Source organism: Podarcis filfolensis, assembly GCF_964270895.1.
Source record: "Podarcis filfolensis genome assembly, chromosome: 2".
NCBI lineage: Eukaryota > Metazoa > Chordata > Lepidosauria > Squamata > Lacertidae > Podarcis > Podarcis filfolensis.
Window position 1 is genome coordinate 69,923,858 of NC_139605.1, and position 144,179 is coordinate 70,068,036.

Below are 144,179 nucleotides of genomic sequence, written 5' to 3' on the forward strand. Positions count from 1 at the left end.
GGCTTGGGATGCCCTTTCTTCCAGCAAGCAGCCTCCCTTCCATCTCTAAACAAGCTGAGCCTGGTGGAAAATGGAACCGAAGAAGTACTGATGAGCTTATTTGTTGTCCTTAGTTTACAGCTAAGAAGTCTTTTTTTTTCCTTTTCCCTTTTTTTTTTTTTTGGTAAGAGGATTTGAACTTAAATAAAAGTAAAAGTTCAGTAGCAGCCTCAGCTGTGCAAGGAAATGAAGCGTAGGAAGGGGGAGCGGAAAGGAATACACAGGTCATGCTTGCCTGGAGTAGCTTGCTGGACTCTGGCTTGTTGTTGCTGAGGGTGTGGCCTTTTAGGATCATTGACACATGGATTGGATGAAGATTCTGCCTTGCCTCAAACAGAGGCTTCAATTTAGGGCTGCAGCTTACTGATAGGGCATCTGCAGGGTATTCTGAAGGTCCTTGGTTCAGTTCCTGGCATCTCCAAGTAGGACTCAAGAGAGCGTTGAGAGCTGCTTCTAGTCAGTGTAGACAAAACTGAGATAGATGGATTAACGGCTTGACTAGCTTTCCTCTGTCATTACCTAATGAGCATATTATTAAAATGTATGGATAATTCTTATTTCAAAAATATGTTTTGTTTGTTTGTTTAATGACTGCAGCTCCAGTCAAAATATTCTAAAGATCGGACAATGCTCATGACCTGTATTCCAGAAAACCTGTTGTTTTTCATCATCATCATCAACCTTTTATTCGACCGTCAGTCAGAAAACTGTTGTTTTTCAAAACTAGCCCTGACAAAGTGCCAAAATGCAGATAAGAGGGCCAAGTACATGGAATTTGTTTTAAAAGGGGAAGGTTGAAGGCAGCTTTTTGTATTTTATACTTGTTTTTAGAACAGGAATGCAGTTCAGTTATTATGTCTGGTTCATCTACCAGGGTGCAAGTCTTTGGCTTTTTAGACATACCATGCTAGGCAGAAGGAACAGCTCACATGTTGTGACATTAGCCCCGTACTATTAGTGTTTGGCTTAAATGCTCTCTCAGCAGGCTTCTCTCAAACCATTCCATCTGGTTTTAGATAAAGAATCAACAAGAAGTCTTTTCCTGGAATGAGTCAGCTCTTCAGTTTGCATCTCCACACACCCTCCTCTCAAAGCCTAGTTAAGTCTTGAGAAACCACTCCTCTTATTGCAGCATAATGTTTGAATTTGTAGCATGCTTTACAAATATTTCAATGATCACTAACTGTGCTTTAGCTGACCTGATTGATTTTTCTGGGAGGGACTCCAAAATATTCTAAAAGGAAATTTAGAATTCAAAAGGAAATATTCTAATAAAAATAGCCCCTCCGCTTATATCCTCTTCCACTAAAGACTTGCAAGGTATTTTTATTCGTTAAATGTGTTTATATCCCACCCTTCCTGCAAAGCAGACAGTGGTGGCCAACACATCGATACTAAAACAATACAGTTGAAACTTCTAAAAAGAGTTAAACTCATAATAGCAATCGCCTACTGTCATTAACTCATCATTTCAGGGTGACCAGGGTCTTTCAGCCATCAAACCCCAAGGCCAGGCATAGGCAAACTCGGCCCTCCAGATGTTTTGGGACTACAACTCCCATCATCCCTGACCACTGGTCCCGTTAGCTAGGGATGATGGGAGTTGTAGTCCCAAAACATCTGGAGGGCCAAGTTTGCCTATGCCTGGCCTAGGTTAACCAGAATGTTTTGAATTTATGGAAATAGCAAAAATTATGGAGGTGCCTCTAGGAAAGAAAGCAGCAAGATTTCAGGAGGCTGGATGTAGTGGTTAGGAAGTAACGGTGAATGGGACTAAAGGTCACACAAGCGACTCATAATGCTGATTTGAGAGGAACAAATGTGGCACAAGGGCAAAAGGACTTGAATGTCCAGCATTTTAAAGACAAGCAGTACTTGCAAAGAACACAGAATAGACAAGAACAAGATGATATGTCACTTCAAGAACATTTCCACGAAGCATGGGGATTGCAGAGATTTTGATAAAGAGCTAGATGGTCACCTCTTCACACCACCATGATGTTTGCCTAATAGGGCGATTTTTACCAGCACACCTTTTGTATAGATTTTGAAACATCTGAATTGGCCTGAATCACTTTAGAGGTCCCCAACTTCAGTTCCGGTGCTTTGGAGAGATCCCCCTTCAGCTCAGACAAGCCTGAAATTTGTCCAAAGTGCCCCCACCTTTGGGGGGGATCTGTCTGAATCTGCTGCACATGCCTGTCCTTTACAGGTCATTGGGTCTGACTCCCAGGTAAATGAAAGCCACTGCAGAGATCTCTGTGGAGGCTAAAGCGAGACTTAGGCTGCAGTCCCCAAATCTCCCAAGTTAATAGAAGTTTTGTCATTCTTTTTATGCATTTCAGTGCAGGTGCTGCTCCAATTTAAATGCGGCATTAGCAAAGTTGAAGGCAACTATTTTATAGATTTCACCAAACTATTTCATTAGAAACGCAACTGCATTTGTCCACTTGTTTCTTTCTAAAACAAATTAAGTTGTTTTGCCAACTCACTTAGGTCATTAGCACGGTCTTTCAGCAGCTTTGGTTGCCTTGGTTCCAATCCATTAATTTAAAACTGTGGCTTCAGTGAGATTCTCATTTGTGACTTAATGCTTTTATTTTATCCAAGAAAGTCCTTTGTCTCATTCTGCAGTGAACCCTGCTGCTTTAACCCTGACCGGAGGTTTTGTTTCACTTAGCTGGCAACAGAGCTCAGGTTCTGTCATTCACACACACATTTCTTTTAAAACCCTGTTGCATGCCTTCCTCATTTAGTGAATTACTGTATTCTCAGGAGGCTATTTCAGGAGCAGAAAGTGCTCTATTTGTGTTCAATTTGGGGAATAAGCAGAATGGTTGCTCGTCTTTAATTCCTGGATTCTTCATCTGCCCCCACTGGGATAAGGAAGGGTGGGTCAGGTCACTGCCGTCATATTTAAAAGGTATTAACTGCTCTCAGGAGGTATAAAACTGTTCTGTTCGTGCTTGTTCCCTCAACCCTCTTGGAAATTCCAAGAATCTGTCACCACCCTGATAATTCGGAGCGGGGAGGTGGGGAGAAGATGGTGGAGGGGTTTCGTGTGCAAGATAAAAATAAATTTTCAGTCAAGTTTTTGGCATGCTTCTGCTTGTATTATTTTCACTGACAGTACTCTAACGCAACCACACACAGACTCCCAGGTAAATGTTTATAGGATTGCAGCCTTAATTTTTGTAGGTTAATAGAAGGCTGAACTCCATCTGCAACGCACTGTACAAGAAACAAAACAAAACAAAAAACCCTACTTCAAAGGGTATTTGAACATGTAATGAAAAAGCAGGTTTTTATTATGTCATTTTGTCCATTATTCAGCATTGCTGTAAATGGCTTACATTTACTGCAACTTCTGTACAGACGTGTGGCTTTGAATTTAATAGAACAGCAAAATTTAAAATGAAAAATAAATGCTCAACAGTTCCACACAAGATTTTACAATCCAACATTTCACTGTGTAGGTGAAAAGACATGGTTACTACAGAGTTATTCGGCATGAATAAAAAACTACAACTTTTTATTTTTAAACAGGAGTCACTTGTTTTAATTTTTTTTTACACTGTTTAAAATTACTGTGATAAAAATAACAAAAAAAGCTTTTTAATAATGCCATACACCAGCATAATATAGGATTTGTCCCCATTATATATCTTTTGTATAATATACAAAATAGAACGTTGACACACTATTGAATCCGTGCTATTAAGCCTGGGCTTGTATGGTTTTGGGGGGTTGGGGAGGAAGGAGGCTATTTTCACACACGCAGCCTTTTTACCAGCAAACAAAAGCCTCAAAAAGGGCCCTTCAGTGTTTTCCAATAATATGAGGCTCTATTTCTTGCTTGAAAGTACGGTTCCTACATTGACAGCAGTAGCATAAAAATGTGTGTACATTCAGGGCAATTGTGCCCAATTGGTTTTAATATTGACCAGGCAGTGGTGGATGAGGCTCAATTCTGAAAGAGGCTGGAGACTCTGGTCCCTTTCCACAAAGTACTTAAGCACATACTTTATCTTGCAGTGGGTTCAAAACCCCAGGGCCTTGCCACCCATTCCTCGGATGTCTCAACCCTCCTACACTTGAGGGGCCAGAACTGGCCCCATGGGCTAGTCAAAACATGCAAAAGTTTTCCCCTCCCCTGACATCGATTTCATTTGCCATGCATTTGCTGAAAATAGTGGGAGCCTGTTGTTCTGTGATGTCCAAATACCACCCCATGTTTCTATGGGCGTTCCAAAAGGATTCGCTGACATGTCATGCAGGGCATAAACAGCCCCATCATGATAAAAGCTTTGTGTAAACACCACAACAGCAACTTAGTGCTGATGCAACAGTAAAGCTAAGGAGGCATTAACTACCCAAGTTAATTTTAAAATTTTAACTCTTATGTCCAAAAGCTTACACAGCACCAGGGAAAGCATTTGTGTAACAGTATGCCAGGTAGGTTCTATAAAAGTTCTCGGGCTTCTGCTTGATGAAGCGGAAGAACGTCTTTGGATTTATTTTCACTTTACTTTGGCACTAAAGTATATAACACTACTTGTCAACAGAAGACACCTTCTGCAGACACAACTGTAGCTCTGGACCCAGCTTTTCTGTTGGAGCGGGGCGGGGGGGGGATGCATCTCTCAAAGGAGATGTTAAAAGCTGTAGAAATTACAGACCTCCCCACCCCACCAGCTACCACCCACCTGTACATTTAATATGGTTTTGTAAATAGTACTTAATTTTTTTAAAAAACTAAAACAGGTTCTGCCTGACAGCATTTGATTTAACTCATTCTTTGCAAGTGTAGAAGGGTTAAGTTCTTTGCATAATCAGCATCGGAATACACACCAGGTTGAAGAATTAAGGCCCCACTGAGTTTCTGCATGCTGAACAAAATGAAGATGTGCTATCCTATCTCGTGAGCCTGCATATTTGTAATCGCTCCACATGATGTGCGTATATGAATATGGTAAATGGGACTAGCCTCGGTTCTCAGTTCTCCACCGTCTGCTTTCTTCCCACCTCTGTTCCTAAGACGCTGTTATTTTGTCAAGTTAAGTGGCTGTGTATCTAAAGGTAGGCTGGCACTTGTTCCCCCAGTTGTGCGCACTTTCTCAGCCTCTGCTGTTTTCAAGGAAACTCAATGCTGTATTTTTGGTTTAATACGGTACGGCTGGCAAGATTGGCAAACCAATCCTAAGCACATTTGCCTGGAAGTCAGTCCCAAAGATTTTATAGGACTTACTTCGAAGTAAGTGTGCTCAGGCTTAAGGCTAAGGCTAAGTTATTTTAGTGGTGTATAAGTGATAAAATTTCCTCTCTCCGCTTGCATGCCCTAACATATCCTATGAAAGGCCATTCCTATTAGTTTCCAAGTGCAATTCTAACATACAGCATGCATATCTGGGGCTACCCATGTTATTTCTGTTAGCATGTTGTGGCAAGGCACTGAAGAGACAGAAGTCAGAATATTCCCTGCTTTATTTGAAGTGCTGATTTTCCCCAGCATGAAAAAGACTAGCCAGACAAGAAACAACATACCTTTTGCTGATGCTTATGTACTTTAAATGGCTTGTACTTATATTCTTAACAGCACATTTAAATTGAAAGTTCTTTTCCAGAATCAGCATTTTTAAAAAGTGAAATCAAAGTCCAAAAACTGAGCAAAAATACATGAAATCAAAAGAATTAGAGCCTCTTTTCCACCGCTGAAGTACTTGTTTGCACATAGTCATAATATTGATTTCTGTATACCTCACTTGTATAGGTAAACCACCACAAATACGTTGTCCATGGATGCAGTGCTAGCTTCCTTAAACTTGGACTAAAATGTTTACTACACATCAGTTCCCAAGTTCAACTTTCCAATTTTTCCTTTGAAATAAAGACAGGGTGTCATGATTTATCTTTTCAGGAACCTTTTTGAAACCAAATACTTGAGTCTCTTAGCATTAACTAAAATCAGGCAGAATACACGTTTTCATCCCAATGGTTTGCAAACTAATGTTAAAATACTCTCTGAAGCTTAGATTAACTGTTAAAACATACATACTTTAAAGAGCTTATTCAAGAAGAGAGACAGGTTTCTTACCTGTTTCTGGTATCCTTTGAGTGGTCATCTGTGCATAACACAACTGTATTCTATGCAGAACATGTTTAGAACCTTCTAGAGCCCTAGCCAGGGAGCTGGTGCTCCTGTGGAAAAGTTCACAGAGAGAAACGCAGGCAGCACATTCTCAAGGAGGTGGTGCTTGCCCTATCCCCCCCTCCCCTCCCCTCCCCACCCCAGATAATTGCAAAGAGGCTCACAGCACCAGAGGACGAGTTACTTGACAAAAGCTCTGTAAGGTTCTCAAGATGCTATGCATAGGTGCAGCACCCAATTGTGGGACTGCACAGAGATCAAAAAGAATGATTACTGTTATTAAAAGGTAGTATTTTACTTGAAAGTAGCTGGGGATTTCCATTTATAAGCTTAACGTTTGTTGTTGGTGTTTTGTTTTGTTTTTTAAAAAAAAGATTTAAAAACAGATAGTTCAGGTAAAACTCCTATTTTACCAGGAACATTTTTGTTGAATAATTAGAAATGTATTTAGTAGACGGCGAACAACCTATGCTCTATTATTTACATATTGCTGGTACCTGTATGCATTTTAACTGCCAAATTTGTCTCACTGTTTTGCGGTGCTCTGTGAGGCTATATGTGAAAGTAACCCCATACATAGAGAAGTGTGGACATACGAACACACTACTTTATTTTTTGGGGGGTGGGATAGGGGGAAGGGTCAAATAAACCTGCACATCTGCTGCAGGTTTAGTCCTGGAATGTGAGGGGACCAAGCGCACGGGCTGGGCAATTAAATTCAACCTCCAGCTCCCGTGTTTTTCTTACAGCGGACTAATGGATTTAGGTTTCAGCCCGAGGAACTCCCACCGAATATGGGTAAGTGCCTTTAAAACAAAAAGGAAAGCAAAAGGAAAAGGATAAAAACAAACAAACGATAGAAACACACCAAGTAAAACTAGAGTACCTCTTTAGATACTTCAGAACAATGCTGCCAGGATTAATACTTCCAGACAAACCACAATTTGTATGGGTTACCATTTAACACATTTGTGACCCCTAGAAAAAATATATCACATGTCATGATAAAGCAATCTGTCATCTAAAAACCATTCTTATGATACACTATACAAGCTATTTTACAATAATTTTATAAATTGCTTTTAAAGCTGTAGTAGCCCTTCCTTCCTTTTCAAACTCTACCAAATGATATCTATTTGAAAATATAACTAAAAAAATATTAGTAGCATATTATATTTTGATTGTTAACTCCTGTTAAGTAATTAAACCCCCATTAATTTCTTTTTACAGAAATATCCAGGCCACTTTGAACAAAAATATTTTTTCTTTCTTTCTTTCGAGTGGCGTAGCATTTACAATTTTCTGAGAATTCCTAAGGTGCTCAGAGGATAGGCTACTACAGCTTGCAAATTGTTTTAAAATATAAATCAATGATGACAAGGAAAAATTCACAAGACTTACATGGTTGTAAATTCACAAGACTTATATGGTGGTTGTTTTTATGGCACACTAGTAGTTTGATGCAGAAGGGTTGGGAGACGTACAGAGACAAAGCTCTAGTCTACACCACTAAATCAGTAGCGGAATTTTCGTGTTCTCCAGGAAACAAGATAGGATTGTTTGGGTGACGAATGAAGTGAAAATGGGTGTGTAACAACACAAGTTTAGGGTTTTTATTTTCCAGAAGAGATTTGTTTCTTTCTGTAGTTTGGTCTATTTTATTTTCTGCATAAAGGTAAAAATCTTACTTGAAGTAAAATCTTTTAAGAATCATTATAATACTAAACATAATATATACTGGGCATAATTACATTTATTTTTGTAATTCAATGATATTTATGTATATGTATTTATATAAAGTATGTATACGTGTACGTATATACACATATAGAGTTCCTGACTACTGAAGTCAACAGAAATTAACCATCAACTTAAAATAGAGTCAAGATTTTGCCCAATCCAGGGAGTGATCCACAAGCAGAAACTGGCTTCTTTCTACTCATTGTTCTGCTTTACTGGGGTTCAAAAAGCTGCTGCAAAGGTAGGCTCGGGTGTGTGTGTTCAGGACTCGGGGCACTACTGCACTGGTGAGGCATGAGCTGCAGTACTATCATCTCGTAAGGCAGCCTTGCCATCCTCCAACCCCTTCCCCATAGGTTATAAGAAGTGGCAGTGCCAATCACATCTTCGGTTGGAGGGAGCAGATTCTCTGGAATGGCAACACTGGCTGTAATCCAACAATTCTGAGAAACCCAAGGAGGCAATTGCACAGCTTTGCACTTGTGGGAAAAAAAGATGAACTGATCATCAATATTGTCCTCCAAATAATTTAAAAAAGCACAGGTTTTGCTACTTCTCAGTTATGTCCAAGGAGAACAGTAGACATGCCAATTTTGGTGCACATCAGTTTTGTTCTGCGTTATGACAGCTGCTCTGGATTGTGGCCACTGTATATATAATATACACTGATGCACACAGAAGTATACACTCATATGGCAATAGACTGAGTATGGAAAAAGTTTATTTTTCCATGTAGAAGTAAACTTTTAAAGAATTATGCATATTTTCCTGAAGGTTTCCTGATGGGCAGTCAAGACTGATGTTTTTACTGTCAATCCAGCCCAAGAATCTTACAATTATGGCTATCACATTAAATGTAAATATCTAGTATGCTTTGTTTTAAAAAAAAAGTTTCTGTTGACAAACCTGTTTAAGACAGAGCTAGTTTGCAAGTAGCTCACAGAATCTTTGACCAATATCAAAACTATGCATGTCCAGTGTTCAGGTTAGATTTGGATTACATTTCAATCCCGCCCACCCCACCCCCGCCACTGAAGAAAGCTGATTTTTATAGGCCAAATTTAAAAGGTGACATCTAAAAGGTGACTATGACAGTCTTGATCAGGTTAGAAAAGTCAACCTATATTCACATGAGTATACTTAAAAGATTAATATCTAGAGGTCATTAAGCTATGAGCTGCCCCACTTTAAAAAAACAGCTGTACAATAGGCATCTTGACGTTTTACAAAAATTATGTAAGAAAAAATGAGCAAGCTTAGTTCACTGTATATAAAGTTAAAGGAAATTGCTAAAACCAGACAGTAATAGCTATAAAAGGCACAACTTCCCTTTTCCGATATACAGTTGTAAACTTTCTTCATGTTACATGCATAAATCAAAATGCTACCTTAACTATACAAAAAATCTATACCAAAACAAAAACCTAGAAAATTTTATCCAGCCAACTGCAGAAATTCCTAGCAGAATGTTGACAATGTAGATTCTGAACTTGACACTGCTGTTTTGGTATATCCTATCCTGTGAATATGATGGTGTTTCTGGAGGGAAAATCCCAAATCATATTTCCTTCTTCCTGTAATCATTCAGTTTGAGGCATCTGCTTCTGAAACCTAGGTCTTGGCCCTCTGTAAACCACATGTAGTGCATAATTACAAAACAAAAACAAGAACACCCAATATAGTTGCAAGGACAAAATTAACAAGTCTTTTAGTTTGTAAAAAAGAAGCTATAATTGACTTTTTTTTCCTTAAGGCATTATTTCTGTATTAAGGCAGTCACTTCTGATGAAATAGGAGTTTCTTGATATTCCCATTTGAATATTTTGGTAACTGATTGCTGATGATTTCTGCCAACATTTCTGGAAATTCAATACTCATGGATTTATCCAAAAACGTTTGGAAGCAAAAGCTTAGAAGATTCTCAACCACCTGCAAATGATAAGAGAATAATTTCTTAAAGGAAGCCTGAATTATCAATACAGTGTAGCATATATAAAATGCTGCAAGACGTTAAATATATCACAGCACAAATTAAAACTGGCAAAAGAACGCTGGCTTAAATCAGATTTCAGAGCTGCTTATGAGTAAAACTCTTGTTATAAAAATCCACAATGAAATACTGACATATAAAATGCCGTCAGGATTCTTCCCACAGGGCAGTTGGTGGCAGAGTGGCCCTGTGAGGGACGCACTGATGTCTTCTTTGCCTGCATCCCTACTCACTGTAATACTTTACAATCAATGGCCTAGAAGGGGCAGTGGGAGTCCAGAAAGGTACCTTTCTGAAGAACCTTAGCTTTACAATCAGGAAAGCTGTGCCTAGATGGCTTTTTCATTGGCCAGGTTTCATCCACATTGGTACTATCCTCAAATTGCACAGAATCAATGTATGGAAGCAAAACTTACATCATGCATGGAGTCCAAAAGTTTTGTCAGTTGATAAAATCGCTGCCAGTTCTGGCTCGAGTTTCCCTCTCTCTTCACTATAGCTTTCCCCAGTTCTTTGATGTAGGTCATACGAATTTCATCAAACAGAGCCTGACTCCTCAAGCCCTCCTTAGGAACTGAAATATGGAGATTAGTTTTTAGATCACCTGAGTTTGTAAGCGTCCTACAACAGGATGTTTCTATTTACCGTAAACCAAGACAAGAGAAGTTAGAATCATGGTTTTAAATTGTGGATATTTATGCAGACAGTTGCAGAGAGTTCAGAGTTTCTGCATAAAATAAGTATTGTGAATAACACCATTAAAAGGCCGTTTTGGTTTTGCAGTCTAAGACAGTATGTAACACAAGGAAAATCAGTACCCACACTTGTGCACAAACCTCTCAAATTATAGGAAATTCTAAGTGACCTTGTCCATAGACATAGTATGGTTGTAAGATTTTGCACTATGGAGATTAATGTTTCCTGGATTCATCCATCAACCATGTCTCCAAATGGTTGTATTTCCAGGAAGAAATAAATGGCTATTGATTCTGTTTATTCTTCTAGTGTACCTAGAAAAATAAAACTCCCTTCTACTGAAAAAGCTTCTGCAAATTTCTCCTCCACAGGACACTACTGGGCTTTGATCATACCAGAGACTCATACCTATTATCAGAGTCGACTTAAGTCTGAACAGAGCTTCCTTGTCCAAGCATTTATGTGCAAACTGCCACTTTCATCAGCTCTCCAGCTACCACAAAGCTTGAACCCGTTTAAGAATTGAACATTTTAGTTATTTCTGGTGGCAAAATCGGTTTGGTCCAATAGATATTGTGACAAATTGTTAATTTCAAAATAATTTCAACATGCTTTTTTGGACTATCATTTATGAGGTACACAAATGCTGACCCAAGACTGACAAAATGTGGGGGCCACAGAACTCTCTAATAAACTGGATCTGAGAGTTCTAAATTCAGTTCCCAGATCAGTGTTGAAGGAGAACTCTTTAAAAAGTGGTTTTGTTTTTTAAAAAAGAGGAATCACCAATGTTCACGTACTTGTAGAGAGAAGCAGCAAGGTTTTCATGCAGAGATATTCCTCGTATGAAACTTGAAGACGTGCTAACTCATTAGTAACCATCAGCAAACGCTTGCATTGTTCATACATACAGGGTAAATTCATTCTCTGCCTGAGGAGTAAATAGAATATACACATCTGAATCAGTACAAAAGAAATTACTTTGTACCTTGTTTACCAGTAAGGAGATGCCTCTATTTACATGAATTCCAGAAATTATAGGCTGGTAAGATATGCATACTTTTCCAAATGAAGTCACAAAGCAATGCCTTTAAATAAACTGCAGTTTTAATACTATTGTGAAAGGTTTACTCATAATAGTAAAATGGTATTTTATCATGAAGGGTAAAATAGATATACAGCAGAAAGGTCAGAAGGAAAATTCTGTAAATAAGTATACAATTGTTTCCTTTTAAAACTTATTGCACTTATGGATTCTCCTATACAGTGAACGTGATCCGTGAGGGATGCATGTTCGCAACCTGCAGCGGCGCATCTGCTGGTTGTGATTTCGTGTGCATGCGCAAAGCGCGATTTAGTGCTTCTGTGCATGCGCGACCCCCAGAAGTACCCCTTTCAGTACTTCCGGGTTTCGGCAGGTCCGTAAACCAAAAAACAAAACAAACAAAAATCCGCAGCCTGAAGCGTGTGTAACCCGAGGTATGACTGTTTTCCATGCTTTACAAATCATCTAGACATAAGTTATTAACAAGGCAACACAATAAATAAAACAACTAGACTTGTAGCCATAGATGACCAGGAAGGAATTCCATACCGATGACAGAGTGGGTTGGCAGAGGAGGAACAAAACCCTCTACTCCTTCTCTGACAATCCATGGGATTGGGGATGGCTTTGAAGGAAGGAAGCCAGTTTATTAGCACTTTCCCTGATCTACTAGCCTGTTGAGAAGATATTTGAATTTCCAGTCTGGCCACAAAGGAAGGTGGGTTACTAATGTAAGCGTCTCCCCTTTTTCTTTAGAGAAAGTTTAAGCCAATTCTTAGGACTTTATTTCACCTTATTAAATGTTTGGGCGGGATATTTTATATACTGGTATTTACTGATAAAATACTGATATTTTTTAATGGCTAAGAAAACAGCAAGATCAGTTCAATTTTAGAACTGCGTTTGTTGAATTAATATTGCTTTTTTCTATTTTCAAATTTATATCCCTTTTGCACTTTGACAAAAGGGTGTAGCAGAAAGGCCCACACCCTGTGATATGTTTCTGCTTGAAGAGGATGTGGGGCGTAGCTTTGAGGCTCAAGATGCGCTAAGCTGTAGGTCATATTTTAGATGCTTTGAAAGCCTGCAATTTTAGAATCCTGTATCATTACCTGCCACAATTATCATGCAGTACACACTTTATGTGAGAGCTAGTATAACTCCTCCCCAATACAAATGAACAGGGAGAGGTACTAGCACTTCCAAAACATGGGGGTGATATCCATCCCTGTTAAACTGTTCTCACTATACCTTTCCTTGGTTCAATCCACCCAAAGCTGTTCAGACCATTGAAGATCCTATCAGCCACAATGGCTAAATAGAACCTCTTTGTTCAGAGACAGCACACCTATGAATACCAGGTGCCAGTGACATCAACTGCCATAATGCCTTGCTTGTAAGTTGCCCAGAGGCAATTTTCTGGTCACTATTGGAAATAGACTGCTGGAGTAGATGGAGACAAGTAACTTGCATTGAACTTATTTAGTAGTCTTGGGCAGTTACTTATTTCAGCATAGCTCAGCTGTTTGGAGCATGGTGCTGATAACAGCAATGTTGCTTATTCAACCTGTGTATGGGACAGCTTCATATATCTGCATTGCAGGGGGTTGGACTAGATCCCTTGCAACTCCAAAATTCTTTGACTCTGTGACCCCACATTTGCTGCTGCAACGTAGGAAGAAGAATGTGACAGGAGCTGCTATGACCTCCTGATCCTGGGCACATTTTCTGGCTCTGCTCTCAGGTTTGGTTTGAGGAGGACTTGCTATTTGTTCCAAGGCTGCCAGAACCTGAACAAACATCAGGTGCAGGGAGCTGGACCTTGCACAGTCCCTTGTAAATGGCATTATGTTTGCAAACCACCTTGAATGATATCCTGCCTTTCCACCTTTAGGCAATCTTTTAAAATCAAATCAGTCAACCAGCCAACTCAACACTAAAAGCAGAGGAAGAAGTAATTTGCTGAAGGTTCCATCTAAGCCCCAAACACAAAAGTTCCAACTACTGGCCCAACATACGTCGCACTGCTCTAGTGTTCTTTGTGCTGAACTGCATTTCTAAACTCAATTCAAAGTGTTCATTAATATATTTAAAGCCCCAAACAGCTTAGTTCAATATTATTCAAAGAACCGCCTGCACCCATGTAGTGGTGTCTATATCTTAAAATCTAGTTCAGAAGGCCTGCTTCAGCACCCACCAGATGGGTGAGGATATGGATTGATGGTAGTTAACTGGGGTAGGGCCAAATCATTTCTGTGTTGTGCTGGTTATTTTAATGTTACTGTTTATTCTAATTTTATGTATTATTGACTGCAAGAAGCTCCAGGTGGCATACATAACCACTGGAAGTCAGTTATACCCAAGTTCACTCAGTAAGCTTCATGGCTGATTACAGATTTGAAAACTGACATGCCGGGTCCTAATCCTGCACTTTATCCACTACAGCACACTTAACAGCTGCTTTTTAAAGAAAAACTTTTATGAAATATGCAAGCTGCTTTGTGAAGGATTTTCTCAAAAAGCAGAGCAAGCATATCTCCAATAAAATAAATTATCAGATGCTAGGGACAACCAACATGGAAAGCCTATTTCCTTCATGGCCATCTTATGAGTTTCCAGAGGGATCAGAATAGCTCAAGTCAGCCTTTCCAAATCTGATGGTCTCCAGATCTTTGGCTCTCCCAACTTTCATCAGCTTCAGCAAGCATGGCCAATAGTCATGGACGATGGGATCTGAAGTGCAAAATATGGGGAGGACATCAGCTTGGGGAAAGCTGGCAGCTAAATTTAATGGGTAGCTTTTGTTTTAATGAGTACTTTGAATTTGGGGAAGTGTTTGATTATTGTTAAGTTTCATCAACTAATGTTTCCTAACCAGTTGATATTGACCATTAAATTGTGCTAAATAGCTGCACTGTGCCCTTAAAGTGCACAAGTGAGAATAATTATATAAAATAAGCATGAACAGTGAGTAACATTCCTACAGCTAACCTTCTCTTCTAGGAAAATGAATAATTAGTAATGATATGGTGCTACAGCAAATCTGCAGTGTAATTACATTATAACTACCCTGCAATTACAATTCCCACTTCCTCCCTGTGGTATATGTTATGTGAATACGCTTGCTCCTATTCTGAGTATGTATATTTATTTTTGAATAGCTTAGACTATGGGTTCCTAAGCAGAGCTATCTATTCAGAACATAAATATAATCTTGGTGGTCCAATTTTTCATTCTACAATTGCCTTACATCTGCTTCAGCTAACTTTCAGCTAACTTTGCTATAGCCATAGGTTGGTAACCTACTACTCAGATTACTGCAATGCATTCTACACAGATCTACCCTCCAAAACAGTCTGGAAGCTTCAGTTTGTCCAAAATAGGTTGACTAAGTTATGGGTGGGGAGCTGTCCAGAGTTGTTGGGGCAACCCAGTCAGATGGGCGACATATAAATGAAGTAGTAGTAAAAAAATGAATGAGTGAATGAATGAATGGATGGGACTGGTAAATAGAATTATATCATACCAGTGCTTGATCATCTGTAGTACCTTGTAGTCAGTTTCCAGTTCCAATTCAAAGGGCTGGTTTTAACATTTAATAACCTAAATGAGCTGGGGCAAAGCTACTTCTGCAATGCCTCATCAGAGGTCATTCTCCAGGTTCCCCTACCAAAAGAACTGAGACGGAAGGCTACTATGCAGGCTCCTTGAGTAATTTTAGTTTATGAGGGCTACAGCTTTTTTGGTAGAAGAGGTTATATAAAGCCCTGTATATTCTTATTTTGCTAGATAAGTTACCTGAAATTATTTGCTTAATAGATGAGAGGTCATAGATTATTTGCATTAGTAAAATTATTGGTTAACCAACAGTTATCCATAGGTGTGAAATTAAATTAGCAAATGGGAGGTGGAAAAGATTTACACCATCACTAATGGGAAATTTATATTGTGCAATACAGAATTTATGCAAGTCAGGCTGTACTACATGCCACTTGCAAGTCTCATAAGATACAGTAGCCTACCAACTTGTATTTCCTGTTTCTCTCATACACAGACACATGCACAGAGCGAGCGCTTTGTTAAGGGATTTTAGCAAACAACACTTGGCTAGGAGATAAGCTCAGATATTGCATCCATGACTGGTTAAAGAAAGACCTATTATGGACTGATGCAGGAATTAGGAGTTCAGAAATAGCCACATTTTCATTGTGCAATTTATACCTTAAACTGGTAACACTGATGTTAAGAAAATTGAAATGCTCAAATATTCAGGGAAATGATCAGCATTCCAAGGAGTAAAAATTGCTGGGAAACCAGATTACTTCTTCCACAAAGGTCTGTCCCTCCTCCCAAGCTCAAATGGAAGTGCCAGCCAATATTCCTGAACTAGTGCCAATACATCTATTCTGCATTCTCTTTATAGTGAATCTGAAAAGACAGATACCCTCCCGTAATACACAAACTACTCTGAGAAGCACCTATATTTCTCACAACTTCACTTATCAGATGTTTCATTTAACCTCATTAAATGAGACTGAAAGTGGTGAACCTTTAGTTCATGTATCTCTCCTTTTCTCACTTATTCCCAGACCTTCACTTCAGAGAACTAGAAGTGCATAGATATCCATCAAGCTACATAACAAGGACTATGTATGTGGAGTCAGCAAAACAGCACAGGCCAATGGAGCTGGCTAAGACTACAGTCTCTCTGCATGCAGTTTCCTGTCAGCTGGGTAAGCAGCACCTCATAGTCTCTTGTAAATGTAGATGCTGACTAAAAGGCTGCAGCAGTATTTTCTTGGAAATAATGTTAATGAAAGGTGTGGGTATTTTTTGAAGCATTCATTTATAGATAAATAACAGGAAGTATCATAATATGGGAGGGCATTTATTTAACCTTTTATGTGTTTTTGTAGTATAATATATTCATTTTTATTTGAAGTTGCTACCCTTATCAATTTTATATTGGTGAAATCCTTGGTATTTGCAGATGATCATGTACTTTAAAACTATATCCCTGTAGCATTAATGGGTGGGCAGAAAAAGTGGATTGTGTTAGCTCTTATGGTGGCTAAGAGACTTCTACTTTGAGATTGCAAGGACAAAAATCCACTATCTATTACACTATGGTCTGAAGAGTTCATTTCATACAGGCATCAATCTTCTGTGATTACCTATTTGGAGGGTTTATATTAACTTATATGCTTTTTTTAAATGGCACCGAAGTTTATCCTGTAGTATAGGGCGGTATACAATTTTAATAATAATAGAAATAAATAAATAAAACCATTTTGATTGGTATAGGCCGTTTCCTATGTTCCTATATATGGAAGGGGACACCTGCCTAGCCAGCCAAATCAACCCTGGTGATCAATGGGGTGACAGATGTCACAGCCAGATCACCCTCACATATATGGTGGGTTAACCAGAAAACCTCAGCATCAATCTCCTTTCATGAAATGCAACTAGAATACAATAATCAGAATCGGGAAGAGCACAGTATATCTCAGTAAGCTACTTTTTCAGCTTCCTTCTCAATCCACATAACAGAATAAAAAACAATAAATTTAGCTATGATGTTTTATCACTCAGTATTTTTTTTTTTAATTCACTGTTTGCATTCAATACAGGGACTGATATAGAATTTCCACATACTGCATTTCATTGGGAAACTGTCATATTTCAAAGTATACAGGTGGTTATACTAAACCTCTATTTTTGACGCAAGCAGTATCAATCTGATGCATTGTTTCTTTCAGGTCAAGATTGGGTTAATGAAGGATAAAACAGCAAAAGAGAAGAAGCCTCACAGTAGAAGAAATTATTTGTCCACTAAAAGATTACAGTGCTGTAGGTCAACATGCAAGACAGGCTTCTTCAGGGAGGAACAAAGTCATTAAGGATGAGATCATAGTCCATCCTTATTGTAGTTGCTCAATAGAATTTGATACAAGTTTTCTATTTGGGTGACTAGAATAACACAACACTTGAGAAAGCTTTTTTAAAAAAAAAAAATAGCCAGGTCAAGTTCTGTTCATCAAGATCCTTGTAGGGCATCGAGGTTTGCCGTAAACTGAATCTACCTATGTTGTTACAGTATGTAATTTTTTCATGAAACTGCACCAAGTGTCTACAGAAAGTGGTGAGAACATCCCACAAGTGACTATTCTGGCCCTGCTGCAGAAAATATCTACCACAATCAGAAATGTTACAAAAATGTAAAAAGGCTTGCTTTTGAGGAGTAAATATACAGACTCTTTTGGAAGCAACTGTTCTCACACAATAGATGTGTTAAGATTTAGCGCTTGCTTACTTACTGTTTCAGAGCTTTTTTCAATTGTGCAATGTTACAGTGCCATGCAAATACCATTACTGTGTTACCAGGATTCTGTGCTACAGTATCACATGCATTAGAAGTGTCACCATTTATTATGTGAAACACTGTCTGCAAAGGGCATCTGAAGGGAAGAGTTTATTTGAGTGGAAGGAACATTTAATGCTCTTAACTTATTATGACAAAAGGATTCACATATGCAAAAACAAGGTCAATGTAGCCAGACAATATCAGTTTATAGTTGTCAACAAATGATGTTAGACAAATATAGAGGTATGATAATGGAACTATTATTATTGTGTCAGTAAGCTAGAGCATTTCAAAATTAGAATTAAACAAGACAAACATGCACTATGAAAGATGGCAGTTTTAGAATGTGAGAAGCGGAGTCTGTGGAAAAATCTCACAGGTCAAAGGGGAAGAGAGAAATTAGTCTCCAGAGGAGTGTATCCTCTGTGGCATTCAGCCTTTATCAATTTGTATAATTTCAGTAAAGGTCAATGTTATGCCATTTTAGCCTGCCTATATTATCCTTTGTTCTACTGTCTGCCTACCCACCCCCATTTTTGATTCTCAGCACAACTGTGCATAGCATCAGAAATAGCACCAGTTTCATCTAATAGTGAAATGCAGGGTACCCAAATAGCATACTGCTATAACAAGCAAAAAAAAAAAAAGCCTAAACAGAAACAAACAAATCTAAATATATTCTTTGCTTAGTTGAATATTTATTAATAGTAGACAGGCACTCTAATAGATATATTTGACCAATCAATTGAATTGTGACCTAACCCTAGTACTCACAAAAGTAACCTTGTTAATATATTCAAAGCATCATAAAGTGGAGATGGATCGTGCATATATTCTAACAACTATTTTACTGGGAGACATCGCTAACATATTTTGTGCCCCCCCCCCTCGACTACTACTATCCTGCTGTGGACATCATCACGATGCAAAACAAACCTAACCAACTCATCATTCCCCACCTCACCTTTGGCTTGCTTCTGGTAATTAAAATTTAGCCAAATTAGGTTGCCAACTAACATATGCATATTAGGTCCTCCTAATGAGCTTCATGCTGAATTGAACCTGGGTGCCCCTTGTCATAGTATGACACTTCCTAACTATTGCACCACAGTGGCTCTCATCCTGCCAACTTGTGTTGCACAGGAGGAACACCACTGTGGTGTTATCATTTTCAACAGACAGATGTAGTTATGCATTATTAAAGTAAAAGCCAAAAGAGATTTTTTAATACCTTCATTTCTACTGTTCTATAAGCAGTACAAGTTACTGAAATATTCAAATTCAAAAATGAATAAGGAATTGTTTTTTATAAGCTAAGTCTTTATACACAATTATAGTACTAATTGTGCACCTAAGTTATAAGAACACATTTCTAGAAGTGTAGCCAAGCTTTAGACACACAGAGAGAAGGACTCGAATACTACTTACTCATTGATGATCAAATCTGGTGCAAAACACAATAAACTCCCATTAGCCTGTTTATATGATCTCCATCCTAGGGCAAAAGCCATCAGAAACATCCACGAATACTGCAGAAGTGTCATTTGGTCATCCAGATGCAAGTTTCTGAAACCTGATTGGAAATAAAAGGTACAAGATCTAGCACATTTCCTGTTGTAATTAAAGTACTGCTTGTCCAAAGTGTTATTTTGAATCTTAAAGTTCAGAATGACTTCTTGAGAGGGTCCAGAGTCAAAATGCATCAAAAATTCAGTAAAGGGACATAAGATTCAAAATAGTTTTATGAAATAGTAATGCTAAATAGCAAAAAAATGTTAATAAGAGACATATTAATATCTAAAGGTAAAGGGACCCCTGACCATTAGGTCCAGTTGTGGCTGACTCTGGGGTTGTGGCGCTCATCTCGCTTTATTGGCAGAGAGCCAGCGTACAGCTTCTGGGTCAGGTGGCCAGCATGACTAAGCCGCTTCTGGTGAACCAGAGCAGTGTACGGAAACGCCGTTTACCTTCCCGCCAGAGCGGTACCTATTTATCTACTTGAACTTTGGCGTGCTTTTGAACTGCTAGGTTGGCAGGAGCAGGGACCGAGCAATGGGAGCTCACCCCATCGCGGGGATTTGAACCGCCGACCTTCTGACTGGCAAGTCCTAGGCTCTGTGGTTTAACCCACAGTGCCACCCGCGTCCCATATTAATATCTACAAATATGCAAATTACAGTTGATATATTGCTGTGAAATGTAACCAAGCTCTCTCCTTTGTATAATGCTCTTTGGAAGAGGCAATTTCCACTGGAAAAGGAACATTAAGGAAAAGAGTGTTTACTCTTTTCCCTGCCAGGGAAGAAGTTGATGAGACTTTCCAATCCTAGTATTAGTTCTTGTTTCATTTTTTTCCTTTCATGGCAAGCCACAACAATTAACAGTAAGGGAATAATTTATCTCTGTGTCATTTTGGAGGTAGAACTGCAACCTATACAGTGGTACCTCGGGTTACATACGCTTCAGGTTACAGACTCCGCTAACCCAGAAATAGTACCTCAGGTTAAGAACTTTGATTCAGGATGAGAACAGAAATCACGCGGCAGCAGTAGGAGGCCCCATTAGCTAAATTGGTGCTTCATGTTAAGAACAGTTTCAGCTTAAGAACGGACCTCCGGAACGAATTAAGTACTTAACCCAAGGTACCACTGTATGCTGTTACAAAATGGAAACCAGGAAACCAAACCTTTCTCTATGGTGTAAGATAAGAAGCCTATGATTTAGGGCTGGACAATGTTTGGTTTTCAACATCACAATCTGGCAATAAACCACGACTGTGAACTATGCTGCATTGGCCCCAGCCCGCAAGGCACAGGGTGAAACTGCTGCAGCTCTCGCCATGGGAGTGGAGGCACTTTCACCCCAGTGCCTCATGGGCAGGGGACAACTCAGCTGGTTTGTGCTGTTCAGCTGGGGCCCCCACCCATGCAGGCCAGAGGCTTCTTTCTCCTGCTTGCCCCAAGATGGAGGGAGCCTCCGTTCGCAGGGCTCCCTCAAGTGTAACGGAGCCCCAACCTTGCCACCAGCTTGTGCGAGCTGGAGGCTCCTTTAAAATTCTCCATTCAGGGGCAGGCAGCCACTAAGTAGAGAAGTTTAAAGGAGCTGCCTACCTGCATGGGCAGCTGAGGGAAGAACAAGTTGCATGACGGCCAGAGCACAATGGCTGATTCACCTGGCAGTATATTGCAGGTGAAATCACTGCTGCTGCAGAGACCCACTGTGGCTTGTTCCTCCCTCTCACACTGGGTGCTGACAGCAGAGGGACTCGGCAGCAGAAGCGGCTTCACCCACAATATACCACTGGGTATATTGGCCCTCCTACCGGTCCTGGGCAATGTATTGATTCATGGTTAGGAGCAGAATATGGCCTTGCAAAACACACTTACATTAAGGAAGTATAGTCTATATTCATGTAATACATATACAAACCTGGTATTGCCTTTGCCCATTTCACAGCAGCAACCACTTGCCTTCCTCCTAGCATATTGAGAGTTGACATAATACGCCAAGTTGTGTCCGGTACTGTGCTGTCATAGCCTGAAAACATCACTTCTGGTTCAATGACTTCCAATAGGGAAACCAGAGTAGGCGTTAGCTGTGGCAGGGAGGCAGGAACAACAGCCTTATTTGTGGGACTTTCTGCAGTCTCTCTTCCTGCAGCCACACTAGATTGCTGGATTCCTTTTATCTTTTTCTTTGTCTTTCGTGCTAGAAATTTTTAAGAAAATAAAGTCAGCAATGCTTTCTGGTTTTATTTTTTAATGTTAACACAATCAATGCAATCTTCTATGCTGCAGGCATACAACAGACTCCTAATGGCAGGGAATCCTGTGGCCTCCTAATCTTGTTGGACAGCAACTCTCATCATTCCCAAACGTTGGCCATGCTTGCTGGAACAGAGAGGAGTTGGGGGCCACAGAGGTTTCCTGCCCTTCCTTTATGGTTTATTTGTATGAACAGAAAACGAAACCTTGGATTAAATGTGAAAAGGAAGAAAAAGCAGTAGTGCACCTGGGGGAAATTACTAAAAAACTTATTCCATTTACAGCTTAAAATAATCGAAACACATAATATTTCAGGGGCCTCTAGAATTATATAGTCACAGCGTTATTATGAAATTGCTATAATAATTAGCAATGTTTACAAAGTTTGAATGTGGGGGGGGGGGAATGAAAAATGTCTTTGCTCCTAAATATAATGCCACATGGAGAAGCAGAGACAGATCACAATGCAGGCTTGCCTCCCTAACTACTGAGCTAGAAATCACAGAACTGCTGGGTTGGAAGGGAGCCCGGGGATCATCTAGTCCAACCCTAGCAATGCAGCACCTGCACTCTGTCTAATGGTAAGGCCAGGTCAGTTTTCCTATCACACAAGTGGAAGTCTTCATTCTGCCAAACACTACTAACATTGCTACTACAAGACTTCCTGGATTGCAATGACAAGCCTGCAACAGTTACCTCTCCTCAGCCAGAAAGGACCAAACATGTGAATTTGCTCATTATGAATTTGCCATACAGTATTACTGAATGTTATCACCTATCCATACTTTAAAAGTTTCATATTGTTGACAATTGATTGCACTCAACCAGGTGCTACTCAGAGTAGACCCACTGAAATTAGTGAACAGAAGTTAGTGGTGTTGATTAACTTCAATGAGTAACTCTAAGTAGAACTGGTATAGAATACCGCCCGATGAGTCAACATTTTTGTTTCTTCCTGATTTGCATTCAAGCTGTTGTACACTCAAAGTGTGGGGTTTTCCCAACCACAGTATTTACTGAAAAAAGGAGTGCACAAATACGTGAAATCGGAAAGTGAAAACAAAAAGAAGAGAAACGGAAAAAAGAGAATAGCGTGCATACAAATCACACTACAGGAACACTTCAGTGCAAAATACAGTTCTTATGAGAGTCTGGGAAAGATTGGAAATGCATGTTGAAAGAAATATCCAAGTTCTGCCAAGAAAGACGTGCATATATTAAACATATACAGTGATAAATAGTTATTCAGAAAACATTAAACAACTGCATATATTGCCACTAACCCACTTAAATAAGTTAAATAAGTTGGAATCCTTGTTATTAAATATACCAAGAAAAAAGCACAACAAGAACTCAGGCCAATGTAAGTTTCAATAGTGGGAGTGGTCCCTACTCACAATTCAATAGTCAATAGGACAGGTACAGGGCCCTGTTTCGATGTATTCACCTTCATCAGCTAATTTTTAAGTTTGAAGTTTGTAAGTTTGAAGATTTTCGGATAAATATATCCTGTTATATATAGATATATAGAAAATAACAGGATATATTTATCTGAAAGTCTTCAAACTTACAAACTTAAAACTTAAAAATTAGCTGATGAAGGTGAATACATCGAAACAGGGCCCTGTCCTGGTTTCCAATCCATAATTGACTTCTGACTTCTGCTCTATGATTGAAACTGAGTCTCCATCTGCAAGCTGATAAATTATAAGGATCAACATTATTGTCGAGTGAAAAAGAGAAAATCTTTGTAACGAATTATTGTGTTATACATATCTCTTTGAGTTTGAGTTTGTAATCTCTGTTAGAGTTTATAATCTCTATTTGAGTTTGTAATCATTATTATAATACATACTTTTGAATGGATTAGTTTTTGTTACTATTGACTATTGAATTGTGAGAAGGGACCTCTCCCACTATTGAAACTTACACTAACCCACTTCATGCATTATTCCAGTGATGGGATCAATGTGTAGAATGAAGCAGAGGGACTAGGCCACCAGTCCTGCACTCAACATCATGCAGCTTCCCCCATCCCTGATGTTCACATATTAGGCATGGATTTCTGAGTCTATGGGTACAGGCTGCCATCACAGCTGCACATCATAGGAAAGGCCAGGAAAAAGATGTGCGGCATTGGATGCAACATGTCCCCACTGTCCTTTTCTATATTTGGGACATCTTCATATGAGTAATGTGCAAAGAGGCTTTCCATCTTTTATATATGCAAAAATGAAGGATTTTCTAGGTTTCAGCTTTAAAACATTTCAAGTTACCTTCCAGGTTCATGCCAGCTTGAAGACATTTCCGATAGCGGCAAGCTGGGCAGTTTTTTCTCCGGATTTTGTCAATAATGCAGTCATTTCTTCCAGCACAGAGATAATTGTGCTGCCCTGCATTTGCAAACAAAGCACACCTTTATAATTATGAGCATTTAATTTCTAACATGCACTTGTTGGGTTGGGGAAGAGAAGAAACAAATGGACTTATCTATCCTATCCATGTACATCAGGATGGTCTAACGTTTGGGGACACCCCTTGCCCCTGCAGCCCTTGTACTGCCTTCCCAAAGCCAGGTAAGCGAGGTGCTGGGCTTTGGAAAGGATGCATGAGGGCTCCGACAGGGTTCTACAGTCCCCCCCTTTCCCAAAGCCTAGTTAGCTCTTTCCCAGCTTTGAGAAGGAGATGGGTGGGCTCTAGGACCCTGCCAGAGCCCTCACACCTCCTTCCCAAAATGCAGTGTCAAATTTTGGTCTCAAGCTCCCCCTCCCTTTTTGGCTCCATGGGCCAGATCTTTATCAGGATCTTACTCACAGGCAAAATCTGACAGGTGAGCAGGCTGCCCATTTTACAAAATCCCTTGAAATCCAATCTTAAGCAGGGAAGGAAGAGAATTGCAAAGGTTTTTTGCAAACCCCCTCCCATTTCCCTTTTAAGACCCCAATATCAGTGAATTAAAAGGGAAGTAGGAAGAGGTTTTTTAAATCATCTGCAAGTCTCCCACTTCCCTTTTTTGCTCTGAAAGGGGGGGGGGTTGTTACACAAAAAATTTGAAGAGTCAGATGAGAAGTATTGGACAGGGAGTGAATATAAGGAAGGCCTACATTGTTCCAGTATTCTATAGGCACATGTCCATGAAAATCTGAGATGGATGAGACAGAAAGAGGCTGAACATCTGCAGCAGAATGTCAGTTGCTAGGAAAATCAGTGTGGAACTGGAGTACTTTTTATGACCACTCACATTTTTATATCAATGTATATATCCAAGTAGTCATTTTATTGTACTGTATAATTTCTCCAACACAGAACTTTTGAAAAAAGTAAACTGCTTTTTCAAAAACTCGCTATGGAATAGTTCACTATAAAATCTCTATCCATACTTTTTTCCTGGAACAGAATTACGTATTCTCTGCATTTTTTAGGTTAAAGTTGGTACCACCAGAGCAAGTAGCCAGTAATCCAGTTTGAGAAATTTTGTTTTGAAATGCTGCTTTAGGACATATTGATTTTACCACTTTAAAAGAACAGGGAGGAAACTATTTGGTTTTTGGAGCTTGTGAAGCAGGCAAACTAAATCCTTTGGAATTTTTATGGAACCAAAGATCCAAGTATAAGCAAACCTTGGAAGCAAAGTAAAGTCAACTATAACTTTTAAAGAGCAGATTCTTTCCATATTGAATTAAATAGCAGTGTTAAACATGAGCAACAATGGGAGAACAGTGAACCTCGGTAGATCTATTTACCAGGGTCTATTTACTAGAATCTATTTACAAATAAAATCAAACATTGAAAACAACTTGACCTAAAACTTGTCAAGATATAAATAAAATCAGAAGTTTTAAAACAACTTATTATCTTATTGTATTATGGATGTTTAACATTACATGTCTGGCTTAGTTTGCTGTAAACCATACAGGAAAAGTTCCTGCTTAATATTAATGGGGGGGGGGGATTCCAATGCCTAGTGTGCAAGGATCATAAACAACACTATGGTATGGTATCTTGGAGGTTGGGTAAGCAGTTACACTGAGAATCTTGCGGCACAGAGTGGGGCCCTCTTTGTGTGGGGAGACAGAGAAAAGAGCAGACTAACATTAGTGAAAAACAGGCAGGGAACTTGCTAAAACCATTGGTTGTTTAAACTGTTTGAACATCTTGTGTTTGCTTTTACCTAGGTATTTGGTTAAATTGGAAATTTTTAATTTTATTAATGTAGTTTTGCTTCCTTTTCTCATAACATAATTGTTAAGTTTCTATTTCTTGGGCTTGTTTATATGTGGTTTTTTTTTGCAATATTGTATACTATTTTTCTCTGTTTATTTTTATTACTTTGCTCCATGCTCTGGGATTGCAAATATTCAATGACGAGTGAGCTATACCATAAATGAAGAGTGGGCTGTATTGTAAATAAAAATAAACAAAACAGCCCTCTTTGGATGTTTGTTCTTTCATGTTAAGTAAATACATGAAGAAGAGTTAGTAGAGCAAGCTAGTTCTGGCTCCACCCACATCACCACCCATGATTTGGAGGGCGAAAATCTGAAGAAGGTAGCTTCCACAAGTATAGAAGGCTCCCACTTTAGAAGTCTGCCCTCCAACTTGTGAAAAGCAATGGAATTGGAACAGGAGGTAGAGCCAGAATGCTTATTCCCACCGGCTGCTTTCACGCGCTTACTTAACACGCACATACACACACTCACACAGAAAAATACTTGAAGATGACTACTGAAGACCAAAGATTTTGCAAGAGATAGGAAGAGATAGCATGGAAATGAACTCCAATAACCTTTGTAAAAACCCACAAACATTTGAGGTGAGATATAGACCATACGTTTTAAATAATTGCAATATATCCTACCTTCCACAGCTCTTTTGAAGAACACTTTGCAGCTGCCACAAGTTAGGACACCATAATGACACCCAGAAGCCTCATCTGAGCAAACAAGGCAGAGCTTGGGAGGTGGTCCCGTAGTTGTTGAAGAGGTAGATGGTGAAGTGCTTACATCAGATCTCATTCCAGGGCTAAGGAAACAACAAAACACAGACCAAACTAAAGAAAGGAATAGAAGTATAGAAATACTAAGTTACAAAAACACTGACTCTTACTCTGCTCTGTTAACCAAAACACAAGAAAAGCATCTTGAGTTTTTGCTGAATTCATTATACTCACAGTAAAGTACTTCACATTTTAAAACCATAAAAAGAAAGTGCTGTTACAGTAATACTGAAGGCAGAGCCTCGGATTTTAAAAGGCACAATATTTAAAAGTATGTTTTCACCCTATTTATTCCATAATTGGAAGAAAAAACAAGTAGGGAAATGCATTGTGGATGCATGCTATGTACTTGTATTTAACGTATGCAATTTTTATTTCAATAAATGGTGCTTGGATGTCAGCTGGAAGTCAGCCTAGATGCTCTTTAAAAGTATTATCTTGAGGCCATTAGGATCAACCATTTTTTTAATGCTTCGTTTTGCACACATGATACTTTCAATGGGATAAAAAACACACAACACTTTCTGTGGGATGAAATATTACATAATGATTGGCCCAGTTACAACTGGAACTAAGCTTGTTGCTGAAGGAAGTTTGAATCTGTGATGCAACTGAATCTTAACATTTGAGCTTACACAGCAAAATTGAGCAAAACAAGGTGCACACTTCTGAGATCTGCTTAGATAACTGAATCCTAAGCTCCAAATGAAGAGATGATGCAGGGCTTGTTTGGATTGCAACCAAAAACAGAAGCCACTGTAGGTTTATGCCACTATGTGCTACATCCACCAGCCACAAAGTTGAGGCCCAGGCCAATGTGGATAACCAACTTTTACTCAGGCACTTGGCCTCATGGGCGCAAACAAATCCATTTCATTGCCCCTTCCTTGGAGAAATTGGTATGAGTGCTCAAAGCACCAGCAGAACACCCCTACAATCCAAGTATGAACTCCACCACTATCCTAGCTGTTGTCCTTTATATTTATATTTAGACTTTAGCTAAACCAACAGTCTTAGTTCTGTTTAGAGGTGGTATTGCCTCTGTGCACTTTCAAGATCAAACTCCAGATACCCTCCTTCACTTAATTAATCTAACCCCCATAACACATAAAAATTTACTCAATTAACTTTCCTAGGGCACATGGTAGTATGCCTATATTCAAGAAAGCTTGAAACGAGAGGTAAAGCTGAGTGTCTTTTGCATGCTGATGACATTGCAACCCAAATCTCTGGAAGACTTCCCCCCAGTGGTTTACATGGCTCCCTTGTTCTTTAGTATTTACAAGATAATACTTCTGTAGGACAAAATAAGGCTTTGGCTGTAGAGTAGAGCAAAAGTTCCCCAGCACCATCTTCTGGAACCTCTCCTTCAGAAGTACCACAATCACTTTAAAACCATGCCTTCCAAACTAATCCAGATAAGGTTACCATGGACAACGGTACTGAAAGCTGTTGAGGTCCAGGAGAACTAACAAGGTTCCTCTGAATACCAAGGAACTGACACCAGATCTACAGACAGACAGAAAACATTTTGAAGCAGTTGTACTGATGACCTAAGTCATATCCTCATTCTAAGCAGAGACCTCAATAAGACTGCCAGTTAAATCTGTGAGAAAATCTCCAATTGGCTTCAGAAAACCATCCAGATCCATCAGCTTCCAGGGAGTAGACCAAATCTGATCAGTTAATGATCTGTACATACCAATGGAGTTGTTTCTCTCTCACACCCACATATTATTTCCCTCTACTTCTGTAGAGAAACAAGATCCAAGGTACACCCTGCCAAGAATTGGTTCAGATCTTGAGACAGGTCCATGGTTGACAGGGCAGCTATGAAATCCTGAGCTGCCCCTGAGAAGACAGCATCAGCATGAACATTTAAGTCCCACAAGACTTGGAGTTGTCAACACAACACTCAAGACCACAAGGGAGGGACATAGGATGAGGGCTTCTCTTAGCACACCGTCATGAGAACCCAGCACCAGTTAGAGACACTCAAAGCTGACTGTTGGACTGATGACAGAGAATGTACCCCTAGAACAAAGTAACCCCTCCTCCAGTTGTCTGAAACTATACAGCAGGCATCTCTAGTTTGTGTGTAAAAACTAGGCTACTGAGCAAAGGTAATATTTCCATTAATTGCTCCACCTACTTTTGCCTCTGTTCCCAACCCTCACTGGCATGTGTCCCAAGGATGTTATTCACAAGGGAATACAGCTCATGGTCTGAAAAGGTCCCTCATCCCTGAGTAGGTTTTAGCTTTACTTCATAACCTTTAAAAATACAATTCAGCACAACAAAAATGCTTCACTGCAGTGATGCCCACTGCTAATACTTCCCTTACAGTCCATTTTTTATTTAAACAAGTTGAAGAGTAAAACTACTTTTGCAAACACAAAGCTAGAAGTGGGAGGCAGGATTTATCAGATTTACAGCCCAGAACTAGGCAGATGAAAAAAATGCAGCAGTTATAAAATACAGGTGTGTTGGGGGTTCTTAAACGCCATGATTATTATCCAGTAACAGCATGTGTTTAAAATGTTTTTTACCTTTTATTCTCAAAAAGCAGGTTTATACCCCATTATAAAATAAGTGTATTTACTTCCAGAAGGCAAAGATAAGGGTCCTCTGAAAGTTCAGAGGACAATTTCTATTGACAAACCATGTTACCCAACCTAATTTTGTTTATTAATGATTTGCCAAAGTCTTTCACTCAAGCACAAGGTCCAAACTTACATGTTCGGAATAAATTGTCTAATATTACACTAAAAGGTAGGATTCAAAAATGCTATTTTTCAGTGGAACTCACAGGCATAAAATGAAAGGAGCAACATTCACCGAAAGAACCCAGTACAACTGGGAGGAAGGTCTATGAGAAACAACAGATAACATTATGGCTAAAACAAAGTGTGCAAGTGGTACTGAACATAGTTACAAGCTAACCTGAGAACTCTGTATTAGCTTGGAAAGTTTTCAGGAAGTTGCAACAGAAGAAATTTCTCTCATCTACCAACAAGCCTTCAGCTTCACCATACTTTTGTGCTAACCACCATGTAATAAATTCTGCCTTTCTTGTTTTCTGTACCACCCTGCCCCTTTTAAAGGTAAAGGTATGCTTTATTCCATATTTCAGAACATATTTTTGCATTGTTTTGGGAAAGTTTTTAAAATAAAAGCAAGTTTAGGATGCCTGTTTATAAAGGTGTGAAAGCTAAAGGTTAAGTGTCACAAACTTTCTGTCACAGCTCAAGGGTCTGACTGTATCAAGTTTCCAAGGCTTGGTGGAGAATATTTAAACATTTGTAGAAGAAAATATTCAAATTGTTTTATTTCTGGGACAGCTGATATAAATGCTACACAACAGGGTGGGAGTGGGGGTGGAGGAAGAAGAGAACTGCTCCTATTTTGGCATTATGAACTCTAATTGCTGGTTTATGAGTCCTTCCTGTTTCATTAAATGAGATGGCAATGCCAGTCTTGTCCCTAATGCTCCTAACATCTACATGAATATGATGGATATGTCTGCCACTGAGTGGGGCATTCTTTACCAATGATGAATGGCAACTAATGGGAGAAAGAGGGATGCCCTTTCTAACAGTAATCAAAGGGCAGTGGTTGCATGGGGTCATGCAGTGCACAGCTATTAAGAAACCCACACCAAGTGGAGAAATGTCATTAGCACCATGCGTTTATTTGTATGCTACTCTTCCACAAAACTATGCCCGGGGTGGCTCACAATATATCATGAATAATAATAAATATAACAAAAAAAGAACAATTTAAAATGATAATGTCAATAAAACCTAACCTGAACCGAAAATAATTATGCCATACAATCTACTACATATTTAAGAAAATGCTTTGTCTGTTTGTCATCTATATGTTCAGACACCACTCGAGATATCATCACCAAACTTGGCAGGAGGAGTCCGAAGGTGGGAGTGGCAATCTTTGTTAATGTTTGGATGCTAGCCACCATTTTGAAACAAGGCGGTGGACCAAATCATCACTTTGGCCTTATTCACATAGACTGAGCCATTAGCAGGGAAAATGGCAAGTTAAATTACATCACAACAATCTATTACTATTGATTTTAAAAACTCTGAACAAACATCCTTAAAATAAAAAGTCTGAAAACTGAAGTTTTGAACTTCCTGTAAGATTCCAAAGAAATCTCATTTTAAAAAACGATTGCACTCTAAACCACACCCCTGAAATGCACAACTACATTTCTAACTCTTAACGGATTACATGCGAAGCGAAAAGAGTTGTGCTGAAAAAAATGAAAATTCCAGGAATAACATTCCAGCAATTCTTAAGAGACTCACTTTTATTGTTTAAATCACTGTTTAAAAAAAATCACAGCAGCCTGCAAGGGAATTTTTAGAAAGTTTAAGCCAAGATTATAATTACTATTGCTGCCAGAGAGAAAGCAATTTTGCTTCTACAATACCTTATTTTTAGCTTTCATTTTTATAGATATTGCAAGAATGTTATGATATTTTGAGATTAGGTAAAATGATAGTTGAGCATTTCCTCAATGTTCAAAGAACACCTCTTACTGCCCTGCCATAGGCAAATGACCAATTAATGGGGCTTTCCTCATCTAGGAATGTGGTATAAATGAACACAAAGGTTCTATCATATAGGTTGTGCTTCATGAACTGTAATTATTACTGTCTTAAGCACTCTGCGTCTTGAGTCCCTGCAATAACAAAAGGTTCTTTCTACAGTACAGATGACTCCCCTATTATGGGCAGGTTATGTTCTGGGCTGCCACACACATAAGTGAAATTGAGTAAAATGCGGTGCACCCTCTAAACACACTTTGTATTTTATTTTAGATTACGTGAAAATTGTTCAGTTTGGTTGTGGTTTTTTTTTTTTGATGTTTTATTTATTTATTGACGAGTTTTGTTATGCTGAAGTTATGTATTTTTTTCTTGTTGTAAGCCACCATGAACATGGTTTGAACTGTGGAAAGGTAGCGTGCAAATAATATTATGTATGTATGCAGGTACTCAAGAAGGGACATTTCAGAAAAATGGAATGAAATATAAGAATGATAAATATTGTATACAATGCTTAGAATATGACAAGCAGACAAACTAATTTGTACCTTTCCTACTGACTGAAAGAAGACAGCTATGTCTGTAATTTAGTACGTATTAATAGCAGCTTCATGATTTATGCAATTGCTGCAGGTACACTGCTGTTACACAACACATAAAGCAGGGGTCGGCAAAGTTTTTGTGACTTGGGCTGGTTCATGGTCCCGCAGACGCCAGGGTGAGCCAGAGTGCATGCACACATACGTAAACGCTCCTTCTGGCGCGGAGGAGGCGTGCAGAGCTTCTCATTGGCTGCAGCAGCTTCCTGCAACCAATGGGAAGCCAGCCAGCGTCGCAGAAGCCAGTCCCTGCTCTGTTCCAGTTTAGCACGGCGCATGGGAGCCGACCGAGTATGCGGTGGGGGTCCATTGGCTAGTTAAATGACCCCCATGGGCCTTAGGTTGCCGACCTAAATGAGCAACATACACATTTATTTTATAAAATTCACATACCACTTGATTGTATGTGGAATCTCTAAATGGTCTACATCATCTAACCTCCATCTGAAAACGGGAGTACAAAAATTAATTCTAATGCTAAGCAGGTATGCTACTGGTCTACTTCTAAGTATGATCAGTCTGTTATATCAACCATAATCTCCTGCAATGCCTCAAGGGTGAATTTCTTTAATTCTGTTATCAGATTTTAGGACACTAGGAAACCATGCCCCTCTGCCGACTTATGTACCCTCCCCTGACAGGCTGCACACCTGCAACCTAAGATTTCTCTTGTATGGAAGGTGCTACTGCTCTTCCTGCTTCAAGCCCCTCCTGGTTTGAGGAGGCAGCGGGGCAGGGGACGGTGGGGAGTCTACTGAACCATCTGTCTGCTGAACAGCCTCCTCTTCTTCCACCACATCCACTGCACCTTCTCAATCTGCCTTGACTATCCTTCTTTCCCTGGTTCCTGTATTGTTGGCAACATCATATCCCATAAATCTCTTGTCCCCTCTTCTGATTCCCTCCCCTGGTCCCATCACACACTCTCCAGAGCCCTGCCAGTCCCTGCTAGTTTACTACTTTTCAAACAAGGAAACCAACAGGTCTTTATTCATGAAGACCATTTATATAGAACTTGCTTAGGAGATCACTCTCTTATTATAAGATAGCCCACAGGAATCTTAGACATAGCACATTCTTTGTGCAAGTATATAGAATGCATTTAATATAAAACTACTGTCTACTTGTGTTACCACAAATATTTAAAAGTCTAACAACTGTAAACGGGTATAATTATTATCATGGTGTGATTTAGTTTTATTAAAGCAGCAGCTGGGTAGCATGTTTATACACAATGCCCTTCTTTGCAAGATGCCAGGAGGGATGCTTTTAAACTACAGAAATTCATACCAGTAGTCAAAAGCAGCAGCACAGTTTTTGACAAAATAATATTTCTTTGAAGAAAATACAAGGGTATATCTCTTAGAGCAGCGGTTCTCAACCTGTGGGTCCCTACAGGTTGTTGGACTACAACTCCCATCATCCCTGAGCTCTGGCCTTGCTAGCTAGGGGTGATGGGAGTTGTAGTTCAACAACACCTGGGGACGCACAGGTTGAGAAAGGCTGTCTTAGAAGAACAATTTCTTTCTAGTCACCTTTTTTCTTGTCTACAAAAATCAGAACATTTGACTCATGCAAAGCCTTTCACAGAGTATTTTTACATTGCCCTGAACTGAACCACTAGTTCAATGTCCTTGACGTTTTGTCACACTGGGGCAATATTATGATTTGTGATCTCTATTGACCCAGAGACCTGCTGCATCTTTTCCTAACTATATTTTGCCATAGAGGCTAGTAGACCATATTATTTTCAGACTTTAGTGTCTCAAATATTTCCAGGAAATACTTTGAAGTTTTCAGTCACTAGTCTAGATTAGAGGGATTAGCATATTAAAGGGAGAGGATCAAGTGGGTGGGGTAAAGTTTGAAATTGGGAGTTGGAGTCAAATCCAAAAAAAACACTATTCCAAGGTTATTCTATAAGGTTACTAAAATTTGTATGAGGTGAGGATAATGGTTTTCTGCTGAGGTCTTCCACATCCAAAGCATTTGGAAACCCACTGAACTTTGATTGAGGAAAGTGAACAAACAGTGTATGTAGCATGCTGTTGGTTTTGGAGAGCCTAATGCAGAAGATACAGGATGGTTTCCAATTATGTCTCTCTAGTGACAGAATGCTCTTCAATCCTGGTTGGGATTCCATGAGGAAAAACAAAGGGTGAGGCTGTTTTAGATAGTTTCCCCTTCCTTCTGCAACCACTTTGGAAGGTCCCAAAATTTGTCCCAGTGGAACAGCATGGTGAAGTGGGACTGCAAAAGGAAAGAACATTCTGCTAGCTGTGTTTGAGGCTCCCATTGCTCTAGGCACATTCTACGAGAGGGCAATTCATTAGCGCAAGCAGTTTCTGAGCTCTGGGTGCAGTACCGCGCCTAAGCTTTCAGATTAAAACTGCAGAGTGGAAGGAACAGAGGATCTTTTTCTGCCTCCCCACTTCCATCTATTCTCTGAAGACTGGAGAAGAGACCCTCTCAAGAATATTAGGAGGGTGGGCAGGGGAAGGACTAGACCATGTGAAAAATGAAGATAATATTTTAGCTACAGTTCATTTTTAGCTTTGCATTCTAGTTATAAAAAAGTGCAGCTAGACATTCCGTTGTGCCCATAACCGAGGTTTAAGGTACCATTTAGCTCCTAACTTTCATATCTCAGTTTCTAACACTGCCTGCTAGCAGAAGGACATAATTGGATACAAACCCTTAGATAAAGTTAAAACAATACAACGTTTGTGCTTAGGCCGTCAAGAAATTCCTCATTCTCTCCTAAAAGCAAAATAACCTTTGTTCGCCTCAGACCTTATACAATCCCTTTAAGACTAATCTAGCTTTAAGAACACACAAGCACGTACAATTATGCCTGGTTTGTGTCAAATTTTGCTAAAAGGCACAGTCTTTGAAGTAATGACTTAGAAGCAAAGGTATGATGATTCTGTTGTACCACTAATTTTACGTTTCATCACAGAAATATTTAAAAAATGTCAAATTGATAAACGATAAACCCTGTGGGTAAAGAACAAAGCAAACCATGCTACTAGGCTTAGCTCCTTGTTTCGGTAAGCTCTTATTAAAACCTGTGGTTAAATGCTGTTTTTAGAGGGATTAACACAGGAACAAAATTTATGGCTGTGTTTTTAGCGCAATGGTAAATTATGTGAATATGTATTCCTTGTAAAACTCCTGTCCTGCTTATACCCACAAATAGCATTTCATCGTGAAGGGTTCCACACTCAAATACACCAAATGTTTTTAATTTATGCAAGCATTTATTTACAAGTTGTTGCACCTTCCTTCAGGCACAAGCTCTCAGGGTGGCTTACAAAGTCAAACAAAAATGGTAACAAGTTTTTAAAAATCAAAATATAAGCAATGATGTAAAACAGTATACAACAGAAGAGCGGTAAAGCACAAGATAAAACCAAATAAAGTAAAATATAGAAACAACAACAAAAGTAGCAATATAAGAATTTAAAGTGCTGGAAGTTCTGGAAAAAAATCAGAAGGTCTTTATCAGGCTTCCTCAACCTCGGCCCTCCAGATGTTTTTGGCCTACAACTCCCATGATCCCTAGCTAGCAGGACCAGTGGTCAGGGATGCTGGGAATTGTAGTCTCAAAAAACATCTGGAGGGCCAAGGTTGAAGAAGTCTGGTCTATATTCTGGTGCTGAAAAGCCAAAGCTAATACCAGGCCAGCCTCCCTGGGAACATCAATTGGCATATGGAGTGTTCCAACTAAGAAGGTTTTTTCTCTGGTCACCCCAACTTTTGAAGGTGGTGGAGGATGACGACAACACAGAGAAGGTCATAAGGAATATAACACTTGGGCACATCCTTCCTAAAGCTAATCCTTCAGATACTTAGGTCCCAAGCCTTATTTATTTCATAAGATTTATGCACTGCTTATTTGTAAAAAGAGAAAGAAACAAACCTCAAAGAATTTTATGGAGTCAATTTTATTGCCAATTTACCAATTTCCTGTGGACCAAACGTACCTTATGCTGCTCCGAACTAATGTTTTGAGAATCGAAAAATAGTACTTGTACCACAATTGCTGCTTAAGTAACCTCAACCATGTGCCACAGTTTTGTTTTGTTTTTCAAAGTCTGTTATGTCATCATCCAGACAAAATATGTAACTAATTGAAATTCAAAAAGACAAAGTCCTCAAAATGTAAGGATTTTCTTGCTGGATTAAACTATGGTTCACATAGTCCAGCATTCTGATTCCAACAGCAGTCCAATACCACTGGAGAAACTCACAAACAGGATGCAAAAAAAGATGAAGGCCATTCCCCATTGTTTGTCCCTGGCATCTGGAACTGGTGTTCTCTAACTCTTGGGTGCAATGTTTCAGAGTCAGGGGTGAGGGTTGGGACTGTAACTAGAAGGGTGTGTGTGAAAACCCCCTGCATACAGCCCTACTGCATTCAAGTTTTAGTATGTTCAAGAAAGTCAACTCTTACATCCTTCTAAACACAAATGCACAATTTCTGGCTAGCCTAAGCTGCAGGTCAAAACTATCTCTAGGTTCCTGCCCCTTCTAGCTTGTCTGATGCTCAAAGAGGGGGTTAATAGCACCCCTTTTGTCAAGGAGCAACTTAAGAAGCTCCTTACCATTTAGTGCTATTATGGTGAAGGTTCTCCAGGCGCCTTGGCCTTGCGGTTACTGAACCACCTCCCAAGTTTTCGTCCAAGCTGGAGAGAAGGTATGGGCTGCTGCGTAACTGCTAGGAAAATTCTTATCCCACTTTGGAATTTGAAAGTTGGTTGCTTATCACATGACATGGCAAGTCATGTAAAAAAGTGAAAGTAAAGTCATAGGTACACCAACTACGTACACAGCATCATTGTTATCATTTCCACATGCTTGGTTGGTATACAGTATAAAGAAGAGGCCATGCTACTAACCTACACATTTTGGTGGTGTGATATTCACAAGTGTTTCTATGAAACTGATTATCTGAAAATAAACTAATCACATCCACATGTATGGTAGACTTGACACACATTGCAAAAAACATGACGTTGATAATGGCAGGTATGTGTGCATCTGAACACATAACTCAAAATACAAGATATATTATCATTTCTGTATGCAACAATATATAATATACTGTTATAGCAAACAGAATTTGAGAAACATTTCTCACATTTAATGGACTTGTAATTGACTAAACTGTCACATTAAATGGAATGGATGCTCACATATTTTCTGCACACATACATAATAATTATGATGAAATCTTAAAATTACATCCTGATTTAAGCAAAATATAAACTGATTTTAAATGTTTTATATATGTTTTATTGTATTTTTACTTATACTGTTTTACTCATATTGTTTTGCTGCTTTGTTGTTTGCTGCCCTGTTGTTGTTTGTTGCCTTTCTTCCTTTGGAAGAAAAGGTGGGATTAAATTTAATGAACAAACGAATAATCTGTTGTTGTTTTTTAAGTGTGGGATATATTTTTGTGGTTGGTTTTTAGTATAGTTGTTTATGTTTGTCATTTAAGAGGTTTTTTTAATTAAAAAGTGGTTCAGTAAATTTATAAAATAAAAATATTTTCTTATGTCATAACTGGAACTGTAGGAGGAGACTGAGTAAGTTTTTTTATTTTAAGAAACCATGATCCAGAGGGAGGGTAGGGGAAAGAGAAAGTTTTTTTTTTAGCAAACAAAATATGTAGCACCAGGGTAAGGTATACTTTTAAAGGTGTAGCAGATCAAGAGTTTTGACTTAAAATAGCAAATTATCAGAGCATACACTATATAATTGATACATTTAACTGTAATTGAGATTTTTGCATCCATGACAAAGCAACTATAACCAAAGCAAAAGAGCTTCTTTCTTGGAACCACCTTAAAGACTAGGTTAAAAAAAAGACAAAGACATTTTTCTAACCCAAAGTACAAGTCACAAGTTTCAGGATAGTTGCATGCCAGCTGGCACAAATCTTATTTACAAGTTCACTTGCTGTCCAGCGATGGATCCACAAACTACATGTCCAAGATTCTACGGCGTGTAAAAGCCACTCATTTTAATGAGTCGGGAAATTATTTTGACTTTCTAAAAATTAAAGCACTAAGAAGCAGAATGTCACAGTTTGCTAGAAAGTGAACATATGCAGACCCTCTACGATGTTGAGCAAATTGCTGTCATGTTCTGAACAGTACACTATTGAAACACAAGAACTTTAATAAAAGTTATCCATGTGCAAAAGTTACTTGGCTGAAGAAAATTAAAGGGCTGAGGAATTAACTCACATCTGTAAAAGATCTTATCCGATTCCCATATGCTTGCAAAACTAACTTTATATTAAAGTAGAAATTTAATGGCAGGTGTTGTTATGCATGTTGTTTGCTCTTGGCTAGAACAAAAACAGCAAAGATGGACAGAACAGGGAAAGCAGATGCCACCACCTTTCTTTTATAATCTGATCAATCTGAAGTAAGGGTCATATGAATTTCCAAAATGTGTTGTTCACAGAACAAATTTGTAGACAGTGCTTGTTACTATTATCCCATTTGCTAATCCACAATGTCTAACCATAGCAGACCATACCCTCATTGCTTGCATTGATGAAACTATAAATTCTCTTACCTGGTTGGAAGGGGAAGAAAAAAAGGGTTGCGATTTTGAACTGGGTCACTGGCCTGAACCACCAGGGCTTTTCTTATACTCTTATGCTCCTTAACCAGGCACTTTTATCATTGTTAATCAAACCAAACAAAAACCGGTATGTCGTGACAAAATTCTATTCCTCAGAACAGCCGTTTTCATGCAGAACTGAAGAAAACATCACAGACTAAAAAAAGGTATGTTTTAGTATGCCTCAGACTCTCTGAAGCGATACACACTTTCAAAATGAAGATGCAAATTTAGAGATGTTTATGCCCATGACAATGCACTCATATATATAGAAGAAAACTGTTCTAGATGATTTGATGTAGGACAGTTTCCTGTGGCTGACTCAACTTTATTGATCAGTATGTCCTAAGACTGGCCTTTGAGAAGTGACTGGTGTAACACCTTTTTTTTAAAAAAAAAAGGATACAGAGAGATTCAAGGAGATTACAGGCAGATTGGCTGAAAGCCTGTTCCAGGTAAATTGGTGCAAAGCACTGATTAAGCTGAGGAATAATCAACATTGCTTCTGCAAACGCAGGTCCTATCTCATGAAACCTTTAGAATTTTTGCGCGTGCTGCCAGGCATGGTGATGGGGTGATCCAGTAGATGCTGTTTATTTGGACTTTCAAAAAGCATTTGACAAAGTCTCTTACCAAAGACTCCTACACAAACTTATGAGTAATAGAGTAAGAGAAGAACAGGAAGGAGAGTAGAAGAACTGTGCGAACATTGTTCTCACAATGGAGGGATGTAATCAGTTAGGTCCACGAATCTGTACTGGAAACAGTACTTTTTAACTTGTTTAAACCTCAGTCAAATAAAAGGATGTAATTTTCTTTGTATAAACAAGGTAGGTACTATAGATGGGAAAAAATGTCCTATCCGTCCCTCACCTCCCCACCTCAATTTTAAACAGTATGATATTGCCAGTATGATATTCAACAATTGTGTGTGTCTCATGAACACCTTGGATTGTAACATTACATTTTGTTTGAAAAGGTGAGCTAGTAAAGGTCTGGCAAACCAGGACAAAGGTGCCTTGGAAGTTTCCCACAAAACGCATCTATTGAAATGGACAAAGAAGACTCCACCCCCTTCCATACCAGGACGGGATTCCAAATATCCCCACCAGCCAATATTTGTGCTGGACCACCCACCTCATGTCATGATGACAGCAGCAGCTGATTAATGGTGAAAGCAACTGGTGGTTATAAGGAATACCCTAGTGCACCTGATCCCAGCAGGGTTCTGTCAGTGCTGATTAGCTCCGGATTGTTCCTGTGTATCTGTGTCTGCATCTGTCCTACACCCTGATGTGTTTGGAAGGTGGGCATGATTTGGGTGGGCCAAATTAGAAGCAGTGGGCCTAATTCTTTTTGATAAGCAGAAACCAGGACCATAGGATTTTTTGTGCACCTAGAAATCTCAGTTTCATGACCACACTACTCTTTTGTGAATCTTTGTAATTGCCCCAAAACTAAGTGGGATGCCAGAATATCAAAGTCACACTTGTCCTTCCCAGGATTTCCCCTGCTCGTTTTTTGTTAGCCACAGTGTCTGCCAGCAAAACTATACATTTATAGACCCTGGCTAGATGTCCATTCTTAAATCTCTGAATCCCTTAATTCCAGGTGGTTCTAAATGTACACCCTGCAAAGACAGACTCAACCTGACTAACCCTGGTCTCCCATCTGACTGTTCTTTGTCCACATCCCTACTCTGGATTATGTCTAGTAAAGTATTGGCGTGGCTGAGGAAAATCTATTATTTTTACCTTCTTTCTGGATATTACTCCAATGTTAGGAATCTTCATTCCCACTTCCAGTGTTTCACACAGCATGTAAGGAAGAAACGTTCTGTGTCTTATACTTCAGATTGCTTCCGAAGCCAAGCATTTCACTACACAGCCTCTGTGGCTGGCAGCCATCTTACTAATCCTCTGCTCCCCCCCCCCCAATCTCTGGAACAGCCTTAACAGTTAACTACTAAACCCTGTTTGCATCTTGAAGCGAATGCAACCCACAACTGCGCGTTCACCACTTCTGCGGATGAGCGTGACGTCATTTTGAGCGTCTGCGCATGCGCTCCATTACTTCTGGGTCGCCGCGGAGCGTAACCTGAAAATGCTCAACCTGAAGCACATTTCACCCGAGGTATGACTGTAATGTACTTTCTCAATAAACCTCAATTTCTGAAATGGCTGTGACTGCATCTCTCTTGCTCTGCAGTGTATCTTGTGAAGGCATTTTGCTACTTCGACTAAACAATCTGAAGTTACTCTGCTGTAAATGAAAGCCAGGACTGGAGTGAGAAACTGCTCCTCTAGCATATCTGAGCTAAATTCTCTCAAACTATTCATATTTTGGAATGGCTTATTCCCTAAACGCAGAGAAATAGTTCGCAGATGTGTAGACACATGTTCCGAGTAAGTGTGGTAACAGTGAGTAATGAGTGTAACTCTTCTGGAACAACCCTGCCTGTATGAAGCAGAAAACAAACAATATATTTGGGGAATCTTCACCACTTGCATTTTATGCAGGATGGTAATGCCGATCAGTTAATTCAAATCTATGCAATATACTGTAGTAGGTGAACGGATCAAGATCTAAATAGTGAAATGAAACACAGAGGAGTAGTAGAAGATTGTCTCACACATACTCTGTACTTGATGATGCTGTCAGCAAATAATAACTTTTGTGGGCGAATGAGCCAATATGTTGTCTCATGCTACATATAGAATTTTCACATCCCCTCAAACACAGAGCTTCTTTGATCACTTTGAGATATGTTTTTGCTACAACATGAAGAATGTAAGCTTTACACCAGTATCATCTCAAAATTTAAGAAGTTTTTAACTTTGAAGTATGGATATTAGCTATGAAAGAATGACCAGAAGACATAGGCTTAGTTGCAAACTTTCTCCCTTAGAAATTGCTTGGCAGTTTAACTGGCACATTTGCCAACAGAATGGGTTTGAAATTCTGAGAATTAAAACAAGTGTGCATAATCTAGCAAAATGTTACTCATTAATTGCCTCAATCAATTCGAACGGTCAACTGCAGCTATGCCCCATTCCATTGCCTTGACTATGAGTCAGTCAAAATTTTGCTGGCTTGTACTCAATGTCACTGATTTCTTCCTCCTTCCTGCAGAAACGTTTCTTATCCTTCTCAGTGCTTAAACATACCAAGGCAATGGGCAACAGAAGAATTTTCCAATCTCTACCTAGGTGACTGGCATTTTGCTTCACACCTTGCAGGAGATTTCCTTCAAATCTCAAAGCATTTCCAACCATACTATTTTTGTACACCTCTGAAGTTTCTCCCTATGCAAGTGGCCCATGTCACCCACAAGAAGCATAACTCAAGGCTAGAAATGTTGTTGGCACCTGTCTGCTCCAGAGGCAATGCAGTAAGCACTCTGGGGGTGAAGTCAAACCACTGTGTTAGCAGTATCAAAGTGACCTCCCCAGCACATACGCATTGGCAGTGTGTATGAAGGTCCTGGGCTACTCAGACGACAAGCCCCCCCTCCCTCTTGGCCTTGCTGATGTGGTCCAAAGGAAAGCAGAGCAATACATTTGGCAGGAGCTCAGCTGCAGGAGCTGCCAGAAGGAGGCTGTGATGGACAGCAGAGCCAGACCAGAGTCTGGTGATGAAATTCCTCAAAATCTCACCAGAGTGCTGGAGCCTAGCTCTGATTGGCTCCCAAGACAGCTGGCTAGAGGGGGTGGAGCAACACTTTGGAGAGGGAGAAAAAGAGAAGCAGTTTTTAGATAGGGATAGAAAAGGGAAAGAGCTGGAGTTAGAGTTTAGTTTGAGAGATAAGGCTTGATTTGAGATGGGAGACAGTGTGATTACAATAGGGTTTGTCTGAGAGAATTGGTTCTGATTTGAGATGAACAACTTCTCTAAAGAAACGATCTACTAATGGTCTGTTATACTAATTGAAATACTTCAGGAGTGGGATTTTCAAGAGAGTGGGTAACTGACAAAAAGTGCCCCTTGCTCATAAACCAAAGTATTAAGATGGGAAGTAAGCTGTGCTGCGTCAGAAGTATTTAACTGTAACCCCTGTCATAATAACTAAGTAAAGGAATGAGAGTGAAGTAACAGAAATTGAGTTAAGCATTTTACCACCTATTCTAGAAACCTGAACATCTACCTGAAGTTTAAAAACTGATTTATAGCTACTGAAGTTTAAGAAAAGCTGTGCATATACTACTGTGTTTAAGCCTGTGACATCTTTATATTTGGTTTAAGTAATAAACTGATTTCTACCTGAAAGAATGCATCTCCTGACCCAACTTTGTTCCACTTTTGTAAATAATACTCCTCCTGAGACTCCCTGAATCGAAGTTTCCCTCCCACAAGATAGCCTGTGGTAAATTGTATAAATTGGCTGTATTGGTGAACTGTGTGGTGGGTCCACTATATTTAATTTGAGGGTAGTTACAGGGCTGAGTCTGCTACAGAGACATACAAGGCGCCATCCAACCATCTTAGGGACTCCACTGCAGATTTGTGTAGGCTTTACTTCTTAGCCTTATATTCTCCTGAAGATATCTCACAAGCCAGCAGAAGTTTAGGATCAGTTTTTTCCTTCTCCTAGATGGGCTACCCATTTGCCCCTCACTTCCCTCGCAGTGGTGTCCAAACTTTTTCAAAGAGGGCCTGATTTGATGAAGTGAAGGGCCGTGGGGGCCGGCCAAAGTTGCTGACCCTTTCTAAGGATTGAAGTTGTTGAGCTTTAAGGGGTAGAGTTGTTGAGCTTCTTTTAGGATTGAAATTGTTTTGTTGAGGGTTTTTTAGGAGTTTACCCCAGGAAATAAACTGCCACAGGGGCCGAACTAGACCCCGAAATGGACTTTGAACATGCCTGCTCTACAGCATGTGCAGAAACGTCTTCTTGGCTATTCAACCCACTATTGGTATCACCCCCACAATCTGCTGGAGCATGCAGGGGTTTGAGACCCATCGGCTACTCTCACCTGGTTTAATGTAAAATTAGTAAATGAGAATTTTGTTCTCAGTGTATGAGAAACATGCCTGAAAGTCAATAAATCAATGGCTAGCGTCATGAAACATGTACCAACTTCTCACATCATTGTTAAAAAATAGCAGAGGGAAAAAACTGTTGACCAAATTTATACCTAACTCTGGGTGAACCAACACTCTACCCTCCTGAATGTATTGATGCACCCTTGCAATTGCTCACATACCTATGCTTCAGAGAAACAGATTAGTAGACTGCTGATAAAAAGAGGCAGTGTTTTCTATTAGTTGTCATCAGAACAAACAAAAATAACCCAAAATTATACTGTAGCCAGCTCCTACATATAACACATACCTCACTTATTTCAAAGGTAGAGCCATGGTAGAGCCTACAGGATTAAGTACAGTGGAACCCAGGTTACAAACACCTCGGGTTACAGACGCTTCAGGTTACAAACTCCGCTAACCCAGAAGTAGTACCCCAGGTTAAGAACTTTGCCCAAGGTTGAGAATGGCAATTGTGTGCTGGCAGTGTGGCAGTAGTGGGAGGCCCCATTAGCTAAAGTGGTACCTCAGGTTAAGAACGGTTTCAGGTTAAGAACGGACCTCCAGAACGAATTAAGTTCGTAACCAGAGGTACCACTGTATAAGTGTCTGATTAAATGGATTTGGAAAATCCAGTCACAATCTCCAAATGAAAATTATTAAATGCTTAGTTTTGACAGGCAAAATGAGTATTCCTCCCGATCTCCAAATACCAGAATGGTGCTCCCCATAGTAGAACAAATTGTTTTAGTTTGTCTTTACACAGGAACCACTCTAGTATCCACTACAAACTTTCAGATTAGTTGAAGCCATTTTCAGGCAGTTGTCATGCATAGAATACTAACTTGGGAAAACTTTGTGCCCCTTTCACATAGCAGTGCACATTCCATCGGCACTACTTTGTCTCTCTGCATTCCCTTATCCTTTTGTGAATTCCTGGCAAACAAAGTAGCACATCTAGAATACAACACAAATAAAAGGCTAAATGCAAATCTGTACATCCTAGGACTTCCATGAAATGATTTTCACCTGCTAAAACTAGGCAATACCAATCTGGTATTAAGCTTCGGGTATTAAATGGATATTAATGATACTGTTTTGAATATAAACGGACGCACGCACACATACACTTGCTTATTCTTCCTAACTCTTTCTAAGTGGTACTGAATATTCTTCTCCCAACCCTGGTGCTCTTCAGTTATTTAGCTGCCCAGAGTGGCCGGGGAAACCCAGCCAGATGGTCGGGGAATAACAACAGCAGAAACAACAAATAAATTATTATTATTATTAACTACTGAGGCTGATGGAAGTTGTGGTTAAACAACATCTGAATGACACTGGAATGGAAATGCATCTTGAATTTGAGTGTTCTATACAGCCCGCTTCAGGCTTTATCATGCCATGGGGCAACATGGGTATAACACCAACAACTCTTAAAAGAGTTCAAATGGCTAACAACTGTCATGAAACCTACTATAGCAGTTACTCTTGTTGCTTTACCTACAAACTATGTAACAATTTCTCATAGGGCACTCATCTCTGTCATAGCCTTTGCAGTATCAAAAGACTGTTGTTTTTGCTAACAGATTTATTGTAGCATGCACACAGTCCATGAAATTTATGTAATAATTTTTTTTAGGCTTTAAGGTGCCGCAAGGGTCTTCATTTAGATTTAGTTATGGCTGCACTTTTATTTGGGAGCAAGACTTAATTCAGTAAGATGTGTATCGTGGTAGGAAAAGCTCCAGCAACTCTCAGGCTCATGCATGTTTCCTCCCCCTCCAGTACACCTGCAAAGAGGGCACTGGAAGCTTGTGTCCCAGTTTTAATTAACTGCTATTTGTTGTTTTGTGCAAAACCAACATGATGAAACTATGGTTTGTACGAAACAAGTCAATGTCAGACATTAGGTTAAGATTAACCATAGTTTTTAACCATAGTGTAAAACACATTTTAGGGTTTAAACTGAATATTAAACTTCAGTTAATCAAAAAAACATACTGCAGCTCTCAGTCTCATCACAGCTGCACTGAAAGAGATAAGAGAGAGTGTGAGACCCTAAAGGTTGTTGCGGTTTGTTTCTGCCTGAACTGGCCCAGTCTTACCTCTGAGAAAGCATGCATAATAATAATTTAATAATTTATTATTTATACCCCGCCGATCTGGCTGAGTTTCCCCAGCCACATCTGATCAGGTTTCACAAGGGCTCCAAAATGAATCTGTCAAAGTGACTTTTACAAGAGAAATCAGATGTGCTTGGATAGGAAGTGAGAAGCATAATGACAGACTAGAATAACTATTTTTAAAAAATTAAACAATACATGGAGAAGCAGGCGAGATATAAGAGCAGATATCAAATCATGAAATGTTAAGTCTAAATAATACATCACATGTGGCAGAAATCTACACAACTAGCAATTAGCAAGTTGGAAGTACCTTCAGAAATCTTTTAAAGTGAAAGCTGTATTTGAAATTTTTAAAAAGTATATTTAATAATAGACAGATTAGCTATATACTTCCACAATGATACTGGTTTATTCTTTCAGCAGACTGGCCTAGGTATGTTCCAAAATGCATATACAATCATTAGTATTTGCTGGATAGATCAGAAATGGGCAATCTGTGGTGTTCATATGAACTATAGCTTCTATCATCTCTGACTACTAGCCATCCTTACTCCAGGTGATGAGAACTGTACTCCAACAAACTCTGGAGAGCACTATCCTTGCTGCAGAATCTCATTCACGCACAATGTCAACCCACCATTTGAAGGCTTATTCTTTCCCCATTTCAATTATTTGCTTCCCCTTTAGTACAAACTAAATTTTGCCATTATTTTGCAAGCCATGGTTTTTTATTTGGTTTGTAATCCTACCGTATGGCTTTCCCATTTCAACAGACTAAAACCTTTAATATCATCCTTGCAACAATACACACAGAGATGAAATACAATTACTTAAACCTGAGACACTTCAGAATAGGAAAGAGGGGAAACTGGAAAATAACAGCCCCTCTATTGCCCCCTAGGCATTCATATTTCTGCTGAAATTCAGTTAAAAAAGATGCTAAACCACTGTTTGCAGCAACTGTTGTTTAAAATAAAGGCCACAGCTTAGTCTAAATTAGCAGTACCCAACTGGTGCCTTTCAGATATTGTTGGGACTCCTTACTTCCATTAGTCCCAGTCAACATGGTGAATGGTCTAGCATAATGGAAGTTCAACTCCTGCGTCATCTACAAGGCTCCATGTTGGCTACCCCTGGTCTAGAGCTACTATAGGTTTTCTCTTTCCATTTGCTTAGTGTCCCTTTTCTGTAGTGGAACTGCCTTTAAAGGCAGGCTTACTGTTAAAACAGTTGTTAGTCTGGACATCACACCAAACCATAACTACAGCCCCCTTAATGAGGGGTAGGCATGATGTCTGAAGTGTTTACATTTAAACCAATAAAATGCTCTGTAAGCTCTTAGGAATAAAACCATATTTAATATTTTCTTTTTAAATTTCCTAATATAGTATTATAACACAAACAAAATAGCTCTCCACCAAATATCAAATCAAACTGTGCCCCTAACTTACAGCCTTGCCAATGAAAATGTGTGAGCAGTTAGTTAAAGACTGCCACTCCAGTAGACTATATTCCTAACCATGTAAGCCTATACTCAAAAGGATATTCTATTAAATTTAATGTGATTTATTCCCAGGTAATTAGGACTTGGATTGCAACTGTATCACGCTGAAAAACGTGAAAGTATGAGTTACTAGCTCAATATGCATGTCCCACTTGAAAAACAAGTTATTCATCAAAACACTGCTATTGATTTTGTAGAGCTCTTTAGTTCTTCTACCAATTGGAATAAACTACTAATTGGAATAAATGTCAAACAGTCAAGTACATTCACTGTTTCAACAATGTCCTACAAAAGAAACATTTTCATAATTTTACATAATTAATTTTCACTTTGTTCTAAAGGTTGTATTAGTCAAGAGTTCAGCTGTGCAGCATTAAAAAGTATAACTATTGTTAGCTATGTCAATTTTATCTGAGTTAGATGGCCATGTCATGAGCAAATCTTAGTCAAAGTTTCTGGATGATGAAATATATTCCAGCCTAGAAACACTCCTGCCGTCCTAAATTAGTCAGCCTTTAAAGTGCCATGAGGATCTTTGGCCTGGTTTGCATGTCACTTTAAATCATTAGGACTGAAGCAAGCATGTAGTGTGCTGGTGTACGCTGCTCAAAAGTACCATGGTGCTCCACCACCACGTGGAAGAGGAAACAAACTAGAGGCTGCGCTGTCATTACGCACCCTTTTTTCCTAGCAAACTGATGGTGAACCAATGTTCATACTTGAATCACTATCATGGTTTGTTAGGAGAGAAACAAACAATGAGTGCTGGTTCACATATATAAGCCAGTCTTTGGTTCATTTCCTATTCCATGCAGGAAAGGAAGGAAGGAAGAAGGAGCGCTATGGAGACATGAGGAGCTTGCAAAAGCAGTTTAGCATTTTCTGAAAAATGTATTTGTTGCTTGAACTATGTATATATTAGTGTTACTTTCCTATAAATAAACTGCAGAACAATCTGAAATAAAAGCAACTTCTAAATACACTGTTTAAATTAAATATCAGAAATAGATTGGGGTGGCATAAAAAAGGAGTCAGCAATCATTAGCTTTCATATTTCAAAGCATAGTATTTCACAAGCAAGAATTTCAGATATGCCAGGCAATGCCATCAGTTGGATAAATATTACCACTAAACACTGCCCCCCAACTCCTAGGTATAAGTTTACCATTTAATGCATATATTATAGATTTTACATTGCATTAATGTTAAAATATATTAGTAAAATGTATCTAATTCTCCCCCCATATTCTTATCAAAAGGAATAACTCAAATCACAGTATCTACAGTATTTAAGTCTCATGAGTTTCTCACTGTGTTTCCTGAGTGACATTTACTGAAATAACTGTATAAGTAACTTGATGATAAAAAGCAGCCTAGCAACAAGTCCCCTCTTCTTCAGCAGAAATTCCTCAAAAATGTTCCAAAAACATGCAGTACAAACTGTTGCTCATTATAATATCATAAAACAAAACATACTAGTTGCAAACATTCCATGTGAAGGGGTACAGTATGGTATTCACAATGAGATTCCCATGAGCAATGAGATTCCCTATCCATCCCTGCAGCGTGAATCGATGGGCAAGAATGAAAATAGGACAGTATAAGGAACAGGAGCTCGGTGCATGCCCCAGAATTCCTAGAATGTCTTACCACTCCATACATACCAGCATATGCACATCCAGGTGTAATAAGGGAAGTCCCAGATCAATTGCAAAATAAAAACCTGTATACCATTTTGTTAAGTACGCATGCAGAACAAATCAAGATTTTCAGATAAGCCTTAACGCAATTTCAATATGTAGGATAACTTTTTTAAGCAAGGTGCAGGCTTTAAATCGTTTGAAACAAAAGCATGAATGAAAGTTTAAAATAAAAGTGAGAGAGGCAACAAGGAAAAAAATGTAAGTTGTTATCACCACATTTCATATTTCTAGGTTCTGGATAAATTTTTTGTTCATACAGACTTGGAATGAAAACATACTTTTAAAAAACTTCTGCTCCAAATATTTTCCACATTTAGCATTATCAAGAAAGACTACTCCATGTTTTTTATCAACACAATAAAGTCTTCCTATGATTCATTTCTCAATGGTAACCAAAATGTAGATTGAAACATAATGTATTATCTTTTCTCTTTTAAATACTGTTGATCAAGGGGAAGGCGGAGGGGAATCCTACTTTGAACACTAGATTTGTAGGCTGTAGTTACTATACCAAAGCAGGCACCACACAACATGATGGGAATTCACCAAGCTGTGCATGTTGCACACACCATTTTAATGAAATGTCAACTGTTCTGCTAGTTGTAGAAAGCCTTCTGCATGAACTATTTGGATTTAAGATCTATTTGTGCTTAACATTCCTATTTTAACATTTCCCTGACATATATTTTAAATCATGATTCATCCTTTACTGCTGATGGTCGTTTTATTTAATAAAAGTAATTTCATTGCAATGTGTTAATTCATGCACACAAGCACGAGAAATTATTATTCTATTTCTAACTACAGGAAGAGACAAAATGAACATTGCTGAAATAACTATCCTTGTAATAAGTTTAGAACAAAAACATCTCTTACCTTGAAAACCCATTAGAGAAGACAGGTCTGCCAGAATAATTCAAAGCCCCCATTGACGTAAGAGCATCATCCCCAGATCCCTGGCACCTATTCCAATTTTCTGAACCAGCAGGATGAGATGGAATGGCATTGAAAACTGGTTTCTGATCCTGCTGTTGAGTGACAGATGCTGTGTTCAAGTCATAGTGGTAGATTTGTCCTCCAGACGTGCTGACACCATGAACCGAAATAGCAGATGTCTTACTTCCAAGCATATTTGACCCAGAGAAGTTAGCCTGACAATAAACTGTGCCTATTTTCTCTTGCTTTATTACCCCAGGGGTGCACAGTTCAATAAAATCTTCTTTTTCAGTCTTCACTTGTGGCAACTTCACTGTGGAGCTGTGCAACAGATCCCCACACTCATTAATTTTAGGCTTAGTATCTGGTAAAATCAGAGGCTTGCAGTCCTCCATTTCAGTTCCCTCCAGGATAAAACTCTCATCACCAAGAGGTGAAAGCAAGCTGCTATCATCCAGCATGGGGTCCATTCTCCAAGGGCTCCCATTTGTTTCTTTTCCTGGAGACACTGGTGGCAAATCAAAATCCTGCAAAATATCAAAGGTGCTTTGGTCTTCAGGAAACAGCTTCAAGTTGCCACCATTAGTGCCAACCTGGCTTTGCGCTAAAGCCCCTTGCCCTAAAGTGAGATCATGACTAGCCATGCTTGGGAACTCTTGTTCTAGAGGCACATCCACAGATGCAGTACCCTTTGAGCCTTCTGCCTGACTAGAGGATTTATTCAAACTTGCAATGCTTTCTTCCAGGAGCCTAAAATCCGTTTCTGCCGAAGAGAGACTGATTTGGCCCTGCTGAGGAAATCCAAGTTCGTTTCCCATCACTTTTGCCTCTGTCTCCCCCATATACAGTCCCATGGAGAGCGACACTGCTTTAGACAGATCTGGCTGCGGCACATTGCTTCCCAATCCCTTTGACAAGTCAGACACAGCAGGCGGTTGCTTGGAATCAGACTGAGAAGGGGTAGGCAAGGGAGACGTAGCTGCAGAAGTCTTGGCAGTAGCTCCTCCCCTAAAGGATGGATGGAAGTCCATCACAATTCCTCCTTTGTCACGGAAGTGAGCACTTTTCCCTGCTTCCTCCCCTCCAGAGGACTTCAGTGATTCTTTGGGCTCCATTATTTTAATACTGGTTATAAAGAAAGAGAAATATTCACCATTAGCATAAAACTTGAATAGTGCAAATCCAAAGCCCTTGAAGCTCCAACACTGAAAGAACAGACACATATTCAAGAAAACGGTAGACATTAGATTAACACTTTCCAATACTGGAATGAATTTCTAACCCAATCCATCCAAAGGGCTGGAATTTTTCCAAGCTTTTCCCAATCTAGGTTATAGTAAAAGCATATTAAACTAATAAAAATAACATCAACTCATCACAACTGGAACATACCAGTAATATTTGTCACTGATGCAATAAATATTGTTTACTGCTGCATACATACTTGCAAAAAATCTATGTGACAACTTCCATTCCCATTCACTTAACACACCACCCAGGTTTTTCAATACTGCCTAATGTACCAACTTAGCCTAGGGGGAAAAATTCCCAGGTGATACCAGTGACTTTCCAAATCTCTCTCTCTCTCTCCTCCACTTTCACCAGGTTTTTGTAAAAATACAATTTTAGAAATATGTTGTTCCACTTTAGTCCAAGGCCATGGTCAGTTTCCAAGTAGTAGATTGTAAAATGTAGACATGTGTATTTAAAAATAAGTGTGTGGAGAAGAGCACACACATTTAATCCTCTACATTTCATATTATTCCCGGAGAACGCAAAATAAAAAGTAACCCATTTGTAGTGAAATCCTTACAAGAAATGAGACAGACAGTTTCCTTTTAAATTTTAAACCTTCCATATCTTGTACCAACTTGCATGGAGAAAAAGCTAAAGTCGGCATATGTTGATGTATCTAAAAACTGCTGATGCTTGTGTAGAAATAATTGCATTCCCATCAATTATTGATCAGGAGGTCAAATTAGGACAAAAATGACCAGGTGTCAAAAGGACATTGAAGCCAACATGGAAAAAAAGTTTACTCTTAAAGTAACAGAGAAATTTAACAATGTGTTTTTAGTTTCTTTTAAGTTCTCCTTTTCAGGGCATTGCATAGATTTCCCCAAAACACTGAAAACTGTAAAAGGTGCTAAAAGGGTAGGAAGCTTTCCTAACAGCTCCCTCCCAAGCCAAAACAAAAAGGCATAATGCAAAAGAGAAACAGCCTACTCTTGTCAAAAGTTGCACGAGATACTTAAAAAAAAAGGGCCATCATGTAATTAAAAAAAAGCACACAGTTGCATAGTTTTGAGGGGAAAAAGGGAAGGACAAGGGGAACAACTGGAGTTACCACATTTTCACAGGTTTCTCTTGCACAGACGCAAAAGCCATTAAATGATAGGCAACGCCAAAGGGGGAAAATCTATCACGATACAGCTCCTCTCCGCCCCCGAGGAAATATATCTAAGCACCTTCTTTCTGAGTTGAAATTCTCCTTTTCAAAAAGCAGATTTCGAAAAGAAAAGAAAAATGTGTTGGGACCTGTTGAGCATTTTGCCTGGCACGCCCACCAGCCCTTTGCTTCAAAAACTCCAACTCCGAGTTTTCGACGACTTCTTGGTTTCCAAACCCTTGGGGCCCCGTCAACTAAACAAAAAAACAAAAAAGCACGACGGTGGTGGTGGGGCTTTGAGCGCCTTTCAAAATTAAAAAAAACAACCCCAAAACCCGATTCTCAACAACAGATGTTCATTTTTTAACACACACACACAAATCAACTGGAAGCAAGTTGGGCGAGGAGGGCAATAAATTATAGCACTTTTTATCATTAAACAAAATTTCATTTCTCAGAAAATAGATACTATATTGGGCATATTATCCTTTTGGGATTGAAATTGGCCAGAGAAGGTTGTGAAATAGGATAGCGAACCAGTTTCCGCACCCCCTCCTCCCATCCCACGCACGCACACGCATATTGTGTGTGCGAGAGGGAGACACACATACACACGCACACCCCTTCTCTGACGTCCAAATTTAACGTGGACGACTTTAAAGTTGAGACGAGGAGCAGCGCTTCTCCCTCCCCCCATCTTCCTCATCTCTCTCCAACCCCCCCCCCTAAAAGAATATATCTGGCCTCACGCCTCAGCAACAAATCGCCTGGTCTTAACGGCGGTGGGAAGCGGGTCGAAGGAGGGAGGGCGGGAAGGAGAAGCCGAAACGGGCAGACATTACTGAGGAAGGGACGGAGGGGGGTGACCTCTACGGGGGGGGGGGGAGCAGGCCGCCGCCGCCGCCTTCTCCCGCCCTCCGCCTCCCTTCGAGAATCCTAAAAGTAGAAGCCATTCCTCGGCCCCCACCCGCCCCCGCCGCGTCTCGACAGCCAGCCAGGCAGACGGACATGGAGAAGAAGCCACCCCTTACCTTATCCAGTGGGGGCGCTGGGACTCCTCTAGCCGCCAACTTCCATGGCTCCGGCACCACAGAGCCAAGCGAATAAACAACTTGGAAGGCGCGGGGCGGAGGTTGGGGGGGGGGAAAGAGACTGGAAGGAAGGAGAGTTACGGGGCGACGGGATTGGGTGTGGGGCGGCGGCGAAAGCTGCCGCCCCTTTGCAGATGAGAATGCAGCCGCCCCCCTCCCTTCGCCCCACACACGCACACAGGCGCCAGAAGCAGCAGCAGAGGCGCCCCCCTCACCTGCTCCTCTTCTTCCCCCCCTTCTCTCTCTGTCTGTCTGTCACACACACTCTCTCCTGTCCCCCCTCAATTAATTAAAGCCCCACTTGGCGCGCCCCGCTGCCTCTCCTCCAGCCTCAGCCCCCTCTGCATCCCCGCCTTCCCCCTTCTGCACTTCACACCCACCCAGCGTCCCGCCCTCCCCCTTCTCCTTCTCCTCCCTTCCCCTCCTCTCCTCCCAGCCGCCGCACCGTCCGCGCTCCCCTCTACGGCTTTGCCCCAGCCACAAAATGGAGGACGGCGGCTCTAGCAGCAGAGACTGCTGCCTCCTTCCCCTTCTCTCTCCCTCGCTCGCTCCGTCCCCTCCCCCTCCCCCGCCCCGCAGACATGCAAAGAGCGCGAGCGAGAGAGAGAGAGACGAAAGGGAAGCGGCGCTCGCGCCCGCTCGGCCGCTCGCGGGCGCAGCATAGCAGAGAGCGCGTGTCCAGGGAGGGAGAGCGCGCGCATTGCGGGGCAGCCGAGGGGGAACGGTGCAACCTGTTGACTGAGAGCGGCAACTGCAGCCCCGAACAATGGCCTCCTTTTCGCCGCCGCCTCAGTCTCCTGCTTTTCGCAATCCTTTTTAGCCACGGCGGCTGGCTTGCTCGCTCGCTTGCTTTCTCTCTTCCACCCTCCATTTACCTACCAATACTTTTCTTGCTCTTTTCCTTTGCTCGACCCTTCCTGTGCTTGCTATCCCCGCGTTTGGCGGAGGGGGGGAAAAAATAGGAAGGAAAAAGTGGCGCTTGTTTTGCGACGCGCTCCTTTCCAGGCGTGTTTACTCGGAAGTAAGGCCCTCTCGTTTTGGCGGGGTTTACTCCCATGTAACTGCGCTGGGTGGCAGCCAGACGGCAGGTTTCAACTTGGAAGCAAATCTCATTCAGCACAGTGCGATGTGTACATATAATACTGTATATATAAATAGATATAGGTCCACCCTGTGTAGGATAGGTCTTCCTTTAGGAGAAGTGAAGGAGGGTTGCCCAGTTTTGTGAGGAGCAAGCCAAATTCCACTTTCCAGGGAGATCCTGTGGGAAATTATGACCAAAGATAATGGGAAGTGGTCCAAATTATATTTTCCTGCAGCTTAGAAAACACTTTCACATTTAGTAAAGGCAAAGGCTGCCACCCTAGGCACATTTTAATCAGGAGAAGGCCCTATTGGAAGATAGTGGGATTTACTTTATAGAAAAGTGCCTATGGTTCGCACTTAAGGAGTAGCACCTGGCATTGTCACAACATATATCCCCAAAGTATCCACATTTTGAGAACTTCAAAGTTCAGTGCAGATTGGCGAAGTTTCTGTCAAGCTTCTCTTAGCATGGTAGCAACATGGAAAGTTTTTAGCTGAAGCTCCAGAATCAAGAGGAACTTCATCAAATGGAGATAAATGGAAAGGAAGCCTTACGTGCTTCATCCCAAACTTCTGGGGTCTTAAGTCTAATATCTGGGGTTGTGTAGCGTTACATACATTACTTTTTGCCTGCTTTGCTGGATATGTGTGTATTTCAATAAGATTGCTTATACAATGTGCTTCCAGGAGAGCACAACTCAAAACAGTTTTGAGGGCTGCTGTTAATTCTATTCATTCAATAGGGCCACATCACTTGACTTCACAGAAAAGAAAATGTTTAATTAAAAAATACATTTAAAAAGAAAACCGAAAAACATTTGTTAGAATTTTAACTATGAAAAACCCCTTCATGTACTGCCCGCAGGAAGGTGCTCCCCACAACTGAAGGGGAATAGGATCCCTTGATTGTAGCAACAGCAAACAAGGTTTCTGTTCTCTGCTCATTTCTCACACTGAGGGTATCTCAGACACAGGTTAACTGGCTAACAGCAGGTTAGAAAACTGGTGCCAAATGCACTCTTCCTCAGAGGTGAGAAGCAATGCTGATGTGTCTGGTCTGTACCATTTCAGACTGCAGGTGGTGGTTCACATGGTTAAATGCTTTCCCATATTTATTTTGTGTTTAAATCCTTGAGGCTGAAACATTTATTTTGTGGGAGGATATTTATTTATTTGTATGTAAGAACATTCAGACATACAAGCCCTCACCTACAAACTGAAACAGTACAGCCAAGACAGTGGTTTACTATCTCAATGAGAACAGGTCTCTTGTGATCAGGGTACACCATCTTGTGATCAGGCACCATTTTCCATTCTGCTTATTTGTTGCATGCAGCATTGCTTGCACTCCACAGCAGTTTGTCTTCTGCCCCAAACTACATTATTTGTCTTTCTGCTGTTGGTGAAATTGCATAATTACATTGACATTGCTTTATTCCACCCCATTCATTTCCATACAAAGGAGACGCAATGCAAATAGGTGGAAACTGTGTATCATTTGCTGAATGAAAGCGGCAACAATAGTGAATACTGATCTGATTTGCTGGATTGATTTCCGGAGATGGGACAAATAAATGAGCATCAGCAGTTCTTGTTCCTGTTTCCACTTTCATTGGAGTCTTCCAGCATTTTTTCTTGTGATCCAAGCATTCTTCTGTACCCAGTTTTGAGTGATTATTCGATCTTAATAGAAAGAAACCCCAAACAGATAGACAGATAGCAAATGCTTGGAATTCACCTAGGCCTTTAAAAAAGAAAACATCCTTAACATGCTTTACCACATGTGTGCTAGAACTGTGATGATTTCCTTACTGCTTCTGTTCTAAAATCTAGCTGTATGAAGGGGACTCGTGTTCATTCCACTCATGAAACTACAGTTACCAATATTCCAAGACTAAATAAGTTCTTTTCTGGTCTTTACTTTTCTGAAAACAACAACTGAATGCAGACAACAACTGAATGCAGAGCCTTAGATTTGCTGTGACTGGCCAAAGAATTATAAATGAAGAGTATGAATTCTATAGCAATTGCTCTTTTTGCCCTTACCTGTGTTGATATTTTAAGATGACTGTTTCAAGTATTTCCACTGATGTTAAGAGTCCAGCCCTATCTAGCACGTTCAATGACCAGTGATGATAGGAGTAACATTTGGAAGGCCAAAGGTTCTAAAGCAATGGCCACACAATTATTTATTAAATTTGCACCCCATATTCTAAGCAAATGATGCTCAAGTAAAATACAAAGTAAAAATGAAAACATAAAAACAGGCAAAACATTAACAAAGCCAATAAGAACAGTCAGGTGATCAAATGGCAACATTTACAGTAAACCAAACATGAGACCAAAAGTCTCACTGAATAAAAATGCATTCACTTGCCAGTAGATTATTATCAGGGATGAGGCTAGGTGGGCCTGTCTTGGCAAGGAGCTCCAGAGTGTGGGAGCAGCCACTGAGAAGGCCCTGTCTCAGGCACCTACCTAACATGCTTCAGATGTTGGGGTGAACAGACTCAAATGAAAGGGCATGGTCTTTCGGGTAAACCAATCCCAAATCATGTATTGTATTCTGAGTTATAGCCAGCACAGTGAATTGTGCCCAGAAACAAGGTAGCAGCCAGAGCAGGTGTTGAAGCATGGACATCACATTGCAGTTGTCTGTAAGGAAAATATTGCTGATATTTTTCAGGTGCAAAATTTATTTTCACATTTTGGATATCTGAAGGCAATGCAAATAAAAAAATGCTGAAAAGCATCATGGCAGGGTAGTTGTGAAACACACATGGGGCAATAGTTTTTGTGGGATTGTGCATTTTCCTAGGCTAGCATGTTCTAAGCCTGGATAAAGAGGAACTGTAGAATGAGGCGGAACAGCTTCCCCACAGATCCCACAAAACTGTGCTACATTTCAGTGGATTTTGGGAAGGAGCTCTACTTGGTAGACTGTATCCAAAATTATTTCCATTGGTAGTGCCGACGAATTATTCTAAGGTCTGATTGACCATATTTATTTACTTCACAGCCACAATGACTGCCAGAATTTTTTTCTTCTTGTCTGGCAATCTTACCAGGGACATGTGGAAAAAGACACTCACAAAAAAGTGGGGGGAGAAACACCCAACCCATCCTGCTTTTATTACAGTTTCTCTGGCACCTGATGCTACTGTTTATACTGATATGAGAACCTGAAGCTGACTCAGGGTTCCCACCGCCCTTTCCTGGTGAGGTAGCAGTCAGCCTAGCATACTTTTTCCACAATAGGAGAATTTTGTTTTATAGGAGTTTCTGCCTTTGCAGTATGAGCCTTCATCACCAACTCTCCTATGCTTATATTTTGGGACATCATTGCAGCCTCTTACCTGTAGTGACCAGGAAAGGACAGCACGTGAGAGGCTTTGAAAACGGACCAGAGATGACACAGCCAGCTGAAGTCATATTCTGTGTGAAGGCTGCAGACATTAAAACAAAGCCAAAACGGGCCCCAAAGCTCTGCATATCTGCCCAGTGTCCTACTTTTTAATCTATTAAAAATGTGTCCTTTGTTAAAGGCATTGCTCGCTTAGCTCACAGTTCACTAGAAAACTGCAAATCAGTAATTACCATCTTTTGCATGTGTTTGTGTGTGTCCTTCCTTCCTGTTTTCTTCTTTTAGATAAGCCATTTGAAGGGTACATTTTGAGGTTTGGGGAAAAACTAGCAAAGGTAAAAATCAGATGACATATGATATTTGCTCAGGCTTGTGAAGGGGTGAGGTGAGATATTTTTAGCTGGTGCTCCTCCCTCTACTATATCATGCTGCTGCTGCTGCTTTTAGTATGATTTTTATTCTTATTTTAGATTGCATGCTTTCATACAGATTTTTTTTTAATTGTTTGTAACTTGCCCTGGAACCTTTGAGCAAATGAAAGTTTATAAGTGTCATAACCAGTGCTATTTTTCTAGAAAAAGCAGTCCCAGAACTCACCATGAACTCCTCCCTTGTTCTCTTATAATGGCAATGGCGCCCACCTGAGAGGTGCCAGAACTGAGTTCCGGTGAGTTCCGGCTGAATAAAAGCCCTGCTCATAACTAACTCACTCCACAAAATAACTTGCTTTGTGTTTTATGTCAGAGATGGAGAACCTGTGACTCTCCAGAGGTTGTTGTGCTCCAAATCCCATAATCAATGGCTACTGGCCATGCTGGCTGGGGCTAGTGGGTGTTGGAGCCAAACAGTGTCAAGAAGACCACAGTTTAGGTACCCCTCTTTTAGATGTGTAGGTTGGAAACAAAGTTTTACAACTTCATTAGAGAGGCACAGGCAGTGCTTTTTCTGGGGGTACGCAGGGGTATGTATACCCCTAAATATTTTGGGAATCTTTGTACTTTTGTCCATTTACTGTATTTATTTTCCCCGATTTGAACTATAAAATGGTGATTTTCTTGAGTCAAAATGAGAATACCCCTAAGCATTTTTTAAGGAAAAAAAAGCACTGGGCACAGGTATTCTGGTGATTGGATGATGCTTCAAAGACTCCTGTTCTAATTATTTATTTGGCTGATGCTGTGAAAGTCATACATAGAATTAATTCTGAACTATCACAGGTGGGAAACTGCATCATTGATAGCTTGACGGACGACAGGCAATACATAATAAATTGTGTAAATACATAACTATAAAATTTTAAGAGTGATGGGCAAATGCAGAAAATCTGAAGAACCTCATTAAAAGCATGAGTCTGTGACTTCTGGATGTTGGCCAATGTGCTTCAGTAGACTGACAGACCTAATCCTGAGAGATCTAGTTGAAACCCCATTTCAGACATCTCTTAACCTCAGCTCCCCAGTTGATGATAGTAACTGTTTTGAAGCTGCATACAGGCAAGATGAAAATGAGCACCAAAAGAACAAACTAAAGGCAAATATTTTCACTGTCATACCAGGCTTCCCGCTTCTGGAGCCAGAAGTAAATCTGATGCTGAACAGAATGGTTGATTATGATTATTTAATTTCTATACCACTTAATATATTAAAAAATATATCTAAGCAGTGTGCAGGAAACAGAAGCAACAAACAAACTTAAACATAACATTACAAAAACACAAAAGTGGCACCCACCCCACATTCATTGCCAAGAACATGGCAATGCCATTGCACATGGATCTCAACTAGCCAGCCCACCAGAAGGAGTGCCTGTTTGTTTACCCAGTCCCCCACCTGCCTTGCCTGCAAAGCTTTTGGCAAAACTGGAGTTGTGAGTTTCATTGGACAGGAAGAGCCAGGGCACTGTTATGTTGGCAAAAGTGAGACTGTTTCTTGAACCTTAGGTAAAGGTAAAGGGACCCCTGACCATTAAGTCCAGTCGTGACCAACTCTGGGGTTGCAGTGCTCATCTCGCTTTATTGGCCGAGGGTGCCAGCGTACAGCTTCCAGGTCATGTGGCCAGCATGACTAAGCCTCTTCTGGCGAACCAGAGCAGTGCACGGAAACGCCGTTTACCTTCCCGCCGGAGCGGTACCTATTTATCTACTGGCACTTTGATGTGCTTTCAAACTGCTAGGTTGGCAGGAGCAGGGACTGAGCAACGGAAGCTCACCCCGTCGCGGGGATTCGACCCTCCGACCTTCTGATCTGCAAGTCCTAGGCTCTGTGGTTTAACCCACAGCGCCACCCGTGTCCCTCTTGAACCTTAGTCATTCTTAAAAGCAAGAGAGGCGTTGAAAAGCAGTAAGTTGTGCTCACTATTGTAATGTATACACAAGATAGTTGGATCTAAACGATGTAATGCAAAAATTGTGAAAGCCAGTAACTAATTTTAGAAGTTAAATGGTTTAAACCTGAGAATATGTGTATTAATTTTGCAGGTATGCTGTTTGTGATGATAAAAAATACCTGGGTTGCATCCAGTTAAATCCATTCTAATTAATGAACCTAAGTTTGTTGTGCTCATTGATTCCAGTGGCCATACTCTGAGTAGGACTGGCATTGGCTACCACCTCTGGAATCCATACAGCTCTCAGGATTGCTGAAGAGAGTGCAACGAAAGAAGAGCCGACTGTGTCTCACATCCCGCTGGTCCAATTTGCATTGAGACAAATGCCTAACATCAGATTAAAATCTGTTCCTTACAATTAGGTTTCATCAGATCTTCTACATCCTGTTATCTAGGACAGACCCACAGTTGATATGGATGCTATAATATCTGAAGATTACCCTGAAGAGTCAGTCTGCCTAGGATATCTCCCACTCTTCCTTTAATGTAGTGCCAACGGAAACCCTTGAACATTTTCCTTTGGTGACACCAGTCCCAAGTTGCTAGATCTGTGCTGTCAAAACACTGCAGGTTTCTGTACTTCTTCTGCAGAAAAACCAAGACCTTTCCAGAGGGTCAGAGTGAGATCATGCTCAAAGGTGCTAAGCTTCATTGAAGAGAACCTTTCAAAACACTGTAAGATTCATGAGTAGTTGAAATGCTATGAGGAGGAAGACAATAGAATAGCTTTACAAAGGACACAGCAGAGTGCTAATTAGCTTAATTAAGGAGGAGGAGCCTCCTGAAATAGTCTTTAGGGATGAAGTCATGTATGCCAAAGCACACAAATAACTTCAATGTTTTGAAGTCTTGTGGAAACATCTGGCAGCAACATGCAGCTTTGGAGAAACTTTTTTTAGTGCCTCCAGAAAGGAAAATTCCTTGATCATGAACTGCATTCACAAAATGGGGGTTTAAGAGTTTTTTTGTTTTTATTTTTGTTTGTTTTTATACTGCCTGTATGTTCCTAATGTTGTACACCACCTTGATATCTTTAGCTAAAGATATCAGGGTGGTGTAGAACATTAAGAACATAATTTTCGCAGCATAATGAAAATAATAATAATACAGAGCATAATAATCATACTAACACAGTCCATCCACCACATTTAACAGGCCACAGATTATTACTAAGATTCTCAGAATCTAGGGATGGTTTCTTAAGGAACTGCCTTATCACTGCCTCCTTCAAACAGGCAGGAACTGTCAGGAGATGAACTACAGGCAGCTGGCTCTTCCCTGCTGGGTTTTTATCAGAAGGGTAAGGGTCCAGAGTGCAGGTAGTCACCCAGACTGATGTAACTGCCTTGTCCACATCCTTGAGCTGCATCAACTGAAATTCATCCAACAAAACAGGACCAGACAGTGCCCTGCACATCTCTTGAGATTCAACCACTATAACTGCAGAGTCAAGGTCCCGATGAATGCAAGTGATTTTATTCTCAAAATGCTTGGCAAACAATTTGCAGCAAGCTACCATTGATTCTACCACCTCTTTTGGACCAGTCTGCAAAAGGCGCCACACTACCCGGAAAAGATGTGCTGGATGGCATAGTGAGGATGCAATGGAGGTAGTAACCTATGCCTTCTTTGCTGCCTCCACTGCCACTGAGTAAGCTTGAAAAGGCGCACTTTGGTTCTATTCAACTGGAGTTTTCCTCCACTTGCATTCAAGCTGCCTCCCAGCTTGCTTTTTGGAGATCATCAGGGCTTCAACAGGAGTGCCAGTCATATCAGCTGGAAAACCCCCCAGAGCTGTCTGGAAACCATTCAGATCCATCAGCCTTCGAGGGTGGACCATCCTAATAGGTCCCCTGTCTCTGCAGAAGGGAAAAGGTGCTGAAAGCCTAAAGCTCAGCAGGAAGACAATGACAAGGGGCTGATTTCAAGATCACCGTCGTTGTGCCCAGCCAAAAAGACAAGATACAGAGTGCAATATTGAGGGATGCCTGCGTCACAGACCCAGCAATACTTCAATTCATGTAGGTGCAGGAACAAGGTCTTCCTCTCTGTGCTAAAGTAAGCATATACTGTATATTCATGCAGTGGGCAGGAGGACAGAGAGAATGGCAAGTTAAGAAAGAGATAGGAATGTTTCAGAGCCTATGGCCTCACCCTCAAACAGCAACGTAGGGAGTTTTGTGAGACACAGAAACTTAGTGCAGAACATGTAAGAATGCACTATCTTTTCTTTCTCAGTCTCCTTGTTCTTCAGGGGGAGAAAGAACAAGAAGATCAAATATAGTTTCTCACCCCTTTCCCATCGCAAAGATAGCACAGCAAGTAATGCATAAAAACCAGTCAGTGGAAAATAATGTGTAGAAGGCAATTTGTTCTGTGGCAAGCAGTTGATCCTCTCAAAGTCACTGCAGATTATACCCTCTGCCATTTCTGCTCTTTTGGTTAGCAAGGGGAATAATGTATAGTGCTGGAATTGGTATTTTTTTTTTAAAAAGGGGGGAAAGATTGAATGAGGAAACGTCAGGGGTCACATAACATAGCCTCTTGTCTTGTGCCTCTCATGAGTATTCATATTGGAGAGGTGCCTTAGAGTTTGTTTCAGGAGTGCTATTGGAGAAGTATAGAAAAAAGAAAATTGGGTTGCCAGTGGAAATGTATCTGTGACTTCCTTGTTCTTCTGCTTCCCACAATTTTATTTTCCCTATAGAATAGGCTTTATCTCTTCTTGGACCTTAAAGCTCAAGCTAGTGAAGACAGAATGTGGTGGATCCCATTTTGGCAGACAGCACTCACTGATGGTCCTTCCATTGTGTTTAGTGTAGTCTTGGGTCAGAGAAGGTCATCTTTCCCTCTCTGTCACCTCACCCCTCTTTGGGCGAGATGCTAGGTTCCTGAGGTTCAGATCCTGAGACTCAAGGAGAGGCTCCTGGTGGGATAGGTACAACCATTTCCTGCTGGAGACAGTCAGCAAGCATAGTTGCCACTACCCCAGTGACCAAGGTTGCAAACGTCAATAACTGGAGATATTAAGAGCTCTAGACACAAATATTTTCAGGTCTGCACTAACTTTTAGGGGAGTCAATCCACATGCCGTGCCATTTCTATCTAGTGGCTAAAGTCTAAGCAACTAAAGCAAAATTCGATGGCCAGATTGCTCACCAGGGCAAGACGAGTTAAGAATTTAACACCAATCTTGGCTTAACTGCGCTGGCTGCCAGTTAGTTTCCAGGCCCAATTCAAAGTGCTGGTGCTGACCTATAAAGTTTTACACGGCTCAGGACCACAATACCTTAAGGACCACCTTTCCCCATATGAACCCACCTGGAACCTGCACTTGTCATCGAAGGCCCTTCTCTATGTCCACTCTGCCCAAGAGCTTCTGAGGATGACAGCACGAGAATGGGCCTTTTCTGCAGTGCTTCTCCATCTGTGGAATGCTCTCCCCAGAAAGGCTCACCTGGCACCACCATTACATGTCTTTAGACACCAGGAGAAAACTTTCCTCTTTACCCAGGCCTTTGGCAAGGTTGCAGGTTCAATCCCATATGGAACAGCTGCATATTCCTGCATTGCAGGAAGTCGGACTAGATGATCCACAGGATCCCTTCCAACTCTACAATTCAATGATTCTATGTCTATCGTTGTGATTTCCCCCCTGTGATTGTTGTATTTTTATTATTATTATGCTATATAAATTATGTTTATAATGTTGTGCACTCCCTTGAGATACTTGAATAAAGGGCAGTATATACATTGAAAGAATAATAAATAATAAAAACTATAAGCATGAGCATGTTTTTCAGTTCCATTTCTTTATTGTTTGGTAAGGTCACGCTGCCCTGCAATCCACTCCAGCCGAATTCCAATCTAACTAGGTCAAGTTGTAAAATTAATTCTGGAATTGGAATGTGCAAAATTTGCTGCAGCTTTCAGTTCCTTCAGTTCATTTCAATATTTTCTGCCCTGTATGTTACCAGTTCACAAATGCAGACTGATAAAACACTGTGAAAATAAATACTGATGTGATTCCTTTCGTGGGGTGTTTTACTGATGCGCACATGCACATGGGATGCAATGATAAAATACCACACTAAAGGGGTATTTATGCAACTGGTCATACTAGGGTTGCATTTTTGCTGCATTTTATCAATATGCGTATCACACGTGCATCTATAGAACACAGTGCAAACAGAATATTGATACAATCACATGCTTGACTCCATCAGCACATGCTCACAGTTAATGTAAAGGGGGGGAAGGGTGTGATGAAGAGAAAGATGTGGCAAATTGTATTCACATGCAGCATTTTTACAAAATTCAGAATTTATAACGAAAGAACAACAATGGTTTTCTAATGCACAAGAAAGGAAGAACTCTGGATATTAGGAATTTTGGATCACTATAGCACATACTCATGAATTATCCAAATTCAAAGGATTTCAAACACTATTTGTGGTGCCAATGGGAGCTTTAGTTCCATTTGCAATTTTCAGCAGCCGTGGGGGGGGGGAGAGAGATTTCCATCAGGATCACTATTGGGGTGCAGGGTTGACCCCACCAATGCTGCCCATGCACTGTAATCCTGTGGGAAATCATCACCCTGCACTTAACTTTATATAGTTTCAATCTCCTTATGTGACTGCAGTCCACACAATTCATTCAGGGTGCAGTTAGGTTCAAAGTTAAATCCATGTTAAGGGATGATGATGTCTGGAGTCAGACAAATGGTCCATGGTTAGTAGTGGCTGGCTTGGTGAGGCAGAGTTGTGGAGCTGTCCTCATGAAACCAGGGTTGCTGCAGGGGCAGCGCAGGGCAGCATCAAGGTTGGGCCTGTGGTACATACCCATTTGCCTCATCCCAGCATCTTCTCTTGTCAAACAGACATTGCAGGTTTGTGAAGCATTGCAAAATTTGTTTTAACTGAAAGCTTTACTACCAGACTTTTAGAAGGCAGCTCTGTTTAGGGAAGCTTTTAATGTTTGATGCATTACTGTATTTTAATATTTTGTTGGAAGCTGCCCAGAGTGGCTGGGGAAGCCCAGCCAGATGGGCAGGGTATAAATAAATAAATTATTATTATTATTATTATTATTATTATTATTATTATTATTATTATTTTGTGAGGTAGAAGAAACACGTACCACAGGCAACTCTAGCTCTGTTCTATCACATTTGGCTTTGTGAAAAAAGCTATGGTCTGTCTTTAGCCTCTGTGTCCTGTCCACAAACAGTCTCAGATACTGTCAGGCTGAAGGAGTGGTCAGAGAGATCTGGCTACATGTTTAACGGAGGCAATTTATACAATTAAAACCCATGCACCTTGAATCTTTGGGAGCTGTGCTTCAAGAACAGGAGAACCTTGATGGTGTTTACTTATCTATTTACAACGTTCTTTAGGAAGAAAAGAACAGCATACGTTACCCTCTCCTGTTTCCCTCTCCTGTTATTTATGCAGCCAAATTCTTATGCAGGTACCTGGACGTACAAGCCTTATCTGTATGATATTCACAGTGCAACGCTGATGCAGTCTTCTGCTATCTCTCCTCTGACGACACCCTACATTCCTTGTATCTCTCCTTTAACCCTTGACCCACTTAAAACCTCTTCGTTCCTGCCTCGCATCTTCCATGTGCAACAAAACTGCTAAACAAAGGTAGAGGTGATATTTTAATTTTGCTCTTTTACTAGTTTCTAGAGTATTATAAGAGAGCACTGTTATCGAAGGGAAAAACTGAATTCAAAAGCAGCTGTCACCACATCGCCAGAGTTGTTCTGTTTCTGTTCATTACAATGGAAAGGTTTTAAAATGTTAGAAAGGATTAGAGTGGTTGTTTCAGTGGTAGTCCTTCATAATAACTTGTATCTTTCCCCCACTGGAGGTCAAAGCAGCTTAGAGAAGGCAATTTTCAGCAGGAAAACAGCATGAGAGGAAATAGTTAAGAAGCTCTACTCCTCCTGCTCTGGTCTTCTGCTACAAATTGAAACCTCAGCAGTTTCTCTCTCTCTCTCTCTCTCTCTCTCTCTCTCTCTCTCTCTCTCTCTCTCTGTGTGTGTGTGTGTAGTCCCTCCAATAGCAATTACATGTATAGTTCTGCCAGTGGGAAGATGGGATGACAGAGAAATTTGATTCAGTTTACATTTAAAGGCGAATTTAGCTAATTCACACTTTCCAAAACAAGATATGAACTGAGACATAGCCACACTCCAAAAGTCACTTCTCCAAATTTTGCAATGCAATGCAATTCTCCAGTATATATAGAAATTTGTGTGCTAGCACAGGGTTTCCCAAACTTGGGCCTCCAGGTGTTTTTGGACTACAACTCCCATCATCCCTAGCTAGCAGGGCTAGTGGTCAGGGATGATGGGAACTGGAGTCCAAAAACAGCTGGAAGCCCAAGTTTGTGCATATAAAGTGTGCATATAAATGCCTATATCAGCAAAAAATAGCCTTCAAAAATGCATTATGTTAGGATAACTTGCTTTGCAAAAAATGTGTATAATAGACAACTTTGCATGCAAACATGTTTATTAGGAGAATTTTGCAGTAAAATACTTAAGTTTCATGAGGACTTTAGAAAAGAAAAGAAATCACAAACAGATATTGAAATATGAAGAACGGAATACAAGATTGGAAAAATGAGAAAATGAGAGAAATCAAAATCAACATATTCATCCCTAGTGAAAAGGGGGACTTTTTTTTGTATAATTATGATGCATGCCAAATATTAGAGGCATTTTTCTATACAAATTGCTCAACAGTAAATATGAGTCCAAATTAATATCCAAGTCTTAAATGATCATAAAACATCCTAGCAGTACACTCTGTGTCAATTCCTCAATTTATTGACCATCCTATATACTAGATTAAATTAAGGTATGTCACTGACAGAGCCAGTGTGGTTTAGTGGTGAGAGCATCAGACTAGGAGCTGGGAGAATAGGGTCTGAATCCCCACTCAGCCATGAAGCTCAGCCTAATTTACCCCACAGGTAGATTAGGCTGAATGGGTTATGAACAAATTATTAGGTTAATTATTCAGTTCAAGTCTTCATTGGTCTAGTGCAGGCTTCCTCAACCTCGGCCTTCCAGATGTTTTGAGACTACAATTCACATCATAATTGACCACTAGGCCTGCTAGCTAGGGATCATGGGAGTTGTAGGCCAAAAACATCTGAGGAAGCCTGATCTAGTGTCACCAAGATGTGTCCCAGATATATACAAGTCATGGGTATCTTACCATCCTTCATTCCTTTACTATGCCAAAACATATATGTGATTTACAAGATGTACTGAACTTACAAGTATTCCAGAGTGACTTGCTTCCTTTAATGTGAAGAGCAACCTAAGGTCTGTGGGTCCTTCATACATCTGGCCTTCAGTGTAACTGTGAGATTTCCTGAACTTGTTTACACGGCTTTATTGTCCAAGCACATTACATTACCCAGTGGTGATTTATAACCAAAGCTGCAGATCAGAATACAAATTTGAAGGCGATAAAGATCTTGGCAAGGACATGCATCCTCAGTTCAGTGTATTCAAGACAGAGATCCTGCTGTTCGTCTATTTGGGTATCATATATTGCTGGGCTTCTCTTTGATCTTGCCTCACCTTGACCAACTTATATTACTAGTGCAGATATCAGGAAAAGCCAAGGAATTCCTGTACTAATGACTTCCTGCCTAAGATCCAGCCACTGTAACGCTGCCTCACAAAGATGGAGAATAGAAATACAGGTCTGTGTGATAGCAGACATAGCCAAGACTAACATTGACAGGTTGTAAATAGAGCTGAATATGAAGGCTGAAAATGCTTTTGAAAAAGCGATCATCATGGTGTGTACAGTCATCTCACTTTCACCTCTTGAAAACAGGTTTTTGTACTTCTTTCAAAAGCCTACAAAGGCTATTTGATCAGAGGTGACAAAAGAACAAAAGCAGTCTGAGTGTACACCATGGGAAGCAGTTTCCAGAGGGGAAGTCATTGTATTGTTGCAGCAGAAACGCACAAGCTTTTGTGCACCAGAGTCTACTTCATCAGATGGATGGACTGTATCTCAGCCCAGTGATTCAGTTGGCAGGTATGTACAGGAGTGTAAAAGGAGAGGATGTGTGTGAAAAAGTTGGAATTAAATGGCAATGAAATGCAAAAAGTACAATCTCTGACAATGTAATTATGGTTGATGCATGATGTAACTGAAAGTTTACATAAGACATTAAGAAAGGGAGAAAGGCACAGTTTCATTGTCCCTCACCCCAGAGTCAAACATAGTTTCCATTTAATATGCTCAGACTGCTGTTTCAGTTTATAAATGGCTCAGTGTGCAGAATTATGGTAAAGGTGGCCTTGAAAGAGTAAGGCGAGGTGATTTAGAAGAGGTTTTTATGGGCTATGAGGGGTCAGTGTTGGGTACCCATGGCACAGCAATTCAGTCTGGAACGGTTTCTAAAAAACCCTCTCTGTTTCCAACATATGCTGTGATCCAGAGGCATATTATACTACATGCTCCAGCACTGCTCCAATGCCTCTTTGCCAAATCAAGGAAGGAGACATCTTCAACAGCCTCGCCTTCCTTCTGAATGCAATGTGCCCCCCACACTGCATGTATTCTATTGCTGTAACAATGTGGGATGGGGGTGGAAATTGATGCAGCATTTAAAGGTGAACCTACCTCATTTGCACTTTGCAGTTCAGTATGCAAACCAAAACACAGCCATCTTTCAAAAATTCTCCTTTTATCAAACTTCACAATGCAGTACACAGGGAATGTGCAGAAAAATGCATATAAAGTATGTGTAAACATGCATTTATCTGGGAAAATAACACGCAACATGCATATTCCTAGGATAATTTGTCAAAAATGTTTATATTAGGTAAAAGTATATAGTGGTACCTCAGGTTAAGTACTTAATTTGTTCCTGAGGTCCGTTCTTAACCTGAAACTGTTCTTAACCTGAAGCACCACTTTGGCTAATGGGGCCTCCTGCTGCCGCCGTGCCGCCGGAGCACGATTTCTGTTCTCATCCTGAAGCAAAGTTCTTAACCTGAAGCACTATTTCTGGGTTAGCGGAGTCTGTAACCTGAAGCGTATGTAACCCAAGGTACCACTGTATTCAAAACGCGCCTATTTAAAGAATTTCCTACAAAAATGCTGATGAATTATCATAGTGACTTTTTTTAAAGGGCAAACTGATGTGGAAATGTGGAGAAATGAACCTAAACGATTACCCAGGCCCTGCCAACTGTGTAGTTGTGTTGGCATTGTGTGTAAGGAGAAGACCCTGTGAGAGAGATGTGCCAGTACCACCAGCTCCCAGGGAGAGGTGACATGAGCCTGAGTAGAAGCCATGACCAAGACCCCTCTAGTGTGATTCTGTTGGGGAAATATTGGGGTCCAAGTCCAATACTTATGTTGTGAACTCCCCTGAGATCTGCGGATGAAAGGCAGCATACAAATTTTACAAATAAACAAACAAAACAGAACAAAACTGGGGAGACAGAATGAGAAACTGAGAAACCAAAGTTGCCAGCTTTGCCAGTCCATGGTAGTAACACACATGGTAGCAACATATGCTTTACAGAGTTATATGGTGGCACTGGGCTAGGGTAGGTTGGCTGTCAAAAAGGCCTTTCATAATACCATATGATTCATATGAATTGATATGAAAACATTTTATCAAGGCTCAGTATAGGCCAGTGAATATGCTACATACAATGATGTATAACTAACCTTGAAGGGATGTTCTGCAGAAGGCAGATTCTTGGAACAATGCACTGAATAATAAAGATGAAAATCTCCAGTGATATGCGGATGTAATATCTGTTAGGAAATACTTGTATATATATAAGACCAATATTACCCTCCCCAATTATCCTTCTTTTCATGCTGAAATTCTCTCAGGAATATCATTCATTGGGCCACTAACAACCTATGATTTATTCTTCTCCTTTCAGAGGCAATTAACTTCTTCATTTTTTATGCAACCAAATTCATTCTAAGGCCACTCAAACCAATACAATAGGAAAGAGAAGCTAATAATTGTATGATTAAAGTTCCAGCCACACCTCAGCGGGAAGGGTATTCCACAACCTAGGGGCTGCCACAGAGAAGGCCCTCTCCTGGCCTACCTACTCTGCCACTCCACAGTGAGGGCACTCAGGAGCGATCGTCTCAACAGCTCTACACATCTCATGAGAGCCTTTACAGAAGTGCTAGCCATGTCAAGGAGAACAGCCACCGAATCATTTGTGAATCTATCGGATTCCATGGTCTCCATCTTAATAGGTCCCCTACCACTGCAGCATGAAGTAGCAATGTTCAGCTTGAACCACACTAGGGAATGATCCATCCATGACAATGGACGCGGGTGGTGCTGTAGTCTAAACCACAGAGCCTAGCGCTTGCCGATCAGAAGGTTGGTGGTTTGAATCCCCATGATGGGGTGAGTTCCCATTGTTCGGTCCCAGCTTCTGCCCACCTGGCAGTTCAAAAGCACGTCAAGTGCAAGTAGATAAATAGGTACTGCTCCGGCGGGAAGGTATACGGCGTTTCTGTGTGCTGCTCTGGTTCACCAGAAGCGGCTTAGTTATGCTGGCCACATGATCCGGAAGCTGTCTGCGGACAAACACCGGCTCCCTCGGCCTATAGAATGTGATGAGCGCCACAACCCCCGAGTCGTCCGCAACTGGACCTAACCACTGCAGCATGAAGTAGCAATGTTCAGCTTGAACCACATTAGGGAATGATCCATCCATGACAATGGACCAGGAAAGGAATGATTACACCAGCGAAGCAACCAAAAAAGGGCAGTGTGGTGCAGCAGACTACACTGTGAGAAGGAGAAGGAGGCAAGATGTGCCAACTAAACTATCCAACCCCATCTTTGGCTCTCACCACTGGCCCTAAGACAATTCCCTGCCTGCCTCCATGAAATATACTTGGAGTCGTGTAGTGATTTCATGCTCTTTATCGCAGCTTGTAAAACAGTGAATGAATTTCCCCCCAAACCTCAGGCTTTATATACATTATTTACGCAATGAGTCCCATCTGATTGGCTGATTCTGCTTCCCTCCTGGAGCCTGATTGGGCTGCTCCTGCAGGCCAATCAGGTTGTTGCATTCTAGGATCCTACCTCCCTATTATTCTAGGGTCCAAGCTTAGTACATAACACCCAACTAAACAGCCTTTTAACCTACTTTCTGGTTGAGCTGACACTTTGTGCTGACTAGGGTGGTAAGGCAATTGGCCGTGGGGCCTCAGATTGTTAAACCAAAACAAACTTAGCTTCCACAGTGTAAATATTTATTGAGAAAATACTATGCAGTGAGGTTACCCTAATTTTAAAACATTTCTAACAGTTTTATCATAGAATCATAAAATTGTAGAGTTGGAAGGGACCATAAGGGTCATCTAAGTACAGCCCCCTGGAACGCAAGAATCTTTTGCCCAATGTAGGGCTTGAACCCAGGACCTTGAGATTAAGAGTCTCATGCTCTACTGACTGAGCTATCCCATCATAAGAGCAAATGAAAATTACACAGGAGAATACACCCATCTAAAAAGCTATGGTTTTCCTACCCATGCCAACACTTAACAATTTCTCTCAGTCACAGGATTGCAGCCTTAGTTTAATTCTGTACTATTCTTCAGCTGTAGCAGATGTTTTCTAGTACAGTTTACAGTTTCTAGAGTCAGTGTACTTTTAAAATTTACCATCATACTTCAAAACTGTGAATGAGAGTCAGATGTAAGTAAGGAGGTCAAGAAATTAAAGCTTCCCACATATGTTGTATTTTTGGATATTTCTACTACCATACTAATGCACTAAAAAAGAAACAGTTCTAAGTAAACACAGTCAGTCTATCCCTGCTTGGGGAAGAACATACATCGCAACATCAGAATCCTATTTATCATCAGAATTTGTAAAACACACAGCACACAAAGCACAGCCCTGGATGTACACCCCAAAAGAGATCATTGACTTAATTGTATGTGATAACACTGTCTTAACATAGCTTTCAGTTCTCACTGCCAGTTAAGTACAGAAGCAAACCTCAAACACGTTGTTGCACAGAATGAGTTGTTGTCAAAGGCAGTGACATCTTAAAATAATATAGCAACAGGAAAATGATATTGTTCATGCCCTTATCTCTGAGTGAAGGGAGATTCCAGGGGTTCCTGAGCTTACCCAGGGTTCTGTGCCTCCTTTCAGCTCCCAGGATCAGCCAAAACTCACACACAAAACTTGCCCCACTAGCCCATTGCTTCCCTTCCTAGAGGAAGATGTGGCATCCAGCCAAAGGAGGTGGGGAAAGGACCACCCTCTCTTGCTGGAAGCATCTTCAGCTGTCACTATGGCAACACATCTCACTCTTTCAAATGCTGATGATGGCACTTTGCTGGGCTGCCTAAAGCCATTAGCCTCAAAGAGGAACTGCTTTGACCAGCTTCTTCTGCTACATTCTAAGCCTTATGGATACAGAACCACAGGCCTGGAAGCAACCCACTGATATCATCCAGACCAACCTTCCCATCCTATAAAAGCAGCATGCTTCAAGATCCCCGTGGGAGTGCACTCCACTTGAGTGCTTGGTTCTTCAAAAAGCAATGCTCCCCCCCCTCCAGCAACAACCAGTCATTTCCAGAACATTTTCTTACTTTTTAAAGAGCTGTTTTTCATTCAACAGAATGGATATTCCTTTTCCAGTACCCCTTAAGGAATGAAATTGACTCACTAGATAATAAAGTAACTGCAAGCTAGCCTTGAGAGCATCACCTCTTCCATTTAACTTGTATAGGATTTGAGAAGGCAACTGGAATTAGGCAAATGGAGCCCCCATCAGCAACCCCCACAAGCTCAGGGCTAGTGTCTTGGTAATAAGGGGTATGCTCTTCTTCCTACTGTACGCCTAAACAATTTATCTGTATGCAGCCTGAACTGCAGAATTGTTTTGGTGGTTCACTAAAGAGAGCGGGGGGAGTCTTTTCCTGGAAAGGAAAATTGTGTGCCATTGTTCATCCTGTTTTGTGTGAAGCAGATAGGTTGATTTGCGTGTAAGGTGAGGTTGCTCAATTGCACTTGCAATACACTAAGTTGTAAGGAATGCTAGGGAATGATTTATGAGGCTCACAACAGCAGGGAAAAGGTCTAGATTTGTTATTGCAGAAAATGATTGCAAACAGCTTCTATACGCAAATTGCTGTTTTGCAAAGATCACAGGTGTCCATAGTGGGCCATATACGTTGGGAAGCAGGGGGGGGAGGTGGCACTGGGTTTCGCCGCACCACAACACCCTGCCATGGTGGGAGAGTTTTGCTTCTTGACCTGCTACTGGAGCAGTGGCAAATATGAGGGAAGAGGGTCTCAGCAGCTCAGTGGCCTCCTGACTCTCTGATGGTTACCGCAAGTATAAAAGGAACCCAGCAGTTGGGCTTCATGAAATGGAGGGTTGGAGGGAAGGTGGATAGTAAGATGTGCTGGGAGAATAACCAGCAGGCAATCTTTCTCTTGAACATGGAGTTTCTGCCTGAGATGTTGGCTGATCAAAATTAAAGGCAACCTGCAGCAGGGCAGTTACCCGAGTGAGGAAGCTATTGATCTGTACGCCACTCACCCGTCTTGCACTCTTGCACAGAGATGCATATGAAACTCTTTCCCCAGGCAGCCTTTGGATAGAGACTCCATGTGGGATCTTGTACAGTCATACCTCGGGATAAATACGCTTCAGGGTATTTTTGGGTTGTGCTCTGCGGTGACCTGGAAGTAATGGAGCGCGTTACTTCCGGGTTTCGCTGCTCGTGCATGCGCAGACGGTCAAAATGACGTCACGCGCATGCGCAGAAGCAGCGAAACGTGAACCGTGCACGTGCAGAAGCATCATACGTTCTGTTCAGGATGTGAACAGAGCTCTGGTACCACTGTATATGCTAAGCCTGTATCTGCTGAGCCACAGAGATAATTTGACTATATGTCTGGAATCCCTGGGTACGTTGCATGGGGCAGGGAAGTGAGCATGCCACATGCCTCATCCCTGTGAGACTACCAAGGCTCCACCATGAGCCTTTCTTCTTTCTCTCTTGTAGCTGTAGTGTTGCTCCACATAGCATGGAATAACTGTTGCATGCTGGCCTTTTATTGTGACTGAATTCAAGAGGCATCCATCCTGCTCAACCTTTTGCCAGCTTCCCCATCCCAAACTGCTGCTTTGGGGACCCTGAATGATACTTAAATGGTTAGCTTTGCTTGGTGGGCTTCAGAGTCATCTTTCCCATAGGGCTTAGTGGTGTGTTGAGCCAGGGCCCTGGCCTCTCAGGGGCGCCCCAGCGAATGGGGGAGCTGCGCGGCTTTGCCAGCGGCCTCCCCTTTACCTGCACGCCCCCCAGCTGCGCCCCGCCAACCATATGGCTGGAGTGCGTGCAACTTGCCTCCTAAGCCTCCTTAGGAGGAGAGCAATCCCTGCAGAGGCTTAGGATGGAAGCTACGCCCCACCAACTATATGGCTGGCAGGCGCTCAGCTTCCCTCCCAAGCCTCTGTGGGGAGTGCTCTCCAGCAGTGGCATGGGGGAGAGTTGCACCCACCCCGATGGCTCGTAATGTGCAGCTTTGCCCCTCCTATCCATAGTAATTTGGGGGCGCTGGGCAGATATTTGCACCCCGGCGCTGCATCTGCTAAAGACGGCCCTGGTGGGCTTGATATTTTTCTCTCTCCCACAGAGGAACCCAGACCAATATTCAGGAGCAACTGCCACGGCAGGGTGCTGCTGCTGCAAGGTTGTCTTCCCAACACTCTCATTGTAACTGCTTACCAGGAGGGTGTGGGGCAGGGTGAGGTCAGGGCTGCATGGATGCACCAGCGAATCCAATCCAGTGCTCCTGCCGGTGTACCTGATGTCACTGCCATCCTGCCCTATCCCAGTAAGCAGGAGTGATGCCAGTGTGGCAGGGCATCACCCCACCTTGTTGGCTGCTCCTGCTTATATCTTCTGCTTCCTCCTATGTTTCCTCAGAGCCAGCTCGCCGTATTCTTTCCTGTTGTAGTTTCCATTCTTCCTTACCCATGTGTCCCAAACATTTGTTCCCCTTCCATAGACACCAGCACATACGTCTCGTGTGCAGGGTTCTTAAGCATTTCCTCTATGGAATCCTTTGCACCTGAGTAAGGTTGAAACCCTTCACTGTGGAAACATTTGGGTATTCCATGCATGCCCCAAATGAGAAAGGCACTATATATATATATTTGCTGTTGTTTTATGGCTTGTTGATTATGTATTATTTTGTGACTGTATTTGTGTACACAAAATGACACACGTTAGCCCTGACACTTGGCACTATGGCAGCAGGTCCATAATGGTAAGCTGACTAGGGCTGTGATGGTTAGTTGATCTCTGATTTTAAATGTTTCCATGGTTTTCATAGAACCATAGAAGTCTTCTTCTTTTTTCCATTTAGGAGAGTGTGTACCTGAGGTCCTGTTTACTGGCCTGCCCAGCCCTATTGCCACCTGCCCCATAATCTGTTAGCAGCCCCCATTGGCACTTATGCTGGTACTTTTCTGTTGCTGATCTTCTAGTTTTCACTCTCTGTGATGATTTTTAGATTGTGTTGTTGTGTTTTTAGGTTATACTATGATTTGTAATGTTATAGTTGGTTCTTTAACATGTTAGGAGCTGCCTTGAGAGGGGAAACTCTGTAAGGTAGCCTGTAAATACGTAATATAATACTAATAGCAACGATAACCATTACTGTATTCAATACCTTACACAGGGGAAAAAAAGGGGAGAATAGCTACTTTTGCAGTATTTTGACTTGTCTCTATTAATTACATTTCACTAACCGCTCTGGCATCCAAAGACATATGACAAACTTAATGATAATGAATAATGAGTAAGGCAAAATTAAAAGCTTCCTGTGGAATTTTTCTTTGAATTGCCCCAAGATGAAGAAAGGAATAGCTAGGGGGGAAAGTGGAACATTAATTCTAATTTTTATGCAGAGGCCTTAAGAAAACAGTGGTATTTCAGATTTGAGTATTTGGCCACAGATGGACATTTCATGCTTTCTTGACAAGTCAGAACACTCCTGCCTTGTAACCATGTAATGGGGCACAAGGTTTGAGCCAAGCTGCAAATGAAAACAGTCGGCCATTCACCAAAGAGTTTCTTACCAGAGCATCATTTTAAGACAGCCCTTTAATAGTATGGACGGATGAGAGGCAAGAAAATTAGAGACCCGGGGATGGCAAAATAGATTATCCCTCCTAGTTTCTAACTATAGCTTGCAAAGACTGTCTATTGCTCATTAAAGCCTTCAGCTCTAATAAGATAGATTCCCCTTCATCCTCTGTGCTAAACTGCAGTAATTAACACGTTCGAAAGAGGTCAAGTTTAGCTGTTGAAAGTAAGGAATCTCTTGAAAGATACCTTTGCATTTTGAAGCTCAATTTACAAAGATACATTGATAGAAATTGGATTGGAGCACTGCGAAAACTACAGTGGTCACAGGGTTTATAGAATTCAGCTCTTGCTGAAAGCGGCAGCTTGAAATTAAAAGGAAACTGCTCTTTAGCATTGTATGTATATTTGTTGGTCAGCAGCCATGTTTTGGGTCACAGTGAGGGTCTGGATCTAATCAAAACATGCCGAGTGGGGTGGTTGTGGTAGCTATGGGCAATGCTGGTAGCAGCATAATCAGATAACTTCATGCCATGCCAATTAAAATGCTGTCCTCAAAGAGGACAGCACCCCCCCAATCAAAATGCTGGACTGGGTAGGTCACAGGGCACCCAGTGTGTGAGAACTGCTTTAAAACCTGATTGGCTGAGGACAGCCTATTTAGCAGCATCAAGCATGGCAGGAGGGGGAAGCAGAGGGGAGCAAGAAGAAATAGAGGGTGCTGCAGGAGCACTGGCTTCAGAAATAGCTAGCCCTCCTTAAGAAAGTGAGTTCTGAAGCTACAGATTGCCTCAGTGATAACCACAGTTAAATAAATCAAGCAGAGAACTAATAATTTTTTTTGCTGTCTGTATGAAACAAGGGGGTAAGACCCAAGCCACCCCTATTATAGCAGAAAGAGCTTCAATTAAACACATTGAACTGGGAGGATTGTTTTAGAAGGCAAAATACTCAGGCCAGTGGGTGTCCCTGATCATTCTGAGTGTGATGACATAATTCACTTCTTGGTGTCCTGGTGGAAGGGGATTCCCTGTGTTCTGAACATACAGACTTTGGACACTGTTAAGATGCATGGTGGGAGAGGGGACCTAAGGTTACCATGTTCCAAACCGTGCAGGGCTTTATAGATTAAACTCATCACCTTGAATAGCCCTTAGGAACAAAGCAGAAACTAAGCAGATGACAATACGGACCGCAGGACACAAACAAGATTCTGCCACTGGTGAGGCCATAGGCTACCCCTTACCTTCACTTTCAGGTTTGATAGACTCTGTTTCAGGAATCATTCTGCACTAACAACAGTAGTGTCCACATACTGGCATCAAACAAAATTGGGCTGTGGATTTAAGATTAAGATAAGAAATATAAATTACGTCAACATCATGGGGCAAAAGAGGCTTAGGCTACATAGATAAGAATGCTTGCAAATCACATCATGTGGTGTGCATCGTTCCACTACTGACAGCTTGCACGACAACACTATCCAAACATGGACTATATTGATTGTTGAAGGATATGATCTATCCCTAGGCAGACTGCTGAGTGGGGAAGATTAATAAGGCTGTAATTCAGTAGCTTCATAAACCAGTGGAAAGCATTCAGCTGCCATCTCTGGAGCTTTAAAAACCCCCACTTGGCATAGGATTTTCCCCACCCCTTGTGTGATACTAACAGCCTAAAAACAATAATTGCTGCCCAGCAGTGCAGAAACATAATCAATGCACTTATCGAATTACAGAGGCAAAATAATATTATCATCCAAATTACTGAACTGGCCCCTAAATTTTCTGATCTTGATTTCAAATATAATTTAAGTGAAATCGAGAGGTATAATCAGATTTAAAGGCAGCTCTGTCTTTAAACATAGTAAGATGTATGAATAGAAAAGATAATGCTATCCATTCTAGATTGTGCCACCAAGGTTAAATATGGAAAGCTGGAGGTTAATGAAAACAGTTTGGCTAAGACAGGAAGACGAATGGCTTATGAAAAAGAATGTCTGTGTCTTACTTGGCAAAATAGTGAAAGAAGGATTTGCAATCAATGAAAAGGAATGCCAGAAAATTAGCACATTTACCGGTAACTTTATTCCTGTATATAGAGGTAGCAGTGTTGGCCAGGAGTGCCTTTCATTAGCTGCATGTTAACCAGACTCTGCCCTTTGTTAGAGTAGGTATCCCATGAGGCTGATCTATGCTTTCATAACCTCAGGAACTTGTTATGTGCTCAGATCTTTGGTCCACCAGTATTGTTGACTCTGACTTGTGAGAGCTCACCAGGTTTTCAGACAACAGCTGCTGCAAGCCCTACCTTGAAAGCCCATCACAGGCATAGGGCAGGACCATGTCTCCCTTGATGCACCTCTAGTTGTGGTCGTCAGATCAGACCCTGCTTCATATTTCCTCATTGTGGGAAGTGAAAATATTTGCAACTCGGAGCAAGCCAGTGATTGTCATTGTTTTGGGTTGGAGAACTCTCAGCTAATAAGCCAGAGTAGCCTGGCTAGATGTGTAAATTATTAAGAAACCAAGATTGGTGATGGCCCACCAAGGAAAGCATCAAGAGAGAGTGAAGACTGCCATCCTCCAGCTGTGAGACCAAAGGAGTTTAAGATTTCAGGGTGGATGATGTAAGAAAACAGGAAAAAAGTGTCAGTTTTGAAAGCAGAGAAGGTAGGGCCAGAGCATGAGCGGGGCAGCCTGCTTTATGCTGCAGAGAGGGTCAGGCATGATGTTTAGGGGGTTTCTTGGAAATGGAAGCAGCAGCAATGGAAGGAGCAGGGCCCTATTGGCATGTGAATGCTTTGCACTCTCTCCATCTAGATGCAGATTGTATATATGTATAAATAAACCGTATACTGTATCATAAAGACACCACAGACTCTGCTGTGCCTCATTGTCTCAAAAGGGAACACAGACTTTGGTAAGCGCTTGCAACCCCTGGAATTTCCTAGAGATTGTGGTGGCGTGTAACAATATTCACGGATCCAAATGAGAAGGGACATGGGATGGGTGGGGGAGAAGGTGCAGTATGTGCTATAACATGCTGCATGTTAATTGGAAAAACACCAGAGGGAAAGAAAGCAGTATGAAATGGCAAAGAGATTTATTACACCCCACCCTCGCATTTGCAGCCGACCCTGAACAATGATTTTTATTTCTGCTTTTTCAACTCAGTGCACATCTGCTTAAAATATATGCACACATTTGGAGTGCATAGAACAGCAGCACATATAAAGCAGCTGTTTCAGAAGCTGTTTGGGTAGGTCTGTTGCTTCCCTTTACCTCCTTGGGAACATGAGATTTGCTGGTAAGCTGGTGGGCAGGTTACTAGGCCTGCAAAACAGGCATTCCTCTAACCCTGTCAGCAAAATGCAGAATAGGAATAATGACATTAGCAGCAACAGGACCAGAGGAGAGGCAGGAGCCAGAAATATGAGAGTGAGTGAAGGAGAAACAGTGAGAGAGGAAACAGGAGGTTAAAGAAGAATAACCTCAAATGCTTTGTTGTATTTCCAGGAGTGACTGATCAGGATGATAGCCTTTCACAACTCAAGCAGGAAGCAAAAGCGGCTCTACTCACTGTGGTACTCTACTTCTACTAGAGAGGTAAGAAACCATTGCTTTTCATTATGCCTTCTATTGGTTGCATGCCGCCCTGTTTCTGTTCTGCTGCAGTTCATCTTTTGCTGAAATAACTGACTGCTGTGGCAAAATTACGCAATTTACATAATTAATTACATAAATTATGTACATTATGTAGGCTACATTGTCATTACATTATTCCACTCCATTCATTTCAGTGCAAAGTAAACTCAATGCAAATAGTGGTGGTGGGAATGCAATCAATTGTGTATTGTTTGTGGACTGAAAGCAACAACAGCAGTGAATACTGATCATATTCACATAGTGGAATGGATTGATTTCCATTCTGGTCAGGGGAGGAACAAGTGAAAATCAGCAATCCCGGCCTCCCACCCCCATTTTTGTTTTTGTCAGTATTCTCCAACAACTCTTATCTCTACTCTGAGTACCATTAGCCAAGCTTAAGAAGTGCCTTAGATAAGGCATGCTTGGGTTGGGGAGAAATGGGAGAATTTGGAAAACAGAATTGTGCATACTTCTTAGATGCCCTGTTCTTCCATTGCCCTGAGGTATCGTGGATGACACTGTCCCATTGCTGTTGCTGGAATAAGATACAGCTGCTGGTTGAATTGTCTTCTGTTTGTGAAATTGGAGTGGAGGGGCACCATCTTGTTTTTTTTGCCTCGGGCAGTAAAATGTCTTGAGCCACAGCTCAGCCAGTCTACCTCAGCCACAGCTAACACCTCTACAGCCACCAAACCACTTGAAATTTCTCTGCTTGTGTACAAAAATGGGTACTTACATCCCAAAACTGCTTTTTGGAAGATTTGGCATGGGACGTTTTTTTCTTGTGCTCTCTGATGTTTCTGTATCAGCCTAACACACAGTTTAAGTCAGTCCAGTCCAGTCAGGTGACATGTATTTAAGAATAGAAACAACTTTCCAGACCAGCAGCACAAGGCAGTCGGCCAGCCCATCCTGGCAAAGAGCACGCAAGCTCATTGGCATCAAACCAGAACTAGAACTGCTGACATAAGAGTCATATGTATTTGTCTTAATGTATGCAGCTCGGTGGCAGAGCTTCTGCTTTCCATGCAGATGGTCCCAGGTTCAATCCCTGGCTTCTCCAGGTTGAGCTGGGTGTGCCCTTTGCCTGAAATGCTGGAGGGTCACTGCCAGTCAGTGCTGACAGTTCTGAACTAGATGGACCAACGGTTTGGCTCAGTTGAAGGCAACTTCTTATCTTGTGTACAAAACGCCAAATAAGATGTGGCCCTCCATTAATGACCAGTGTTCCCCAGGCATCACTTAGCTGAACGATAGGATAATTGTTTATTTCCCTTCTTAGCGGATTGCAGTATTTGCTAGGAAATCACGTTAAACAATGAAATTTAGTTTTATACCACACTTAGGCTGCAATCCGATATTCCAATGGTGGGCTAACCCCCAGTTCACAGGCCTAATCTGCCCCTTCCCAGCAAATCCTTCACAGTAGGCCACTTATTTTGTCAGTGACTGTGGCAAAAATACGTTAAAAATAGACACAACATTGAAATAAGTGGAGCCCAGTGCCCCAATGTCACACCTTCCTGGTAATCACATCAGTCATTTGATGAGTGGGAGCAGTAACCTCTCTCCTCCGCTGATTTGCATGGGTGAGCTAAGGAGGAGAGGCACAAAGCCTATTTGTATGTCTCTCTCTGTGTGTGCACATATGAAATAGTGTGAGAGAGTGTGGGCTGGCCACCCCCAGACATGTAGCCCCTGGAGGGTTGGCCAAGAGTGAATGTGGGCCTCAGGCCAACAAACTTTAATCCCCCCGATATTTAGATTTTCCTGGTGGTAAGCCTCATTGAATTTAATGAGACTTACGAGTAGACATGTACTGTATAGTAGGAATGGGGAGCTGCTGTTGGGCTCTGACTCCCATTATCCCTGACTGTTGGCCATCCTAGCTGGGGCTGATGAGAGTTGGAGTCCCACAAAATTGGAGGGCTGCATATTCCCCAGCTCTTGTATGCTATTTCCATTGCTATCTGTTTGTGGTAATCCTATTTATTCACCTCTATCAAAGGCTGAAGAAAAGAAGCTGGACAGGATCACTTCAAGACAACATATCTGACCCTCCATTAATGACCAAATCTGGTGAACCCACAACTTGTGTTGACATGGTTTGCACAACACACAAAGCCAAACTATGACTTAGCACAAATGTGTGAGCTTCATGTCCACTTTGCTCATCCTTCTGTTCTGCTGCTGCTGTGCCACTGTGAGCTAAACTATTGTTTGGCTTAGCATGTCATCCAAACCCAGGCTTAGGGTTTATTGCCTGCAGACAAACCACAAGCAGTAAGCCATAGAGCAAACCTTAGCTACAGTTCATGGTTTGTCTGGAGTGAGACAAACCATGGGTCTGGGTTTGGATAATACAGTAAATCAAACCATGAAGCACATTAGCAGCAGGACTGAGGAACAAAGCATTAATGAGTCCACACATTAATGCTAAGCCATGGTTGGGATTCGCATTACATGTGAAGTGGGGCATTGTAGTGGAATTTGGTAAGGAATTGGAGGAAAATAATATTAGCAGAGAGCACTAGATATGGCATGTCAGTAGCTGGGTTTATTCCTTTTAACTCCAGCTGCTGGTAAGTCCTGAATCTTCCAGCTTTTGAAATGAGCTGTCAGTAATCCCAGACATTTTCCTACCTGAGGCAAAAGACAAGGTGGCACCTCCCCATCTACATCCAGAAGTCACCCAGATTTCCTCTTGAATTGTATTTCAGTACTGGCAAAAGGACAGTGCCCTTCACTGCAGGCTAGCTAGCACATACAACTCTGCCCACATCCATCAGCATCTGAGGCTGTTGTCTCATTCTGCCTAACGGTAGGGCCAGGTCCCTAATAGTCATTGGAGCCTTTTACAGTACAGTCCTATCTGTGTATACTCAGAGCTCATTTCAGCTTACTTCTAAGGAAATGGCTGTAGGATTGCTGCTTTACTTCCACACACACAGAAATTTCAGATTGTGAGGGACAAACAACATAAAAAAGAACTATATTTATGCAAACAACTCACATCCTTTTCTTTTTTTTAAAAAAGAAGAAACATATTTGCTGTTGTTCTTAGCTTTCTCAGACCCCCCCTTTCTGCCACACACACACACATTTTTGAAACCAAACATAGCACTAAGTGAAGTTTGTTTCAATTTGTTTCAGGAAAACAAATTCTGTTATCACAGAAAATATGGTCAAAATACTATTTATAATCTTTGCTGCTTATTATGGACAGATCTCCCAGAATATTAACTGTACATAATAACTGTGAACAGATGGCAGCCTCAGCTCTTTCTTGTAAAAATTATTAATTCTTTTATCCCTACCATCCAGTGATAAACCACCTGGCTCTTTATTGCTCTGACTCCTTCCTTCGCCCCTCCCAATTCTCATCCTCAGATGTGACGTGACCACCTGCCGCAATTCCAATTGTTTTGGCATAACTCTAAAAAATAAGGTCTAGAGCAGGAATAGTCAAAGAGCAACTATTAGATGCTCTGGACTAAAACTCCCATCAGTCCTAGCTAGCATAGCTAATGGTCATGGATTAAAAGAACAGTAGTTCAAAACATATGGTGGGTACCATGTTGGCTTTGCCGCTTCAAACTAAACAGTGTTTCCGGTTACGCTTGAATTCTGCTTAGTTTAAACTGTGATTTGTTAAAACAAACCAGGAACAAGTGATCCTGACTTGTTCATTAACCACAGTTAAAATGAAATCGAGTTCCCCAAGTTTATACATAATAGAGAACTCTAGTTAGCTCATGGTTCAGCATTGTACATTTGAATCTTTCATCATTCTCACAGATACATGAACATATGAGTGTTGATGTAACCATTTACATACATCTCAAGAAATCTTTCTTCCTCTAGTTGACAATGTTGCTAACTTGTCTGAATGCCAAATCATTGCATATTTCCTGAACTGCTTATACACAATAAAATTTGTAATCACATAAAATCGCTCGTGTAAATCTTTTCCCATCTCTTTTAATAAAGAAGAACATTATTTTCTGCCTCTTCCCATTTTGTGAAGATATAGTGTATATTCTTGTTGGTCACAGCTGTGCTGTAGCTGACTGAGTTGTCAAAGAGGCTGCTCTGTGGACTTAAATGAAGCTGGAATATGTTTAATGTTCAAGAAAATATGTTCTATTATGAATCCAGATAAAACAACTCTGCTTCCCAACTGAAATACATAATTTCCATCTGCCACTTGCCTTAATCAGTGACAAGCACAAATGGAAGAAAACACAGAACTGCATACATAAGCTGTGCTAGCTCTAAAAAGGGCATTTTTAAAAACCCAACTTATGGGCTATGTGGTCTTCACTGCTAGGGAATGCACAACTGAAACAAACTTTGTGGAAGTGCGAGAAATGGAGAGAGAGAGAAACTAGTAGCTAGTTTCTTTCCCTCCCTGGAAAGTAAGCAGCCCAGACTCTCTGTATTTAGCAAGGCATGCATTTCCAAAGAAGACATAAGGAAGTGAGGTATCCAGCCTTTCCTGAATGTCAGTGAAATTAGATTTCATGGAATGTCTGAAATCTAGCCATAGCACAATACTGTGACATGTGCCCCAGGTGAGCACTCCAGTGTTTACCCAGGTGCAGTTGCTTTTTAAATGAGGTCACTGGAGGCTTATGGCATTTTTGCGATTATATGGTTGAATTTAGGGATGGGTGAATCTGTTAATTTCACTGCCTCATTTTTTCTCCACATCGATCTGCATTTTTGTTTTGTTTTTTAAAAAGCTCTCAAGAAAATTCATTAACAGTTTAGTATAAATTTATCCTTAAATGTACATTTCCATATGCAATTTTGCATAATATACCCCCTATTTTGCAATGCAACTTCCCCTAATAGAATACACTTTTGTATGTTATTGTTGCTGACATATGCATTTATATTACCGCAGTATATGCATTTCTCTACAAATTACTTGGCTGACAAGATTCAGAGAAGTGCTAATCTTGAAGGATAGCTGTGTTTTGCTAAGTGCAAATTAAATGTGAATTGAATTTCTCCTCCATCCCTAGTGAAGATACAGCTTAAATCTAACAGATGCCCCAAATTCACTATTACTCATCAGAGTCCAAGGGAAACCACCAGCAGGTTCTTACAAAGAACAACTCTCTCCTTCTCTTTCTCTTTCTCCTTTTCCTCCTTGACTAATTCAATCCGACCCCAAAACTGTCCCACAGACACAGCTGGATGACGCCATCTGCCCTGGAGGATGGGAGATCGGAGTGGAAAGACATATCCCTTCTGCAAAGGCCAGCCACTGAAGCCCTTTGGTGCCAATCCCCTCAACACAGCAGGACCGGCGAAGTTACTCTTGTTCAACTGGTTTGACACACTCAGCTAGGCTCTTTTTACAACCAATGTTACAGGGTCAGGGCAGGAGGAAATCATTCAGACCAACCCCCATTGCATTTGCAGTGCAATTCACTGGCACTCCAGACACAGGATTATTCTTTTAGAAATAGCCAATATGGAGTCCCTGATCTGGATCAGACTCTGGCATGGGGAAAAGGAGGGTTTAGATCTTTGCTCCCATTGTGGTCCTGGTTTTGACTGGGCCTCCTAAGTATATTGCACTAACCCTTGCTCCACGAGTCTTTTTGGCTACACTTGTCTTCTGCTCACTGCAGGAAGCAGACAGCACCAGGATTCAAGATGTAGTTTGTTAAGGGTGCTGGGAATTGTACATCCATGAGGGGTAAACTACAGCTCCCAGGATTCTTTGGGGGTAATGAACGCTCTCACCTCCCTTTGTGGGCTCCCTTTGCGGGACCACACACAGCACCCCCGAACCACATGGGACTTACCAGCTGGTTGGGCTGGCCCACCTCCCTGTTGTGGGGAGTTTAAACTATCCAATCAGCGGCTTACTCAGAGGCAGGGCCAGCCGAGCGGACCGTGTATGGGCGGGCTTCCCTCTGGTCCACTTGAGATGTATATATGCACGGCGGAGCCGGCAGCAAGCATGCAGTCGGCTCTGGAGCTTCACCGACCCAACCCTCCCTTTGTCTAATGCTTGATTGCAGGTTAACCATTTAACTATTTTCCTTTCAGGTCAGCAAACGTTGCTAAGGTCTTTTTCTGTTAAAGAGCCAGGAAGGAACTTCCCTGCTCTGCAGGTTTTGCCTTCCCCATAGCAATTGTCACAACTTGGGCGGTCCTTTAGTCTATTTGGGGGGGGGGAGCGATTCCAGGGTTCCCCATTAAAGGGGTTTTGTGAAAAGGGAGACACTGGCCATACACTGAAAGGTTGTCAGTGAACTCCCCTGCGTTGCGTGGAAATGGGGTGGGCTGCCTGCATACACAGGCGTCTTGCAGTGCGCCTTCCCCTATCCCATTAACTCCAAGGAGCCCCAGTTGCCCGGCTGCGGGACTGGGAGGGATACACGCCCAATGTCTAAGCCAAGTTCTTCCTACATCTGAAAGGTATAATAAAGTTGTGGCCAATTTTAATTCCATAACATGTTGTCACAAGTTATTATGCCTTCTGGTGGTCTCTTGGGGTCGGGGGGGGGGGTGTCTCCACCTGGGCATGCAATGATGTGCTTTAAATGTGCAGTGTATATGCGGCCCCGCGCGCACACACACACACACACACTCAGTCAGTCAGTCAGTCAGTCACACTGCACTTGCATGCAGACACATATAGAGTTTCAAGCCATGCATCTGTTTAAACTGATTTGAGAGCATTTAAGTGATTGATTTACTACCAGTTCTGCTAACTCAGGGCTACAGTGCATAGTTTGAGGCTGTGATCCCCGGCATACAGAACGGAGTTCCACTGAACTGAACGAGGTTAATGTCTGAGCAAACACGCAAACAATTGCACTGCACTGCTTCTCTGCTGGCAGGAATGGCTCGGTTTTGCATTTCTAATCCAGCTTTCTGTGATCGGGGATCCATTCATGTTGGGAGAGGGAGGGAACAGAGAGACGCAAAGGGGCAGTCCAACGTGCAGCAAATGCCATCACGCCCACAATCCTTTCAAGTTGGCTCAATTGTTAATGATCAAGTCGCACGCTGGCTGAACCGCAGTGTGGTGGTGGGGGGTCAACCACTCCCATAGAAAACGGCACAATGATTTGCTCAAGAAACTGTGCATGAAAGGCTTGCCTCAGCTTAATGGGAGGATTTACAGCTCAGGTCAGCATTACAACAGAGAGAGGCAGTGGAAAATATCCTGTGGGTTAACCCTTCCATTCAGAGGAAATAACTTGGCAGAACCTCCAGATCCAGAAGTCCTAAACAAGGGTCCTTCTAGAAGCCTTTTCTGCAGCAGAGCAGAGCAAACTTTGTGCCCTGCAAAGTATGTTCCTCCTGAGTCCTAACAGCCTCCCTAGCTCCTTGCTATATTTTAAGTCCTCTGTGCATAACTGAAGGGGCCCTGGCCACTCCAGCTTTCCCACTTCATCTTCCTTCCTGGCACTTATCTCCAGACAACCACATGCTTCTCCACTCAGGCCTGGGGTAACATGTCTAAAAATGTCCACATATACTGGGGTAACATGTCTAAAAATGCATATATTAGTGAAAATAACATATAAAATGCATTATTTTGTGTGCAAAAATACACACAAAAATGTGTCTATTAGGATAACTTCATACTAAAATGCTGATGAATTTTCATCACAACTTTTTGAAATAAAGCTCACAAACTGATGTGGTAGTGTGGAAAACCAAACTTTAGATTGGAAAAATGAGAATCATGGAGAGATGGGAATTTACAGATTTGTACTGGATTGCAATCAAATATCACAGTTAGCTGGGAAATATAGTGCTATTTTAACGATTGTGTAATGATAAGAAGTTTCCTAAGATTTTTAAAAGAGAAAACTACAGGTCCCCATATTAGAATATCACTTTGGCGAAGCTGAGTTCACTTGCATGCTTCTCTACAGAAAGCAAATCAATTATGTCTAATTTTGAACCAAATCTGTTACTCTTCTGAGACCCCACTCCTTTATAGTTCAATCTTGTGGAGGCCAGTTCAGAAGTAAATTCATCTGAGTTCATTCTCAGGTATGTGTATTCTAGGATGGCAGCCTGATTTCTTTACAACGGATGAATGATAATCAGTTATTGGTTTGGAGCCTCTGAATGCTTGACATTTTTCCAAAATGATTTTGAAAATCTCCCCAGCTCTGGATGCCTACTGAGTGTATTAAAATCTGGGCATTTTAAATCAGTGTCCCCAAATACATTCTTATCAGATTGAGGGAAAGGAAAACAGGTTAACACTGAAAACAGAGCAATATCAAAACAACTGGCAGCTCCCGCTATAACTTAGATAAATCAACTCGTTTTCTTTATGCACATTCATTCAAAAACAAAGGCAACCTATAATTTTCTTATAACAATAATTTTCTCATAACAAAAGATTCAGTCTGAGTACTTCTTTTTTTAAAAAAAAAAGCCTGATTCCTTGAGCCTTCTTTTAAAAGACTGATTGATTTGCCTGCCTACCCTACATACTGTTTTGTTTTTATTTTGAAAAACTCATTGTAAGCATCCCCCTTTACTTTATTTTATACTACAGTGGTACCGTGGGTTAAGAACGTAATTCGTTCTGGAGGTCTGTTCTTAACCTGAAACTGTTCTTAACCTGAGGTACCACTTTAGCTAATCGGGCCGCCCGCTGCCGCCACGCCGCAATTTCTGTTCTCATCCTGAAGCAAAGTTCTTAACCTGGGGTACTATTTCTGGGTTAGTGGAGTCTATAACCTGAAGCGTCTGTAACCTGAAGAGTCTGTGACCTGAGGTACCACTGTACTTTTATTTCCCATTTCCATACTCTGTCTATAGGCTCATTTTCTATTTACCTAAAGAAAAGCAGAGGCATCCTGCTTTGAAACTCCTTCTCACCCTGGGCACACATTTAACAAAAGCATCATCGAAATGTAATCATGAGCAAATAGTCCAATCATTTTTCCTTTTGGGTTTATACTGAATGCCTTCAATTTCACCAGAGTACTGTCATTCAGCACGATTCCTGGCCATCACAAGATTTTCCAGTAAATCTCTTGTGTAGCCAATGCAATTACAACAATCCAAGCATGAGCAAAAGCCATCTGTCAAATCCCCTGATAGAAATTTTTTATTGGGGGACAAGTTCACATTTCCCATTAGTCCCCCGCCCAGTTTCAACAAGCTCTTAGCGCCTGGATTCAAACAGAGCACAACTTAGATGACAGCATGCAAATATTAAGATTTATTTTATTTTAATCCTAATACAGAGAATTTTCAAGGTGATTCCCTACCAAAATTTAAATGGCTTTCTAAAGTCAGCGCTAAAACAATGAAAGCAGAAGCTAAGCAGTAAAAGCAACAACAATAAAAACAATAGATAAGGTCACAAGACACAACCATATCAGATTAAATACCACAAACCTGGACAAATAAAAAAGCCTGGTGCCCTTAGAAGTATGGAACTGGGTATGACAACATATCCCACAGCAGACTGTGGATATAAAACATAAAGAAAAAAATTGAATACCTTTGATATTAATATTTCACTGCCATGTGACACCTGTAAAGCTTAACTGTATATAAAGTGGAGCAAACAATCTTGGCTGGAGGTGCAGTGTATGAAACACTTATATGCATAATTTCTGCTCATAATCATTTTCTGAAGAAAATTAAACTCAAAACAGGCCACGACCTACCAGCAGACCCATTATAAAAACTGTTTTCTCATTCATATACATGTCAGATATGGAAATGATAAGACTTTTCTTAATTGCTGCTGTTACATTTGGTACGGTAATAATATTCTTCAACTGGGTAATCACAGACCTCCATGTTAGAAGACCGGAAGAGAGTGGATTGGTATATTAAGACATATTAAAATACTTACCTATGTATACTGTGGGAAACAACTTTAGGAATTATTAGAACACAGTTATCCAGTAGCGGCCACCTGCTTATTCTATCTTTTTACTCAATAGCCAAGTGGTTTTTTTTGTGTGTGTGTTTTTATTTTATTTTATTCCTGCTCTGTGCCCCCCGCCCCCATAGCCTAGTGCCATAGTTGAAATTCTATAACCAGCTGGCGGAAAGCCCCATTGATCTCAGTGGGATTTGATTCTGAGTAGACATGCACTGGTTTGTGCTTCTCAGATCAAACTAAAGCAAGCCGTTTCAGGGAATGTATTCTCAAAAAGGCCCCCTCTCTCCATTCACCTTCTGCCTCCCTTCTAGTGGTGGGGATACCTGGACATGGGCCTCTGAGATAGGTCTTAGGCCAACATGGAAGCAGGCAATTTTTTATACACTTGGTCCCCAATCCTTCATCCATGTATCCTACTCTTGCTACAAACAACAGCACTGTGTATGCAGCCAGGGACTCTGATACATATATGGAACTTTGAGTGTACAATGATGGTGTTATGAACAAAGAGGATTAGGAGCCAGATAGGAGTCCAAGACTATACAGCAATATTTGAGGGCTCACTAGTTGAACTAATTTAAGATACTTGCTCCATCTGGGACGGCAGGCATTCTTTGAGAGCCTACTTGACTGGATACATTAATATATTTGTGTGTGGCACTCAAAGGCTAGGTAAGTATTAGTAGCCCCAATTAGTGGTGTTACTTTCGATTTGCATATATAAAACTTGGCTTATTGTTTGTTAAATTCACATCTGCTTTTATGTACATAATACAGCGATCACTGAGGAAGACCAAGGTCAAAAAGCATTTTAAAAAATCCAAGTAGCTTACAACAAGAATTCAAACCATACAAAAAAGTTAAAAACAGATATCAATTAACCATTGTTAATTGGGTGTACACTTAATTACCTGCACAGACCTGGCAGAATAGAAATTTTTTCAACAGACATTTAAAAGTTGAAACAGAAGGCACCTGTTGTTGTTTAGTCGTTTAGTCGTGTCCGACTCTTCGTGACCCCATGGACCAGAGCACGCCAGACACTTCTGTCTTCCACTGCCTCCCGCAGTTTAGTCAGACTCATGTTTGTAGCTTCGAAGACACTATCCAACCATCTCGTCCTCTGTCGTCCCCTTCTCCTTGTGCCCTCCATCTTTCCCAACATCAGGGTCTTTTCCAGGGAGTCTTCTTTTCTCATGAGGTGGCCAAAGTATTGGAGCCTCAGCTTCACGATCTGTCCTTCCAGTGAGCACTCAGGGCTGATTTCCTTAAGAATGGATAGGTTTGATCTTCTTGCAGCCCATGGGACTCTCAAGAGTCTCCTCCAGCACCATAATTCAAAAGCATCAATTCTTCGACGATCAGCCTTCTTTATGGTCCAGCTCTCACTTCCATACATCACTACTGGGAAAACCATGGCTTTAACTATACGGACTTTTGTTGGCAAGGTGATGTCTCTACTTTTTAAGATGCTGTCTAGGTTGGTCATTGCTTTCCTCCCAAGAAGCAGGCGTCTCTTAATTTCGTGGCTGCTGTCACCATCTGCAGTGATCATGGAACCCAAGAAAGTAAAATTTCTCACTGCCTCCATTTCTTCTCCTTCTATTTGCCAGGAGGTGATGGGACCAGTGGCCATGATCTTCGTTTTTTTGATGTTGAGCTTCAGACCATATTTTGCGCTCTCCTCTTTTACCCTCAATAAAAGGTTCTTTAATTCCTCCTCACTTTCTGCCATCAAGGTTGTGTCATCTGCATATCTGAGGTTGTTGATATTTCTTCCAGCAATCTTAATTCCGGCTAGGGATTCATCCAGCCCAGCCTTTCGCATGATGAATTCTGCATATAAGTTAAATAACCAGGGAGACAATATACAGCCTTGTCGTACTCCTTTCCCAATTTTGAACCAATCAGTTGTTCCATATCCAGTTCTAACTGTAGCTTCTTGTCCCACATAGAGATTTCTCAGGAGACAGATGAGGTGATCAGGCACTCCCATTTCTTTAAGAACTTGCCATAGTTTGCTGTGGTCAACACAGTCAAAGGCTTTTGCATAGTCAATGAAGCAGAAGTAGATGTCTTTCTGGAACTCTCTGGCTTTCTCCATAATCCAGCGCATGTTTGCAATTTGGTCTCTGGTTCCTCTGCCTCTTCTAAATCCAGCTTGCACTTCTGGGAGTTCTCGGTCCACATACTGCTTGAGCCTTCCTTGTAGAATTTTAAGCATAACCTTGCTAGCGTGTGAAATAAGTGCAATTGTGCGGTAGTTGGAGCATTCTTTAGCACTGCCCTTCTTTGGGATTGGGATGTAGACTGATCTTCTCCAATCCTCTGGCCACTGCTGAGTTTTCCAAACTTGCTGGCATATTGAGTGTAGCACCTTAACAGCATCATCTTTTAAAATTTTAAATAGTTCAGCTGGAATACCATCACTTCCACTGGCCTTGTTATTTGCAGTGCTTTCTAAGGCCCATTTGACTTCACTCTCCAGGATGTCTGGCTCAAGGTCAGCAACCCCATTACCTGGGGTGTACGAGGCATCCATTTCTTTCTGGTATAATTCCTCTGTGTATTCTTGCCACCTCTTCTTGATGTCTTCTGCTTCTGTTAGGTCCTTACCACTTTTGTCCTTTATTATGGCAATCTTTGAACGAAATGTTCCTTTCATATCTCCAATTTTCTTGAACAGATCTCTGGTTCTTCCCATTCTGTTGTTTTCCTCTATTTCTTTGCATTGCTCGTTTAAGAAGGCCTTCTTATCTCTCCTTGCTATTTTTTGGAAATCTGCATTCAATTTCCTGTATCTTTCTCTATCTCCCTCGCATTTTGCTTGCCTTCTCTCCCCCGCTATTTGTAAGGCCTCATTGGACAGCCACTTTGCTTTCTTGCATTTCCTTTTCATTGGGATGGTTTTCGTTGCTGCCTCCTGTATAATGTTGCGAGCCTCCATCCATAGTTCTTCAGGCACTCTGTCTAGCAAATCTAAATCCTTAAACCTGTTCCTCACTTCCACTGTGTATTCATAAGGGATTTGATTTAGATTGTATCTTACCGGCCCAGTGGTTTTTCCTACTTTCTTCAGTTTAAGCTTGAATTTTGCTATAAGAAGCTGATGATCCGAGCCACAGTCAGCTCCAGGTCTTGTTTTTGCTGACTGTATTGAGCTTCTCCATCTTTGGCTGCAGAGAATATAATCAATCTGATTTCGATGCTGCCCATCTGGTGATGTCCACGTGTAGAGTCGTCTCTTGTGTTGTTGGAAAAGCGTGTTTGTGATGACCAGCTTGTTCTCTTGACAGAACTCTATTAGCCTTTGCCCTGCTTCATTTTGCTCTCCAAGGCCAAACTTGCCCGTTGTTCCTTTTATCTCTTGATTCCCTACTTTAGCATTCCAATCCCCTATAATGAGAAGAACATCCTTCTTTGGTGTCGCTTCTATAAGGTGTTGTAAGTCTTCATAGAATTGGTCAATTTCAGTTTCTTCAGCACCAGTAGTTGGTGCATAAACTTGGATTACTGTTATGTTAAAAGGTCTGCCTTGGATTCGTATCGAGATCATTCTATCATTTTTGAGATTGCATCCCAGTACAGCTTTCGCCACTCTTTTGTTGACTATGAGGGCCACTCCATTTCTTTTCCGGGTTTCTTGCCCACAGTAGTAGATATGATGGTCATCCGAACTGAATTCGCCCATTCCTGTCCATTTTAGTTCACTGATGCCCAGGATGTCAATATTTATTCTTGCCATCTCATTTTTGACCACATCCAACTTACCCAGGTTCATGGTTCTTACATTCCAGGTTCCTATGCAATATTTTTCTTTACAGCATTGGACTTTCCTTTCGCTTCCAGGCATATCCGCAACTGAACGTCCTTTCGGCTTTAGCCCAGCCGCTTCATCAGCTCTGGATCTACTTGTACTTGTCCTCCGCTCTTCCCCAGTAGCATGTTGGACGCCTTCCGACCTGAGGGGCTCATCTTCCAGCGTCATAACTTTTATATGCCTGTTGTCTTTGTCCATGGAGTTTTCTTGGCAGGGATACTGGAGTGGCTTGCCGGTTCCTCCTCCAGGTGGATCACGTTTGGTCAAAACTCTCCACTATGACCTGTTCATCTTGGGTGCCCTGCTCGGCATAGTTCATAGCTTCTCTGAGTTCTTCAAGCCCCTTCGCCATGGCAAGGCAGTGATCCATGAAGGGGCGAAGGCACCTACTGCATCTCTATTTTCAGATTATTCCACAGGACTGGGCCGATGACCACAAGGGCTCAGTTTCTTGTTAGCAAGTGAGCCTTACCAACTTTGTGAGTTATATCTGTTTATATTGCTGATATTTTGTCCATATACACTGTTGGTGTTTGGATCCTTTTGCTTTGGCAATAAATCCCAATTTATTTATTTATTCTCCCAAGTGCGCACTGGAGCGCCACAAAACTTTGTGCTGTGCTCTGCATCTCGGAACCAGCAGTGCTCTTTGTTCCCACAACAGTCAGGGAAACTTTTCCAAAATAAGGATTAGACAACCTGAGCTGCAAAACTTTAGTGTTATTCCAAAGACAAATAAGATAAGTGGAATAGTTGAGCCAATATAATTCCTCTCAGTCATCCAATGTAATGCCATTGGTCCACAGCCAAAACCAACTAATTTGCTTTCTGGTGGTTTATGAATAGATGGCATTGTTTACAGAAAATGCCTAAATCCTTTTAGTAGCCACTGTGAGCTAAGGGAGATTTAAGACAAAATAATGATATACTGTCTGGGCACAGCCACTCTGAAGCGCACAGATCTGAAGAGAAATAATGTATACCATTTAGATTTATTGTAAGGTCCTTGCAACAAAGGCGAAGAATACAAGAAAACATACAGGCAACCTTGAGGGCCCCTTTTACAGTCAGGAATGTAATGTTATTACTCAAAGGTAATCAACTATTCACAGTACTTTTGAACGCTTAGTAGTATCTGGAATGGTGTTTGAAACACCTGAGACAGATCAGTTCTTGTCCCACTCCAAACTCTGTTCATCTGCCACCATGTATATTATGAATGAACTACTGGAATGTAGCTTCCAGAAGAAAGTCATGAAGCAATGCAACCATTATGTAGGCTGATTTTGTTGTTGTTGTTGCTAGGATGGCCCTTAAGGAAAGTATACTTGCTTCATAAGCCTCAGCTCACCTCCAGCAAGCTAAGGATTTACCATACAGCTGCAACCACCAGTCCATTTTGCCTTGTGACATTTACTATGGATAGATGAGAACACTTACTTTTAGAAGACATCTGAAGGCAGCACTGTTTAGGGAAGCTTTTAATGTTTGATGCATTACTGTATTTTAATATTTTGTTGAAAACCGCCCAGGGTGGCTGGGGAAGCCCAGCCAGATGGGTGGGGTACAAATAAATTATTATTATTATTATTATTATTATTATTATTATTATTATTATTACTACTACTACTACTACTACTACTTACAAATTATTTCATAACAGAGGCTTTTCTGTTTAGGGAAAAGGTGAGTAAGAGGAGACAAGAAAGAGATGTCCAAAATTATGTGTGGTGTGGAGAAAATGGATAGAGAAAAGCTTTCTTCCCTCCCTCACTACACCAAAACTTGTCCAGTGATGCTGAATGTTGGTGTTCTTTCAATTTGTCACTAAGATCTAGAAATGGGGGGGAGGAAGGGTATAAATTTAATAAACAATAATAAAAATAAAACTTTATCTCTCTTCTCCTGGCTATTAACCTCAGTTCCTCAGACTCCCATCCTGAGAAAGTTAGTTCCTACATCTACAGTGAAAACAGATGCACCGTCTTCTTTGTAATCTTTGTTTCTTTCCTAGCATACCTTTTACTCCCTTGTCATCCAGTAGTCCAACCACTTCATAAACTGGTTTCTTGCTTCTCTCTCTCTCTCTTTCTCTCTGTGTATAGTTGATCTTAATGTGTTTAGTGATAGGCTCTTTAAAGTCCTTTTTTTTGCATCCCTTATTGTCTCCTTGCATTCCTTTTGTACGAGTTTGTGTTCCTTTTTGTTCTCATTTGGGCAAGACCTACAATTTCCAAAGTCTCTATCCCCCCCCCTCCTTCAATAGCTTTCATGATACTGCTTCTTAACCAGACTGACAACCACTTTTTACTTGGTGGTATATTTCCTCACTGGAATGCATTCTAGCTGAGCTTCTAACCTTGTGGTTTTAAATCACCCTTGAGTGTTCTGAAGAGATTTGACCTCTTTTGGTTTTCTTTTTAAATTCTTTTTACCAATCCCCTCATTTTCGAGACGTTTCCTCTTTTGAAGTAACGCGTTACAGTCTGCAACTTCATTGGCCTCAATAAAGACGCCCATTTGATGAATTGTAATATGACATAACATTTGTCTCTTCCATCATTTTGTGAAATTTCAAGTTAACAGTCATTTGGGTACAGCCATTTAAATGTTTTTCTTCATTATTCCATACAGCTGTAACATAACAGAACTAATATAGCCTCAGAAATAAACAGTCTCAACACTCAGCCTGTACAGTGGTACCTCAGGTTAAGTACTTAATTCGTTCCGGAGGTCCGTACTTAACCTGAAACTGTTTTTAACCTGATGCACCACTTTAGCTAATGGGGCCTCCAGCTGCTGCTGCGCCGCCGGAGCCCAATTTCTGTTCTCATCCTGAAGCACTATTTCTGTATTAGTGGAGTCTGTAACCTGAATCGTATGTAACCTGAGGTACCACTGTACTGACAAATGGAATGCCACAATGGCCAAGAAGATAAGACTCTTTGACAGAAAGGGTAACTTTAAGAGGAATTTTTACATCAGTAAATTGGTAAATTTGGGAAAGCAAAGACAAGGACAAGTAATCTTTCTTCTAACAAATGAAAAACTGTGTGTGAAGAAGGCACCAGGTGGAAGATATAGCTGCAATTTTTGGTTTTGTTTCGGTGACACTAATTGCTAAAAACTGGAAATGTGATATGCATATCACAGGACAGTAAAATAATTGAACAGTATTTTATTACGGAGATACGAGAACTTACAACGTGTTTCATTAACTGGGAAGTCATTTGTTCAGCTGAGCATAACTAAAACTTTATAAGCAGTTAGATAGAGGGTGTATAACTTTCTAAGCACTGAAACAGAAACAAAAATGGCAGAATAAGCAATCTGTTGGCTTAATATCTATGGAACGTAATTACTGAAAACATGCCCCACAAAAGAAGTCGATGCAGGTTTAGAACTGATGATGAAGCAGGAGAAATAAAGTTACCAAACCTTGTTAAGGAGAATGCTGTGTGCAACAAACTTCAGGTAAGCTAAAAATAGGTTATCTTGAATAAGCAATACAGCCAGTGACCTGCAGACATTGCTGGATCTATAAAAGGACAATGATGAAACATGCAGTAATTGCATGCAAAGCCGGTCACCATTTTTATATGCATAGAGAGCAGCAGCCAAATGTAAAGGCTTTTACTACAGGGGGTATCGGAAAAGTTGGCGTTCCATGTCTAAATTCTAGAGTGGGAAAAGGTTTGTGTTAATGGGACCTTAAAGTTAATGGGCTCTTAAGGTGAAGGGTGGGAAATAAATAGATAAATAAATATTTAGATTCAATGGACATACAAGCAAAATTCGCAGGGTAGAAGATACAATGTGCATCCTCTGATGTCCTTTCGTGTATTTTGTATAAGCCGAATTTGAAGTTGCATCTTATTTTGAAAAACACTATCTTCTGAACCTTGGCCACCCAGATCACCCAGTTATCTAAAATTCTTTTCAATGCAGTGGAAGAACACTTCCCCATCATTTAAGATGCTACAGCAGCAGCGGCGGGGGCGTTTTTATTTTCCCTGTTTCTAAAAAAATACCTCAGGTTACAGATGCTTCAGGTTACAGACGCTTCAGGTTACAGATGCTTCAGGTTACAGACACTTCAGGTTACAGACTCTGCTAACTCAGAAACAGTACCTCAGGTTAAAAACTTTGCTTCAGGGTGAGAACAGAAATCGTGCAGTGGCAGCGGGAGGCCCCATTAGCTAAAGTGGTACCTCAGGTTAAGAACAGTTTCAGGTTAAGAACGGACCTCTAGAACGAATTAAGTTCTTAACCCGAGGTACTACTGTATACACATTTTTGCAAGATAGTTTCCACCAATATAATATTTTCGTAACATGTTGTTTTCATGAACATATACATTTTACGCACACTTTACCCTAATACATGCGTTTTCTTTTGTATTTTGAAGTTAACGGACAGAGCAAGATTCCTGTCTTCCTGCCATTCATGGGAAATTCCATAGTCTGGATTCTTAAGAAACAGATTTTTTTTTTTATATGAGTGAAAAACACTAATGCCATATATGCCAACCACATATACAGCTTCTCTTCTAGCCTACTGTATTTATTCCTCTGGTCCAAAAAAGGGGAACTAAAGCAACCAGGGCTCAATGGGACTTGCTTCTGAATAGAAAGGGAATAGATGGAATTGTGGTGCTCTCATCTCTCATCCCCCACCCACGCCAACAGCTAACTGGCGGGTTCTGTGGCCTTCAGAAGGCTATACAAGTACAGCTCCGCTTATCGGATCAAGCTGGGGGAATTGCACCCAATTGTGCTAAGTGAATTCCTATCCTTGCACAGGGTCCTCTAGTTGAATCTCATACTTCCACTGCAGTAACATCGAATTTAAAGCCATGCAAACTATGTGGCAAAGCTAGCAACAGTTATATAACATGCAATAATATATTATATATCTATATATATTAAAGCAAGTGGGCAGCTGGATGCACAAAGAAAGATTTTGGAGGGATGTGGCAGATAGGGAGCACATATATGTATGTGCATATATGAGAAAGAATGAGTCTCCTTGTTTTGAGAGTATATACAGGGTGAGTCCTTTAAAAGAGGCCCCGTGGATAAAGAGTACACATGTTCCACGAGGCCTCTTTTAAAAGACTCATCCTGTATATATCCATTCTGTTCACCATCCATATGATGTACTGAATTTTTATTAAAACGCTGCAGGTAAAACCGTAAATGGATATTTGAACTTATTACAGTTTTTACAGTCTGTCAAAATTTTAGCACAAATGTAGTTTGGAGGTAATATTTTTTGTCAGAAAGAAGTCCCATTGATTTCACTGGGGCTTACTCTCAAGTAGATGTTTTTAGGATTGTAACTGAAAGCAACCAGGAAGTTACATTTTGACGACTGCACTAAATTGAATATTTTGAAAGATGCTCCTTTTGAAAAACCAGCTGCAAGAGAAGGTTGCAAAGGGTTAAGGAATTTTTAAATACAGCAAATCTGCAAGTAAGTCATGACAGCTTAGACCTCTGGCAAAACAATTCACTGCTGTTAGAGTAAAATTAGGTAAGCAGATTAAGGAGATTTATACAGAAGCACCAAATGGAAGAGGCTCATGAACTATAGTAGAAAAACAGTTGCGCAGCTCTTTAAAATTGTCCACAGTTCATATAAGAGACTAATCCAAATATTAACTGGGGGTAATATGTAAATATATGCCTTCCTTTGCTGTTAAGTGGAAAACATTTTGTTTTTTAAAACAGCAAGTAAAGAGAATCACTTCTAAAGAGCCATGTCTAGATTTAGTGCATAATCAAAAATGACTTTTCCACTTAAAGGAATGACAAAGTCTTATCTGCAAAGAGAAGAGGCCATTGTCTCTTGAAATAGCAATAAGTCATGAATTGGTGGCTTACATGCTTCTTTATGCACACGTTTCCTTTGAAATTACATATGTTTGTGCGCAAGTGTGTTTTGCCATGGCAACCTTACACCACAATGCATCATTCTGCTTTGAAAGGTCATTGGAAGGGTTTTTAATGGGGGGGGGGGAATGTCAATTAGGTTTTTTTTGAGAGGAGGTGGATTGAAAGAGTGAAAGCAAAAAAGAGCCAAAACAGAACACAGTACAGTGGTTCCTTGGTTCTCAAATGCCTTGGTTCCCAAATGCTAAAAACCCAGAAGTGTTCTGGTTTTCAAACGTTTTTCGAAACCCGAACGTCCCATGCAGCTGCCGGTTATTGTTTCTGGGGCGCCTGCACCAATCAGAATCTGCGCCTTGGTTTTCAAACATTTCAGAAGTCAAACGGACTTCCGGAACAGATTAAGTTTGGTGCTTTTGTTTTTGCTATTTATTTTGCGTTTTTGAGGCTTTTTCGGTTAATTTGTTTTTGTGACTGTGTGGAACCCAGTTCAGCTACTGATTGGTTGACTGTGTGACTGAGGAAATGGATAAAAGCCCCCCATCGAAACAATGACTATCATCAGTGCAGCTAAGAAAAAATAATATTTTTTTTATTTTTATCATGTACAATACTATTTATTTTATAGTACAGTACATTGATTATTGCTTTCATTTTAAGGATCAATGGTCTAATTAGATAGTTAAATTCATGTTAAATTGCTGTTTTGGGTTGTTTTTAAAAGTCTGGAACAGATTAATCTGTTTTGCATTACTTTCTATGGGAAAGTGCACCTTAGTTTTAGAACGCTTTGGTTTTGGAATGGACTTCCAGATTAAGTTTGAGAACCAAGGTACCACTGTATCCGTAGATGCAACCTAAATCACTAAGCAGACAGTGCTATTCTTGATTGGCTGAGAGAGCTAAGCAAATATTCTTGTTTCAGAAGTAAACAATTTTGGAAAGTACCTCCTTGACTCCTTCTTGAACATCTGCTGAGGCTGGCTTACACATGCGCGCACCATACATGATTCTACATGGGAAGCTGCCAAATATCATGTTAGACTGTTTGTCTCTTTAGCCTAATATTGCCTTCTCTGACTGGTAGTGGCTACCTGCTACCTCAGAACCTTTTATCACATTCAACTTGCCCTCACTTTTCATGAATCTATTTATTTGTTTTTTAAAAAAATAATATTTATTAAAGTTTTAAGGGGTACAAAAAGAAAAAGTAAAAAACTTCATTTTAAACAAAGAACAATACAACACATCACAATAGGTAAAGAAAAAAGGATAAAATACAAAGGAAAAAACAGAAAAATAAAATCCATTAAACAATAAAGAAAAAACAAAGAAAAATACAACAAATCTTCCCATTACTTATCTTTCATTAGCTTATTTCCTTGACCTCCTCACACCTCCCTTTTTTGTATTCTAGATCAATTATCTATTTCAGCAAATCCTTTCCATCTTTTCAAATTTTAGTCCTGTAATTTATCTTAGTATAATGTAGCTTTACTTCCCCTCCTTTCACCAATTAACAGTCAGTTTTTCCCACATCCTTTATTTTTTTTTAAAATAAATTTTTATTAAAGTTTTACAGAAAAGAGTAGAGATTCTCAAAATAAAAAAAACCATAGGTTACAGAAAAAAAACCACATAGAGATACAAGAAAAAAATCACAACTAATTAAGAAAAATTAAATTTAAACAAAGAACAAAAAATAAAAACAAATCCATTATTCCCAATGACCTCAAATTCATATGCTTATGTTCTTGACCTCCTCACGCCTCCCCCCTTTTGTATTCCCGTTTAGATATTTGGTTCAGCAAATTCTTACCCTTTTTCAAATATTTAAACTTTATACCATAACACATTCTATATCAATATTTTCAGCCAATCATCAATGCCTTTTTTTTGCATAATCTTATTAACTTTTATCACTAATTACCACTTATGACCAATCCAAGCACAGTTTTAGCATTCATATATTTAAATACCTTTTTCATTTCATTATAGATCATCTCCCAGAAAGCCTTTATCCTTGGGCACGTCCACCAAAGGTGAAAGAATGTACCTTCGGTCTCTTTAGATTTTCAACATTTATTATCGGGCAAATGATAGATTTTTGCAAGCTTGACTGGTGTCATGTACCATCTGTATATCACTTTCATTAAATTCTCTCTTAAGGCATTGCATGCCGTGAACTTCATACCTGTGGTCCATAACTGTTCCCAGTCAGCCATCATAATATTATGTCCAACATCTTGTGCCCATTTTATCATAGCAGATTTCACCGTTTCATCCTGAGTATTCCATTTCAACAGGCAGTTATACATTCTTGACAAATTCTTAATTTTAGGATCTAGCAGTTCTGTTTCCAATTTTGATTTTTCCACCTGGAAGCCTATTTTTTTATCCAAGTTATATGCCTCCATTATCTGGTAATAATGAAGCCAATCTCGCACTCTATTTTTTAATTTTTCAAAACTCTGCAGTTTTAATCTGTCTCCCTCTTGTTCCAAAATTTCCCAATATTTCGGCCATTTGGCCTCCATATTGAGCTTTTTCTGAGCCTTCGCTTCCATTGGTGACAACCACCTTGGGGTTTTATTTTCAAGCAAGTCCTTATATCTTATCCAAACATTAAACAGTGCTTTTCTGACAATATGGTTTTTAAACGCTTTATGTGCTTTGACCTTATCATACCACAAATATGCATGCCATCCAAAAACATTGTTGAAGCCTTCTAAATCCAGCACGTCAGTGTTCTCAAGAAGCATCCATTCTCTCAGCCAGCAAAAAGTGGCTGATTCATAATAAAGTTATAAGTCTGGCAGGGCAAATCCACCTCTTTCTTTAGCATCAGTTAATATCTTGAATTTTATTCGAGGCTTCTTGCCCTGCCAGACAAATCTAGAGATATCTCTCTGCCACTTCTTGAAACACTCCATTTTATCCAAAATTTGCAATGTTTGAAACAAAAACAGCATCCTTGGCAATACATTCATTTTTATCGCAGCAATTCGGCCTAGCAATGATAGCTTCAGGTTTGACCATATTTCTAAATCCTTTTTCACTTCCATCCAACATTTTTCATAGTTATCCTTAAATAAATTCACATTCTTAGCAGTCATGTTAACCCCTAGGTATTTCACTTTCTTAACCAGTGTTAATCCTGTCTCCTTCTGAAACCTTTCTCTCTCCGTCACTGTTAAATTTTTCTCTAAAACCTTAGTTTTCATCTTATTCAACTTAAATCCCGCTACTTGTCCAAATTCTTGGATCAGTTCCAGTACTCTTTTAGTACTAGATTCTGGCTCCTGTAATGTCAATACCAAATCGTCAGCAAATGCTTTCAGTTTGTACTGTTTAGCTCCAACCTGTATACCTTTAACTGTTTGGTCCCTTCTAATCATGTTTAAAAGAACCTCCAAGACCGATATAAAAAGCAATGGAGAGATTGGGCAACCTCGTCGTGTTCCTTTCTCTATCTTAAATTCTTCCGTCACTACATTGTTCACAATTAATTTAGCCTTTTGTTCTGAATAAATTGCACCTATACCATTTTCAAAACCTTGACCAACCCCCATCCCCTGTAAATTTTTCTTCATAAAACTCCAAGAAATATTGTCAAAGGCTTTCTCCGCGTCCACAATTTTCATGAATCTATTTGTACAATGGACATTCGGGAAAGATCTTAATTTGGACATTTGCATCCAAAATTTGCAAAAGTCATTGTCCTGCCATTGTTATTTGTGATTCCGTTTACCATTCATAGTAGTAAGAAATGGGTTTACTTGAAATTGCTGAACATATAACAATAGAAAAACCCCAATAGTCCAATCTAAATTCTCAATGCACAAAATAAACATATAAACCTCCCTCTTCATCACAGGAAATTAAAGCAACAACAACAATATCTTCGTAGTGCTAAATATTGGGCTGTGCAATCCCCCACCTGATCCAATTTGGAGCCCAATTCAACAGTCTGGATCAGGTCCCAACCTGACATATAAATCAGAATACTGTATCTGCATTCACTTGCAATGGGAAACCAAAACAGGAATAACATTTTTTGTTTTTATTTTATTTTTAAATATAAGGATGGGGCTGGGATCAACTGGAATAGGATGGAAATTTTTTGTTGTTGTTTAGTCATTTAGTCGTGTCCGACTCTTCGTGACCCCATGAACCAGAGCACGCCAGGCACTCCTGTCTTCCACTGCCTCCCGTAGTTTGGTCAAACTCATGTTAGCAGCTTCGAGAACACTGTCCAACCATCTCGTCCTCTGTCGTCCCCTTCTCCTTGTGCCCTCCATCTTTCCCAGCATCAGGGTCTTTTCCAGGGAGTCTTCTCTTCTCATGAGGTGGCCAAAGTATTGGAGCCTCAGCTTCAGGATCTGTCCTTCCAGTGAGAACTCAGGGCTGATTTCCTTCAGAATGGATAGGTTTAATCTTCTTGCAGTCCATGGGACTCTCAAGAGTCTCCTCCAGCACCATAATGATGGCAAATGAACAGGTATAAATCTGGGTAGGGTACTGTGAAGGAAGCGGAATGCATACTGAACAAATGCCACAAACCCCACCAAACAGTTTCTAAGAAACAGCACATATAGAATAGTGAAAGCGATGGGACCTTCCTGCATTTTAAGACCATCTCCCCCCCCCCCACCCCAAACATAGTAGAGAATGTTGGGTGAGATTCTGGCTCTGGATTGGAAGGCAGAGCTCTCAATGAGCAAAATCTAGTTCCCCTGCCCCTCTTCTCCCCACCCTGGCGTTCTCTTTCTGTGATGCAACACTTGGGAGACATTCTTTCCACCTGATAGCAATTTGTAGCTGCCTTGACCTCATCCAGATTTGGCACAAATCGTCTCAATTTGGTTTGAGATTCGGACAGATCATTTGCACAGTCTACCAAATGTGTTACAAGCAATCACATCTATTTATTTAATAATAAGGATGGACACGTGATTTTCACTGGGACCAGTGAGTGTGGGGAGGGAAGTTTTATGCCATCCCTCCACAAGCATGAATTCAATGAAAATTGCTTCACTCCACCCTGCACTACAATTAGCAATGCCGAGTTATCTATCTATAATGAGTTATTGGAACTGGAAATTACTATAGTTCATTCAGCGCTCTGCATTTCGAGTAATCTATGGTGTTGTTCAGCAGTTGCCTAAACACATGACAAGTAAAACTGAAGCTGAGGGAAGGGCACACACACACACACACTAGCGGGCTGCTCTTCAAATCTATTTGGTATTAGTGCAAAGATTTGAAGAGGGCTTCATAGCACATTAACTGCATAAGCTTGGAAACCTCCCTAAGAGCAGGAGCCCTGGTTTACTGTGGCTTCTATTACCTGAACAGAGCTGTAAGACACAAACAAGACAGCAGTGACAGCTGTAACCTCATAGAGCAGGGAAAGGGAACAGAGCTGATTCGGAAACTTTGCTGTCCTATTGCATTGTAGCTCCATCACAGTCCTTCAGAAAATTGAACACACTATCAAATGAGCTGTGATATCTAGCTGCCCTATCTGAAGTCTATTGTTTTCAACTGTTTAATGGACAGTCACCTCAGTATTACAGGACTTTTCAGGATAAAGCAACATTTTTTTATTTCTTTGGAAACTTTGGTAGACATTCCATTCTCGTTCCACATGTTGAATATCCACTGAGGAGATTTTGTGCAAATATTATTGCTTCCCCTGTACACCGTGAACTCGAACATCTCTTTGCATTTGTACTCTGTGGATATCCAGTAGGCATTTGCTCGAAATGGTCCATTAGCAGATAAACTGTTCTGATGCCAGAACCAAGCTATTTTAAAACAATCAGGTTACATTGAGGGGGTGCTAGTGGTGTACATCTTTGATGCTCTACAGTTACTTATACTGAGATAGATGATAAATTGAGTGGAGATGCATTGTCCACAGGCCATAATAAAAAATACATTCTATAAGAACTTATACTGAGTCAAAGTACTGGTTTGCTTACTGTAACTCAGTCTACATTGACTGGCAGTAACTCTCTAGGGTTTAAGGCAGCATGCCAGGATTTACCACTGAGGTCCATACTGAGAAAGAAAAAGAAAAAAGTAGCAATACAGAAATGAAAACTTCATCATTAATAAAACTTGAACACAAATATATGTGTGAGTGGGATTAGGGCTGGTTGCAGCCTGCTGAAAGCAGAACTGTGCCTGCCTTGATCTTTCAAACTGCTGCACTTGCCCTAAGAGGAAGAAGTTTACCTTGGGGCAAGTGAAGGCAGCAAGCTGAAGACGGGAGCAGTGACTCCTGGCCTCTGGTAGGGCACCATTGGACCAGCATCTTTTACTGCTTTGGTCAGCTGTGCTTGCTGGCAACGTCATGTGATTCATGTGTTCTCGAAAAGGCTGCTAGCACCTTGTATAGCCATAAATAAAGAAAACCTGCTGGTACCACAGTAAATCTTTTGGTGTTTATGGTGTCCCAGAATGCCTAGTGGGAAACTAATGTATTCTTGCTGAGAACCTCCTCTGCCCCACCCAGTATTGGCACAACTGTCTGTACTCCAAGAACACATGCACCTTGATCCTCATCAATATTTTCAGCCGAAAAGACGGACAATGGAAGAATTAAACTATGGAACTGTAGACAAGGAGGTTCAGAAAAGAGAAGATAGGAAATGGTCCCAGTACCTTTAAATCAGTTGAGGAAGCTTTCCTTTTCCAAGAAGATAACTACCACTGCTTCCAACACATATTTCCACCCAGCTCTGGTGGACTCTCTGCTAACATTCTGGATGTGCGCAACCCATCTGCCTTGCTCAGCACAAAGGAGATGTAGACTAGTAGACCACACTCTACTTGGAACATAACCAGTGCTAATTTTACAGAAAACTCACGATGAACACTTCTCTTGTTCTCTTATCATGGCAATGGTGCCCACCTGAGTTCTGGCTTAAAAAAAAGCCCTGGGGATAACAGAGACCCTTAAACATCACAAAACATGTGGAGTCAGGGAGCATGACAGTGGCAAGAGAAAGGGGATTTTTTTCTTTCCCATAGTACCTGTCAGCCATGGCTGCTTGGGTGAAGATTATGAAGCTCTGTGCTATGAAGATATGGCATTCAGATTATGTAAATTCATAAGAGACAGCTGAAGAAAACCAACAACAACAAATCAATGAAAACAGCTCTGCATGTAGTTTCTACCGAAATCAATGGCAGTTATGTGTAGGCACCCTTATGCAGGATTTCAGCCAATGCAAGCAAAAACAGTAGAATCGCATATGATCAGAATAACATTTGTGGTGAGTTTATACTCTCGACAGAAGCATACTGATCCTGTTAGCAACGCAGTAAACATACAGGCAGGATTTTGTGTAGGTGTCAAGTGTGTCTCTTTGAAGTGCCACCCAAAACAGAAGCAGGGCCTTCAGTGTGTGTGTGTGTTTTTTTTAAAGTCACCCTGCAGTTGTTTTTTCTCTGTACAATGATACCATTTTAGTATTTTGTTTAGACATGTCAACCCAGCCGAAGATTCCTGGAAAATAAATATTGCTGCTAGAGCTTTTCTAATGACTTAAAGATGTATGTGTTTGTAGGTAAGTCAGTAGCAGGGAAAGGATAAATTCATGTAAAGGCCATAAATAAATACTGAGATTACTCAAATGGAGTGATGGACTTTGCTGTCTGTTTCTTGTAAATACTGCATTCCCCCCATTGCTTTAAATTGTTTCTGGAATGTTGTGGGGGAGAAATCTGTTTTCTTACATGTCGCTCACCAGTATGTTCATGTACATCTGCACATACACATACACACAGCCTTAAAAGACATGCTCACAAAGGTGTTAACGTCTGTACACATGAATATGCTATCGTAACATTTCTGAGGTACATTCAATTACTAATGGATAATTTAGGACACAATCTGCTGAAGCACTTTTAAGGCCCATTGATTCCAGCTAGAGAGATTTAAGTGCATGCTTAATATGAAGATTTAGTTCTTCAGTAGCCTAACCTTATACATAACTTTGACTGTAAAGTCCTACAAGGACTGAGGTCCTTGTAGATGAATTCTTAGGGCAATGTGTGGAAAAAAAGAGAGCTAAGAATAAAGTGCCAAGGTTCTTTGTACTATCCTAAAGCAGTCTTTTCCTACCTAGTACCATACAGATGTTTCGGACTACAACTCCCATCTTCCTTGACGATTGGCAATGTCGGTTGGGGCTGATGTGAGTTGATGTGAGGGCATCAGGTCCAGGAAGGGTTTTCTAGAGAGTTCAGATTGGAAAGACTCCATTTATTGGCCAAAAGGCTGACATGAAATGAAAAAAAAAAAACAAAGAAAAATGAGTGATATGGAATATTCAGATGAAAAATGGAACACATTAGCATTAAAGAAAAGGTAGTATACAAGAATGACAAGGAATAAAAGTAAAAATACTACCCCCATGACCACAGTGTAAAAAAATGGAGGTGCACAAATGGGCATTTTGTGGGTCAAGCTTTGCTTAAGCAACAATATCTTCCTGAGATCTGGTGCATTTCTGTGGTTTGTCCCCTATTCTTCCTTCTTGGTCTGCTGGACTGCTGTTTGACACTGACCCCTACCTTTCCTTCAGCTCTGATGTCTAATTGCAACCTTGGCTCTGAGTCCAGACTTGTTCCCTCGCCTGGAGCTCCTTGCTCAACTTCTAGTTCTTGCCTCATGGTTCATCTTGAGCTGCTACCTGCAACTCCTCCCTGACAGTAAGCACCACACCCCTGGTGCCTGACAGTCACCAGGCTTAGAACAGTGATGGCCACCAATCTGGGTGGCTTTGAAGAAGGTAAAGGCTGTCAGTGGCTACTAGCCACAATAGCTATACTCTGCCTTCAAGGTTGGAGGCAGCATGCTTCTGAAGGCGAGGGTGGTGTTGTACTAAGGTCCTTGCTTGTGTGTCTCCCATTGGAATCTGGCTGGCCACTGTGAGAACAGCCTGCCAGACTAGCTTGGCCATTGGCCTGGTCCAACAGGTTCTTCTCATGCTCTTATGAGTACCAATACAGCATTAAGCAAGTACATCACTGTGAAATCTCTTGTTTATTTAAGGTATTTCTTATCCCTCCTTTCCATTGAAAGGGTCACTAAGACCAATAAGCCAAATACAAAACAGTATAAAACAAATAGAAGCACATTAAATGCCCAAAGAAATACTTTCTTTTTAATCTATTAAATTGGCTAGGAAATGAAAAATGTCTTCTTATGTGACCAGATCTTCTTATGTTACATGCATGCACAAATGTGCACACACACACCTTAATCTTTAGCATATTTTCTGTTATCAGCATACTAGCCTATTGGAGAGCATCCACATTCTGCCTTACGGTGGTGGCAGCAGCAGCCGAAGCAGAGGAGAGCTATGAGAGGATCAACATAATGTAATATGCTCTTGGACAGTGCCAGCGTATTTAAACATTTGTTTATTGAGTAATTTATCTCTGGCACATTAGGAGGTCTTTAAAGAGATCTCTGCAAGAGGGGAATAATTGCTGTTCCTCTGATTAAGCTGAAATGCATACAGATGTATGATTAACAGGGCAGGGTATTTATATAATATTATCATATCATATAAATAGAGTGGCCGTGTACAAGACTAAGGACAGAGCTTATGAATCATTCATACAGTTTATGTGGCTGAGTGAAATTTGGCTCCTTCTCCAGTGTTTTTATCATCCCTAACCAAATCAAGAAAAGAAAGGGAATAGTGCTGGACTTTTGCAATCACAAGCACATTGCGGGAAGATCTCATTAATATTTCTAACTGAGAAGCTAGGACCATCTTTTTTTTTTTTTTTTTGAAGTTATTCAAATTATGTCACAAGAGTGGCTGTTTATAACAGACACGAAACAATGACAAGTGGCTTTAATTTCACCTAGATGCATTTCACTCCAAATACGTACAATAGGACCGGCTCTCTCAGAGTTTGCTTTGCAAGAGTAACGAGTCCTTCTGATTTGTGTGGGAGTATCCTTTTACATTTTGAAATATCACATTTTACATTCTGAAAGACCACACATCCCTTGATTTGCGCTGGTAAGTGGCAAGACTCAATGAGGAAAACAGTTCCAGAAGGATGTTGCTATGTTGCAAGACGCAAAGAACAACAGGGAATCCTTGGGTACCTTAAGAGGCTATGAATTGTTTTGTGTGACATGAGCTTCAGTAAGCAAGCACCTACGCCATCAGTTGCTGAAATATCTAGCTTACATCTGGCAGAACAGGTCCTTGCCTACCAAAGCTTATGCTGTGAGAAATATCACAGTCTCTAAACTTTCATGGGGAGTTTTGATATTATGTATTATTCCTAATGAGAAATCTGTCCCAAGGAGCTCAAATTTAAGTTTCACCAGTGTGTAATGTAATGAATATATATTACAGAATGAGCACCGAGAAATGAACACCTGCTCCTTCGCGGAAGATTCAATCAGGACCATTTCCCTAACACAAACCTACTCTTTTATTTAGAAAAATATATAAATGCAGATGGCCTTTATTGGATCCCAAGCCCCGTGCACTTGGTCCGGCCAGGATTCAAAGCCCGCCACTCCCCAGGAGCCGGCCTAGGAGCTTCCCAACAGCCGACCACCTAACCCAGGCATTGCTCCCAGGGGGTAGGTATTTGGAGTGATGGGCTATAACAGCTGCCTGCCCTGTAACCGGTTAAGCATCCAGTTCCCAAACATAGACCTAGATGCGCCTCGGAATCCCATCCAATTCTACAATTCTGTAATTCTGGGACATATATGCCAATAAAGATTTGAGGTTCAATTGGATTCTGTGACATCAGGCAGGTGCCTTCACTGTATGTACTTTTTTAAAGGTAAAGGGACCCCTGACCGTTAGGTCCAGTCGCAGACGATTCTGGGGTTGCGGCACTCATCTCGCTTTACTGGCCGAGGGAGCCGGCGTACAGCTTCCGGGTCATGTGGCCAGCATGACTAAGCTGCTTCTGGCGAACCAGAGCAGTGCACGGAAACGCCGTTCACCTTCCCGCCAGAGCGGTACCTATTTATCTACTTGCACTTTGAAGTGCTTTCAAACTGCTAGGTTGGCAGGAGCAGGGACCAAGGAATGGGAGCTCACCCGTCGCGGAGATTCAAAGAGCCAACCTTCTGATCGGCAAGCCTTAGCTCTGTGGTTTAGACCACAACTTTTAGGCACCTGCTAAAAACATTTTTGCTTAGACAAGTGCACCCAGATATGTGTAGAACGCTGATTTGTGTTTTAATCTGCTTTTGATTCATTGCTGATTTTAATTCTTATCATTTTTAATTTCTACCATTTTTTTTGTTTTTTGTTGTTGTAAGCTGCTTTGAGGTTCTCCCCCCTTTTTTACAATCAAGCAGTGTCTAAATTTTATGAAATAAATAAATTAGAAAAGGATCCGAATCTCTACCCTTTTTGCTCCTTCTCTGTGTGAAAAGCAGTCGCAGGTGGAATGATGACACCAGTCCACGATAAGGCCTTTGTTTCAGCAAAACGTCATCTTCACTTCCTAGGCTCAATCTGTTTTCATCCCCTGCACAGTGGTGCATTATAGCCTGATTTCATACATACTCCAACTCAATACTTTCAACAGCTGCTTTTCTTCTGATTAACAGATCGTGTGTTGGTTCAACTGTAGATCAAAGTCCCTTCAGCAGCTGACATGGAGAATTATCCCAAAGCACCAGATTTATTATGCTGTCCGTGTACATTGAGACGGTTGTGTAGGAGAAAGGGCACACCATGTATTTTCATGCTGTTTCTCTGGCTAAAGACCTGCACCTTTCATTGCTGGACCTATTTATGCATTGTTTCTTTCCTGCTGGTGATTATGCAATTCTTCTTGTTTACAGAGTACAAACTGTTCTGACAAACAATTAAAATAGACTATAGCGCATGGTTAAAAAATCCTGAATATTCTTCTTCACGGAAAGATCTACCGTTATTGAAAAGGAGCGCTGTGTCAATGGGGGTAAAGTATCTCAATGAAGCAAATACATCTAATAGAGTCCATGAACCCCAGTCTTTTTACGCTGTTTGAGATGCATTGACCTAAACTATCAGTTAATTCAATTTTTCTCTGGAACTAGTGGTTTAAGGGTTGTACCCAAAGTGTGATTTCCACTCAGTTTCTATGGTGCTTTAGTACAGCATCATGTTGCAGAACTATGAGGCAAGGGGATGTTTGTGTATTCAGTCGAAAGTATATGGAAACAAAGGGTGAATCAAGGACATTAAAAACATGATTTTCTTAATAAACACAAATAACAAACAAAATATACAAACCCTGTGAAGTGACAAATCAAGGACATTTAACTAAGGTGCTCAGTAGATGGATCTGTTAAAATCTAGGCTGTCCCAGTGCTATACAGGGAACTAAGTCTGTCCCATTCCATTTCTCGGCAGATCTTTCATGGAAGATCCTATAAAATCCATTCAGATGCATGCTTTTTATTTTTTAAAAAATAAGTACTGAAGAGATGGTCTGAGGGTTATGTGCTGCCTCAATTCCTTTTCAGAACAGGACACCCAATTGACCACATTCTGCAGCAGCTGGCGCATTTGCTCTGAGTGCAAACACAGCAAGTTCCCCTGTGAGCAGTGGAGCTTGATGATGCTCCATTGTTCTCAGAGGGAATTGCATGGAAAAATAATTATGACTATAACCAGAAGGCTAGACATGTTCTTCCCCCAGAGAACAATAGAACAGCGTCAAGTTCCATCACCTTGCAGTCCTTGCTTCTCTGCTGTTGGTGCTCCAATGGTGAAGAGAGGGAGAGAAAGGGGTGTTCTGCAGCTGATATCTGAACCCAAAACATACCCTTTCCTGCAACATGTCCCCAAAATGGGGGTAGTGAGGCAAAGGGAAAACACATCCCTGCTCTGCCCCCATGAGGCTGGCAGAGCTCTGGATATGGCAGTTCCTCAGCCTCAAGTTTCCCCTCGCTGTCGGATTGCCCTGCCCATTAGTTTGAAGAAATCTCACTCAGTAAATTCACAGTCATGTGCTGGGATGCTCAGTGAGTTATCGAGTTCATAAGTCTCACCGATGGGACCTTCTTCTTCCATATAAAGTCTGTGATATGGATCTCCATGTGAAGCAATGGAGGCAAGGCGCATTACGAATAATTCCATGAAAATTAAAGGAAACGCAGTTGCATATTTCAAAAGCAGCCTCTCTTGACCAAAACATGAAACTACTGTGAAATAAGTGATTTACTATACACAGGTTTGGATGGTTAGTCCTATACATAGGATGTATGAGTGAGTGATGCCACTGGCAATTTTTCAAGGTGATGTCTCTGATATAAAGGGGGCAGGGAGGAGGAAAAAGGACCTCTGTTTTGCTGTGTCTCCTTTTATTTTGTTGTTTGTTTTTATTAATTTCTTCCTGTTTGTGGCCCTTTCTCTTTCCTCTTTTTTTTTAACATCCCTTCTGCTTTTGTTTAGCTTTACTGATGCTGTGAGAATCCTCATATTGTTTCACATAGCATTGACTTGACCTTTGCCTCAATTGTGCAGCTGTCTGTGAGGCTAAGGCTGAAATCTGCTTGCCTCTGGAAGCTCAGGCTGCTTCTGAAGGTCAAATCTTTATGAGCGTTTGTGGGAGAGATATGAGAATGAAAGTGTGTGGGAGCACATGCATGCACATCTGCATTTTGCTAAAAGATGAAGTCAATTTGGGAGTAATTTTATTTATTCAAGGCAACAAGGAAACAGTTACAGGTCAGAATAGAGGTTTGACTTCTCTGACCAAACAAAGGTGGAAGAAAGAGGCCGTGAGGGGGAAGAACTTGCATAAGACCCTGGTCTTGCACAACTTTGCAAATGTTTCTTCAGCAATTGCACACCCAGTTAGCTTTTAATATGCTCTCTGAAATGACACAATTTGAGATAAAGCCTTCAAGCTAATGAGAAGCCTGGGAATTACACCTGCAGTTGGCATGTGCCCCTGATAGATGGGAAGGTCTTTATTTGTCTAAAGCAAACGCCAAAGATAATTTAGCTGATTCAGATGCCCGAGTATTTATTAATAGAAACTAGCCATTTTGAGCCAATTGGCTAGTAGAGGAGTAAAAAATTTCAGGTGTGCAACAGGACCAGCCCAAGACATTTTGTTGCCTGAAGCAAATGATGCTACCCACCTTCCTTCTATAGGCAAAATTCAGCCAGGTTAGCAGCTAAATCTGGCTTTGACACTGGTGACAGGACAGCCTCCTCCACTGCAACCGAGACATATAAACTAGTTCTGGTGGGCAGACACAACTCTGTTCATTCTCCACTTCTCAGAATTGGCCGCCTGAAGCAGCTGCCTCACACTCTCTCATGATAGGGCTGGATCCCGTAGGCAAAAACATTAGTCTTCAATCTGGATGGGAGACTGTTGGTTTCTCTCAGTTTCTCATTTTTTCCAATCTTAAGTTTACTTCTTTAGATTTCCTTCCTCCCCCTCCAAATAGTTTTTATTGAATTTCATGTTGAGAAGTGAAAATGTAACAAAAGGAAAGAAAATGAAAAATTGAATATGTCAACCAGTGCAACTCCACAGGAATAATATAGTACCAACTGATACAAGGATTCCCTTTAAAATAACAAAGGTATTTAAAAATAAGTATTCTCTGCCTGTGAGTTCCATCATTATTGAAAATAAAGGTTTATAAAATCTTAGATGAACCAGACGTTTGCATATACTGGTGACACTGAGTGACTGTGTGCCTCAATATTTGTATAAGAAATAAAATAATGTCATATAGCACAAAAGTGGTCATTTGAGCTTTGCTGTTTAGATACTTTTAGTTTATGATGCTGGAGTACCAGCAATCCAGATTATTAAGACTGAATGTCTTCCAGGATTTGACAATGGAGCCAAATATAGCAATGGAGTTCTCCATACTTCCACATCAGTTTTTTTTTTATTAAAAAAAAAAGCCTCATGAAAATTCAGCATTTTTGTGTAAATTTTCCCTAAAACACACTTTTATTGTGTGCAGTTTTGCCTAAAATACACATCCTTACAAAGCATATTTTCCCTAATGTGAAGCATTTCTGCATGCTATTTAAACCAATAATGCATTTATAGGCACACTCATTTTGTACACACTACTTGGTTGGAGAACTGCACTGTGAAGTTCGGAGAAGTGCATATTTTGAAGGATGGCTGTGTTTCAGTTCATTTGTTGTTTCAGAAAGTACAAACTAGGTAAATTTCCCCTTAAATGTGGGTCGAATTGAGTTTTGCTTCCATCCCTAGTCCCAGATTAGGGAACTGCTACATTGTCAAGCGTATTAGTAAATGCACAGTAACTAGGCTGCTGAGTTAGAAAAGGAAGATCCATCGAGCACAGCAATCTATCTCCAGTGATGACCTTGGACATTCACAGGCAAGACATGCTCTAAGAACGATGCAGTGCTATCATTTATCCCAGGCAGCCAGCAGTCGGAAGCATGCATTGGCCCTCAATGGAAATGAATGGTTCAGGGTCACTAGGAGACTTCCAGTTGTTGACCCCGACGTTAGATTCACTACTTCCCATGTTGCGGTTATGTTTGACAGCACAAAGCTGGCTCTTCGAGTGACCCCTTTCAAGCAAACCTCCTCTAGTGAACGTTGGAATATTTCCCTGTTTAACCTCTGCACTCGAGAATGAATTGCAGTGGGATTCTTTTCTTTGGATGTGTGTTGTTTTCTTGGCTGAAGCATGCTACTTAAACAACCTCGCTCGTCCAGCTGCTCTATACTTTAAAACCCACTAGAAGCTATGCATCTTCTGGAGGAATAAATTCATACTTGGTAGGCCTATGCAGATTTCTGTTCCAGTTATCCCACCAGCTCCATATATTCCATACACTGCTGTTCTAGCAACATCCCAATCTCCCCACATATTTCATTGTTTTCACTTATTTATACAAGAAGCAGCCACCCATATTCAACAACCCCACCCTCTCCCAGCAGAAACACCAAATATCTATTAAATTACATATCACTTTGGTCATTTTGGTTTTGAAATGAAGGTCTCATCCTGCAAGTTGCCATGTGTTCTCGGAGGCCTATTATAACCATGTTCCACTGATGTTGCTTATGTGATAAAACTATGCCAGGTTGATTGAAAAGAACTGGTTTTCTTGTCTGTTTGACTCCCTTGGACATGGGTTGTCAGGTTTCCTGTCCGTTAAAATTAAGTTCCAAAGTTGTGAGATCCAGATCTCAGAGAGGTCTGCATTTAGAGTATTCCAATACAGTAAGTTGTGTTGCTGGCCGATTTCAAGATAATGGTGTCCTCCCTGTCACCCACCATTGTTAGCTGCATGGTGTGCCTATGGCCTACCCTTGTAAATCTGGATGATCTCAACACCACTCTTGTGTTTTATCAATTACCTTGAGTACTGTATTGTGTTTCCATTAGACTGAAAGCTACTCAGGGCATGAACTCAGTCTTCTTACAAGTTGCGTAACGTGCTATGTATACTCAAGATGCTCCATAAATAATTATAACGAGCCAGCAGCAGAATGGTTTTATTAATCAAAAACTGTCTCCGTATAAATGTCTCTTGGAGCGCTACATTTCCTGCTTCTCCTTTATCTCTGCCTGATCATTGGAGCCCTAAATACATTCATGCAAAGGGTCACCGACTTGAGCAACAGGCAAATCATCGTAGGGCAAAAACTCGCTGTGTATTATTCCCGTGGAACTGGAATTTAAAAGGATGAACTTTGGGATGAGCAGGCTAAGCTAACGCCACAACTGTTGTCATTTGATTAAATCAGTCTCAGAAGATTGGAATAGCAAGACAACTATGGTGCGAAATTAAAATCTTTTCATTTATAAGGGGAAAAAATGTTCCAGGCACACAGACAACTAGTTATGCAGGAGTGTAATACATACAAACCACGACGTTAGAAGGCCCTCTAGAGAGCCAACAATGCTGCAAATGTAACTTATTCAGTGTATTCAGGTGAAAATACACCACATTTAACCACAGTTCTCAGACATTCATTTACATATCTTTCTTTACAGGGACCTCCCCCCCACTAGCATCCTTCTGAGATTGCCTATTTTGGCACCTTGGTGTATCAAGGATCATATGGGGTAAGGTTGGCTGTCCGAGTGACTGTAAATAAATATAAGTGCAACTTAGGCATAATACTAAATCAGATGGCACACTGGAGTAGAAAACAATGAGAAATAGGTAGTACAGGAGCAGGGGTAGACAGGAAAGACTCAAGCATTTCCTCTGCCACCTCCTCTCCAATTGTGAAGTGCTTTTCCAAGTCAAAAAAGAAACAAAGGAAAAAGAGGGAGGGGTTTAGACTCTCCTCACATTCAGATGGATGTAATGTGTAGTTTGGTTCTTACTTGAGAGTGCAAATACAGTCATACCTCGGGTTACAGATGCTTCAGGTTGCACGTTTTCGGGTTGCACACCACGCCGAGCCCGGAAGTACTGGAACGGGTTACTTCTGGGTTTCGGCACTCGCCCATGCGCAGAAGCACTAAATTGTGCTTGGCGCATGCGCCGAAGCGCCAAATCGCGACCTGTGTGTGCGCAGACATGCCTCCCGCACGAATCACGTTCGAGTGTCCACTGTAATGGATTTCAGTACAGACATGTACTCTGTCCTGAAACTAGGATATCCAGTCCTGCTAAAGTTAGCTGCCTTCGCAAATCGAACAACTTAACTTAAACCCCATTGTTGATTTCCTGGCAATTAAGTCCAATTAACTTTAGTTGGATCAAGGCTAGTACGTGAAAGTAGCTCTCATATAAATGTATTGTCTTTAGGGCCAATGTGCAAGCAGGTGTATGATTATTCCAAACAGATACCTGTATGAGGATCCACTTTTTGTTGGATTGCTGTAGCTAAACATGTATGGCTGCTATCCCTATTTATCATTTGAAAATAGATGAATGGTTGCAAAATTCCCAGTGAAGACAAAAGTTATTTCATCTGGAATGTTGTGAATGGGTTGTGCTCGGTAAAGTTAAAATGGGGCCATTTCTTCTTTATCTAAAGGAAAGATGAACGTATCAGCTGGTAATATTCACAGAAATATTGACTGCATTGTGGAAGCAGTTGAAATCCTCCAATGAAATGCAGATTTTAGTAATGTAGCTTAAAGCAGACAGAAGACAGCCAGCTATATTGACAAATTTAATTCATGCTGCCAAACTCGGAAAGGAAAGTTTGTTTAAGGACTCTTTGAAGTGCTCCTAAAAGATAGCCAAGCGAGTCTGGGAAAAGCCAAGTTCCATGAATTGACTAATGTGCTGCTGCAATTCTAGAGCTCCTCTTAGAAACACATAATTAGAAGGGGAAATGCAAATACTGCATGTGCATATTGAGGTTATCATTAACATATCTGGGAAGGGAACCAACATAAATTATTTGTGTAACAGGGAATCTTTATATAAAATTAAGCCCATTTTATGTACTCAGGATAAAAATTGCGGATACTATCAGATCACTTGATGAAGGCAAAATGCAAGCCGGTTCTCATGAATCATATTAGCCCTTACTATTGATGGCTCAGATGGAGGTCTTTGGGGACCATTTTAGAGAGATAGTCAACATTTCATCTGCCTTTTACTTTCTAAATACCTTCCAAATATTTAATAGCTTATTTCAATGCAGGACCAGCCAATCCATGAGGCCAGGTGAGGCGAGCACCTCTAGTGAAAGGATCCACAGGGAGAGCAGATCCTGATGTCTGTCTGTCTTCACCCCTTGTTCCTGGTGTAGATCTTCACCTACTCTTTCTTTCCTGGCGAGGGCAGGCAGGTGGAGGAGGAGGCACTCTTATCTGGTTTGCTTCAAGTGCCAAAATGTCTTGGGCTGGCTGGAATTTAGGTGTCCATGACACAAGGCACAAGCCACTAAAGGCTGCAGGTTATAAAGTGTGTGTGGCTGGGGGGGGGGGACAGTGGTTGGTGTACTACAGCTCCCATAGTCCCCAACCACTGGTCCTGCTTGCAACATCTAGGGCTACATAATCTTCACCATCCAACAGGTTTGAAAAATGGCATCTTTCATTCTTGATAACCAGCTGTCTGTACCAAACAGTTGCTCAGCTCCAAATGCTAAAACTTTGGGAGAGCAATTGCATATGACAAATAATAACCGCCAATAGCATTAAACTATCATGAGATTTCCTGAAGTGTCTAGATTGGTGCTACCTGAATTCTGAGTTAATGGTCAGGCCTCAGTCTCACTGGCTGCAGGGACTGTGAACATCCCCATCTCCTTCCCCTTGGCAATTGCAGTGGAATGCAATGTGCACAGGAACAGTTGTTCTGCTGCAATGCATGCAGGATGTGATCCTGCATGGCAAAATCACTCCTGAGTGTTTGGTGAGCAGTGGCAATGGTTGGAGTGGAAGGTTTGGCATTTGCCAACATCAGGTAGAATTCAACTTGGCACTAAAAAGATTGTTCCTTCAATGCATTTATTAATAAAATAAGCTTTTTAGCACTAATCAGAAAAATCAAGTTTTATGATCAAAATAGATATTATTACTGTATTACAATTTATGAATCATCTTCTAAACCACTATCTTCTTGTATTCTTCACCTGACAAACATTGGATTGAAATGAAACAATTCAAATGTTTGTTGCTTAAAATGGAGTTTAGAGACAACAGGGGATGACAGTGACCAATATTAACAGTACACACATGAACTGTTTGCAGTCCTGTACGCAGGTGGCGCTGTGGTCTATACCACTGAGTCTCTTGGGCTTGCCAATCAGAAGGTTGGTGGTTCGAATCCCCGCAATGGGGTGAGCTCCCGTTGCTCGGTCCCAGCTCCTGCCAACCTAGCAGTTCGAAAGCACGTCAAAAAGTGCAAGTAGATAAATAGGCACCACTCCGCCGGGAAGGTAAACAGTGTTTCTGTGCGCTGCCCTGGCTTCAGTGTTCTGTTACACCAGAAGCGGCTTAGACATGCTGGCCACATGACCCAGAAAAACTGTCTGTGGACAAACGCTGGCTCCCTTGGCCTGTAAAGCGAGATGAGAGCCGCAACCCCAAAGTCGTCAGCGACTGGACTTAACTGTCAGGGGTCCTTTAACTTTAATTTAATCTTATGTGTGTCTTTCATAAGTTCTGCCATATTCTGGTGACTAATTTGTTTTAAACTGTTTTTAATATTGCATTTTTACATGTAAACTGCACTGGGACCTTATGGTGAAGGCCAGGTAAGAAATCAAATTATGATTACTATTATTAACAATAACATGTACATATTTATTATTGCATTTTATTCATTTATTTATAACCCACTCTCCATGGTTCACACAACCCCAAAGTGAGAAACAACATTAAAACAATATTTCATTTAAATACAGAATGGACAATATACTAACAACAATATACTAACAACAAAAGTGTATCATTCAAGTGAGCGGGGCCACTTTAGTAAAATGTTTAGGTGAATTGCCTACAGTTTTACTTAGCAACAAAACTCCATCAGTACTGATACTGCTCACACCTACTTGAGAGGGGAGGACATTTCAGAGTCAGGGCGCCATTTTTTAGAATGCCCTCTCAAGAGTCATCATGTACTGTATCCTACAAAACTGAGAAATCAGAAGGGAATCTCCCAATGACCTCAAAGTCCAGGCACTAACTGCAACATCCAAACCCAACCCAAAGGCAGCAACATACTGACTGAATGACACTAATCTAGCCATTAAAATACTACAGCTACCTGTCCAGTGAGTGTGTATGTGTTGCCTCAGACAGCAAAATATATTGGGAGGTCCTGATAGTAATGTTGTTGTTGTTTAGTCATTTAGTCGTGTCCGACTCTTCATGACCCCATGGACCAGAGCACGCCAGGCATGCCTGTCTTCCACTGCCTCCCGCAGTTTGGTCAAACTCATGTTCGTAGCTTTGAGAACACTGTCCAATCATCTCATCTTCTGTCGCCCCCTTCTCCTTGTGCCCTCCATCTTTCCCAACATCAGGGTCTTTTCCAGGGCGTCTTCTCTGCTCATGAGGTGGCCAAAGTATTGGAGCCTCAGCTTCACGATCTGTCCTTCCAGTGAGTATTCAGGGCTGATTTCCTTCAGAATGGATAGGTTTGATCTTCTTGCAGTCCATGGGACTCTCAAGAGTCTCCTCCGGTGCCATAATTCAAAAGCATCAAACTATACAGACCTTTGTCTGCAAGGTGATGTCTCTCCTTTTTAAGATGCTATCAAGGTTTGTCATCGCTTTTCTCCCAAGAAGCAGGCATCTTTTAATTTCATGACTGCTGTCACCATCTGCAGTGATCATGGAGCCCAAGAAAGTAAAATCTCTCACTGCCTGATAGTTATACACAAAACAAAAGACATCCACATCTAACAAGTTTATAACTTTTAGGCAGAAACAGCAATTTTCTCTTCAATAAGCTTTGAATGTGGATCTGGGTGGCGCACAGCAAAACGTGACTCAAAATAGTAACTAAGCAATCCTGTTGCTTTAGCGATGCACCCCATCACCCTCTGGAAAAAGCGGAACTTGTCAATAACCAAGGAGCAGCAGCCGACTGGTTGCTGTAAGCTTGTTTGTAGAGCTATACAGTCAATTCCCGTGTTCCTATTAAGTTCTTTGCCTATCATTGTTAGTTTGCTTACGTCAGCCATGCATCTGCAGTCCCTAATTTTACACTACTTCTAGATCTCAGTAATTTATTTTTCAGCCAACTGCTTAAGTGACTCATCACGGTGGAAAGGGAACATATATATATATATATATATATATATATATATATATATATATATATATATATGTGTGTGTGTGTTGCATTTGTATTGGGGAGTAGAAGGGATGTTTACCTACATTTTCTCCGCTACTAAGGTAATTGAAAGAGATTACCTGCTGTTTTGTTTTTAATCAAACCTTTTACCATTAATCCTAGCTTAGATATTGGCTTTCTTCTTCATCATGTATATTCAGGAACGCTTGTATGTGAGACACCATCTTCTGTTCACTGCAGAACCCAGGAGTCCCTCTCCAGAAACCACCATGCTCTCTGTATGAACTAACTACAGCATGCTCTTAATTTTTCAGAAAAGGGAAGGACAAACTGACCCCGAGTACTCTATACTTTCCAATCGCATAGGCCACAATCCAGCTGGAACCAAACAGAAAAGATGTAGGATATCTGTGGTCTGATCTCTCATTTCCCCTTTTCTTTTAAAGGAAGGAACTTGTAGCAGGGGTATGTGTATGGCTGCTGTACAGGTCTTAATCATCCAGATCCAAATTGTGTCTCTCCCCATGGTTTTTGTTTTTTTTTAAAAAGGAAAATGTTGGGAAATCAATGGCTACAGTGGAAGGCTCTTACTTCCCTCTGAATACTAGTCATTGGGGGTCACAAGTGGGGAGGGTGGTCCGCACTTGGATTCTGATTGCTGCCTTCCCCAAGGATTCTGGTTGGTCACTGCGAGAACAGGATGCTGGACTAAATGGACCACTAGTCTGATCCAGAATGGCTCTTCTTATGTTCTCATGTTGCTATCTGATCACTAATCTCCAACTTGCTCCTACGTCACAACAAAGCAGGACCATGATCATTGCCTCAATCCTTGATGTTGCCGTGCCCCATGCGTCCTGTCCCTGACTTCTGAAAGTCTGACAGCAGCACATACACTCAGAGGCACTCCGCATCCTTGGGAACCTTGTGTAACCTGGGTGAGCACCAGATTTAGGGTGTTGCGGGTGGTTCAACTGCCCAGAGCACAGAGCCGAGGGTGCACAAAATCATCATCATCGTCGTCATAATAAAACCTATATTTATATGGGTACTTACTGAGAAGGGCAAAAAAAGGGGCAACTGTACCTAAATGAATTCTTGTGAAAATAAGAAATATTTGGAGAGGGGGAGCGTGCCAAATTTTTTCCTTGCTCAGAACACCATATTACCAAAGTCCACCCCTGCCAAGATTCTTGTACATGGCCCTGTGGATATTCATTCAATATTAAGAGCCACTGTGTTTCCCCATGCTGTTTCCCTGCCTAAAGAGCACATCATTGCTGGGAACAGGGACAGAGAATCACGCAAGAAGACGTCACATTATGCATTGTGTTACACAACTATGCATTATCAGGAAAAAGACACAGAGCAGTGGCAACTTCACCTTTCTGGCAACATCCAAAGGGAGATGAGGATAGACAGTTACTAATGTCGGGCCATTGGTAGAGATGAGAAGTTAGGAGGAGAAGAGCTTAGGGAAGAGCCAAAGTTCAGTGGCAGAGCAGTTGCTTTGCATGCAAAGGTTCAATCTCCAGCATCTCCTGGTTGGGCTGGGAGAGAACCCTGACTCAAACCTGGACAGCTGCTGCTGTGCTAGAAGATACTGAACTACATGGATGCTGACTCAATATAAGGCAGCTTCCTAAATTCCCACACTTTAATTCTGCTGTTATCTTGCCCCAGCCCTTGGACCACCCTTTTCAGCCCTGGGAAGCCTACACGTAGCATCCACTTTGGTGTATGTTTCCTCCTGCTGGAACAAGGCTAATGTCAATGAACCAAAAAATGAAACAGAACCCATAATGATGATTTTAATTTGTAAAAATAAATAAATCACAATTTAGAGATGGGGACGAGCTATTGGATTGGGAATAAGATGAATGAGAGAATAGTGTTGGAGAAATCTCTAACTGTAAGAGAAATAAAGTAGCTCTAAAATGTTGTTTTCATGAAGAAAATCAAAATTTGAGGATCAGAATATGCTATGAGGGGTACCTGAGAACACTTGGAGGTAGAAATAAGCTGGGCTTTTGTGCAGGTGTTGTAACTTATTTATGCTTTTCAGGTCAACAAATGGCTAACAGAATAAATCATATGTATGAACTAAGGTGTCTGTTCCATGCATCAGGGCTATTCAAAAATAAGGAATGAAAGAACCACTTATAATGGGATTCCTGGCAACCTCAGACCAACCTTACATACAGCCGAGCCATGTTCCTTTTCCTTCTGATGCCTGAAGGCAGAATTCCTCTAAATCGCTAGATGGCTTGGAACCAGGGATCTGAAAGATCGCCTTGTCCTGCATGAACCTGCCTAGTTTTAAAAAATCGTTTTCAGAGGTCCTGCCTTTGGAAATTAGGGGAGCAGCACCCCATTTCACAACACCTTTCCTAGAAATAGTCATTGGTGTCTTTTAGACTGCAATCCTTTCCCCACTTACTAGGGAGTGAGCTCCACAGGACACTCTGTGGCACTTACTTCTGAGTAGATGTGGACAGGATTGTGCTTCCAAGTCAAAGGTGTCCGCCCCCCCCCCCCCGGTACTTAATGGATGATTGTTTTCTTATTACAGCCCTATTGAGACTGTTATTTCTTTTAAATTGGATAGCAAACTTTGATTGGCTTTTAAATAGCTTTATCTGGATTTTATTGTTTATGTTTGTTATTTTATAAGCTACTTTTATAGTTTGTTTAAAACAAACTATAGTTTGTTTATAGTTTGTTTAAAACAGTTATACTCCCATTTTTATAATGACAAACAGGCAAAATGCTTGACTCAAGGAATAAATCTCCTTATGAGACTATATTGTTGCACACCACCCCAATCGCTAAGTGGAGTGAGATTTTGGGGTTCTAGTTGCTCACCCAGGGTTTGTGTTTCCTTTTGGAATGATGCATAGCAGAGACTGTGGTGTCTTTAGGATATATGGTTTATTTACACACATATATAACCTGAGCCTAGAATGGAGGGGCTCGCAGCATTAGCACCCCCAAATGGTCTCGCTTTTCCCATAGCCACAGCCTCAGATTCCATTAGAAATCAAACATTGCTCTCTAGCATTGCTCTCCCTCTCTTACTCCAGCTTGCAGCTTTCCTTCCTAGGTCACATCACTGCCAACTCTCAATTCTCAAGACTTTTGTCCTTCTCATTATCTGCGAGTTGCCACCGATTTGCTATCTCCCATGGAGCCCCCTCCTTTGTTCTCCTTACAACCTCCCTAGAAGGCTAGCCTGGCTATTCCAAAAATTAGAAGCTTTGATTAGATGTTAACACTTGCTGGATACAAGCGTTAGTCTGGCACACAGACTAACACCCAAAGTCATAACAATATTATGCCTTGAATACTAGACAGGTAGCTGCATAATTTGTGTCTATACAGAGCAGCCTTCCACAAGCAAGTGCCCTCCAAATGTTTCCAGCGGCAACTCTCATTATCCCCCAAAATAGACATGTTTGCTGGGGCTGACACTGTAGTCTGAAACATTTGGGGGAAAGCTGATACATCGCAATACAGAATCTATGCAGGTTATCAACAAAGTCGACTGAAGACCACCTAGATGCAGGTACACCTACTGTTACATTTGGAAAGAGAGCTCAGTGGTATTGGAGTTTTATTCTCAGATAGCATCTAATATAGCCCTTGAAGAAGAATGCTAAGCTCTTAAATAGAGTGTGTCAATATTGTAGGGTTGTGTATAGATGCTAGGAAAGGATATATTTATTGGGTATCATCCTTCCTTCCTCACATTTGTGAGTTCAGCAGAGTGCATTCCTTTGCAGCTTAAAAGGATGCTTCGATAGACCAGTTTCATCCTTTTACTTTAAGTAATTCAGATGCTTTAACGCAGACTGGATTTTCCTAGTATTTCCCCCTTCCCCCCCTTAAAACAACAATCACATGAAATGTCTTGTAAAAGATAAAAATAACATTTACTCACTCAGTATTTCTTCTTGAAGAATAACAGATAACAGCAGCTTTCTTCAAGCAGGCTTAAAATGGTCATTCTGTTACACAAACATGCTTACATCTAGTTTAAGATGGTGTCTGAGCAAAGGAGCTCAGACATGCAGATGTTCTAAATTGCTAAAATGAGGTGAAAGGTAAAGGTCAAAGAGCAAAGAACAAAGAGGAAGTGCCTGGCCAGGTGAGATTATATATGGATACGCCCTCCCCCTGTCAGGGCAGGTGGGAGAGGCTCTCAGAGTTCTCTCTAGCAAACTTACAGGAAAACTCTGCGAGCTTCAGCTCCTGTCATGTGCCTATCTAGCAGACATGTGTCTTTGGTTTGACTGCATTGTAAATATCCCACAAATATAAGCCACACTGGATTTAATTGGACCTAGAGTGGTAGTCAGATCTTTTGACTGAAGTCTAAAGGTCTTTGGGCAGCCAGCTAATTTGCATTCACAGTATTTATTAAATATAATCCATAGTTATGATTTCCTGTACAGTTACTCACTTAAGGATGGGGCACATGATAATAGAACTGCTCACCATCACTACCTCTCTAGAATGTTCTTCTCTTTTTTTGATCATTTTCACCTCTTAAACTTGGTGTGCTTTTCTGAGGGATGCCGTGATGACATTTTCCCCTGTAGTAGCTTTATCATTGGATTGTAAGGGTTTTCCCATTCTAACTGCACTAAGTAACTCATCTGTGAAACACAGCTACATCTGTTGGAAACCACTTGTAAAACAATTAGACAAGATGCAGGAGGGCCACCCCCACCAATCCCTCCCCATGAGGCCAGAGAAGCGGAGACTTTCCACAACACTGTCTCTTATGGGGGAGAGAGAATGGGAGAGCCCTGGGGCTGATGGATGCTTTGTGTTTGTTGGCTGATGACTGCATACCTGTAGACATTACTCCAAGCCAGCCCTCAATCAGCCTTAAGCAAATTTGTTCTCTTTCATACTGAGGTGTGCTCTGGGAGCTGATGAGGGTCTTTTGCTGGAAAGCAAGTTGGGACAGGCCTGGCTTCCCCAGCTTCGAAACTCTCAAGTGACTTTCTCTCCTAACAAGTTGCTGCAAGGTTTCCTCATGCACATTTCAGAGAGCTCTCAAACCACCCCACCTCCCCTTCCCTCAAGCAAAAATGCAGTATGACCATAACACAGCAACATGTTGTAAGTTGTAAGCTATTGCTTTGCTAAAGATGATTTCAGAGCCGTGTATGTATATATAGAGGTACGCCCTTAGCCAGATATTCTTAGCTAATATTTGTTGACTCTAGAGATTATGAAGACAGGGTCAGCCACCTGTTTATCACAGGCCCTTACGTTGAGATAGCTAAATATATGTATTGCATAAAGTACTGGGGGATTTGTGTTGCCTATAAATCAGTGAGTTGGAAGCTGTGATCCTCCAGATGTTGTTGAACTCACCAGTTTCAGCCAGCATGGCCAGTGGTCAGGGATGATGGGAATTGTAGTCTAACAAATATGTAGATAGCCACAGGTTTCCCATTCCTGCTATAAATTCGGCTGTAATCTTTTACTGGGGAGTAAGTCCCATTGACCTTCTGGGTTGACATGCATAGAATTGCACTGCTAATCATAGATAAGCCATGTCAATATTTTTTAGGTTGCTCTGTATAGTGAGGCTTATCATCATGTGCAATTGTGAGTAGAATTACAGAACTGAGATGCTCAGAAATATATCAAACTGTGGATATGATGCTGTTAGTGCTTCTTTTTTTAATAGCTCCTTCAGAAGTGCCTAGAGAGCAATCCTTTGGTTCAGGGGTCAGCAAACTTTTTCAGCAGGGGGCCGGTCCACTGTACCTCAGACCTTGTGGAGGGTCAGACTATATTTTTTGGGGGGGAATGAATGAATTCCTATGCCCCACCAATAACCCAGAGATGCATTTTAAATAAAAGCACACATTCTACTCATGTAAAAACACACTGATTCCTGGACCATCCGTGAGCCGGATTGAGAAGGCGATTGGGTCAGATCCGGGCCCCGGGCCTTAGTTTGCCTAGCCATGCTTTGGTTGGTAAAACAGACTATGACTTTGTGCCCTTCCTTTCCAGGTTATGTTCCCTCTGTGGGCTGCTTCACAAGCTTTTTAGGGGTGCATACCACTCTATGTACACACATAAAAATATAAAGTTTGAATATGACAAAATCAGGATTGTTGCATGCATATCATACAGATCCACAACTTTGGGAGCCAGGATTCTCACCAGGAGTCCGGTGATGGCATTGCTGGCTAGGACATCGTCATTCTCTGGCTGCAGATCAGCTGTGTGGTGGCTGTAGCATTAGCAGCAGTGGCACCAATAGCCCAAAATCTGTCGAAGACAGTAACCAAAGTAGCATTCAGCATCATCCACTGATCCTGAGGTCTCAGGAATATTTGTTAAGAGTGCACTCAAAGAAAATCAGTGAACAGCAAAGGGAGCTCCACCAGTGTCACCTGCATTAAGTCAGGATTGCAAAGCAATGCTCCCTCCATGTCTCCTGTAGTATACAGGGTCACCACTTGAGAAACTTAAAAGGCATAGTAGGCAACTTATGACTTTCTTTACTTACATCAGTGATAATAACTGGGTTATTTGTAAGTCATTAATGCCTCTCGATTCTTTTTCAAAAGCTTTCCTAGGAACTATTAGACACAGTTGTTACAGGCAAAATAAGTGTCAAACCATCAAGTTATCACAATAGTTCCATAATTGAGAATCTGTTTTAGGAGGCCAAAAATACTTATTTTAGTATAATTTATTGACAACCTTAGAGGGTCAGCTGGTTACTGCACTGCTTTATTTTATTTTATTTTATTTTATTTTATTTTATTTTATTTTATTTTATTTTATTTTATTTTATATTTTATTTATTTTATTTCTGCTTTTGCTACTTGAACCATTTTGTTATTCAGCCATTATTGACATGCCGTGACTAAACGTATTTGCATTGATAAGTACACTTTACAGATAGATGGAAGCAAGCTTTCATTTGCTTGGGGTTGATTAGAAAACAGGACACACACAAAATGCTGGGTTTCATAACTTCAGTATGTAAAGACTAGGTGCAGAAGGGACAGCGGAGCCCCCTCACCCTGGTAAATGTTTATTTGCCTGTTTGGCAAGTGGAGAGATGCCATAGGAGACAACCGTTGTGAACCCTGCTTTGTAGGTGTCATCCCTGTACAGGAGAGGAAACATTTTCAGTTAGGCAACCAACTACAATGTCAAGATCTGGCAAGGGAAAGAAGCTTTTCAGAATGCCAACACTTTTTAAAAAACCTTTTAAAAGTCTGATAATGATTCACTTCTTCCTCTTTTTCTTGGAGTAAGTTGCATGTGGACAAGTAGCAGATGGCAAAAAGATAAAAAGCCAAATAATATTGGTGGAAATTGCTTCTCCAGAACAGAAAAGTGATAAAGGCTGAGCAATGGGAAGAATAAGAAAATGTGTCAGGGGCATGAATCATTTGCTGCATTCAGTGCCCCTCAGCCAGAGGTTGCCCATAAGAAACAGTGGGAGGAATCAGTGTGAAACTGAGTTACTAGCAAAGCTGGAGGTACAGCTGGTCAAACATAGAAATGGTTTTTGGGTTTTTTTAGATATAAAATGTTTCCCTTTCTCAACATTTATGATTTAATTAAATGTCTAGTTGAACAATTGTCCATACACCATGCATTTTGTTTTTAGTGTGTGCATTTTCTAAAATCAGATAAGAATGTCTGTATTTTTATCTATGGATAAAATATTGTAGGTTTCTCTCTTTCTCTCTTTTTCAGCCCACAGAAGATGGTGGCTCACAACTATGTGACAGACAGTGGTTGCAGGAAAGGAAAAACAATGAGGAGGAGGAGAAGAGGAAGGAGGAAGGAAAAGATGGACACTTGACAGCACAGGGGATGTGTGTTCATGGCCAAACACATCTCAGAATCAAAACCTACCTCAGAATTCACTGAAGCAGAGTCTTTGAGGTGAGTATTAGCATTACCATTAGGCTGCATTTATGAAAGGAAGAACTGTTCTGTGGGATTCCCAGTAAAAGTCCATTTTGTTTCCATCCATGCGAGGCCAGCCTTAGGCCTCTGGAAGTCCACATTAGCCCTCTCCTATTATCTCTCAGGACTCAATGGATATGTTGCTAGTGAATATAGGGTGTCCCATTTCGTGGCTAATAGCTATGTCTCTATTTTTAAACAATTAAATGTGAAGGACATGATACCACACCACCACCTGTTTGTGACTCTCTAGCAACCAAGCATTTATGATTTGGGTGGCAGATCCTCCCACGTTTTCAACAGTTTTGGGGTTTATTTCCCATGAGTGTATCTCCCATAGCTTCCCGCTAAAATTGTGCAACTTCTCATACCACAGATGTTTCTTTGGTCCAACTTCATGGCACTATTCTGCAAATCTGCCTCTCCAGAGGCAAGTAATATGGTATTGTTCCATAAACATGGCAGAACAACTAATAAGGCAGAATGATATGCCATCAATCCAGCGTTAATTCACCACAAGTGCACTATTATTGCATCTTTGACATGTTGCAGAACACACCCATGAGAAAGCACCACTGGAGGGGCCCTTAACATCTGTTTATTGTTATTTTTACACTGGGTAAAATATTGCCCTCTCCTTCTACACTGGACCTGGCAGATTATCCAGTCTGTTGTCCCCTTCCCCACCAGTCCTTACTTTCACAACCCAATGAAAATTTAAACAGCCATTTACAGAAAGAAGCTGCCTCTGTAAAATAAGACATTTTGCTGTGCTGCCTTACTCTGATTCAGCCTTAAAGGCAAACATTGATTAGTACATTAATTTCATGAGATGGCATTTTAGAGGGTGTGAATGGCTAAAATGTTTTGAATGGTCAAGTTCGCCTCAAAGATAAGAAATAAATATTGCGAAAACTGTTTGTATGAGCCACCTTCTCCCAGATCACCAGAACAAGAAACCCCTACCAGTAAGATATTTTAAAAATTTACTTATTTTTATTCTAGATGTTTCTCAGCTGTCTCTCCAAACTGCAAAGGGTTGCCATACATCTAAATTTCCTGGACATAGCTGGCAACCAGCCGTTGGAAGCTGTGTCTGGGTGGAAATTGCTGAAACGTCTGGGAAAATCCAAACATTTGGCAACGGCAGTGTCATTTTTGGGTGATTTTCCTTAAAAATAGCTCAAAATCTTCGTTTTTTGAGATTTTGCAAAAAAACAACAACACCCAAACTCAACAACTTTGGGCAAAACTAAAAAAAGTGTTTTCATTAGAAAAGTGTGCAATGAAATAAACATGCAGTTCAGATGACAATAAAACTGTCTGCACACAGAAGAAAACCTCAACAGCAGCCTATACAACAAAAGTGGCAGTCCTGTGGTCTTCCAATGGTAGTTTGTCTCCAGTTCCCATCAGCCCTAGCCAGCATGGCCAATGGTCAGGCGTGATGGGAGTTGTAATCCAGCAACACCTGGCATTTCACAGGTAAAAATAAAATAATAAGAAAAATAGAACTTCAGCCTGACTACAACAATCCATAACTGAAAGCACATTTCTCTCTCCCTCCTCCTTTGTTAGGGCACATCCCCCAGCAGCATGGATACATCAATCCAAGCTTGAAGGTAGTTGAGCAGTGTGTGTGATGCTTGGGATGTCATAACACTAGAACTTGTTCTCTTTAAAATGTAGGTTTCAAGAATAGTACTAGCACAAACTTAGTATATTTTAACAGAATTATGCAAGACTGCCCATTGAGTACAATGCCTTTAGATTCTTGTTTATCTTAAAAAGAAACATCTATTTTCTCAGGCTTCCCCTCGCCTCCTTTTTCCACCTGTTAGAAATCTACACAGATTTATCAGGTTTTAACACCTTTTTGGGGAAAACTTCCCTTTTAAAAATCATTTTAGGCTCACTAGGAGGTTGTGTGACCTCATCTCTTATTAAGGCTGTATAATTTTGAGCCCACCAACAGATAAACCTTACTTGTTTACAATTTCCTGGTTCCTTTTCCAGTTCTTTATTAAAGATACTTGGGTTAGATACTTGCTTTCCTAGTGTTCCACAACACTGTTACGAGCCACTCCAGTCTCTGCTGAGCAGTGTGAGTCTTGTGTTTCCTTTGGGAAAATGAGGCACATGGGGATGGTAGTGTCTTTAATATAGTTGGTTTTATTTACACGCCTATAAACCTGAGTCTACTGTGGAGAGAGTTCAGAGCATTCACATCTCAAGAAGGGCTTGCTTCCTGCTGGTGTGCAGCAGGGTCAATGGGCAGGGATGTTAACTTGTGGTCCAGCACAGCTTCCCTACCCCTGCATGATACTTCAAGTGAAACTCAACATAATGCTAAGTGGGGTATGCATGCATGGAAAGAGGTCTGCTTGTACAATGAGACTTTCCTCCCATGCCCACCCTAAACCTGTTTTTGGTGTTCCTTCAGCCCACCAGAGCAGATTTATGGGGCACAGACATCACACAGGGGAGGAGAGTGGGGATCTCCCTTGCATAGGCAGACTTTGTTCTGTGCAAGTAACAACTTAGAATGGGAAGGGTGGGATTCAACTAATGACCCATGCCATGCTAATATTACTGGATCTCATGCCCTCCTCTTTTCTCAGTAATTGTACTGATAGCGTTGCTTTGTTTTTGCTATTACAAAAATAACAAAACAAATCCTTAGTACTTTCCTTTACCTGTAGCAAGCAGGATTTGCATTTCATTGACTTTTTGTTTTAATATTAATCAGCCAGCTGAAATCTCAGTAGTATGAATTGCTAAATAGTCCATCTCTAGTGATGCTCTAGCAACAGTTATGGCTAGCTGATGGCTTGAATAAGTGTCATTTTTCATAACAAACCATATAGTAATGGGGGTGGGACAGCACTGAGCTAGCAGAACCATCACAACATGTGAACAAGATAGTATTTAGCAGCTTTCTCTCCAACTGAATTATCAATGCTTACTCTAGTCAATCTCACTGAGAGACCATGCTTCCAGAGAAATAGAGAACCGACTACACTCTGTTTTGTTTTGCTGTTGACTTGACTACAGTAAGCCTGCAACTTACGTACATTTAACTTGTGCACATTCTGTTTTACATGCTTGGCAATTAAAAAATAAAAAATAAAGAAGGGTGCAGAAAGGGGGTGGCCGTCTGGGAAAAAAGACTTTGGAAATCCCACCTGCCACCCCAACCAATGTTTTTTGACTATACAGTGGTGCCTTGGGTTAAGTACTTAATTCGTTCCCGAGGTCCATTCTTAACCTGAAACTGTTCTTAACTTGAAGCACCACTTTAGCTAATGGGGCCTCCTGCTGCCGCCGTGCCACCAGAGCACAATTTCTGTTCTCATCCTGAAGCAAAGTTCTTAACCCGAGGTAATATTCCTGGGTTAGCGGAGTCTGTAACCTGAAGCATATATAACCTGAAGCGTATGTAACCCGAGGTACCACTGTACATGATTTTGGCTTTAGGCACAATCCCCAGAATGTAACCCTCATGTAAGTTGTGGGCTTACTGGAAATATTTCTGTGCATTTCTGTCAGTGACTTGGAGCATAGGTCCACTTAATCAGATTGCAACAGCACGGCATTCTGTTGAATTACAGATGTCTCATCACAGAGCTTTCCCAACTTTTCATGTTGGTGACACACTTTTTAGACAAGCATCATTTCATGATTCAGTAATTCAGTTTTACTAGCAGACCGGAGGTTAAACCAACCCCCTTCCAGCCCTGGGAGGAGTGCGGGGAGCGTTCACATGACACCTACACTCTGCAGCTGACACACTAACGTGTTGCGACACACAGTTTGGAAAGCTCTGACTTATCAGAAGTTCCTTAAGGATGATGCTTTGATCAATGGTGGAAGGGTTTGCATCAAGGGTCAGCATGGTCAGCCACCTGCTAAAGGTCCACACCCTAACAGGGTACCATGGACAGCGCCCGCATCCTGACTTGCTCCTCCTATTCACCATTGTTGCCTGTTTATGCACCCATCTGTTGCTCCGGCCAAGACAGCAGTTGTGGTAAGAAGGAGCAGCAATAGATGCTACTGCTTCCTTGTTCATTGGCTCTCTGCCAAGTTGGTAGCAATGCTGAGTAAGAGGAAGACCAAAAGCTTTTGATAATGGCACTAAGGAGGCAGACTCCCCGAGGGAGGGAAGTCCATGGAGGGACTCCAAAATCTCCAAAATCTGGAGCCAGCACTGAAGGGTAGAATAGCCAAGTCCAGAGCCATGGTCCTTCTTTGTGCTTATCAGAAATGTGTGTCCTTGTGCTGAGACAAATTACCCTGTGGAAGATCCTGTGTTTGGTAAACCACCTTATAAGTATTTCTGAAGGGCATATAAGCTTCCTTTATATCAAATAATCAATCAAAGTAGGATTCCAAAGTGTGATATGGGGGAGGGCGGGGGAGAATCCAGAATTCATGTGAATTAGACACCTGCCTTCTTAATCCCACATTTGTGGGGGCTGGCTGCAATTACTCAGTCAGAAAACAACCATTCTACACATACATCTTTAACAAATCAAACAAAACCAAAACAACTGGGTATGGACTAGAGAGAGAAACAGCCAATTACACTGTCAATGCACAAAGCTGACATAGCAACGCTGACAGTTCTCATGTACAATCCTTACTAAAATGAAGAAATGTTCTTTATTCTTTGATACATTACAGCAGATTTTCTGTTTATTTGGGGAAATTTTTCAAGTGTGAATTGAAGCTGATCTAATTGAGTAGTTGCTACTCCAGCAGTTCCTACTGTCCTACAGGAGGTCTGACTTTAACACCACTCTTTGCCCCTAAGAAAGCCCAAATGGTGTTTAAATTTGGGAGGTGCAGTACATCTAGATCAAATTGTATGAAAACCTCCTTACACCTTGGCTAGTTCCTCGGTTCAGATGAATTGGCTCATTCAGGCCAGTGGGAATATTTACAGGAACTCCGCTTCAGCCAAACACTTTCTTTTGGCACATGGAAGACTGAATGTCTCACTCTGTAGGTATTTTGGCAGGGCTTGTCCATGGCGTGTATTTGTACGCTGGCCTGTGCGTAATAAAAATACAGAGGAGATGGATGAATAACTGAGAGGAAAAACAAAACAGAACGATGGCCGCATTGCATCAGCTTTGTAGCAACGGGTCTGAAAATTGTGGTGGTGATTTATGGGGAGCCTTGTGTCTTAAAAAAGCAGCCCGTCTCGGAAAAGAATGAAACAGGTCATTCCAACAGCAGATCAAAATGGATGATAAAAGAGTAACGTTTAACGGGAGCAAAGTGGCATTCTCTTAGGCTAATATTAGCATTTTTCACACATTAATGTCACAAAATGATCCATTTATACAGCTCAGCCAGACATTAGCCCCTAATTTTAGCATACAAAACAACCAGGGAGGCAGCCTGAGTCAAGCGACTGGAAACTCTCTTGCCTGTACTGAAATCACAAGGGTGATGCAGCTGACTCTATAAACCCTTGCTTGTTGACCAGACTAAGAAAGGAACAAGCCAAGAGCCCACAGAGGGTGTAGAGCACTCCAGCATCGGTGGAATTTCATTCATAGGGACTGGTGCAGCAGTCCTTAGGCTTCCGTGATGGGGTTCTCAACAGGGCATTATTTTGCATGTTTCCCCAGCAATATATGTCCCACTGACTTCTTGCTCCCTAGCAAGCTTATTTAGAACCAGATTTCTAAGCACCACAAATTAAATAAATATCTATGAATATCTGTTTCTCCTTTCCACCAGTGTGTTATGCGTAGTCCAGCAGCAGCCACCTCGTTCACCATCTCACTACTGCAGTATAAATGGGCTAACTCTTTAAGTTCTGTCCTTTCTCCTCAAATGCTGTGGCACAATTGGTCAGTGCATCTGGCTGGCTGGTGATTCAAGCCCACCCAGGGATGGCTGTGGCAGGATTCCTGCATTGCAGGGGCTTGGACTGGATGACTCTCAAGGGCCCCTTCCAACTCTACAATTCTCTGATTCTCTTTAATCCTAGGCTGTTTTTTAATATTGACACCAGCTTTTCAGCCTCTTTGGTGTGGACTGCCTTTTCAAAAAATTGGTTGGTTCCTTAGCTATGGATATTTCAGGAGAGGGTAGGCTAACAGTTGTTATCCAACCTCCACACTGGATTACTTTATGGATTATTTATTTGATTGAATTATTTAGGTCATGTCCTTTATGTGGTGTTGCCCTTGGAGATGGTTCAGAAGCTTTAGCTATTGCAAAATGCAGCAACTAGGTTCTTGACTGGTTCAGCTGCTATGGATCCTATTGCACCAATCCTGAGACTATTGCACTGCCTGCCAGTTTGCTGCCAAGCCAATTTGCTGCTTAAAAATCCCTGAACAACTTGGGACCTAGGCATCTGAAAGAGTCCTTCCTTCCATACCAACCTGCCTGTGTATTGTGATCAGTTGGTTGTTCTGTTATGTGACAATCAGGGAGAGATGGCATCCCACTTTAAGAATGCCCCTCCTGCTGTACAATTGTGTTGGCTCTGATGAGGTTTTGGTGCCAGATGAAAACTCTCCTAGTCCATTGGGCTTTTAAGGGGGTTTAAATACCTTGGCCACATTTTTAACCATTTTGTTGTTGTTGTTTAGTCGTTTAGTTGTGTCCGACTCTTCGTGACCCCATGGACCAGAGCATGCCAGGCACTTCTGTCTTCCACTGACTCCCGCAGTTTGGTCACACTCATGCTGGTAGCTTCGAGAACACTGTCCAACCATCTCGTCCTCTGTCGTCCCCTTCTCCTTGTGCCCTCAATCTTTCCCAACATCAGGGTCTTTTCCAGGGAGTCTTCTCTTCTCATGAGGTGGCCAAAGTATTGGAGCCTCAGCTTCAGGATCTGTCCTTCCAGTGAGCACTCAGGGCTGATTTCCTTAAGAATGGAAAGGTTTGATCTTCTTGTAGTACATGGGACTCTCACGAGTCTCCTCCAACACCATAACTGCTGCAAATTGATTATTTGTGGATTTCACCTTCATACCTGTAATTGTGTTTTTATTGATTATAGAGTCAGGTTTAGCTTTCTTTTTCTGTATACCTCCCCAAGATCACATTGTGATGGGGGGGGGATAAAATATTTTAAATAAATAAAATAAATACATCTCTGCTAATGTGTCTTTGGACTCTGGGCTAAATGCAGATCCAATCAACTCGCCTTGCCGAAGGCTGGTGCTAGCTGGTGTTCTCTAAAGAAAACATCTTACTCTTTCCACCTCACTCCCCAAAAAGCCTTACTATATCTTCTAATTTAGCAGTAGCCAAAATTAAATGATTTAATTAACAAGATTTATCCAGCTTTTATTGGAGAATAATAGTGTTGGCATGCAGCTTATTCAAGGGGACAATAAATGTGAAAATATTTGCATTCTTTAATTGCCTGTATGAAAGATCATTCAGGCTGAATTTCAATGGGCCCCTTTCCCACTTCCTCTGAGGAGGAGCTGCCTGCTTAACTGCTTTTATGTCTACTACTCTACATCTAATACGTAATCTCTTAGTCTGGTCACACCACTGGAACTTTGCAAGGAAGCATCTTTAATGTGCTGCTCCCCTTTTTACTTTAAGATACTAGAAATTTACAATACAGTGGTACCTCAGGTTAAGTATTTAATTCGTTCCAGAGGTCTGTTCTTAACCTGAAACTGTTAGCGGAGTCTGTAACCTGAAGCGTATGCAACCCGAGGTACCATTGTAACCTGTAAGAAAGGTGGTCTTGAGGACTGTTGAGTCATTCAACCATTTTGTACTGAATTTTAAAATGGATATATCCAAATCACTGTGAGACCTTGCGAGAATGTAATTGGGATCTTAAATTCAGAAAGGCAGAACTTAGGCAATAAGTAAAACAGCAGCTAACTAATGTAAGTGTTGAACATAAAGTAAATCGCCTTATCTTAAGTAGAATTTGAATAAACTGTCAGTGTAGGCAGTGTAGGCTTCAGAGAGAAGCGGATGAAAAGAGAGGCTCCATTTAGAGAATGCAAGGGATCTTGAGAACTGTAGTTTGTTAAGGGTGCTGGGAATTATAATTCTGTGAGGGGTAAACTACAGTTTTCAGGATTCTTTGGGTGAACCCATATCCTTTAAATGTATGGTGTGGCTATGGCTTGATTCTACAGATTGAGGGTGTAATCTCCCCCCACTGTCCCTTAGCTGCTTCCTTCTTCTCGTCCCCTTCTGGCTTACTGCTGGGGTTACAAAGCCCCAGACACCTTGTGAAACTTAGCTTCTCTTTCTGTGTCTTTCTCAGTCTCCACAAGATTCCTCCCTCCTGGGTTGGTAAATCCACTCACAAGAGAATGCAATGGTGTAAGGAAGCTCCCAGCCTCCCCTTCAAATTCACTTGTGAGCAAAATTGACTGGTGCTGATGGCATTGCTATCAAGGCTTGGGGATGGATTCTTAAGAGAAAGTTGCACTTAAATGTTGAAGAATTCTTATGAGTTTTGCTTCTTAAGTTGTAAATTGCTGCAGAAATGCGGATAAATGAATTTAAGACTGAGAAGCTGCGAAGACGAAACGTGACAGATCGTTCCATTCCTGCTTCTGGGCTTCCCATGGGCATCTGGTTGTCTTCAGTCAGAACAGGATGCTGACTGGACTTTGGGCCTGATCCAACAAGGCTTTTCTTATTTCTTATGCTGTTTCCCTCTATCATACATGGTATTTGTTAGCAAAACATTTTTATATCATCCTCGGGCTCTTAAAAAGGCACTTTACAACAATTAAATATCAACCATTTTAAAAAAAGGAATCAAAGCAAAAATTAAACAGGTGAGGAAAAGCATAGCTCGGTAAAAGTCTGGAGGAAGAGAAAGCATTTCAACCCCTTGTCTAAAGGACAACAGAAAAAGGGTCATTCTAATCTCCCTTGAAAATGAGTTCCTCAGTCACAAAAGGTCTGGTCCTTTGCCTCCCCCCAACCCCACTCCGCTTTCAGACATGTGTCATAGTCACATTCCTAGCTGGTGATGGAATGCAGAGCAGGGCTTTGGAGATGAACCCAACCGACAGGTAGATTCATTTGGGAAGAGGTGGTTTTTCAAATAGTCCTGCTCACCAGCCTTCTATAGCTTTCTAGGTAATAACTAGCACTTTGAGATGGACTGAAAACAAACTGGAAGTAAGTGCAATTCTCATGTGACTGGTGACATATGGTCTGAAAAATAAGCACCAAAAATCATTCTGGTCACAGCCCTTTTTTTTACCAGCTGCAGCTTTCAGACACATTTCAAGGGAATTTTCACACAATGCAACAATCTAATATAAAGTGCGTGAATGAATCTGTAATTGTGGGCAGATCTGCTTTCTTTAGAAGGGAGTGTAGCTGCCACACCAATTGAAACTGGTCAAAGGCACTCCTAGGCACAATGGTCACCTGGCCATCAAAGACCAGTCCTGGAGCCTGGAGCTCCCACACACCGACAGCCTAGTTTTTCAGAGGCTGTGCAGTCCCACCCAGAATAACTTGTACTTTCAATCCATTTTTATGGCTGATAGGACTTCTATCTTGTATCAGTTAAGTGCTAGCTTGTTAGCTCACATCTAGTCCACCACAGCACCCAGAAGCTGGTTGAAGATCTCCACAGCCTCCTTGTGATCAGCTGAAATGAGAGAGAGCTGGGTGCCCAACTCCTAATCCAGATGCTCTCTCCATGTCAGTATTAAAAACTACTGGGGAGAAGACAGAGTCCTGAGGGATCCAAAAAGCCGATGACCATGGGCTTCAACAATAGGGGTTGTTGTTTTTTGCCAACACCTCTTCACTTTCTGATGCACAGGCTGTTTTGTTTGAAAAGGTAGATAAAGGTCTGTATGTTGCCCTGGTGATTTTGATAAAATTATGAAAAGTTGGGAAATTTGGAATGTCACACTGGGGATTAAAATAAAATAAAATAATAAAAAGACAACCATTGGTTAAATAAAAACATTAGCATTTGAGGCTGCTTCTTGTGCTCTGAATGCAATCAGGGTAGCAGTATATTATCCCTAGACTATTGTTTAATCCTGTGAGCTGAACCTCTAGCTAGAAGATTCAAGAAACCTTGTAATAATGACCAGATGTTTCAAACTTGGCTTAAATAAATGATTGGAGGGAGAACAGCCAGTCCTCCTTCACGGATAAAAATTTGAGGCCAGCTAGTAATGAAGAATAATGATGAAAAGGCAAATCATTTTAGTTTATCTGAAGCATAAAAAAGTTAAGCAGCAACCTCAAATGTGTGGAATATGCATTTTGTGTGTGTTCCTTTTAAGTATGACATTCCTTGATTTTTAAAAATTCAATTCTATATCACATTTTTCCCTTGCCCCCTGACAAATGGGAGAAGAAACTAGTGATGGGAAAACTCCCCTTGCTGTGATATGAAATTGTGTTCACAGGTAACAAACTCTCCCCTGGAATGATGAGACCAAAACCATCTATTTTTTCAGAGGCTCATATTGTTGATGGTGCCGTATGGGCACCCCTTAATGTATTTCATCTTTGGAATTGTAGTTCTAGACCACAGTCACGACAGAGCACACCTTGAATATCAATCACCACCACTTTCCTGAAACCTATATACAAAGAAGGGGGTTAGATGTGGCTGGAGGACAACAGATACATACAACATTTCCAATAAGTCATTGGGAGGATTGACCCATAACAGAGGACATGCTCACTAATGGATGCTTGTTTGAGAGGTCTGGTCATGCAGTTCAATCTGGATTGAGAGGAATAGAAAAACTATTGCTATACTTCAACAATAATTAAAAATGGCAGCTTGTCCCAAACTGCAGTCATTGGTTGTTTGAAGGCTGAGTCTTTTCAAAGGATTTTTATATGTGTTCCGATGTGACCGCCTTCTTCTAGAAACCACCCCAATACATTCCTACTCCCAATGTTGGTGAACATCAGAAGCAGCCTTGGATGCCATGTGAAGTGCTGCTGCTGAATTAAGAAAGGGAAAGCAACCCCATTTTGCATGTGAACACAGACTTCTTTGGGACAAATTTATAATCAAAATACTATGCTGAGAAAGTCTCAGTGAAAATAAGATCTTCGTTCCGGAGCCCCGCTCGCATCTAGAAGCAAACGTAACCAGCGACGGCACGTCTGTGCACGTGCGCGTCGCTTTTCGCCGCTTCTGCGCATACGCGTGACGTCATTTTGAGCATCTGTGCATGCGCAAGTGGTGAAACCCGGAAGTAACGCGCTCCGTTACTTCCGGGTTGCCGCGGAGAGCAACTTGAACGCACTCCTCCTGAAGCACATTCAACCCAAGGTATGACTGTATATGCACCTGGCCTATTTCAAGAGGAAGGAGTTTCCAAAGAACTGATCCCAGAAAATCACTTTAAAGATACAAAATTAAATGCTGATCATTTCACCACTGACTGCACTAAAATAATGATAATGTTGATGATGATGATGATGATGTCCTGTCAAACTACCCATTTGGTTTCACACACTTATTTGGCATTCTGTCCGTTGGTCTGAAAACCCCAAAGTGGGAAAGCAGGACACAAATACTTGGAAGGAAGTTAATGAATTCATTGAAAAGCCTTGGTCGAACATTTTGATATCAGAAAACAGGACACCGTTCTATGTCCAAATACCAGCATGGTGTTTGCATCCATTTTTTTTAGAAAAGGGGATTAAAACACAGCAAATGTTGGGACATGATCTGTCCCTCAAACACTGAGATATTAGAATGAACGTTGGTGTGCTGATGATTCTTATTTTAAAGTTCAAAAAACAAGCTGGAGCCCCACATTCACTCTTGAGAAGACCAAGAAAGAGATACAAGATCTTACAATGCAATATTTGCCTTGGAGATTTGAGATCTCAGAATAAACGTTGGTGTGTGTATTTAGGACAACACTTTATGTTTTATGTATGAGCCCAAGCTTGTCTCTGGTACCCATTATCAAGGCAGCCAGAGAATAAGTACAGCATGATGCCATTCATGTGAGTTGAAGACTAAGATAGAGGAATGAAAGCTCATGTGTATTGTGTATATATTAAGAATGACATTTTTGGTTCAGATCCCAGCTTGATCTCCCATACCATTTTCAATAGGGTCAGGGAGAAGGGAAGGTTTTCCAAAGATCAGCCTTTCCCATCTGGTGCCCACCAGATATTTTGGACTACAACTCTCATCATACTCAGATGCCATGACCACTGGTAAGGAGTGATGGGAGCTGTAATTCAAAATATTAGGAGGATTTATTAGTGATATTTAAGCCAGGTGATATGATTGTGTGTCAACCAAGAAGACAGGAATGCTCATTAGGAACTTTATTCATCCTTTTAACATGAAGTTCAAAATGCTTGAGGCCATTAGATGTTGACAACCCACTTTAGATATCCTATGCATGAAAGGTGAATAATAGATGGTGCAATTCAACCCCGAGCTGTAAAATTATTATGCCTATTAATAAAGGCTTTGAATATTATTCATGACTTTAAAATGGGAGATGTGGGCCTGTAATTCTTTAAGGATTAAAAAGATAAAATGTTCAGTTGCTAAGGAAGAGTACATTGAAGTATCCTGTGTAGCACTGTTTCAAATGGATTAGTCACCTTTCTTTGTACTGGTGACATGCATATCACAATAACAAGATGTTAGTCTGCCAGAAGAATATTAACTTCATTAATGTGATGTGAGAGTGGGTTTCTTTGGTTTTATAAATTACTACCTGAATGATTTCTTTATTTACAAAAGACCAGTTTCCTAATAGGAGTCAAATGCAAAAAAATGTCAATCCTACATTACAGGGGAAGGGAAGGTCGAACTAGAATGTGATTAGATTCATTTAAATCAATCAATCAATCAATCATTTTATTTGTATGCCGCCTTTCCAAAGCTAAAACCATGCTCAAAGTAGCTTACAGTATATAAAAAATTACATACCCACAAATATAACAAAAAGGCATAAGCAATAAACAAAATATCAAATGTTCACAACCAAACCGAACAATCATGAAACCCTCCCCCAAAAAACCTTTAAAAATCATCAACAGCAGCAACCCCACCCCTAACAGTAGCCTGCCCAAGATTATCTTCAGCAGACTCAGTTTTTGTAGCTGGAGTCAGTCAGGGCTCCGCCCTCCTAAGCTAGGTGGAAAAAGGCCTACAAGGCAGGAAGCTGGACTTCCAGGACTCAGACACATGATGACACTTCAGCTAAGAGATTAGACACATCACTATTATGGATCACAAAAACCGCCCTGCTTTAGAATGCTGATTGATAGTGTTGGTTTTAGTTGACTTATGAAAATGAATCTCTTCAAGCAAGTCCTTTTATGATCCTTGAACTTGCCACATGATAACTCTGTGTGATTCTTAGCAGTTTCAGATTTTGCCACGTTAATTTATTGTTGTTAGGATTTGATTGACTGGGTGTGTGGTCCACCATTCTTGGCAGAAAGGGGAATTGGATAATTTTTTTAATATATAAATGAAACACAAAAATCCCACATTTTCACATGTGTACCCTGTGCTTCTTACAAGGCTCTCCTTGGTTCAAGTCTAGCTTTTGATTCAGTATCCCACCCTGCATAATAATAATAATAATAATAATAATAATAATAATAATTTTATTTATACCCCGCCCTCCCCGGCCAGAGCCGGGCTCAGGGCGGCTAACACCAGTAAAAATTACAGTAAAAACATAATGGGGGAGGGGACACCCCAATTTAAAATACAGCTTAAAATGCAATTTAAAATTCAGCCCTGGAACAAACTTAAGTCCTACACAAACTGAGTCCTCCTTCCTTACAGCCTCTGTCAAGTGTTAAGATGGGCAGAGATGGGCTCTTTGTAATTTCACTGCCCTCAGAAGGTTGGGGAGGGGTGTGGAGGCTTGTGAGAGGGCCTACTCTGTGGCAGCCCCTAAGCTGTGGAATGCCCTCCAAACAGAGGTGCCTCTGGCTTCTTCATAATTTGGTTTTGTTGCAGGCTGAAGATGTACTTCTTTATCCAGGCTTTTGACACTGAGTGTGATATATATATATATATATATATATATATATATATATATATGTATATATATTGTAGAACCCACTCTTTTTTTTTTTACTGACAAAAATAAAAGGCGAGAAACAACAACAACAACAGAGCTTATTCTCTTGTCAGTGTCCTTGTACTGCAGCCTGAAAGAGTCTTCTCTCTTTCTCTCCCTTTTAACTGAAATAGAAGGAATCATTCCAGCTCAGTCTGTCAGTAAGGGTATAAAGGCAACGCTTAAGCAAGTATAAAGTCTACATTTATACAGAAAGCAAATATTGTAACACAAAATAGCTGAGAGAGAGAGAGAGTAACAGCTGCGACTCTGCTTCAAAATGTATTAAAGGGGGTGGGTGGGACCCAGCTGCTTGGACTTGCTTCTTTCTCAGATGGAAGTAGGATGCAAGTGCATTGTTCCAGTTTTGATGGTATAGCAATGGAGTGTGGCCAGATAATCAAAGAAAGACACCGAACGCACTTAATTTTTTTTATGACTCATAGTTGTCACCAAGAAATCCAGTGGAATTGAAATCAGGAGGGGAATTAGTTGATCATTTGGTTATTTTTTTTTCAAAAGATTAAATACGTGCCATCCCAAAATAGCAAGTGTACATAAATTGCCCAGAAAAATGAAGTCAACTTCCAAAGGAGAACGTGTTGGCCAGGCATGAGATTGATACTGCCAAGGCAGTGGAGTCAATGGAACCGTACACAATTTTTTTTTTTTGTAACAAAGCTATTGCCAAAACAAATAGGGCTTTCCCCAATAATAAATAACATTTGAAAATTAGGTCATTTTGAATTCATATAACACTATTTGAGAACT

General features: G+C 40.9%; 1 protein-coding gene and 1 long non-coding RNA gene across 4 annotated transcripts; one reads left to right on the forward strand and one right to left on the reverse strand.

Moving 5' to 3' along the window:
• Window positions 1-3,316: 3,316 nt before the first annotated feature.
• NR3C1 (nuclear receptor subfamily 3 group C member 1) lies at window positions 3,317-53,904 on the reverse strand. 3 transcript variants are annotated; one of them, XM_083600221.1, is made up of 10 exons: window positions 53,303-53,904; window positions 52,421-52,525; window positions 49,823-51,007; window positions 26,645-26,808; window positions 24,063-24,179; window positions 21,452-21,730; window positions 19,451-19,595; window positions 11,414-11,544; window positions 10,334-10,491; window positions 3,317-9,856 (listed from the first exon to the last, which is right to left on the reverse strand). In XM_083600221.1, exons 2-10 carry the CDS (start codon window positions 52,429-52,431, stop codon window positions 9,704-9,706), a joined length of 2,343 nt encoding a protein of 780 aa, XP_083456347.1. In that variant the 5' UTR covers window positions 52,432-52,525; window positions 53,303-53,904; the 3' UTR covers window positions 3,317-9,703. The 3 variants fall into 3 exon arrangements, with proteins under 3 accessions (XP_083456347.1, XP_083456349.1, XP_083456348.1); XM_083600223.1 differs by having other exon boundaries at window positions 52,351-52,525; window positions 53,303-53,894; XM_083600222.1 differs by lacking the exon at window positions 52,421-52,525.
• Window positions 53,905-126,137: 72,233 nt separating this feature from the next.
• LOC310754027 lies at window positions 126,138-130,848 on the forward strand. The gene is made up of 3 exons (XR_014543546.1): window positions 126,138-126,504; window positions 129,124-129,315; window positions 130,345-130,848. It is a non-coding gene; the product is annotated as an uncharacterized lncRNA (long non-coding RNA).
• Window positions 130,849-144,179: the final 13,331 nt, after the last annotated feature.

Bases quoted from the DNA above. Each gene is read 5' to 3' on its own strand.
- NR3C1 (XM_083600221.1), bottom strand. The intron at 24,180-26,644 runs GTAGGATATATT...TTGCAAATGCAG, and splicing joins CTTCAAAAGAGCTGTGGAAG to GGCAGCACAATTATCTCTGT. The intron at 21,731-24,062 runs GTAACTTGAAAT...AAAAATTTCTAG, and splicing joins AGCTGGCATGAACCTGGAAG to CACGAAAGACAAAGAAAAAG.